This window comes from Psammomys obesus, unplaced genomic scaffold (assembly GCF_907164565.1).
Source record: "Psammomys obesus unplaced genomic scaffold, mPsaObe1.curated_primary_1811, whole genome shotgun sequence".
Taxonomy (NCBI): domain Eukaryota; kingdom Metazoa; phylum Chordata; class Mammalia; order Rodentia; family Muridae; genus Psammomys; species Psammomys obesus.
Window position 1 is genome coordinate 662,183 of NW_026586173.1, and position 120,000 is coordinate 782,182.

General features: G+C 43.9%; 6 protein-coding genes across 18 annotated transcripts in view; 5 read left to right on the forward strand and 1 right to left on the reverse strand.

The window, feature by feature from the left end:
* Positions 1-18,215, forward strand: part of Fam118b (family with sequence similarity 118 member B) — a 44,313-nt gene extending 26,098 nt beyond the window's left edge. For 4 of the 9 annotated variants that reach the window (XM_055601171.1, XM_055601170.1, XM_055601172.1 and 1 more), the window contains 5 exons: positions 9,978-10,205; positions 11,733-11,909; positions 13,571-13,856; positions 17,473-17,532; positions 17,729-18,215. In XM_055601171.1, the coding sequence (XP_055457146.1) occupies positions 9,978-10,205; positions 11,733-11,909; positions 13,571-13,856; positions 17,473-17,532; positions 17,729-17,742 (765 nt within the window). In that variant the 3' untranslated portion in view covers positions 17,743-18,215. The remainder of the gene's footprint in view (positions 1-9,977; positions 10,206-11,732; positions 11,910-13,570; positions 13,857-17,472; positions 17,533-17,728) is intronic. The other 5 variants (XM_055601174.1, XM_055601173.1, XM_055601175.1 and 2 more) reach the window with 4 other exon arrangements.
* A 232-nt stretch (positions 18,216-18,447) lies between these two features.
* Positions 18,448-24,341, reverse strand: Srpra (SRP receptor subunit alpha). Its single transcript, XM_055601166.1, has 14 exons — positions 24,105-24,341; positions 23,444-23,527; positions 23,020-23,183; positions 22,644-22,801; positions 22,242-22,398; positions 21,967-22,120; positions 21,667-21,755; positions 21,443-21,561; positions 21,231-21,317; positions 20,781-20,953; positions 20,468-20,681; positions 19,825-19,988; positions 19,646-19,744; positions 18,448-19,523 (listed from the first exon to the last, which is right to left on the reverse strand). Exons 1-14 carry the CDS (start codon positions 24,219-24,221, stop codon positions 19,395-19,397), a joined length of 1,908 nt encoding a protein of 635 aa, XP_055457141.1. The 5' UTR covers positions 24,222-24,341; the 3' UTR covers positions 18,448-19,394.
* Positions 24,342-24,511: 170 nt separating this feature from the next.
* Positions 24,512-31,278, forward strand: Foxred1 (FAD dependent oxidoreductase domain containing 1). The gene is made up of 11 exons (XM_055601287.1): positions 24,512-24,686; positions 25,335-25,555; positions 26,225-26,338; positions 26,612-26,730; positions 27,801-27,895; positions 28,190-28,291; positions 29,378-29,454; positions 29,660-29,820; positions 29,954-30,083; positions 30,272-30,376; positions 30,590-31,278. The coding sequence occupies exons 1-11, from the start codon at positions 24,533-24,535 to the stop codon at positions 30,842-30,844; spliced, it is 1,533 nt and encodes a 510-aa protein (XP_055457262.1). The 5' UTR covers positions 24,512-24,532; the 3' UTR covers positions 30,845-31,278.
* A 3,717-nt stretch (positions 31,279-34,995) lies between these two features.
* On the forward strand, positions 34,996-52,369 carry Tirap (TIR domain containing adaptor protein). Of its 3 annotated transcripts, XM_055601289.1 has the most exons (5): positions 34,996-35,345; positions 35,841-35,946; positions 43,671-43,829; positions 46,501-47,136; positions 47,693-52,369. In XM_055601289.1, exons 1-5 carry the CDS (start codon positions 35,049-35,051, stop codon positions 47,710-47,712), a joined length of 1,218 nt encoding a protein of 405 aa, XP_055457264.1. In that variant the 5' UTR covers positions 34,996-35,048; the 3' UTR covers positions 47,713-52,369. The 3 variants fall into 3 exon arrangements, with proteins under 3 accessions (XP_055457264.1, XP_055457263.1, XP_055457265.1); XM_055601288.1 differs by lacking the exon at positions 47,693-52,369 and having other exon boundaries at positions 46,501-47,377; XM_055601290.1 differs by lacking the exons at positions 34,996-35,345; positions 47,693-52,369 and adding an exon at positions 43,173-43,295 and having other exon boundaries at positions 35,874-35,946; positions 46,501-47,377.
* A 3,614-nt stretch (positions 52,370-55,983) lies between these two features.
* Positions 55,984-103,796, forward strand: Dcps (decapping enzyme, scavenger). Its single transcript, XM_055601460.1, has 6 exons — positions 55,984-56,270; positions 57,800-57,974; positions 93,946-94,091; positions 98,218-98,331; positions 101,581-101,691; positions 103,337-103,796. The coding sequence occupies exons 1-6, from the start codon at positions 56,073-56,075 to the stop codon at positions 103,601-103,603; spliced, it is 1,011 nt and encodes a 336-aa protein (XP_055457435.1). The 5' UTR covers positions 55,984-56,072; the 3' UTR covers positions 103,604-103,796.
* Positions 103,797-110,687: 6,891 nt separating this feature from the next.
* St3gal4 (ST3 beta-galactoside alpha-2,3-sialyltransferase 4) overlaps positions 110,688-120,000 on the forward strand; it is a 36,368-nt gene continuing 27,055 nt past the window's right edge. The window contains exon 1 of one of the 3 annotated variants that reach the window (XM_055601416.1): positions 110,688-110,802. The gene's annotated coding sequence lies outside the window, so the exon portion shown is untranslated. Of the gene's footprint in view, positions 110,803-110,935; positions 110,955-111,801; positions 111,970-120,000 lie in introns of those variants that run through there. The other 2 variants (XM_055601417.1, XM_055601415.1) reach the window with 2 other exon arrangements.

Below are 120,000 nucleotides of genomic sequence, written 5' to 3' on the forward strand. Positions count from 1 at the left end.
ACACACACACACACACACACACACACACACACACACACACACACACACTCTCTTTCTCTCTCTCTCTCACACACACACATCTGTTGAGAACTCTGAAATTTTGTTTTCTTTAAAAAACAGAAATATTATAAAAAATTGCTTTTGTGTGGAGACATGGTACTGCTTCAGACTGTCTGCAGTAGCTGACTATGATGTCTCATGCTATAGCAGAGGTGTGGTTTTTGCCAATTGCAGATAGTTTTGGGGATTGTGTGATTTTGGAATTCTGGAAACCCTCAGAGGGTTTATAAATCCTAGAGCCCTGAGAGGTGAGGCTGGTGGTGGTTGGTCATTCAGCAGGGTTGGTTGCAGTTTTGTTAGTAGACATACTCGAAGAAACAAGAAGAAAGAAATTAGATTCAAGGATCTCTCTCTCTCTCTCTCTCTCTCCCCCCCTTCTCTCTCCCTCCCTCTCCCTCTTCCCCTCTCCCCTCTATCCTTCTTTCTCTCCTATCTAGTGATAGGGGGTGAAACAGGGAGAGGGAGGGGGAAAATAAAGGGTGGGTAAAAGAAAATCCCACAATGGAGCAAAGTCTAGCTACAGACACAGGCAGTAGGTATAGCTCAACCTGTAGAATACTTACTGTTGTAGAACCTGGTGGTCATTCATCCATAAAAATAAAGACATCAGGACCTTTTAATATTTCAAACCATAGGTCTTAATTGGGCAACTAGCTTATCTAATTTAATCCATCCATCTAGCCTCATCCAGCCATGTGGCTAGCTATACCTTCCCAGGACCTTGGTCACAGCTGTCTCCTTTCCTGTCTCTTGGCAAAAAGGCTTTCCTTTTTATTCTTCTCAGAGTTCCTTTCTCTCTCCCAGGAAGTCCTGCATTCTACTTCTCTCTCTCTCTCTCTCTCCCCCCCCCCCCAACTATAGTCTGTCAGCAACTTTTACTAGCCATTCAGGAACAATTGGGGAGGCAAGGTTCACACAATGTCATCCTGAATACATGAGAATCTTCCCATAGGACACAGGATCCTGGGGGCCAAGCAACCAACACTTGAACACATAGTAGCCCCAGATCAACTCCAACAGCTTACCTAGGATGTGTATGTGCAAGAGCCCTAGGTTTGATCATTAGCACCATTCCACTCAAAATTCAAAACATGTTTTGGCTACTATATTATTTCCAAATATATCTTGAATAAATCCTGATTTGATTTGTTACTTGAAACAGTCTCATGTATCCATTGTCATCCCCAAGCTCATCGTGAAGCCAAGGATGATCTGACCTAGAATGCCTGATCTCCCGTCGCCATCTCTGAAGTTTTGGTGTTACAGGCTATATGTTGCTAGGGATGGAACCACAAGCCTGTACTTGAGTCCATATGTTACACATTTTAATAATTTAAATGTTCCTTGGGGGAAAAAAAGGACACGTACTCTCTAAAAGTTAGTTATGTGGAGCCAGGTGGTGGTGGCCCATGCCTTAATCCCAGCACTCACGAGGCAGAGGCAGGCAGAGCCCTGTGAAATTGAGGCCAGCCAAGGCTACACAGAAAAATTGTCTTCAAAAACCAAAAGCAAGTTAGCTATCATTTTTAGGTCCTCTCCCAATACCATGGAAAGAACTGCTTGTAAAACTCATCATAGACCTTAGGGTTTCTTACTTCCTCTTTTCAATTCCTTGTTTTTAATTGGAACAAATTATTACAAAGTTAAAACTGCATAAGGAATTAATATGTTTTAAAGAAGTCATAAGAAACCAGTTATAAGTGATGCATTCCTGCTCCCACACTAGAAGACAAAAGCAGGAGAATTAACACACACACACACATACACGTTTGAGGTCAGTGTGGGGTAATGGAGAGTTTGAGACTAGGGTGGACTACATAGTGAGGCCCCGAATTAAAAAAATAAAACAAAAACAACAACAAAAGAGTTTATGAGATTTTTTTAAAAAATATTTCAGTGCTGTTCCTAGTGTAATAGCATGCACCTTACTATTTTTTTTTGTGTGTGGGAGTTTTTTGCCTACATATGTATCCATGTGTACTTTGTATGTTAAGGGCCCTAAGAGACCAGAAGAGAGAGTTGTATCATCTGGGACTGGAGTTATAGATAGTTGTGAGCCACTGTGTGGTTGCTGGTGATCATACCCAGGTCCTCTGGAAGATCAGCCATTGTTCTTAGCCTCAAAGCCATCTCTCCAGCCAATGAGATCTTTATACAGTACGTAAAATTAATTCAAAGGGGATCCCAAGCCTAATTATCAGTTTATAAAATTTTTAGAAGAAAACAGAACTTATTACCTGAGTTCAACAATGATTGGATCATAAACTGAATATCTGCTTTTAAGAAGATTTTAAAAACATAAAAATAAATTAAAAAAAAAGAAGACAATAGGTTTGAGTGAAAATTTCTCCCAAGAATAGATACAGAGGGCTAATAAGATTCCAAATATGGGGATTGGAGACATGGCTCAGCAGTTTAAGAGCACAGGTTCAATTTCCAGCACCTGCACCATTTGTAACTCTAGTTCAATGCATATGATGCCCTCTTCTGGTCTCAAGGGGCACTTCACTGCATGCACATGGTACACAGACATATGTGCAGACAAAACACCCATGCACATAAAATTCAAATCTCAAGAAAAACACTACCTACATTTATTTTTTAAGGGATCCAAATACAATGGTACATGCCTATAATCCCAGCAGAAACTGATGAGGGAAGCCTTTTAATGTAGCTAGCTCGAATTTCCAACAAACGGAGTCCTGGGCAGAGCAGAGTATCTCTTCAGATGAGGCTTCCAAGTAAAAGAACAAATAGGAGCAGATAGAGAGAACATCACAGGTCAGGCACTGATGCTCATGACATGCAGAAGAAAGACTGGAAAAGTTGAGGGAATCCACTCAAACTCCTAGTTGAGGTTTCTTTCCATGGCTGAGTTTTCTATGACTGGACTTGCAGCTACTTTTTCCCACTGCAGATGCTTTACATCACAGGATAAACAATAGTAACTTCTGTTGGAAATGGCTGCTGCCTTGCTATTTGCAAAGGCATGGTTTTTATTCTTGGGCTGTTTTATTTTCTTTCCTATCCCAGAATTATGGAGGTTAGCCTATCTACTCCAGACCTTGGAGGACACTTTGAAAAGTGTTCTTGGGTCTCAAATAGGGAGGCTCACTTTCATATCGAGCTTCTCAGTGATTTCCAAAAACATGTGATGATTTACCAATATTGTACATTACACCTTCCACTATCTCTTACGAATATTGATTCAAAGATCTTCAAAAGGATGTATCTAAACTTAATGTAGCGTACAAAAAGAATTATACACCATGAGCAAGTATGAACTTTCCTAGGAATACAAAGTTGATTTAACCTATGAATGTCAGTATAATGTACAAAGAATGTCTATAGACAGCTAGTAAGTAGTCAGGTGTATATGTCAAAGGGGTCACTTTAAAAAATACTTATTTTTTATTTTATGTACATGAATATGTTGCCTGCATGGTATCTGTGCAACGTGGTGTGCCTGGTGCCTGTGGAAGCCAGAAGAGGGCTTTGCTTCCCCTGGAACTGGAGTTATAGATGGTTGTGAGCTATCATGTGTGTGCTGGGAATCAAACCTGGGTCCTCTAGAAAGTAACATGTGCTCCCAACCACTGGACCATCTTTTCAGCTCAGGGGTCTTTTAGAAAATGTAATGAAGTATCTATGAGTAAAATTGTTTAATATTTTGATATTGGCTCCCAACAGCTCAGTGAAGTCAGGAAAAAGTCATGATGCATAGGAATTTAGGTTAATCTAGACTGGCCATGTGTCATGATTGTTGAAACTGAGTGATCAGTACATGGTGGAGAGGAGTGCTCATCCATCCACCTGCCTGCCTATCTATCTATCTATCTATCTATCTATCTATCTATCTATCTATCTATCTATCTATTTACTTTTTTTTTATTGCAGTCCTGTGGATTTACCTTTTTACAAGTGAGGCAGGTGTTCTGCTTCTGTTTACTTTTGTCTGTTTGGAAAAATATCCGTATCAAAAAAATTGTTAGATTTCTCAATAATAACAACAACATCATTAATTGGCCCTATCTATCAATCCAGGTTCATATAATACAGAAGTTGCATTGTGAATTCAAGGCAGAGAGCTTGGCTGTCAGAGTCAGAGAAACCTTACCATTTAAATGTACTGGAATCCTGGACAAATCGACTAACCTCTCACTTTTGCTTTTGCACAGTAGCCTGGGATCACAACCCCTGGGGTCATCACAATGTCTAGAGCATGGCTGGGAGGTTGGATCCCGAGCACCAAAGAGAAAAAAACAAACAGCTTGAGATAGTAATTGCTTCATCTGGTTTTATGAAGAATAAATGGCATTAGCAATGCTTAAGTGAATATTTAAATTGAAGCTGGAGGGGTGAGCAGCATAGCCATCTTTTTTCATCAAACATCAGTTTTACTTAGAAGAATGAAACTAGTGCTGAAAGTAAATGCAGTAGAAATGTTAATGACCTTGAAGGAGATGGGGTCAGGAGTGCTTGGGTTTGCTTTTACTCTGTGTGGGACTAGAAAGATGAATTACAGGGAAAAGTAAATGATATAGCATGAGATTTGCTGCACTGTTTTAAGAGAAGGGGGAAAATTCTTAGAGGGTGAATGGGAGTCTGACATTTCCTTTTGACTTCTGAACTCCCTGTTTATGTTTTCATTCCTTTGTCTCAGCTTAGAGAGGCCACTGGTAAGAAATTTAGTTCTACGGTTGCCTGCTCTAAGATGAAAGCTTTTATTTCAAATATGAGAAAATCAACACTATGACAAAAGGATGTTTTCAAGCCCAAGGTGGTGGTTCAGACCTGTGATCCCAGCATTTGACAGGGTAGAAGATCACAAGTTCAATGCTACCCTAGGCTAGATAGTGAGGCTACATCTCAAAAGAAAGCAAACAAGCAGAAATCCTTATTCTTTTTAATATTGCTGTAAAAGATTTGATAACTCACAGAACTGGGACTAAAAGACATCTAGAAAAATCAAGTGACTCAAGAAATTTCCAAGTTTTAGTCTTTTTCATAGCAAGAAAACAAAATAACAACAAAAGCAAAATTCATGTTCTTCACACATGAGTAACTCATGGTGTGCCCAGGCTCTTCTACTTGTGCTCATAGTAAACAAGCTGTTACAGGAATATAGTGTGTATGATTGTGTATATGCATGAGCCAAGCACAAGATGAAATTACAAAACACAACAAAGAACTTCTTAGAATGCAGTCCCTGTAGTTAATTAAATTTGAAACATAATTCTGCTTTTTTTGAGTAAGTATTGGTGTACTCATTACAAAAATCAAAGCGATTTGTAGCTATTTATATCTACTGAGATATCTTGTTCCTGTTGGTGTATTTGTCTTATCTCCTTTGTGCCCTAAGTCATCATTCACACATTTTTTATGTAGCCCTCCAGCTTGCAAATGTAAGCAGAAATATATCTATCCTTCCCTCACTGTTACCATCTTTCAAATAAAAAAAATAACACTATTCTCTACTTTGTTTTGCCTAACAGTATGGTGTGGAGATCTTTCCATACTGTTCTCCTGTATACAGTGTGTAGGTCAGTGTTGTCACTATAGCAGAATGCCGAGTTGCCTTCTAAAAGGAAAAGGGTGGGAGTGACTTAAACTCTATGATTAATTATCCCCATTAGTGTGGTGAGGCAGTACATCATGACAGGAGCATGTGGTATGACAAAAATACTTTACAAGCCAGAGATAAAAAAAGCTAATGGAAAGGGTCAGGGCCCTCAAAGTCAACTTCTAGGATATGTCCCCAGTGGCCCAAGGACTTCTCAGTTGGTTCTACAATTTCTTAATGGCACAACTTTTGTTTTCATACCTTTAATTCTTTGGGATTTTGGAGTGCATTTAAAATCCAATAATAGAATATGGTCCTGGGCTATACCAGCCTTCAGTGTATGGCTGTGTAGTCTGTTGGTATTGGAGATAACAAAAGCAGGGATAGACATGTATATGTCATTTTATCTGATTGCAGTTATATCTTCAGGATTCCATCCCAGAAATGGAATAGCTGTGGCATGTTCGGTTACTAGACTTGTGAGTTTGATAAAGTAAGGGAGCATTATATTTCTTCAATAATAAATGTGGTGCTAGCATTTAGTAGTCAACTGTTGTATGTAGTGAACTGAGTAACTAGAGTTAACACTCATCACTGTCTGTAGGGGGTAAATTTCTTTAAAAATTTTATGAGTTTTGCTTGTATGTATGTATGTATACTGTGTCTGTGCCTGTAGCCCGTGGAGGCCAGAAGAGGGCATCAGATCTCTTGGAACTGGAGTTACAGATGATTATAAGCTACCATTTAGAAATGCTGGAAATCTAACCTGCATCCTCGGGAAGAACAGCAAATGCTCTTAGTAACTGAGCTACCTCTAGCCCCCTCTTCACTGTTTTCGATTAAGTTATCCATCTAACAAAGTAGTATTAGAGTCTCCAGTTGACTGCCTGGTGCCATTAGTGTGATATAATTGTGTGATTGTGTATGAAACTAGATAAACTTTGAAGACTATGACCTGCATTCTTAGCCAAATAAGTTATAGAGCACTCCATCTATTTACACACTAGGAAAGAATCCTTGAAGCTGCTGACAGCCGGGGCCAGTAAGAACCCTGTACTGTGCAGTGGAACAGGATTTTACTGTAATAGACAGAGTCCAGGTAAATGTGGCTTGTTTCTAGCAGGACGAGGCATAATTTTAACTGTGTTCTAATGTTTTTACTGAGGAAATAGCACTTATTTGATAAGTATAACTAAAAAATTGGTTATTTTATAAAATACTCTGTCACATTAGGAAAGGAACACTGAAATGTGTTTCTGTATCTGCTTTTGTGGTTCGATGGAAACTTAAGCATTTCACTCTTCACAGACAAGGAAACCTGGAAGGTAAAAGAGACATGCTTGGAGGGAACCTAGAAGAAGCTCTCTATTCCAGGAGCTTGAAATTTACTCCTTGGTAGCTAGATGCAGTAACTCATAGCTTGAATGGGAACCAGGTATGCTGGCTTGCCAGTAGCCCTAGCTTCTTGGATGCTGCAGGAGGAAGATCACTTGAGTCTAGAAATTCAAGGGCAACTTGAACACCGTAGCAGTTATTCCTCTGAGCTTATCTACAGGAATAAAATCAAGAATAGACTAGAGATAAGATGTTTGTTAAAACACCTCACCTAGTTTCTTTGTTATTTCAAATTTTCTTTTGTCCCAAAGGTCGCTTTGTTCTTGGTTGTAACACCAACTTCTCAACTGAAGTTGGCATTATATTTCCTCAATCCTTAGAGATGTATTCACTTATTGCTTAACAATGGTATACACACAATGTGAAAAACACATTGTTAGATAGTAAATCAAGATTACTATGACATCGCTTTGATGATATAGTTGTACAAGACCAACTGTAAATGTGCCAGTATTATGAAGCACGCTTACTTACATATACCCTGAATGAAGCTAGAAGGGTAATTAAATTTATACATTAAATAGTTTATTTCAAATTGGTTGATGGTTAGTATTTTTTATTTCTGTGGCTATCCTAGAACTCACTGTTTAGACCATTCTGGCTTCAGGCTCACAAAGATCTACGCATCTCTGCCTCTTGAATTCTGGGATTGAAAGTGTGTACTACCACACCTGGTTCGTTCTCTTTTCTTTCTTTCTTTTTCTTTTGTTGTTGTTGGTTTTGTTTTGTTTTTTGAGATAGCCTTGTGTGTCCTACACTTGTCTGTGTAGGCTTGTCTGTCCTGTACTTGCTTTGAAGACCAGGTGGCCTTGAACTCACAGCGATCCACCTGCCTCTGCCTCCCAGAGTGCTGGGGTTACAGGTGTGAGCTACCACACCCAGCTTGCTTGTTTGCTTGTTTGCTTTCTTTCTTTGAGTTTTATTTTATTTTATATATTTGACCATTTTGATTGCTTGTATGTATGTGTACCACTTGTGGGCCTGGTGTCGGCAGAGTCCAGAAGGGGCTATTGTATCTCCTGGAGCTAGAGCTACAGGTCTGGGAACTGAACTCAGGCACTCTGGAAGAGCAGCAAATCCTCTTAACCACTTAGCTTTCTCTCTGGCCCAGTTAATTTTATTTTTAATTGTGTATATGCGGGTGCAAGTGCCTATGGAGTGCCAGAAGAAAATGCTGAATTGTTTGGAGCTATAGCTACAGGCAGCTGTGAGCCACCTGGCCTGGGAACTGGGAACCAAACTCGGGTCTTCTACAAGAATAGTACACAAGCTTAACCTTGGAGCCATCTCTCTAGTCCCTGCATTTGGTATTTCTAATAATTGATAGTTATGGATATAGTCTAACAGTACATGTCTAAGGCTCTAGGTTCCATCATCAGCACAAACAAATGCAACATGCAAGTTGTTAATGGTAAAATTTATTTTAAATCTATGCATAATTTTGTGATATAATAGGTATTCTTTATAGCAAGTGTATAAACAAATTGCTGGATTAGGTCAGGGCAAAACAGTACAAGACAGTATTAATTTTTTTTTTAAATTAACTCCATAAGCAACCAACTATCTAGAATTAGAAAAAGAGTTGCTAAATTAGATGTGGCAGTTCGTATCTGTAACCTAGCACTTGGGAGGCTGAGGCTAGAGGATCATGGTTTTGAACCAGTGTCAGTCAATTATATAATGAGTTCATAGCTAGCATGGGCTGCACGTTGTTCCCCTGTGTTTCTTATTTTCACTCTGTCTTAGTTAGATTTTCTATTGTAGTGATTAAAACACCATGTCTGAAAGCAACCTGGGGAGGAAAGGGGTTTATTTTAGCTTATACCTTGTAGTCCATTGTCCAGGTCAGTCAGAGCAGGAACTGAAACAGGCATGGAGGAGTGTTGCTTACTGGTTTTTATCCTTATGCCTCTATCAGCCTGTTTGTCTGTCTTTTCCTTCCCCTCCCTCCCTCCCTCTCTCCTCCTCTCCCTCTCTCCTTCTCTCCCCCTCCTTCCCTCCCTCCCTTCCTTCCTTTCTTTCTTTTCTTTTGTTTTTTGGTTTGTTTGGTTTTGGGTTTTTGTTTTTTATTTTATTTTTCAGAGATAATCTATAAATGTAGTCTTGGCTATAGAAGACCAGAATTCACAGAGATTCTCCTGCCTCTACCACCTGAGTGCTAGGATTAAAGGTGTGCATCACTATGCCACAGCCTGCTTTCTTATACCACTCAGGACCACCTGCCCCAGGGTATCACTGCCCCGGCCAATGGACTTGACCTTCCTAATCAGTCATTAATCAAGAAAATGCCCAACAGACTTGCCTATAGAGAATATGATTGAGACTTTTTCTCAGTTGAGGTCTGTCTTACCAGATAAGTCTAGCTTGTATCAGGTTGCCAAAAAACCAACTAGCAGACCCTCTTTAAAAAATGGAGGAGAGAAAGGAATAATACAAACCACATTAGGTCTGAGTGTTGCCTTCTAACCAGAGGCCTAATTTGAGGATAGTTGGTGCTTTGCTTTCTACCCTCATTCGTTAGTTCTGATCTCTTAGGCTTGTCTATTTTCTTCCCACTAATAACTTAGAAATTTAGAAGCTGGGCATAATAGCACTTGTAATCCCAGCGCTTGGGAGACAGAGGCAGGAAGATCACTGAGAGAGTGAGGCCAGCTTGGCCCACACAGTGAATTCTAGGATAGTCAAGAGTTCACAGTAGGACCCTTTCTCCAGTTTTAAGTTTCAATTTAAAAGGTTTGTGCTCGTTTGCATCAGATGTGGTAGTATTGATCACTTACTGTTGGCTAGACATTGTGTTTGGCAAATACCATCGTAGTCTCCTTATTACAATGAGAGTGGTGATATTTTCAATATAAAGTATTAAAGATTTATAGTTCTGCAACTGAAACAAGTTAACAAAGCACTTTGAATTGTTTTTTATTTTGTTTGTTTTTGTCTTTCAAATCTCCCACACCTGCAGCGTACCAGTAATGTTCGATCTACATTTTTCAAAGACTGTTTATATGAAGTATTTGATGACCTGGAGTCAAAGATGGAAGATTCTGGAAAACAACTCCTTCAGTCTGTTCTCCATCTGATGGAAAATGGAGCCCTAGTATTAACTACAAATTTTGATAATCTCTTGGAACTATATGCAGCCGACCAGGGAAAACAGCTTGAATCCCTTGACCTTACAGATGAAAAAAAGGTGAACCATTAACCAGTAGCCTTCTCTTCTGTGGTATCTTCCTCAGAAAAACTGTCTTCTGCTCAGTATATTAGTATTTATGTGGCAAAGGTGTTTTAGTTACTCTTCACATTGCTATACCCAAACAACCTAAAACAGGAAAGGCTTATTTGAGTTCACTATTGCAGGGAGTTTTGGGCCTCACAGTAAGAGGAGCACAATGGAGAGGCTCCCTTTCGTGGTGGTGGGAGTATGTGGTAGAGACTGTTCACATCGTAGCAGATCAGAGAGCTAGAAAGTAGATCTGAATTAGGACCAGATTATAACCTTCATAAATCTCTCCTGTAGTGGTCTGTTTTTACTGGCAAGGCCCTACCTCCCCAAATAGCATCATGGGTTGGGGACCAGCATTTAAACAGTAAGCCTATGGCGGATATTTCATGTTAAAATAGTAACAGTGAGAAAGGAAGCTACTTTTCCCTGCTTGTACTTTTGGGGTTGGTTGGTTTCTGAGGTAAAATCAGTATACAATATAATACAAAGATTTTTACAGTTATGAGTACTGAAAGTTTTGCCTGATTTGAGGGACTGATAAAGTGCTTGCTTTACAAGCACACAGTCCTTGGGCCTGCAGGTCAGCTATCAGAGCAAGATAAAGAAGAGGGAAATCCTATTTCGTAAATTTAAAAATAAAAATGGGGGTGAGCTGTGAGATGACTCATTGGGCACTTACCACCAAGCCCAAATGACCTCAGTTCAGTCCTCAGGATGTACATGGTGGAAAGAGAGAAGTGATTTTTGCAAGTTGTCCTCTACTTCTACTTGTGCACCATGGTATACACACACACATCTGAAAGATGTTGATGAAGAGATGACTCCTTAAGTTCATTTGCCCTGCTCTGTGATTTTTGTGTTGTTTCCTTGAAACCTGCCTTTATGGGCTTAGCACCCAGCTGAATAGGCTGAAGAGATAAATGATTCCCCAGTGCCATGGGCTTGTTTCTGCAAGAGTAGTAGCTGGAGTACTACAGCTACTGTAGTACTGGGAATTGAGCCAGGTGTGGTAGTGAGGTGAGATATAAAGTTGAAGGCCAACCGGGGCTAAGAGCAAAAAAGAGTGAAAACAGCTGGGCATAGTGATACCTTTAATCCCAGCACTCAGAAGGCAGAGGCAGATGGACCTTTTGAGTTTGAGGCCAGCCTGGTCTACATAGAGTTCCAGGACAGCCAGGGCTTCAATAGAGAGATCCTGTGGGGGTGGAAGAGGAAAGCGGGGGAAGGAGGAGACATGATGGCAGAATTGTGCCAGGGCTTGGACCATCACCAATAGAAACTATCCTTACTATTCTGCAAATGGTGACAAATTCTAATTTCTGATAAAGATTTTCAAAAAGACGTCACTAGATTTGCTGCCATCATTCTTGAGTCATAACGTAGGAACTTGGGCACATCAGGTTTATGCGCTCTTGTCTTATAATGCCCTGAAGCTGGAGAGTTATGTCAGAAGTCTAATCCTCAGGCAGCCGCTTACACACTGTGACTTTGAAGCAGGTGCACACCTTGCCATCCTGGTCGAGCTGTGTATGTATTGTGCAGGTCCTGGAGTGGGCTCAGGAGAAGCGGAAGCTAAGTGTGTTACACATCCATGGGGTCTATACCAATCCTAGTGGCATTGTCCTCCACCCCGCTGGATATCAGAACGTGCTCAGGAACACTGAAGTTATGGTAAGTAGTACTGTTCTAGCTGGGCTCTGGAAGTTGCTCTTGCAGACATTTTAAAGCATATTCTAACTAGGTATTAAGAGAGAAACATTTACTTTTTAAAACTAGAGAGTCAGATCTTACTCCCTTGTCTTTTAGTGTTTGGATGTGTATGCTGTCCTGGGGAATGCAGAAACTTTATTTTAGGTCTCAGATCATAGGGTGAACAGCCAGCAGATTGCACTCCCTCATTGGCATCAGTTACATTTTGAGCATGATTATAAAAAAAGACTGTGTACTCACACCTGATTGTTTACTTGGAAAATTTGAAAAAGAAATTGATTAGGATGACAAAATGGAGGTTTTCTTCTTTGGGTTTGTTGACCTTTGGGGTTCGAGTTTTGAACTTGTTTGCATACATGTACATGTTTAAATAGAAACACTTCTTGGGTCCAGCTTACTGCTAGAGGTTTTCAGGACAAGGTCACATGGAGTCTTTACACAGTAGAGCCCAGAGAAAGACATGATGTTTTCTGAAGAGTATGGGCTTTATCCTTCCCTGTAACTTTGTCCATCATTGATATAGAGGCAGAATCATTTATGTGTGTGTGTGTGTGTGTGTGTATGTGTGTGTGTGTACGTACGTGTGCTATATGCACAAATAACATGCAAATGTATATACATGTGCACAGTGATGTTTGAAATAGTCAGACTTCCTTGACCATATCTAATGACATAATTATGTTCCTGATGATCAGTGGTTCCGTTTTAATGAAATAAAGAACAAAGTTGAGGGCTGGCAAGAAGGCTCAGTGGTTAAAGCCCTTGCCCCACAATGTGAAGCTTAGTTCTAGCCCTAGCACTGACATAGTGACAGTGGCATGCATCTGTAATCCCAAAACTTGGAAGGTGGAGACAGGAGTGGGGATACTCTGGGTCAGCTATCTAGTTAGAGTAGATGAATCTACATATTAGGGTTCAAATAAGAAACCTGCCTCACTATATAAGGTGGAGAGCAATGCAAAAAAATCCCAACATCAACTTCTAGCCTCCATGTAGTACCTGTAACATACATATACACTTACACACTCAAAATATAAATAAAAATTTAACATTGGCCAATTTTGTCCAGAAAGTGGTAAAGAGTTAAGACACATCAAATACCTACTGGTTGTTTAGTTATCCAAGAACATAAATCTAAAAACTAAAGCCTGCAAGACCAGTAGACTGGTGCCATTAGGGTGAAACTGTTTAAAGACCCTACAGAAGGACCAGGGAGATCACTCAGTGGGTTAAACACTTGTGCAAGCCTTGCAGTATGACTTCAGTCCCTGGAACCCATGTAAAGGTAGGAAGGAGAGAATGACTTCATACGTGTCCTCTGATCTCCACATGCATGAACACTCATGTGCATACACCATACACATAAAATAATACTGTGTTTAAAAATAAACAAAAATCCTTCAGAAGAATGTCAGGTAAAAAGTACAGTCTTAGACCAAGTATCACATTGTAATAACAACTAGGAAATCAAACTTTCTCGTGATATTTTTCTCTCTTAAATCTTGATCAGTGGGTCACTGCAGTCTGCTAGATGTAGTAGTTATGAACTATTGACATTTTGCTTCAGCCATATCTGTGTCTGTCTTCTGTGTCCCTAATATATTGTTTTCTTTTCTTTAAAGAGAGAGATTCAGAAGCTCTATGAAAACAAGTCATTTCTTTTCTTGGGTTGTGGCTGGACGGTGGATGACACCACTTTCCAGGCCCTGTTCCTAGAGGCTGTCAAGCATAAATCTGACCTAGAACATTTCATGCTTGTTCGGAGAGGTGATGTAGATGAGTTCAAGAAGCTTCGAGAAAACATGCTGGACAAGGGGATTAAGGTCATCTCCTATGGAAATGACTATGCTGATCTTCCAGAATATTTCAAGCGACTTACATGTGAGATCTCCACAAGAGGCAGATCAGGTAAGGGAAGGTCAAAGAGCAACAACCCTTTTTTTGTTTGTGATGAATTAAATCATTACTACGATGGGTAATGTATAGTGTCTGACCAGTTTGGGGGAAAAATGTTCATGCTAAAGTACCATTTTGATAATGGGAAAAGAGAAACATGTAAAAGTTTTTATCTTCAGGCTAGCTTTCCTCAGCAGGAAAAAGCAGTTGCATATTAAGCCTGACTACGTGAATTGAGTCTGTTAACCTACTGTGGAAAAGAACCTACTTTCAACACATGCTGTGGGATATTCATGCCCCATACATGTATCACACATATACTAAATCTTTGAGGGGCTGGAGTGATGGCTTGTTGTTAAGAGCACTTCCTGTTCTTCCAGAAGACAAAAGTTCAGTTCCAGCAACCATATCAGGAGGCTCACATGTTCTGTAACTCCAGTTCCAGATCTTAAGTTCTCTTCTGGCCTACCTGAGCAGGGACGCATTCACGCGTGCACCCATACACACTTTTTTTTTTTATGTGTATGAGTACATTTTAATGTATACTTTATATATATGACTGCATATACACCTGCATGTCAGAAGAGGGCATCAGACCCAGGTATAGATGGTTGTGAGCCACCATGTGGGTGCTGGGAATTGAACTCAAGAACTCTAGTTAGAGCAGATAGTGTGTTTAACCACTGAGCCACCTCTCCAACCCCCCCATCTTAAAAAATTTTTTTGAAGATGCCTAGTTCAAATGAGATACAATTAAAATTCAGATTTCAAAATGAAGATAAATAACCATTAAGCCTTGGCTAAGTTTATGAGGAATTTTTTTTTTCATGTATATATCAAATACTTCAAAGTTGTTTGCTTCAGAAGTTTTACTGATATAATTTATCCTCTAAGAAACTTTTCCTAAAGAAATGTGGTTACACATACAGTTAATTTAAAAATGTAAGTGTGACCAGTTATGGTGCTACATAACTATAATATCAGCACTCAGAAGACTAAGGCTGGAGGATCAAAAGGTCAGGGCCAGCCCAGGCAACATATCAAGCTTCCAGCTTAGGAAAAACAACAACAAAAACAACTTGGGGCTCAGGGGGAAATAAAGCCAGGTCTTGGGTATGGTCATCTCTCTCACAAACCAGGTTCTAAAGAAATTTTTTTGTTACAGACTATTGTTAAAGAACCTGGTTTTGTTGGTTATTTTATGTTGGTGGTTTTGGAGGGAGTGGTTTTCTCTTGATTTTAGTTTTTGTTTTGTTTGAGACAGGGATTCACTATGTAGCTTTTTGGCCTAGAACTTACTGTGTAGACCAGGCTATCTTCAAACTCAGAACTACTTACCTCTGCCTCCCTAATACTGGCTTTGAACTCACTATGTAGTCCAGATTGACCTCAAACTTTGAATCCTCCTGTCTCAACTTCACAAGTATAGTGATTACAAATACATACCCACTATGCCTCGGTTGCTTCAAAATTTTTTCATGGTCATTGGTGTTTTGCCTACATGTATGTCTAAGTCCTGGAACTGGAGTTATAGACAGTTTTGAGCCACCATGTGGGTGCTGGGAATTGAACCCAGGTACTCTGGAAGAGCAGCCAGTGCTCTTAACTGCTGAGCCATCTTTCCAGCCCTACTTCAAACTTTCTAATGAATATTTTTATTATCAATTTGAATGTATTTTAGACAACACATTAAAATACAAGTAACCGAGTATGTAATGTCCCTAAATCTAGTAATTCCAAGATTTCTTTTTTAAATTAGATGACCCCAAGTAGAATTCTAATGTAGTATAAATTTCTTGTGAGTTCTGTCACGACGGTGCTTTGATAGAGCAAGATTTTTTTTAAAGATTTATTCATTTATCTTATTTATATGAATGCTCTATTTGCATGTACACCTGCACACCAGAAGAGTGTATCAGATCACAGTATGGATGGTTGTAAGCCACCAGGTGGTTGCTGAGAACTTAACTCAGGACCTCTGGAAGAGCAGACAGTGCTCTTAACTGCTGAGCCATTTCTCTAGCCCCTAGAGTAAGATTTTTAAAAGCTATTGTGCTAAACATGGTGGTTTGTCCTTGTAATCCTAGCACTTGCATGGCTGAAGCAGGTTTGTTCAGAGTTCTAGGCTACAAGTAGACTTTTGTCTTTTATTTAAAATGTTGTCACTGTAACTGAACACTGAAGGTATCGTATTCTTCCTCCTCCTCCCCAAAGGCTTAGAAAACACTTAGAAAAACAACACTTTGTCTTTTGTAAAATGATCTGCCATCTTTTTCTTGAGGACCGTTTTTCTGGTGTCCCAACAGATGTTTAGGTTGATGTCTGCCACACTGACTTTTTTCTGTTGTATGTGCTCTGATTACTTTAAACTAGACATACACTCAAGCTCTACACAGTTGATTTGATCTATACTGAGATCCTCTACCAGGAAAAATCTGGACAACAGTGCCTTCTGTTATAGTCAGTTCTAGGTTAACATCCTAAATTTGTGGAGTGGTATAGATAGTTACTAGCTATCAGGACCTCTAAGATGGCTTTCCACATTTGCCAGTGAAGAAGCCATTCTATTTTTAAAATCAAGGGTTTTCCATATGTGGTCATGGACTCTTTATTGGAATAGCCTGGCAGGTAACATCCAGTTTTACTTTATTTTGAGAGGAGTCAAGCCTGTCTTCCATCTGTTATGCCTTAAGTCTCTCAGTCTATACAGGCTGCCAAGAAGCCATCAAGGAAAATTTAAATAAATAAATAAATAAATAAATAAATAAATAAATAAGTAAATAATACGGCATTACTATACCAGAAACTATTTTAGTATAACTATTACTTAAGTAACTGATTTAACCAACACCAATTTAACCAAATAATTGATTCCTGATTTAACCAGTGCAGAACAAAGCTTAGTCTTGTGCACCTTTTTAAAAAACATAGGGTTTTACTCTATGCTCTATATTTGCTTGAAAATAGCTGTGTAACCCAGACTGGCCTTAAACTCACGATCCATATCCTCACCCTCTAAGAGTTTATAGACATGCATCACCATGCCCTGCTTTGTATTTATTGGTACATATATATTGACACGAAATACAGCTAGTGAGACGAAGGTAGAAATTTTAATTCAAATTAGCTATTATGTGTCCAGGACACAGAGAAACCCTGCCTCAGGAAAAAAAAAATGAAATAAAAGTTTTGTTGACAAGCAGTCTTACTGGACAAAGTAGTAAACACCTAGACTACTAGGGAGGCTAAAGCTTAAAAGGATCTGGAGCTAAAGTCTAACATGGCAATGCAGATCCATTCAAATAAACAAAAGCCAATCTTAGTGTAATAAGGAACGTATTGCTTAACATGGCAGTCTGAAGGTTACCCGTGCCTCATCTTGTGTCATTCCTAAATGTAATCTTTATACACTGTGCCTTTAGCTTCCCTTAGTTTTCATTTCTGCTATTAATAGTTTTAGTTTTCCCAGGGGCTGCCAAGCATGACGACCTGAGTTCTATTCCTGCAGTCCACATAGTGGAGAGAACCAATGCGTAGTTTTCCCAACTTTACCACAAGTACATTAAAATATTTAAAAACAAAAACTTTCAGCTTCTTTAACTAATGTCTATACCAACGTTTTTTTTAGCAGGGATGGCAAGAGAAGGCCAGCTAAATGGTTCATCTGCAGCACATGGTGAAATACGAGGTATACTACTTCCTATCAATCTGCAGAGGATTTTCCTAAAATTTTTAATTGTGAAGAATCATTATTTGCTTCTGTTTTGAGATTCTCTGAATATGCTCCTTCTGATGAAAATTTAGGATTTAAAACTTAGTGACTTAAGCACCTCCAGCTAAAGTTGCTTTGTGAACTTCATTGTCTTCCTTTTGTTTCTTCATAGGCTGTAGTACTTGAGCAAGCGGGAGAAATTTACCGTTAGACCACGCTGTGGGGCCTTCCTGTGGATGTGTTTAACAAGCAAACTTACAAGAACTCAGCACAACTCCCTGAAGTTGAAGCTTGGGGTAGAATAGGGGTGGCAATGTTGCACCTTCCCTTCATGCTGGCTGTTTCTTGATACTGCCTGGTCCATTTTAATACCCAGTGATATCAGGACCCAATACAGCCCCTACCTATCCCAACACTGGACATGCTTGTCTACACAGCAGACCAATGTGGTGGCTCCTGGCTATGGCTGCAGCTCTGCAGGACTTGGGGAGCAAGAAGTCATGGAGTCAGTGGGCTCTTGTTGCAGTTTTGTACTCTACTTGGTTTTTCAATTAAGCTTATGGCTTTTTTAAAACATGACTTGAAGCTCTAGTTTTCTAGATCTTTTACAGTGTACAGTATTTTACATAACTGAGCTGTATTAAAAGCTTGTTCGTTTACTTGCCAGGGCTCTGGCTCTACTTTGAAGAGTTACTATCAAGCTTGAAACTTGCATTCTATTTTCTTCTTAGGTGGGCTGATTTTTCTCAGGACAAGTACTTAACGAATTCCTTAGAGCACTACTAATTCTTATTATGCCCTTCTTACCAAGAAAACCAAAAACTATATAGCTAGTATGAGTTAGCATTTTAGTTTTAAATCTTATATAAAATAATAAAACCTAAGAGGCAATTTCTTTATGAAATTTATTTTTATATATAAATTATGTATTTCTCTGGGCAGACAGCCTTCACCTTATTATTGCACTAGTAGCACATCAGTAATACCAAACTACAGGACAAGTCTTAACAAGAGGTTTGTGTTCTTCAACGTAGCACTTGTCTACCAGGCACTGTAGAAGAGGATGAGGAAAAAAGCCAGGACCTGTTCAGGAGGCCAAGGGTTGGGTTGGGTGGGGAATGGGACAACGGTAACCCCTCTGGCAACTGGTTTTCTCCCAGGAAGGTAAACATGCAAAGCTTACATCTGGATTCTGGGAGCAGGGAAAAGTTGGAAGGCAACTCAGCTCCCTTTGTCTCTGAGAGAATTGGGCACTCACCATTCATTTGTAACAAAACCTAACTGATGCTTTGGAGCAACAATCAGGTATAGCATTCATCACCAGATTTAGAATTAGCAGCAATTAAGAACAGGCCACCATCCCTGCCACAGTGAAGTGGCTGTCGTCCTGGCACCAGGGACCTGAAAGCTGTATTCTAGAGAGAGGTGCCATTAGACCCAGAGCTGGCTCTGGAAATAACTCTATTGAGTTGGGACCACAAACTGTTCGTCATCTTAGATGGCTCTGTGACCACACTAGCAATACTCCAGGTGTTGGGTTTTCCAACCAGTGGTCAGAGCTATATGATACTGAGTCTGTAGGCAGAATGAAGGGGATGCCTGAGTAGGAACAGGGAGGGTCATCGGGCAATGATTGTAACATGATTAGGCCCTCCTTGAAGGAGGAGGTAGGGCTGAACAAGGAGTAGGGTTAGGAGGAGCTGTAAGTCTCCAAAGCTCCCCTCACTCTGCCTTTGTACTACACTGAAGACAAGTTGCTCACACACTCTAAAGCACATTCTTGATATAGGAAAAGGGACTTGGGGCAAGCGGCGATTTGGTATTAGGCAAAAGCCACATTAAGCCTTCATGAGGGCAGCCACCACAGCCTTGGCGTTGAGACTGCGTAGGTCACAGTAGGTCTGGCCAGTGCCCACAAAGACAATGGGTTTGCTTGTGATGTATGTCATAGAAATAGCAGCTCCCACCTGAAAAAGAGAAAGAAGATAGCCAATCAGCTCAAGCCCTATTTTCACTAAATGCCTCAGCTTCCTTGTAAAGAAGCCCAATTCTCCCTCTGGTCTCATTCTCCAGTGTCGTGTACTTTTACCTTGTCATCAATGGTGTCAAATTTGGTAAGAACGATGCCATCAATGAGCCGAGGTGTTTGAGCCATAGAATGGTCAGCCAAGGCTCTGTTGAACTTGACCTAAAAAGGGAAAAGGTAATATAAGAACCCATCTAGTTTGCCAAAGTTAAGTTGGGAGGGAACTTGGCCCAAAGCCTCACCAGCTGATCCACGGCTTCATTGCCTACTAAGGCCTCCCCTACAAACAGCACCAAGTCAGGTGTATTGACAGTAATGAGTTTGGCCAGGGCAGTCATCAAGGGGGCATTGTCTTGCATGCGGCCAGCTGTGTCCACCAGCACCACATCAAAGCCTTGGTTACGTGCTAGAGAAAAAAACAGTCAACTCCAAGCACACAACTGTCACTCATTCTACCCGCAGACTTTTGAAGATGTCCTACTCTGTGTGAAAAGCCACCCAACTGTCACTTGTGCTCACTGCCAGCTTCCTGAGATGTCCAAGTCTGACTAATTGAAAAGCCTATCCTATTTACTTATCCAGACTCTGGATCTGGTTACAAGGTAATGTAAGGGAAAACCTGACCAATATATTCTTGGCCACTACCAACACCATTCAGGGAAAGGATAGGTAGGATAAACGTGACCATGTTCAGGTCTGTGGTATATAGTTGCTTTTCCTTTCAACTATATACATTACCACCCAAAAACATCACCCACACAAGTAACTTAACCTGACTTCTCTGGTAACCATGTGGTAAGTTTATAGTAGCCTAAGTCTGTACAAATTCCCAGGGAGTACAAGGAAAAGGACACCACAAGCCCCCTTGGTCCCCATATACTGTACCAAAGGCAATGGCTTCCATGGCAATGCCGGCAGCATCCTTGCCATAGCCTTTTTCAAACAACTGCACCATCGTACGGCCACCATGTTTCTCAGGGGGGTGGAGGGCAGTCAGACGCCGGGTATGTGTGCGAAGCTGCTCAACAGCCCCAGCCCGAAATGTATCACAGGCAGCAATGAGGACACTGAAGCCATTCTCTAAGAGCCAGAAGGAAATCTGCAAAAAGTTAACCAGAAACAACAAAAAAAATCACATAGAACCAGGATTCTAAAGCACAGAGTGAAAAAGTAAAAGCAAGCTGGGAACCGAGTTAACCTTGGCAAGATTAGTAGACTTCCCCACTCCATTAACACCACAGAAGGTGACAACATAAGGGCGCTGGCGACGTTGGGCATCCATGATATCTCGCAGCATGTCTACACGACGCTGTGGCTGCAGAATCTGCACCAGAGACTCCTGTAGTGCTTGCTTGACTGTGGAAGTCACAGCTTAAAAGGAAGTTGGAGGGATTCAGTCAGATAAATATCATACAGAATAACATTTTTCTGATCTAATGGGATTAAGACCATGCTAGGTTTTTTCCCAGGAATTCAGATTATACTGTTCTAGTACTTTATTAGCTCATTTAACTATCTTGTTAAATCCTAAAGTCTGTTATCTCATAGACGTTTAGGAATTAAGGTATTTGCCAAAAAGCAAATACCCAAACCATCTGACTATCACCTGAAACGCATGTGAACTCTGTGATGTGTGGAGGATACTTACTGCTAAATGTCCCCATCACTTTTCCTTCCAATTTGTTGGCAACAGATTCACAGAGCTGGACAGCAATATCTGCAGCCACATTCTTAGCTGCGAAGAGACAGACAGCTTTGGGTTCTGTGTTAACAGCGATCAGTTTTCAAAAGTACAGCTTAGAAATGTTTCTATTCCTAATGAACTATGCCACCTAAGTCAGCCCAGTCCTCCATACTCACCAATGAGATGATCACGCATCTTCTCTAGCACAGATTCCATGTCTTCACGACTCAGGCTCTTGGAACCCACAAGGCCCTTCAGCATCCCAAACATGCCACCCAGAGTTCCCTTGGTAGCACTACAAGTATAAAAGGTCACAAATATGCATAAGACCAGCAGGCAGGAGGTATGGCTCATCAATTCTGCAGCCATCCACACCACCTCCCACTTGAAATCCTTCTACCTAGGTTTGGTGTTTTGAGTGGCCCCTTCATCATCTGAGCTGCTGCAATCCAGATCTTGAAGCTGCCCCCCAGGCCCAGTTCCTCGAATCTGGAGGACATGGGCAAAGGAAGGAAATGGGATCAGGAACACTAACAGCTGAGGGAAAGAGCCCAGGACGGACCCTGGCAACATTATCTGAGACCTTGGAGAAACTCCCAAAATATAGTTCACTCTCAAATCCAGGTGTACCCTCCACCTCTTATTTCCTTCCCAATTTCTGGTTAATGGTGACTTTTGCTCTGATCTTTATTCCTCTTACCAAGTTAATATCTTCAGACAGGGCTGCCTCTGGGGTTCCATTGGTGGTGGGAGTACTGTAATCCAAGACTTCCTTGTTAGCACAGCCACCTAGTTCCCACACCCGGGGTGCTTTTTTGCCCTTCTCTTTTGGAATATCCGACTTTGAAGATTTGCTGCAAAGGAGCACATTATAAAAGATTGTAGTAGAAAAGTAGGAAAGAACATGAGAAGAGTTTCCTAGCCCCTACTACAACTGGGTAACAGTCTCCAGAGAGACTGGTTAAGAGTGTTCACCTGGATTTGTCCAGACCCTTCCCATGCTTCTGAATGAACTCCTCTCTCTTCCTGCGTATCAGCTCCTCTTTGGAAAGTTCTCCATTTTCAGGTACCACTGGGAGACCCGACTTTTCTGCAGGGGCTGTTTTGCTGGTAGCCAAATGGCCATCAGAACCTGTTAAAAGAAAACTCACTGGAGTGGGGAAAAAAAAACACAAATCCCAGCCACCCAGATAATGACTACAATTCTTCCAAATTCTTAAGAACAAACTGGAACCAAACACCTTGGAGACCACAAGGGTATGACTGGGTAGTGAGCATTTAGGTTAAGGGAGGCAAGCAATGACAGAAAAAGCACCACAGACCTTTAGAGCACCTTAACACTTTATGCCCTAGCATATTCAGGATGCTCAAACACACCTTCCTTTTTGGCCCCCTTTTTTTTGTTGTTTTTTGTTTTTTCCTTGGTCTTTTCCCGTGTTTCGATCATGGACCTCACAGGTTTCTTAGCTTTTTCAGAATCTTCAAATTTCTTCATGGTAGTGGGAGCACGGATCTTACTGCTCTCCTCTGCTTCACTAAAGAGAAAAAAAAAGAATAGTCTTTCTACCCATGTAATAGGAAAAAACCAACTGACTTCAGAAAAACGTCCCACATATCAAAAAGGACATCCAGAAATGAGCTGCAAATGTGACATGTTTGAACCCACAACAATATTATTCAGCCACCTGTAGGCAAGGCACTCATCAAATCATGAAAAAAAAAATTTTTTTTTTTAAAAAGGGAAGCCTCTCACCGAAGGAGACGCAGGAAGTCATTTTGAAAGTCAAAAGTGCCATTCAATAGACTTAAAGCACTTTGTTGTTGGATCTCTGTGCGGTATTTATCCCGAAACAGCCGGTGCACATCATCTATCAATTTGTCTACATAGGTCAGTGTGAGGATCTTCTGAAAGCCAACCTGTTTATGGAAGGAAACAGGGCCAACAGATCACCTTACATGTCAGTCCAGAATGGAAGGAGCCAACGCAATCCAGGCCTCCAGAGATAAGTTTCCCATCCTGAGATAGCCACACTTTCTACCTTGCCCAGGAAATGCTTCCATTCTCTCCTCTACATTCCAAAAGTTTATTACTTCTTCACATACACAGTACAATTAATTGGGTTTATCAATGGGGATTCTGTTGAGAACATAACTTGTCTAACACAGCCTCCACTTACCACAAACACCAGCTCAAACTGGTTGTCCAGTTTATACTTGAGGGTGAGGGCCTCATGAGTGAAAGAGTTGTTACCTCCCCGTTCCTGAAAAAAGAGCGTTTCAGCACTGAGGTTATCCACAGCAAAACCAGACTTTGGACTATGTTTGGTAAATAACCAGACATTATCCTGGCCTCAGCAAGGGAGTAGAGACATTTCTCTCTAGCAGCCCGGCACGAGGAAAAAGAAAAAAGACACCAATTAAGAGAAAGGGGGTAAATGTGAGAGAGAAGGCATGGCTCGTGGGAGCCAGAATGTAAACAATCATATAAAAACAATCACATCTTCTAGCAGCTGTGAAACATTTAGTGTTCCTAAAAGGTGTTCTCTAACCCAAGGTCTCATCCAGCCTCAAAACGACAGAAAACCAAGCTGTCCCGAATGAGTGGAGAGAGTGATCAAGTCCCGTAAGATGCCGGAATACGAGTAGAGCCCCAGATTCGGGAAGTATGGGGGGCGTCGCAAAGTTTCGGAATACTATGATGCCAGGCAAGGAAGTTGAGTCTGGGTGGCCGGTAAGCGGGTAAGGAGGGCTTGGCAGAAGGCGTAGGTGATTACTGGAAGGGAGACTACAAACTGGGTCTGAGGGGCAGTCCGGAGTTCTGCCCCGCGGGGGTGGTACCTGCAGCAGTACGGAACGAATCAACGCGTTCACGGGCCCGGTGCACGAGTCGCTCACGCCCTGGAAACACCAGAGCACAAGCCCGCCCTTCGAGAAGATGGTGAAGAAGTCGAGCATGATGGGAGGTGGAGAAGACTTGGGGCCGAGTCCGGCGCCGGGAACTCGGGCCGCGTCCGCCGCCGCTTCCTGCTGCGCCAAGCGCGGGACACGTCACACCAGCAGCCCCCGGAAACCGGCTCATCCGCACTTCCGCTACGGGCCGCCGGGTCCCGCCCCCTCCCCGCCCAGGGCGCGCGGGATGACGTAAGCAAGACTGGCCAATAGCAGGTGTGGGCGGGGCTCCCGGGGCGCTAGCTCCCTATAGCTTGGAGGGGTGGGGCCTTGCCGGCTAATCGGCGCATCGCGTCAATTCCCTGTGGCGCGGGCCGATGACTAGAAAGACAGACAGACGGCCTCAGCGGCTCCTCAGGCTGCCAGAAGCCGGGTGCTGTAAGGCTATGTTTCGCAGAGTGCTGCGTCTTGGCTTGGGCCCGGTCCTCCCAAACCGGGGGCTACGCACACGCAGAGGAGGCTTTACTCTGGGTAAAGCTGAGGGCAGGAGGAGTATACTATAATGGTTCTTGGGTGCCCAAAATCTCCACATATGTTGACCTTTGCGATTCGACACCCTGCCTCATGCTGGCGGCACTGCGAATTAGCGAGGGAAAGGGGTAGGCTTGCCTGCTAGAGGTTAAAGAGCCAAGGCAGGTGTATGAATCTCAAGGAGGCACTTCCCAGTGGACAATTCCATATAAATGGAAACTTGCTGGTGGTAATGGATATTAAGGATAAGGAACCATATAGAGGTGCAGGATGGAGTATACTAAAGATTCGTGTTCCTTGGGCCTGGGAAACTTGAATGGAGATAACTGTGCAGTTGAATAAGAACGGGGCTCAGGAGGGAGAGAGGTCTGATGGAAGTAAATGTAAGTCACTTACCTTGTCGGAGAAATAGAAAGTGTAATTTTAGGAAATGGATCTTTCAGTACTACAGAAGATTCATAATAGTGGGGACTGATGCGGCAAAGTTAGGACAGTCCTTCGTGTGAGTTGATCTTATGAGAAAGGATGACATTGGAGACGTGCCAACCGCATATGTCTACTCAGCTAACCTTTTCCTGTGCTCATCCTCCGACCCCACACCAGGAGGAAAGGAAACATAGTCCATCTAACTGTAACTATGTCCTGCAGACTGGGATGCAAAAGTGTCTGAGTTTAAGAAGAAGATTGATTCCATCCTGCCTGGAAAGCAATTGGAAATGATGTATGACACCAGCCACCTGCCCCCAGAACAGTCAGATGTGGTCATCATAGGAGGCGGGATCCTTGGTCTGTCTGTGGCCTTTTGGCTGAAGAAGCTGGAGAGTAGAAGAGATGCCATTCGGGTGCTGGTGGTGGAACAGGACCACACGGTGAGGTCAGGGAGTAGGGTAGTCATCTTATTGAGGACAGCCTGTAGAAGCCAGAAGGGTAGGGAGTATGCTTTGGACTTTGGAGCTTGAGAAATAGTCCCAGGTTCTTCCTCCTTCAAAGAAGACCCTTGACAATAACATAGTTTTGTTGGGGGAGGGAAGGAGGCCTTGTCATAATTGTTTAATGTCTTTGGAAACAGGGTCTTAATATATAGCCGAGGCTGGCTTCGAACTCAGCATCTTTCTGTCTCAGCCTCCCAGGTGCTGGGATTACTAGTGTGCTCCAGCACATTTGCCTAGAATTTTATAGTAGCAGATTCTACAGTGATTGTACTTGTTTGTTTGCTATTGGCAGTTAGCTGAAATCTCATGTCTGTCATCATTATATCCTTCCACTTTCATAAGTTGTTGAAAGTAAACTTCCTACCTTTGGACTTCCAATATGTCCAGCCTTATAAAGATGATTGACCTCGTGCTCAGTTTGTCTGATGATTTAAAACACTATGTTTATCTTTGAGCTGTGGGCTGACTTGCATATAGGTTTACCCATTCTTGCTCCTTGAAAAAAAGGATTCCCCTTTAGGTTTAGATGTATAACTGACAGTTTCCACTGTAGGATTCCATTATGTATGACATCATGACAGTCTACCTCAGTTTTTCTTTTCACAGTATTCACGAGCTTCCTCCACGGGGCCTTCCGTGGGTGGGATTTGGCAGCAGTTTTCTATGCCTGAGAATGTCCAACTGTCCCTCTTTTCAATCAACTTTCTACGGAACATAAATGTATGTACAGTAAGATTTGAAGGCCTGGGGTGGAGGCCCCTTCTTTAGCATAAAGAACAGTGGCCTATACTTGGCAAGGAGAACCAAGAAGTAGTGTGTTGGAGGCAACAGGCATTGTGATCCTTGACTTCCAACCTTCCAGTGTTGGTGCCTAGGGAAGGCTTTGTCCTGATCTGGGCCACTGACCCTGGGGGCTGTACTAAGAATGCTTGGGGGGGGGGGGCTCCTCCTTTATGTCAGCCTCTTTGGAGAACAGGTTTTCTTTGCACATAGGAGTACTTGGCTGTGGTAGATGCCCCTCCTGTGGACCTTCGGTTCAACCCCTCAGGCTGTCTCTTGCTAGCTTCAGAAAAGGATGCTGCCACCTTGGAAAACAATGTGAAAATGCAAAGGTAGGTGCCCTGTGCTGCTTTTTTTGCTTCACATACTTGGTGAGCTCCTGTACCAGATTAGGAATGGGGAAGCTGAAGTTGATGCCACAGGAATCTCCTCTTCAGTAGCTTATATTATCAGGAAAGATGGGCCTATTCAAACCTTCAAGGCCCAATGAGGAGTGTTATAACCCAGTCATGGACAGAATATGGTTCCTGTACTTAGCAAATCATAACACCCAGGTAAGATACCTCCCAGATCTAGCAAACCAGAGTCTCTAGGGAGTGGCCAAGAGACTGAGCTTCTTCTAACAAGAATCCTAATTTAGGAGTCGGCAAAGTTCTTTCCATAAAAGGCCAGACAGTAAATATTTTAGGTTTTGCTTGTTATTTTGTCTCTGTTACAATCTTTCTGTTCTGTCATTGTAGGACAAAAGTAGCCACAGACAAAAAATGCAATTTTGATGTGATCCATATATAAAAGTAGGCAGCAGGTTGGCTTTAGCATGTGAGCCTTACATCAGTTAATGATTGGGCATCTTTGTGATCTGTTATACGCAGGCTCTCTTCTGATATGCTGTAAATCTAACTAATGACACCAGATAAATGTTGATAACTCATTTAATCAGAACATCCCATTTTACATGTGAGGAAACTAAGGCAAGAAGATCTAGTAAAGGTGGCATTGTGACCCAGTTTAAACTAGACACAGGCTCCTAGGAGTGTTTCTTAGCACTTTCATTCCCCAGCCAGTAAATGTTCCAGAGGAGACACTCATTCTGTGGGATAGGGTTTTACTAAGCATCAGAGAAGAAAGTGTTTTACAGATGTCAGTGGAACATGGTTCCCCACCATGTTGTGAACTGAGGTGGAGTAGATTGGGGCAAGAAGGAATTGAGAGTACTGAAGGGAGACAGAAGTGTAGAAAAGGAAAACTGGGACTTTACATTCAGCAGTCAGGATACATGGGGTCACTGGGCAGAGCAGAGCTATGAGTGAGCAATAATTCCCTCTCATGGAGTCTGGGTCCATGTTCTCCCCTCTAAATACTCTCCCTAACACATTAACTGAGATGCACACATTTCTTTTAGGGAGGAAGGAGCCAAAGTCTGTCTGATGTCTCCTGAGCAGCTGAAGAACAAGTTTCCCTGGATAAATGTGGAAGGAGTGGCTCTGGCATCTTATGGTGAGGCTCACCTGCAGGGCACGTGGTCCACTTTCCCTGACGATGGGGATTGAAGAGCTCTGTGGGTTGAAAGTCTCAGTGCTTGATCTTCATACTGAGGGAGGACCACTTTCCTCATGAGCAACAGGGCCTGCCCCAGACCATGCTGCTTCTCTGGCCTTTAACATGACTGGACTCCCCTAATACAGTTAGTCAGGATGATCGTCCCTGCTTCTAAAGCTCAAAGAAGTGTATGAGGTCTACAGTAGGAAAAGGAGGGCCCCCATGCTTCATGAGTTTCCTTTCTTATGTCAGGGTTGGAGGACGAAGGTTGGTTTGATGCCTGGTCTCTGCTCCATGGTCTTCGTCGAAAGGTCCAGTCAATGGGAGTCTTTTTCTGTCAAGGAGAGGTGACGCGTGAGTCCAAAGTCTTGTTCCCTCTATGTCTTGCACCCAGGACAAGGCCTAGACCAGGCTCTGCCTATTTGTTCACAGGCTCACCCGGGGTTGGTGTGAGAGGCCATGTTCTGCTAAGCAGCTCAGCTTTCTCCTTACTACAGTGCCCTGTTCTTTGGTAGCTAGTTGATTTTAGTCTTTTCCCTTGGGTGTCTATCAGAAAGCATTCATCCTTCCCATGTTCTTTCTGTGAGAAGCCAGTAGTGGTTGTGAATCCAGGGATGTAGCTGTTAGAATGCTTGCCTAGCATGTATGAAGCCCTAAGATCCACTCCCCCCACTCCTGGGTTTAAGCCCCAGAATCACATAAAATGGGCACAGTGGTACATGCCTATAATCCCAGAACTCTAGAAGTACAGGCAGGAGAATCAGAAGTTCAGGGTTATCTTCCACTACATAGCAAGTCTGAGGCCATTCTGTGGTACAAGGGACCCTTTCTCAAAAGAACCCAGTTTTCCCAGAACACCGTTTTCCTCAAGGGTTTGTGTGTGTGTGTGTGTGTGTGTGCATGTGCCTAAGTATGTGTCTGTTCTATTAAGAGACACTATGACTAAGGCAACTCTTATGCAAGAAGGAATTTAATTAGGGGCTTGCTTACAACTTCAGAGGGTTAGTCCATCATCATTATGGTGGGGAGCATGGTGGCAAGGAGGGAGGCATGGTGCTGGAAAAGTAGCCAAGAGCTATATCCTGATCCACAGGCAGCAGGCAGAGAGAAAGAGAGACAGACAGACAGACAGTGGGCCAAGTGTGGATTTTTGAAACCTGAAAACCCATCCCTAGTGACATACCTCATTCAACAAGGACACACCTCCTAACCCTTCCTAATCTTCCCCACACCTCCTAATCCTTCCCAAACAGTTCATCAACTAGGGATTAAGCATGCAAATATATGAACCTACAGGGCCGTTCTCATTCAAACCACCATTTTGGTTTGAGTGTGTGTATTGATGGGAACACTGGGCTAGAACCCAGGGTCTTATGCATATTAAGCATATACTGTACCACTGAACTAACCCTTTCTGAAATTTTTAATTTCTTTCTGCAGGTTTCATCACTTCATCTAACCAAGCAGAGACCCCAAGTGGGGAAAAGGTAGTCTTGAGAAGGATCCACAATGTCCATGTAAGTTCCGAGTTCCAGTGTACTACTTACTACAGTGGAGGGCAAGAAGGCTGATATTCTGCCCAGATGTAGGTCTTCTGCCTGCTTCCCGGTACTGATCAAGTTAGACTCTGGAGGAAATCAACCTCTCAGGGTCCATTGCGTGCCTTCCACCCCCTGCTCCCCATACCCCAGCTTCCTTTCTCTTACCCTCTGTTACCTCCAGGTGAAAATGGACAAGAGCCTGGAGTATCAGCCAGTGGAGTGTGCTGTAGTGATCAATGCTGCAGGAGCCTGGTCTGGGAAAATTGCAGAGCTGGCTGGTATTGGGAAGGGACTTCCTGGTACCCTCCAGGGCACCAAGCTACCTGTAGAGCCAAGGAAAAGGTAGCTACCCTCAGGGCAGCTAAGGACGAGAAAGAAATGATGCAAAAGTTTAAGATATATTTGTGCATGTGGTCTGGGCAGAGGGTTGGTGTGTGTTATTCCTGCAGTGCCATAACTCCCCTGATCATGACAGGTATGTGCACTTATGGCACTGCCCGCAGGGACCAGGTCTGGAGACACCCTTGGTTGCAGACATCAATGGAGTCTATTTCCGACGGGAAGGATTGGGCTGCAACTATCTAGGTGGCTGTAGCCCTACTGAGGTAAATTAAGTTGCAAGGAGACATAGACAAGATGCCATTAAAGAGGCAAGCCTTTTGGGAGGGAGGGGGCTATGTTGTCATTGGGTTTAGATTTTGAATCCACTGAAGAGATTGATTATAGGAAGAAGATTTTGGTTTGCCCTTATATTCCAAGCAGTATATAAACTTCGTCTCCACCTCTCACTTAGGAGGAAGAACCAGACCCAGCAAATTTGGAAGTGGACCATGATTTCTTCCAGAACAAAGTGTGGCCCCATTTGGTCCAAAGGGTGCCATCTTTTAAGAATCTGAAGGTAACTAACAGGGAATGATTATTCCTGCTAGGATTTGAGTATCAAATAGGATGGATGATACAAGAGCCTCTTCCTTCCTTTGACCTGTCGTGCTCCCTCCACCTAACAATTGCTAAGGAACCTATTGGATCTGTCCCATCCCATGAACCCAAGGGTGTGGGTTGAGCATGTCTGTGGCTTTGCCAAGAACCTCAGCATCTTTTGCACCTGCAGGTACAGAGTGCCTGGGCTGGCTATTGTGACTACAACACTTTTGATCAGAATGGCGTGGTGGGCGCCCACCCACTAGTGGTCAACATGTATTTTGCTACGGGCTTCAGTGGTCGTGGGCTACAGCATGCACCTGGCATCGGTCGAGCTGTGGCAGAAGTGATACTAGAGGGCCACTTCAAGACCATCAACATGAGCTCCTTCCTCTTCAACCGCTTTTACTTAGGAGAGAAGTTACAGGAATATAGTATCCTCTGAATGTGACAACTCTTCTCTGGGCCTCACCAGCCCAGGCATCACCCTGTCTCACATTGGCTATGGTCACTGCCCAAGCCTCCCCATGACTATGCCAGAGCTACAGCCCTTTCCTCACCATCCTTTAAGCAGGGCCACTCTTCCTCAGTGTCTCTGGACATGGAATGAGCATAGGCACAGAGACCCAGGCCAATGGAAGGGCATGAAGTGGGACCCTAGGACTGATTGTAGCCTAGGCTGATGCCACTATCCAAAACAGTTTAGCTGGCATCCTGGGCATGGGGCCCAGGACTGGCCTCCTTCCTGGTGCTGATACAGAGAAATGAGTCTCTGACCTTCTGGCTAGAGCCAAGGCACAGAGCATTCTAGGACAGCCTGGCCCAAATTCATTGACTTGTCTATTAATCTTCAATCAATATATGTGATTAACCCCTTCATTCTGGTTTTATGTTCTTTCTACTTTTTTTTCTCATAGTAGAAGCATTGGAAGTGTGGTGTCATTGAAAAGGCAGCCTTATCAGCCAGGTGCAGTGGTGTACACCTGTAATACCAGCACTCGGGGAGGCAGAAGTGGACAGATCTCTGTGAGTTCGAGGCCATCCTGGTCTACAAAGCAAGTTCAGGACAGCCAATGCTACACAGAGAAACCCTGTTTGAGGGGAAAAAAAAGAAGAAAGGAATGAAGGAAAGAAAGAGAGTGGGAGAGAGAGAGAGAAAGAAGAAAGAGCGAAAAGAAAAGGCAGCCTCATCCTCTTGGGAGTGTTTCTTAGATCCTCTGTGGAAGGCATCTTCTCTGCAAGCTAGTATCCCATTCCCGAGTTCTGCAAGAACAATGGTTCTAGAGGAGAGAAATGGAATCATTTATCTAGTCAACTTTTATAAAGCCCCAGCTTCTAGCTACCATCATTCAGCCTATGGCAGAATTTGAAGTGGCATTCTGACTGGATCATGGAGCTTTGGAAAGAAAAGGAGCCAGGGTATGAAGAGCCACACTGAGAAGCTTGGATTTCATTTGGGCAGAAGCCTAGCAGAACAGTTTAAAATAGGGAAGCAACATGATCAGAGAGAGTTTAGAAATCTCTCTCTGGCTAAGGGTAGAGTGCTTGCTTAGCATGTGGATAGCCCTAGGTTTGATCCTCAGCACCAACACAAGTAGAGATCTGGGGGAAAGTAACTGGTTCTCTTGTAGAGAACAGATTCATCTAGCAAGGCGGGGAACAGATTCTAAATGAAGGGCATTTTGGTTCATTTTGTAGATAATAGTCATAAGAAACACATGGAGCAATGTGACAATGGCAACATGAAATGGAGTCAGTATTTCCGAGGTTTCTGGCTAAACAGCCAAATGGGAAGAACAGGAAAATGAATGAGTGGTCCAGTGGTACAAGCTGAAAGCAAAGTGTCTATGGAAGGTGTAATGGGTGATGGGACTGTTTGGGGTGGGCAATCTGGGTTGTAGACAGGTGATAGAACAGCATCATCAAAAAGCAAAGTGTTAGGGACAACACAGAAGAACTGGAGGGACACACTGATGTTTAAAGAAAATGGATGAATGCCAAAGAAGTGACCCATGAGGCAGGAGAAAATCCAGTAGTGTGCAATCATGAAAACCAAGAAGTAGGCACCAGAATGAAATGTCATATGCCAGCTGGGCTCAGCACCTAGCAGGTCAGTGGTGACCAGGGAATGTAATTTAAGGCACAGATGGTTACAGAAGAAAGTGAACTAGAGTAGAGCTTCCTGGGAAAATGGCTTCTTCATCCAAAGTCCTTTGCAGTGAATGAAAAGTAAAAGAAGTAGACATCATATAGGGGAGGGGAGGAGAGAGGAGATGGGTCAGCTGGAAGCCTATGTGTGGCTTGGAAAGAATCAGGCACAAGGTACAACAACAGAAAAGTCACCAGAAGGTGGCTGAAAGATTAGGGATTTGTCAGGAACATAGTGGACAGGCTTTGGTCACTAAAGAGACAGGCCAGAGAACTGGTTAAGCCTGGATGGTAGCTCTTCAGGTACCCCAGAGTTGACTTCAGCATAGCCATTAGTTTAAGGGTCCAAAGAAATAGATACTATAATTAATGCTTAAGGACTCCTACAGGACTTTTATTTTCTCATGGGAAATATTTTATGGGCAAATCATTGTATGTGTCTTGCCCTTTAAACTATGTGAAGGGCTGGACCAAGCCCTCATCTTTGCCCCCAAACCAGCAACCTCAGAGCTTGTCTTGTACTCTGAATGCCTATCTGAGCATTCCTGCTGGACCTTGAAGGTCCTTCCTGGTCCCAGAGGCTCCATACTGCAATGAGAGGTAGAGCCAAGACAAAGGGATTTCTGGAAAGAACTGGGGAGGAAGAATTAAGAAAGGCTTTCCTCAGGCAGACAAGATGGCTTGAAATGCCATTCAGGCCTGACAACTTAGTTTCAATCCCCAGAACCCAGGTAAAAAGGCATGGTATGGTTGCATATGTCTGAAATTCCAGGGTTCAGTATGTCAGGGAAAGTGGAGACGAGTTGCCTGGAAGCCGAAAAGCCAGCCAACTTGGAGTAGATAGCATAGTGAAAACAAAAGAAATCCTGTCTCAACAAAGTAGAAGAACCAACTCTGAAAAGTTTTCTTCTGACCTATACACATGCAATAAAAATGTTTAAATTTTGTTTGTGCCTGTGTGCTGTAGTGGAGGCCAGAAGGAGTGCGATCTCCCATTCTCCAAGCTGTAATCACAGGCAATTGTGAGCCACCTGATATGGGAAATCAACTAGAAGAGCAGTAGGTGTTCTTAACTGCGCTTTAGTCTCAGTTTCTTTTTTAGAAGGCTTTTCCGGTCAGGTAGAGTGGCCCAAGCCTATAGTCCCAGAACTTGGAGGCAGGAAGATCAGAAAAGTTCAAGGTCATTTTAATTACAAGTTTGAGATTAGTCTAGGCTATTGGAGACCCTATCTGAAAAAAAGAAAGAAAGAAAAAGGGAAGATAACCGGATGCAGAAATTAACCTGAACAATTTTGTACAAGAGAGGCATTTGTACAGGCACAGCTAAACAAAGGCAAAAGGGAGAGCAGAGATGTCCTCACCAAGGAGCAAAAGTATTCATCAAGTGTGGGCTTCTGGTAGGTGTCCAGCTGCCAGGGGTTGGGGGTAGGACGGTATGGGGATGGGACAGCTCTTTCCCTAAAGGAAATAAAAGATGATTTATTCTTGAGCCATACTTGACTATGGCCCAGGAACACAGATTTAGGTTACCCCAAGTTACATGTTTCAATGTGTTAGTAGCTCCACAAATTTTAAAATTTTACAGAACATAGTCATGAATCAAGCCAAGTTAAAAATACTTTGGTGGGTACATCAAAGAGGCAGTTACATCAAGATGGGGGACGATGTTATCTGATGATGTCCTTAGCTTTTGGGCAGGTACGGGTCTGTTCGAGGAATGCCTGGCTATTCAGGAGGCTAACGCTAGCTGAAATAACCTCTAGACAGGCAATAAATATTCCAACCACTCCACCTCGCTAGAATTCTAATCAGTCAATGGGTCTTTGCAGATACAGCTGCTTTCCAGGAATTCTTGTTGACAGTGCCTTCCTTATGAATATTCATCTCTTACGACACCAGCAACCAGAGAATGTAATTTTGATGAGTAAACCTAGAAAGATCATGCATGAACGGCCCCAGCATAAACTGCCTCCCTCAGAACAAGTTATCCATTTTGGCTGGCTGGAAAGAAAAAGAAATCAGACCAGAGGGCTAATAAGGCCTTATGCCAGCCCTTTAAACTCCTTCAACCTGCAGCATTTCATTTGTATTGTTTTTAGGTTGGTATTTTAATAACACTTCTATGGCAGGAAATGCTGAGTCCTGTATTATTTCCTGGGAGTTTCACAAAGCTCACAGCAAGAACTCTAGGAAGTAGAAGCAAAGGACTTAAGTATTTCATCAGGACTTGCCAACATCTTGCCTAGTCACCCTTTTCTGCAGTTATTTTGGTACCCTCAGAACTACAGTTGAAAATTCCAGTCGGAAGTCTCTGCCCTAAGGGCAAGCACTTTTGGCTAGACTGATTCCAGCCTGTGGGCGTCAACATTAGGATCCACCTCCCATGAAGGTACGACTTCCCAGGGGCTGGCCGGTCCTCATTGAATCTATTAATCTACCTTGAGAGATCTTCGCGGCGGGGGTTGAGGGGAGCCTCATTTTCCCCCACCGTACGGAAGAAGATGAGGCATGTGCCTCCTTGCTGGAGTTTTCCCCCTGTTCCCTTGCCCTTACAGAGGACAGACTCCGGCTCTGGGCTTCACCGGGGTCTTGAGGAGCTCTGGTGTACGGGTTCAGCCGCAGGTGTGGCCAGGCAAAGGGAAGCTGAGCGACGCGAGCGCCCCCTAGGGTCAGGACGGCGGGGCCTGGGCAGGAGGACGTCTGGTACGAGCGGGAGGGCGGCGGCCGTAGAGCTTCCGGGAGCCGGGGCGCGGACACTTCCCAGAGGAGCCTGCGGCCCACACCGCGGGGTCGCGCAGGTGAGCGGGCGGTGGGCGGCCCTTCCTCCCCTCGCATCTGCTCCCCTGCCCTTCTCCTTCCAATCCGGGGGTCCAGCACTCCTTCCGAAAGCCGCCACCTATCTGTGGCGCTGAGCGCAGGGCAGTTAGTCAGGCTGGGCTTCGGCAGTCTGGCCGCATCAGGTGGCTCTCTCTGGCTCCCCACAGTCTTTGCCCTGGTCACAACCTGGCCCCCGCTCTTGGGCTTAACTCTGTGAAGGTGTTCTACAAGAATGTCACTTTATTTAGGGTTAAGAACCTACTGGGTGTTGGTACCACAGTTATTTAATGGGCGTCCACTTGAGTCTAGGACTGTGCCAAAGAGAAACGGGGTGTAGGAACAATTCGGTCCTTCGGTCCACTGGTTGGCAGGTAAACTAGAAACACAAGTGCAACGAGAGAGGGAAGTAGGGAGTGCTCCAGATGACAGACCTACCGGGAATGACTCAGAGGAAGCCTTGTCTGCTTTGTTTTCAGACTTTAAAAGAACCAATACACAGCAAACATAGGGGAAAGTGCACAGAGCCCGAACCCCACCAACCCACATTTTACAGGCTTTCTTGTATAGCCTGCATCCAGTACAGTAAGTCTGTGTATATGTGTTGATGTATATTCTATCAAAAAGATGGACTGTGGACTGTCCATTTTACTGTACAAAACTTGATGGACATGGTTGTTTTCAGCTTTGGCCTCTTTTGAGTAGCGTGACATTTGTGTGTTTGCTCAGTTTGATTATAAAGCATGCAGCAGCTTTCCAAAATAGTTTGCTTGGGGCTAGGGCAAAGGCTCAGTGACTGCTTTCCCAGAGGGGCCTGGTTCCATCTCTGCACCCACATTGTGGCTCACAAACATCTGCCACTCCAGTACCAGAGGATCCAATGCTCTCTCTGGCTTCTACAGGCATGTGGCATGAAGAAGTGGTATATAAACATACACACAGGCAAAACTTCCATACATATAAACTAACATGTTTTAAGCTTTAAGAAGAAAGTTGTGCTTGCTGCTACCTTAGCAGTGTGACACCAGCAGTGAGTGGTGGAGATGAGAGGAGGTCAGGTCAGGGCCACCCTCTACTATGAGGTTCTTATCTCAAAACAAAGCCACCAAGCAAACAAAAGGCATACAGGTCACTCCCAGCTCAGTGTGCGTGCTCCCACCTTCATGTGAGATCAAGCTCCAGCCAGTGTCCTGCTCCCTGGAGCTGTTCTGCTGACTGCACAGCTTCGATGTCCCGATGTTTCAATTTGCATTTTTCTGAAGACTGGTAAACTGAGCGTCTTTTGGTCTGTTGGTCATTTGAATATCCTTTTTCTGTGAAATGACTGTTCAGGTCTTCTCTGTTTGTGTCTCTTAGCGATTTATGTGAGCTCTTGAAATGTTTTGGATTTAAGGCAGTTGTTAAATGCATATTTTTAAAATACTTTCTCTGTCTTGGTAGATTGCCTCCTCATTCTCCTAATGATATCTTTGAAGCAAGTCTTCATGTTAATATTTTCTAATTTATCATTTTCCCCTTATATAGATTGTATCCCATTTGATTTTTTGTTTTGTTTTGTTTTTGCCATACACAACAGTTCTTACCTGTACTCTCAGCACTCAGGGAGATTGCCATGAGTTTGAGACCAACCTGACCTACATACTAAGTTCTAGGCTAGCCTCTGAAGAGTGAAGAGTGAGACCATGTCTCAAAAAAATTTTTTTTCATCAGCTGGTCGTGGAGGTGCACATCTTTAATCTCAACATCTCAGTACTTGGAATGCAGAGGCAGGTAGATCTCTGACTTTAATGCTAGCCTGATCTACAGAGTGAGTTCCAGGAGAGCCAGGGCTATACAGAGAAACCCTATCTCAAAAGAAAAAAACAAAAACAACCTTTTTTTTTTTTTGCTTTGTCTGCTCCAAAGTCAGAAATTATGTCATATGGTTTTCTATAAGATCTTTATTGACTTGCTAGTCACAGATATCTCTAATATCCATTTAAAATTTAGTTTTCATGGTTTGAAATATATATATTGAGATTAATTTTCCCTACAACACTAAGTTGACTTAATACCGTGGACTGCAAAGACCACCTTTCTGGTGATGTAGCTCAGTAGGTAGAATGGTTATCTAGGATACACAAAGTCCTGGGTTGGAGCCCCAGCGTGGCATAAAACTGGACCTGGTAGCTATTGCCAATGATGCCAGCACTTCAGAAGTGGAGGCAGGAGGGTCAGAAGAAATTCAGTGTAATTCTCTGCTACATAACAAATTGCAGGCAAGCCTGGGGTAAAACAAACCTTACTTCAAAATAAAGAAGAAGAGGAGAGAAGACCATTTTTTTTCTAGTGGACTTCAGTGTCACCATTATTCTAAGGCAGGGGATTACACAGATGAAGATCTGTTTAGTGACACTGGTTTATTTGTTTGTTTGTTTGTTTTTGAGACAGGGCTTCAGTGGATGTCCAGGAACCAGGCTGCCCTCAAACTCACAGAGATCTGCCTGCTTCTGACTCCTGAGTGCTGGGATTAAAGGCACGAACTACCATCTGGCTATGACATGTTTGCTTTCCCTTTCCTGCCATACATTCTGCCTTAACTGCCATTGCTTTACAGTAAATCTTTACCACTCTAGGAGTGCACAGATCAGAAACTGTCTTCAAGATCTTAGATACTCTTGCCAACCTTTACGCTCCAAGCCTTTTAAAAAGTTTATTAGAAGTACATTTGGGAACTGGAGGTGTGGCTTACTGGTAGAGTACTTAGCACATACAAGGCATTGGATTCCATTATCGCCAGCACTACTTAAAAAAAAGACAGAGGGAGAGCCATTTTTTAAAAATTTATTTATTATATATACAGTGTTCTGTCTGCATGTATGCCTGTAGGTCAGAAATGGGGAACAGATCTCATTATAGATAGTTGTGAGCCACCATGTGATTGCTAGGAATTGAACTCATGACCTTAAGAGTAGCCAGTGCTCTTAACCTCTAAGCCATCTCTCCAGCCCCAGAGAGCCATTTTTAAGCTTAAGGGATAACTAATGTCTAAAGACATGTCTTGGTTTAATCGTTTAAAGACAAGTTTCACTTTGTAGGCCTGACTGGCCTGAAACTCACTTTGTAAATCAGGCTGGCCTTAACACACAAACACACAGAGATCTGCCTGCTTTTGCCTCCTGAACACTGCTGACATAATCTGTGTTAAGTGCCTGTATATTTACACAAAATAAATACAAAACAAAAACATCATTTACTTATAGATATTCTTAGAACATACATGATATATTTTCAGAACAAAGGCAGTGTTTTGGAACTAAAAAACTAAAGCATTCCAGGGGCCAATTTAAATACTATGTCAATGTTAAGTTTGCTATGACTCCTGTTTGTTTGGTAGGATCTGTTTCTATATGACTAAAATATAGCAAAATGTTTATATTTTAATGTCTTTGAGGAATTCACAATCCTCTTTCCTCAACCTCCCAAATATTAGGATTACAGGCATATGCCACAATACCCAGAAAATCGTTTAATTTATACTTAGGTTTAAAATAGTAGCTGTTTTAATTCATGAGGACACATATTTTTTAACTTTTTTATCCTTTAGAACTTACAAAATGTAGTATGGAAGCAGTTTGGAGTTTATTTCACAGAAACAATCACAAATTTTGATGAGCACTTTTAAATTCTTCACTGCTGGTGAGGAGAGGAGGGGTATGCATGTAATTCCAGCTTGAAGGCCCCTCACCCTAAAATATAAATTAATTAATTTACCTGCTTATAAATACCAGCAATGTATTTGCTTTTTTAATTTAAAAAATAATAGTATTATGTGTATATGACGGCAACCTGCCACAACCAACTTTGAGGAGTTGGTTTACCCTCCTTTTTGTTTTTTTAAGATAGTATCTCAGTGTATATTTAGACTTGCTTCAAGATCTCTATGTAGCCCCGGCTACATAGATTATAAACTTCAAAGTCATCTTCCTGCCTCAGCTTTCCTAGTGCTGGGATTATAAGCATAAACCACTACTGTTAGCTTCTAGGATTTTTTTTTTTTTTTTTTGCATTAGGAATTGAATCCAAGGCTTCATGCATATAGTAGGCAAGCACTGTACCACTTACTGAGTTATATTTCCAGCCCTTCACTGCTCATATAAATAATAACCGATGTAGTGCCACACACCCATAGCACTAGCACCTGGGGGACTGAAGTAGGATCAGAATTTTATTTTTATGTTTTTAAAAGTTTATTTACTTTTTCTTTTGTGCGTATGGGTATTTTGAGTGTGTAAATGGTTGTGAGCTACCATGTGCATACTGATCAATCCAGTGTTCTCTGGAATAACAGCCAGTGCTCTTAACCCTAGATCTAGCTCTCTATTTCCATGATTGCAAATTTAAAATCAGCATAGACAATGTAGCAAGACCCTGTCTCAAAAAATATATATACTATAATGTGTATTTTATGCATTTATGTATGCATGTATATTTTACATATATATGCATATACACATAAAATTTCACATCAAGTATAGATATATCTAGTTTAACATCTAGACTAATGCTTCCAAGTATCAGAATTTTCTAGAAAACTTGTAAAACTTTGTATTTGCTTCTAAACTATGAGTAGTTTAGAATTTCCAGGAGTAATTCTGTATTTTGAATTGCTTTTCCCTACTGGAGGTTGTTTCATTTGTGTGTGTGTGTGGGGGGGGTGTTGACTGGGGGGGGGGGGTTTGAGGGTATTTGTGTGTGTGTGTGTGTTTATATGTTTATTTATCTGTATTGTGGAGGGGTCTCAATTTATAGCCCAAGCTGTTCTGGAATTCACTATGTAGCCCAGGCTGGCCTTGAACTAGCAGTGATTCTCCTGCCTCTGCTTTCTAAATACCTAATGGGATTATGGCATGTGCCACTATACCCAGCTCTCATGCTGGTTCTTTTTTGAAGGCGTTCCTTGCTAATTTTTTTTTTTTTTATGACGTCTCTGTCAGTCTCTATAAAGTGGGTCTTTGAGGTACATGTCATTCTGCTTTATGAATGTTTTAAAGAAAAGGGGACTTCTTACGCGCCCCATGGAATCAGAGATTAGACAAAGCTAGTGATTAGACCTTCCAGCTGGAGGGCTCACTATCTTATCTGCTTGACACGTGTGCCTTGCTGTGTTGACTGTCACTCTGTGTCTTGGAAAAGTTAAGTCTTGTCTGAGCAACTGCTCCCCAGCCTTGGCTGGGGAAGAATGTACAATGAAAAAGAAAAGTCCAAGAGTTTTTGTCCAGGAAGGACATGGTTACTGCTATCTTGCACAATTATCCTGTGAGAGATGCTGTTACTTCCTATGCTTACACTTTTCCATAATGACAGTGAAAGGGCATGTTCTACCCCCACACCTGCTTCCAGTGGATATACTATTGAACAGCTTAATTTTCCACCTGCTCCTCTTCTCCTCCCCTCCTCTCCTCGTTCTCTTCTTCCCCTTACCTCTATAGCACTGTTTCATTGATGTATGCTAAGCAAGCACTCCAGCTACATCTTCAGCCCTAGTTTCATTTCTGAAGCAATAAAAAGGGATTGCCTAAAATCAGGATGTGTTGTCAAAAGGGTAAGTTATTTCAAAAAAACTTACTTGCTTCCTTTCTCTCCTACTCTTCTTGACCTTCTTCCTTCTCCTCCCCCTCCTCTTTTCTTTCCAGTACTGAGGATTGAAATAGTGCTTTGTGTATGCTAAGTGCATGCTCTGTCACTAAGCTATGCCCCCAGCTCTGTTTCATAAAACTTTTACATCTTTCTATTCAAGTAGAATATCATAACATGAATTTTTCCATATCAGTTTTTGTTTTAAACTTTAGGATATTATTTTTAAATTTTAAATGAGGGTTGCCTAGCAAGCTCAAGGCCCTATGTTCCATCCTCAGCTCTTAGGAGAGGGGCAGAGGAACTAAACAAGACAAAATAACAAAAAAGCTGGATGTGGTGGTACACACCTTTAAATCCCAGCACTCTAGGAGGCAGAAGCAGGTAGATCTCTCTGAGTTCAAGGGCAGCCTGATCTACAAATAGAGTACCAGGACAGACATGGCTATTACATAGAGAAACATTGTCTTGAAAAACCAAAATAAATGAATGAATGAATGAACATCTGTTTTTTAAAGGCCAAACAATACATTTTATATTAAAACAAAAATTTAGAAAATCTTTAGAGACTATCAGAATTAAGTGATCATATGTCTATTGACAGGGAGAAAGACATCTTTTGTTTACTATTTTACGGGTTTATTTCTATTTATGTGCATATATCTATGTAAGTGTTTGCCATCTAAAAAAGGATAGCTACATAAAACTCATGGTTTCTGAGGATTTGACTCATCATAGTGGGAGGGTGTGGTGGAGCAGAGCAGTTCAGGTCATGGTGGATATGAAGCAGAGACAGGAAATACAGGAAGGAGACAGGGCAAGATATAACTTACAAGGACACACATCTAGTGACCTGCTTTTCCAATTAGGCTACACTTCCAGCCTTCACACCTGCCAGCCGTGTCATCAAATTATGAATCCTTCAAGTGATTGATGCATTCATTACATCAGCACTGTGTGTTTTAATCATCTCTGGGAGCACACTCACAAATGTCCTCAGGAGAGAGCCTTACTAGTCTCCTGGCATTTCTCATTCTAATCAGGCCAACAATTAAGATCAGTCACCACATTCTGCCATTGCTGCAGAAGTATAAGGTTTTTTGAAATGTGGTACTTGTTCATAATGTCTAAAAGACTCACATTTTAAAAAATTTGAAACCTCTGATTACAGTGTGTCTAATAATTTGTTTCTCTATGAATTCTATGAGGGAACTTTTGTTACAACTTCTACAGGTGCAACAAAAAGCTAGGAAACAATCCTGTGTTCATCAGGCCTAGCTCCCGAACTCAGCTCTCTACCAGTCCTTCAGTTGGAGAATTGCCTCTAGAATTCCTGCATTGGAACAGGTTTTGCCCTTACGGTCTTTTCATTAAAATCAAAGCTAAAAGAGCCTCTAGCATCAGAATCACTCTTACCTTGCAGTGTGAAGAGAACGCAGCAAGTAACCCATCTAACCATTCTTGGTCCTTACCATTTTCATACAAATGCTGAGGCAATTTGATAACCTCTACCCCAAAATAAAAAACCAAACCAAGCCAACCAACCAACCAAACAAACAAACAAAAACCTTCTGGAATCAGAGATAGCACTGAACTAAAGATCCGTGTGGGGAAGATTATTATCTCTCTCATGTCAAGGGTAAGATGGCTCAGTGAGTAAAAGTGCTTGCTATGCAAACCTGATGACCTGAGTTTGATCCCAAGAAACTGTGATAGAAGGAGAGAACCAGCTTCTAAAAGGTGCCTTGTATTTTCCATACTTCTGCTGTGGAATATCATGTGTCCATATCTTTCTCTCTTTCTCTGTATAGGTGTGCACGCGCACATACACACACACTAAATTTTAAAAGAAATAAGGACTAAGAGATAAACTCTAGTACTGAGGATTGGGTTTTAAAAGTACTGAAAACTCAGTTCTCTCCCACAGTTAGATTATTTGAGATAGAGCCTCACATTGGGTCTCAACAGATTTCTGGAGCTGATCTAAATTCATAGATGGAACAGATTCACCTGCCTCACTCTCCTGTGTATCTGGGATGACAGGTGTATGCCACCACATCTGAATAGACTATTTTGAGGAAATACTAACCCACAATATTTTAACAGGCTTTTATATACAGAGTAGTGTTAGTACATTACATAAATTATGTTATTCACATGGTAATGCTGAGTTACAGTTTCTATCCATTTCACAGATGGGGACACCAAAGTCTAGTAAGAGTGTTGAAGGCCATGGTCAGCATGAGATGCAAATCCCTGCAATCTATATGTGATCAGCAGTCTTCACCATTTTATGAAATCGTTTTCCTAGTTGACAGGTAAGGCCTAAGTGAGTGGATGGATAGGGTTAGGGAAAGACAGACAGAAGAAATGTAGTAAGACTTGCTTCAAGTATCCCTACTGCACTTGTCTACCTGTCCAAATGGCCACTCCTTCTCCCATTTCAGCACTGACACAGGAAGTCCTTCTAAAGAGCTGCCTGCCCTCTGTTTTCCCAAATCCCAAATGTAGTCCTGGCCAGGTGAAGCAGAGAACAGTCACTCTACCAAGTTTGTACCTTGTAAATCTGGTCATGCTGCACAGATCTGGGTTATTTCCCTGGTCCCATGAATCTATTCAGAGACTGAACCATTAGGGGAAAAGCAGAATTTGCAGATGGGTAACCGAAGCTTACAATTCCCTGTCCCTTGCAGGATGGCCATTTCATGAAGTTAAGACTGGCTGTCTTCCCTCCTGTTGTTCCCCCAATGCCTGCTCTCCCAAGGTCAGTTTGGAGGCCTGCAGTATGGCTTCATCCTCCTCTATCCCAGCCTGTCCCACTCAGTCTAAGAAGCCTGGAAACAAGATAGCTGGTGAGTAGAACCTGTCTCCTAATTGTGCTCTGATTCCTAAGAGAACAATTCCCAGCTTGCTCGTGAAGTGTGAGGACTGACATGTCCAAACTCAGGGAAGAGATGCAGAAAGCTGGTGATAGGGAAATAGCAGCTGGTGGGACGACCCAGAGCTTCATGGAGAGGCAGAAGTTATGCATGATGGATTCTGCAGGCCTTTGTTCCAGATTTTCTTGAATCTGGCCTGCTTGGCCAGAAGACTATTGGGCTGAGTGCTTAACATGGTGTATCTTGACATCTGAATCTTTTTCCAGAACCTTTCAGAGGAAGGAAGCAAGGAAAGAAATGATGAAACAATCCCCAGAACAGCTCAGTGTTCATATTACAGAGTACTTACCAGGCACTGCATTATCTCAGTTCACCTTTAAGAACAAAACAAACCGATTTTATAGATGAGGAAGTGGAGATCTGGGCCAATTCACTTCAGGCCATAGAACAAGCAGTATGGCAGGTCTACAGTCCATCTGGTACCTGAAATACTAACTTCTTTATTCACTGGGAGCTGTGACTAATAGCCCTTAGCCCCTGAACAGAAGGACAGATTTCCGTCCTGCTACACCCACGCCAGTGTCGCCATAGTAGCATAAGCTACAGGGCGGGGGATATGCTTTCCCCGGAAATTCGCCCCCTGGAAGGTCCCTGGCAAACTCATCCCACTTGGAAAAGAGATGTGTTCTGAGATTTCTACACTTCTTCAGTTGTGGCCCTGGGGCAGGAGTAATGAATTCTTTGATCTTTGTCTGTGACTCCTAAAACAGCACAACTAATTTTATAAAGAAATTTATCATTAGTAAATTGTTAAAGGCTTTAATAAAAATAATAAGTTTAAAGAAAGGTAATGAATTAGATTTAGTATTAATAGGCATTAAAAATAGTGAAAAAATAATAGGCTCCTTCTTAAGAAATAATAGCATGAGAGGTGCAGCTGGCGGGAGTTTCCCCTCCCTTTTCAGTACCTTGTTCCTGGGGAAGATCATAAATCTTAAGCAAGACATATGGGAGGATGGTTAACAAAGGTGTAGTTAGATTTTGATATAGAGAGGGACTTTGGCAGGCATCTGACTTAGCTCCTGACTTTCCTCTTCACTGGTTAGCAATATGAAACTATATTTGAGGTTTCTTTTCCTTTGTTTGCTGTGATCAAAAAGTTTTTAGGCCAAGATTACTTGTGGGCACTGCTTTATGTTTGACTGCGTTTTGAGTTAAAATGTAAACTTTGTATTCTTGGTAAAAAGTCTGAATGTTCTGGGAAGTATGCCAATTTTAAGGTGCCTTTTGTATAAAAATACTAGCTTGATTTCAGTAAAGTTGAAGCATAGTCAAAACCATCAAGGTGTCTCTGTCTGTCAATTCTTCGCCAAAAACCGTGTCTTCCTGTCCAAAGCCTTGTTCTCCCGCAAACGATGGGAGCCCGACTGGGCCGGTCTGTGGCACGTCCCCTGGCCTTTCCTCTTTATTCATTTGTTTTAACTCAGGCTGTCTTAAACTTGCTATTATAGTTGAGGCTGACCCTGAATTTATGGTCCTGTTTCTATCTCCCAAATGCTGGGAATACAGGTACGTAGCACTGTATGCATATTCACTGGCCCTTCTCATTCTTACCTTCATCTAAGTTCACCTCCTTTCAAGCTGCAGCTAGGCTTTGGGCCTGATTAATCCTTATGTGCAGCTATAGTTCTTTGTTTACGCACTCAGGCAGGTGACTATCCTGTGGTAGAGCCTTTTGATTTAGATGGACTCTGGAAAGCAGCTATCAAATGATCAAGAAGAGAACAACATCATCTATATTTATTTTATAATTAAATAATTAATTTAATTATAATTAAATATATTATTTATATATTATATATTAATTATAATTAAATAAATTGTTTTATTATAATTGGCATTTTTATTTTATTTTTTCTGGAAGGGTCTTACAATGTAGCTTACAATGTGGCTGGCCTGGAACTCACTATGTAGACCAGGCTGGTCTGAACAGAGGTACACCTGCCTCTGCCTCCCAGGTGCTGGAATTAAAAGCATGGACCACCATGCACAGCAAATTTTATTTTATTGTTAAGAAGATCTTTCTGTTTTGTCCAACCTGGCCTTGAACTACTAGCTCCTCACTGTCTCAGCCTCCTAGGTAGCTAGACAACAATAAATAGTACCTCTCTAAAGTGTCTGAAGTGGCTGTATCCCACTAAGGCAGGCTGCTTGCCTGCCTGCCTGCCTTCTCCCTGTCCCTGACCTTGTCCTCTCTCTCTTTCTTGTTTGTTTGTTTTTGAGGTAGGGTTTTTCTGTATAGTCCTGGCTAGCCTGCAACTCACTGTGTAGACCAGCCTGGCCTGGAACTGAGGGATACACCTGCCTCTGCCTCCTGAGTGCTAAGATTAAGGGCTTAGGCCACCACCATCTGGCTAAGGCTGCCTTTCTTAATTGGGCTGGTAAAACACTTGGAAAGGATTTGAATTCTATCAGTATTGAGGAAACCTTTAAAGCTAGCAAGAACTGAAAGGTGAGCCAAACAGCAGGGCAGGAGGACTCTAAGAATAAGATGAAGCTAGCAGAGTCTAGCTCATTTTCCTTGGGGAGGGTTTCAGCTAGCTGACCACAAGTCTCAAATCAGCTCACTGTTTCTCCCCTATAGACTGGTTCAGACAGACTCTGTTAAAGAAGCCCAAGAAGATGCCGGTCTCCGAGGAAAGCGAGCTCAGTGATGGTCCACAGAGAGCCACACAAGATGGTCTCCTACCCTCAAACTGCAGCCCACCCCAGAGCCGCAGCTCACCGGAGAGCTGCAGCTCACCCCAGAACCCCAGTTCAGGAATATCTTCTGTGCCACCATCAACACACTTGGATACGAGCTGCAGCAGTGGCCGCTGGAGCAAAGACTATGACGTCTGCGTGTGCCACAGTGAAGAGGACTTAGAGGCCGCCCAACAGCTGGTCTCCTACTTGGAGGGTTGCAAGGCCGGCCTACGCTGCTTCCTGCAGCTTCGGGATGCAACCCCAGGTGGCGCCATTGTTACAGAGCTATGCCAGGCACTGAGTAGTAGCCATTGTCGTGTGCTATTCATCACCCCAGGCTTCCTTCGGGATCCCTGGTGCAAGTACCAGATGCTGCAAGCCCTGACGGAGGCCCCAGGGTCGGAGGGTTGCACCATACCCCTGCTATCCGGCTTGACCAGAGCCGCCTACCCGCCAGAACTCCGATTCATGTACTATGTGGATGGCAGAGGCCAGGACGGTGGCTTTTACCAAGTCAAGGAGGCTGTCGTCCGCTGTAAGGAGGGCTGGGATGGGGGTGAGGAGTCAGCTGGTGTCTATATAAGGATTTTAGGAGATAGGCTCTGTAGCTTTAGTGATTCAAGTTCCTGGAGAATTCTGACTGGATTTGTACCCTGCCACCTTCACCCATTATTATTTGAGAAGTTACTTGGGCTGTTACTTAGCCCCTCTGAACCTTGAGTTTTTCATTGTTCATTAGGACTCCATTACTATGGAATGAGCACATGTCAAGTATTCGTAACAGGCAGGACCTAGCACAAACTGAATCCTCAATTAACATTAATTAGCAAGTAGTAAGTGATAGTAATAGGTTTTTCTCTGAACTTCAATTAGAGGTGTGTTCCAAGAGCTGGGCAGATGCCAGCGGTGACATCAGTTCAGCAATGCAAAATGGTAAAAGTAATAGAAATCAGTTGCACCTTATGAGTGTATCAAGGGAGGGACTTATTGTAGCAGGTGGGGCCAAAACATGATGAAAACAGAAGAGAGAAACAGATGTGCTGGATTTGGGTGGAATGACAAGCCTTGAGATTCTGTTTGGTCTTTTTCAGATCTGGAGACACTAAGTTGACACTTAAGTTTTCATGAGAAAAGCTGGAAATAACTCACACCAGGTCTCGGATTCCAGGAAATACAGCAGGAGGCATAATGAGCCAGAGCCAGAGCCAGCCGCACGTGTACATGACACAGGATCAGATTGCCACCAGCCTCCATTACTGGGGGCCCTGTAAGACGGCCAGGCAGAAGATGGGGACCCCCCCCAAGGAGACCAGGCGAAAGATGGGGATTCCCCAAGAAGGGCAAGAGGAAACCAGGGACTCCCCCAGGAAGGCAACAAGGAAGTCAGAAATTGGAGTGTGATATGGGGGAGGGCAGCAGTGTCTCATCTGCTGCTTGATGGGACAGGAAACGGACACACAGCTGGCTTCTTCCCTTGGAATCAGGCACTGGGGTGATAGGCACCACTCCTCCAGAGGGATGGGCCTGCCTGGTGAACTAGAAGTCAGTGCTCTTCCCACTTGCCTAGGAAAACTGGGAAGAGGTGACAGGTATCAAGCCCTTTGCACACTATTACAGCTCTTTCTCAGAGCTGACAACTCACTTCACAGAGCTGGATGACAGACACATTCAGACCCACACTGAATTTCACTTACTGAGCAAATGTCATTAAAGATGCAAACTTAGAGGCTGGAGAGATGGCTCAGTGGTTAAGAACTCTTGTTGCTTTTGCAGAGGACCAGGGTTCAATTCCCATGATCCACATGGGGGCTCATTAGCCTTATCTATAACTCTACTTCCAGGGGATCCAATGCCTTTAACCAGGATTTCCTTGGGCACCAGGCACACATGTGGAATACACACACACACATATACATACATGCAGGCAAAGCAATCATACACATAAAGAAATATTTTTTTAATTAGAAATATGAACCTAGAACTATAGATGGAGCCTGTGGTAGAACTCTTGCTTGCCTGAGGGCTTGGTTTTCACCTCTAGCACTACAAGAGAGAAAACACGGACCTAGAAGCTATTCTGAACACATGAACAAGTGGGGAGAAGGGAAGCCAGGGTACAGGGCTCCTTCCCCTGGGTCAAAAACCCACTGATCCTGTGACACATGGGGCCTCCTCAGACATCTGCTAGAGCCCATGCTTTGCAGCGCCTGCCCTTATATTGATCCGAGTGGAATTAGTGTTCTCAATCTAGCACCAGAGTGCATCCTCAGGGAGAGACAAGGTGTTACCTGTGTTCTCAGTAAGAACAGCAACATGGTCAACTGATTATCATTGTTTACCCTGATGTGTATCTTGAGCCTCTTCTCTTCCTTTTGACATGTTCCTTTACTGAAAATATTTTTAAATTATGATTTTTCTGTGACATACAAAATATCTAAAAGATATTTTATCCTTTACTGTACTTTACCATACTCATGCACCTACCACATAGCTTATTCCCAACATGTTCTTCATCCTTTGTGTTCTGAATTCCAGGCTCTTCATGTTTCCTAACAAAATAACCGCTATTCTGAATTTTGAATTATTTTGAGCTTTTCTAAGTTTCTATAGATGTATGCAAATCAGCAACATGTTATATAATTTTAAGACTATCTTTTATACAAATTGCATCACAATGTACATTTTTTTGACATGTTTGTGAGGTGTGTTCATGTTAATGTGTCATTCATGAGTGTCCTTCTAGGTCAACAGTTCTCAACCTGTAGGTCACAACCCCTTCATAGGGTTGTGTATCAGATATCCTGCATATCAGAGATTTACACTATTCATAATAATAGCAAAATTACAGTTATGAAGTAGCAATGAAAGTAACTTTATGGCTGGGGTCACCACATGAGGAACTGCATTAAAGGGTCTCAGCATTAAGGAAGGCTGGGAACCACTGCTCTAAGATCACCTTAAAGTGAAGTCCAGGTACTTTCTCCCTAAGTTTTAGTTACATACCTCTAATTCATGAGATGTTTTTTAAAGCATGACATTTTTATTATAGTTTAAAATACTTTTTATGAAGCTGTAGTCAGTGCTTTTTCTGTCTTACAAAGTTCCTCCTGTGTTGTTCTTACATTTTCTTCTATATTCAGTCTTGAAAAACATTGATTATGTTTTCTTCCAAAGTGTTTCTATTCATATTTAGATCTTTACTCCACTTGGGGTTGTTTTGTTATTTTGTTGTTGTTTGTTTTGTTGGCTTTTGAAACAGGGTCTGTAAGCTAGACTAACCACAGACTTGAGATCCTCCTAGCTCAACCTCCCAGATGTTCGGATTCCAGGCATTTTAAGTTATGGCATTATTATTGCTGGCTAGTTCTTGGTTTTCAAGGCAGAAATCCAATTCTTTTCTCTCAGTTTCTATGAGTTACTCAGTAGTCTATCCTATCCCCACTGTTTGTTATTTTTCTATTTGTTTGAGATAGGATCTCACTATGTATCTATCCCTGGCTGGCCAAGAATTCACTATGTAGACCAGATTGGCCTCAAACACATACAGGTCTTCCTGCCTCTGCCTCCCCAGTGCAGTGCTGGGATTAAAGTTGTGGGCTATCACACCCGGCTACTGCTGTTCCATACTGTCATATGTATGTGTCTAGTGTCTAGTATCCCCTATGTTAGTGCCACGGAATCTTTTAAGAAGCCTTAATGTGCCAGGCAGTTGTGGTACCTGCCTTTAATCTCAGCATTTAGGAGGCAGAGGTAGGAGGATCTCTGATTTTAGGTCAACCTGGTCTACAGAGCAAGTTCTGGGACAGCAAAGGCTCCACAGATAAACCCTGTGTATCTTTATTGGAGTTATATTCAGTTTATGGACTTGACTTGGAAGAACAAGTACTTTTATGACAAAGTCTTCCTCTCCATAAAGGAGTGTTACCACTTAAGTCCTTCAATGTATTTCAATAAATTTGTATAATATTTTTCATATTTATTAATCTCATATTTTATTAGATTTATTTTTCACTTCATACTTCTGCTGCTACTGTAAAGAATTTTAAAATTATATATATGCCTTTTGTTGCCAAAAAGGATTATATATAATATATTGGTGTAACTTTAATAATGTGCTGAGTTATTTATTGTAAATGACTATTTTATTGAGTTTCTGTGCTTCTTAGGACTTCCAGTGCAATTGTGAAAGAATTGACAACAACAGCCATTCGGGCACATTTATTAGAGGGAATACTTCAACCATTACACCATTAAAATGTGCCTACTTAGCCAAGCACAGTGGCCCATGCCTGTAATCCCAACACTCAAGGAGGCAGTAGCAAGGGGGGAATCTCTGTGAGTTTGAGGCCAGCCTGGTCTACAAAGCCAGTCCAGGACAGCCAGGGCTACACAGAGAAACCTTTTCTCAAAAACAAAAACAAAAAAGGCTGAATTTTTTTGTTGTTGAATAACTATTGATTTTAAAATTAAGCGGTAACTTAATCATGTCAGTGGACAAGGACCTTTCCGATTCTGAGGGTCTACAATTTAAAGTCATGAGGGAGAGGTTGAATGAGTGTGTGTGGAGTCACAGGTTCCCCACTTTCTCTTCTTAGGTTCAAGTGCTCTAACTGCACTAAATGTTCATCTTCCTTGGTTCCTTTCTACCTAGTAGTAACTGCCCTTCCTGGCCCTAATAGAATTGTTTTACATTTGACTGGCAGCTAGGTGCTCCTGTCTCCTAGGCAGAAGACTAGAGGACTATTCTGGGGAATCAAAACTGCACAATAGAAAATTCTCACAGACTTCGGTGTTGGTAACTCCAAAATTACGTAAGGCGAGTTTTAAGGTGGACTAGCTCATCTAGTGCTATAGTGGCACAAAACATGTGGGAATAACTAATCAATATCTGATTGGATTTCAGTCCCAGTTCAGGAGATGCATAGTTCAGAGACTTTTTGAAATCAAACACATGGTAAATCCTCCTACCTCAGATTTCAAATGATAGAATAATAGTATGAGCCACCATACTTAGCTTAATCTGTTATTTCTCACAGATATGTCCCCAATTAGGAACTTATGAGGTTGTATTAGTTGCTTTCTATTGCTGTGATAAAACATCATGACCAAAACAACATAAGGAGGGGTTTATTTGGGCTTACAGTTCCAGAGGGTCCACCACAGCCGAAAAGCTGGTGGCAAACAGAAGGTTGGAACAGGTTTATTGTGGGGCTTTTGCGAACCTGTTTGCGGTTCAAATAAGACACAGGACTTCTATATTGTTTAAAGCTGTTGGCCTTTAGCTGTGGCAGTCTCTTAGCTACTACATCTAAAATCCTCCACCATCTCTCTCCATGTGGTTCTGTTGAGATCTGCTTCAGCTTTTTGCCTAAACTATAGCCATAAGCCATTTTGTTCCTAGTTTCCATCTGGATTGTGAGGGGAAATTAAGTTCAAATTCTCAGAGTCTGCTTGATTGTCCAATAATGGTGTCAGTGACTAATCCTAAAAGGGCAGGGTAACCTCGTATCTTCCTGTGATACAATGATGTTATCATGCTTTGTCATCTCTACATTTGGTTACACCCTGGGTACACTATGAAAGACCCCAGTCACTGCCTTGCTTGCCCACTTGGAACCAATCAGCTAAAAGGTCAACTGAAAATGTAATACTGCTCTTCCCCTTGCTCTCCATCCTTGGTTTTTCTATAAAAAGCTTGCTGTAAGAGCAGACCAGCGATCATGATCAGCCTGTAACAGGTATTCAATAAACCATCAATTTCTGACTGAGATCAGTATCTGAGTGGTTTGTGTGGCTATTCCTGGACTAAAACAGTTCTCACTACCTGCTTACAGCTCTGTTCTATCCCTTTACTCTCTTCCACATCCTTTCTAGTCTGTCTTCACGTCTTGCCTGTGTCTCTGCCTGCTGGAAATGTTGTTTTTAATAAAATCTCAATCATCCGATTTTACCAATGAATTGGAAACCAGATGCTGGGATGAAAGTCTGCTGACTCAAGAGAAGCAGAGAATGTACCCAGCTGACCTTCCTTCTCAGCCAAAGTCTCAAAAGGAAGGCTTCCCCATGCTTGTAAGTTTAGATTTTTCACTAAACCTACTTCATTTAGGGCTTTTAAATGTTTCTACCTCCCATCCACCCACTGACCAGAGGTCAAAGAGAGAAAGACTGAATCTTACTGTTCTCCCATTGGCTCGTTTTGCTTTCTAAGCACCTCAACGATTATCAAAAACTCCTCACACTGAGCCTGGTGAGGTGGCGCATGATCCCAGTGCTCGGGGAGGCAGAGGCAGGCAGATCTCTGTGAGTTTAAGGCCAACCTGGTCTACAAAGTGAGTCCAGGACAGCCAAGGCTACACAGAGAAACAAAACAAAATCCCCACACTGAATGTTTCTTTGTGTCTCTTGATCAATCCTCTTGATTCCCTCTTATTCTCTATGGCCATTTCCTGCCAACTGGTTGCTTGCTCTGCCTCTTGGTTGACAGTTATTTAATCCTGTTTATATTTAAGTAGGAAGCTCTTGGATTAAAGGTGTGTTCTAGGGCTGAGCACACCACAAGTAAAAACAGGTTATTTAGTAAACAACACAATCTCAATGCTCACAGTGTAATCAAATATTTTGCAACTTGGAAATCCTGCCCCAGTACTTCCTGCCCCAGCTCTGGGCCCTCAGCTCTTTATTACACAAAAAGCCACATTTCAGTCTGAACCAATCAGGAGCAAGACAACACTGGATCCATCTCTTATGGGTTGCTCTTTGGCAGGTGAGGATGGGCCAAAGCAATGACAATATGAAAATCCTGCAAGCACTTAGCTCACTGCCACAGAATTAACAAAAAACATAGGGACACACCTCAGTGTGAAGGAAGTTTATCCCAACACAGGTTTCTGAAGGCTCACATCTTGAATTACAGGCAGGTAGAAGAGAGAATAATTTAAGGTTGAGACCCTAAGCTCTCAAAACCTGCCCCTGATGACATACTCCTCCAGTAAGGCCATACCTTCTAATCTTCCCCAAACAGCTCCATCAACCAGGAATCAAGTATCCAAATGCTGGAGGCTATATTCATTCATATGTATGTTCCTGTGTAACTAGATATTTTCCTTCTGGGACATCAGCTGAGCAGTAAGATCAGCTGGATGCTTTCTCTGCCTCTCTGAGCTAGTAGGTTTTTCACCCCAGCACCTGGCTCCTGAGTCTTTATTGGTAAAATCAAACAGTTGGAATTTTCTTTTTTTAAAACAACAAATTCCTTCCAAGAACAGCACTCAGATGACCTAACAACCTTCCAGGAGTGTGATTGTTTGAATGAGGATGACCCTCATTGGCTCATGTACGTTAATACTTAGTCCCCAGTTGGTGGAACTGATAAGGAAGTGTGTCCTTGTTGGAAGAGGTGTGTCACTGGGGTTGAACTTTGAGGTTTTAAAAGATTTGCATTATTCCCAGTGTCTCTCTGTTAGTTTGCCTCAGGTCTCAAGATGTGAGCTCTCAGCTCTGGCTCTATCACCAGGCTGCCTGCCTGTTACTATGCTCCTTGCTATAATAGTCACAAACCTTAACCTTTTGGAATTATAAACCCAAATAGACTCTTTCTTCTATGAGGTGCCTTGGTCATGATATCTCATCACAGGCATAGACAGTAACTAATACAAGTAGTGTGCTGCCTAGTTTTATATCAACTTGATACAAGCTAGAGTTATTTTAGAAGAAGAAACTTTAATTGAAAAAAATATCCCCACCAGATTGGCTGTGGGCAAGCCTAGGGTACATTTTCTGGATTGATGATTGATGTGGAAGGACCTAAGCCCATTATGGGTGGTGCCATCCCTGGGCTGGTGGTTCTGGGATAAGAAAGCATACCATGACACTCACGTGGAGATAAGAAAACAATTTTATAGAGCAGATTCTCCTCTTCCACCTCTATGTGAGTTCTAGGTATGGAACTCAGGACATCAGGCTTTCCAGGTTACTTTAGCCGCTGAGCCATCTTGCCAGCCCTTCCCTGAAAGATGAAAAAGAAAGAAAACATTGTATCCTGTTATCTAGGTCTCTCTTGGTCCTGTGTGAAATGGAAACATCTAGAAAGTATATAAAACAAGTCCCTACTTAAATAGGAATCAAATTTAAAGCAAAGTTAAGGTTCTTTTAAACATGTTTATAATTAATGTCTTGTGTGTACGTGTCTTTGTATGTGTGTGTGTGTTTGGTATTTTTGTTGTCTGAGACATTATCTTTCTATGAATCTCAGGATGGCCTTTTGTTCCTATGGAGAGTTGTAAAACAATGTTTTATTAATATTTTTGCACAGCTGCACATAATGAATGAATGAACACACCAAACACAAATTAAGTATTAAATTTAATTAATTATTAAATTTAGTGCATGTCTGTACTCTTGTTGGGTTCAGTTTTAAGACAGCCTGTCTCAATTTTTGTTTTCTTTTTGTTTTTTGAGACAGGGTTTCTCTGTGTAGCTTTGGCTGTCCTGGACTCCCTCTGTAGACCAGGGATCTCTGTAGACCAGAGATCTGCCTACTGCTGCCTCGGCAGTCCTGGGGTCACAGGCGTGCGCCACCGCGCTGGGCAAAATAGCCTGTCTCAAAATACCAAAACACAAACAAAACAAAATCCCCACATTTAATGTTCCAGATTTAGAATTGTCTCCGAAATAATTTATGAAACAGTAGATTTTTTTTTTCCTGAGTGTATCATTCCTTGTTAGTTAAGAAGAAGCAATCTAAAACAGCTAAACTCATTAGAGGGCGCTGTCACTACTTGTTGCTCAAACAGCAGGATACAAAAGAGGCCCCAAACCAGCACTTTTAAAAAGGTCCCTTATGCTGGCGGTGGTGGTGCACACCTTTAATCCCAGTATTGGGGAGGCAAAGGCAGGTGAATATCAGTGAGTTCGAGGCCAGATTGGTCTACAGAGTGAGTTCCAGGACAGCCAGAGCTACACAGAGAAACCCTGTCTCAAAGACAAGACAAAACAAAACAACACACACACACACAATAAGAAATAAAATAGCTTGTAGATTTATTTTAAAAAACATTCCTTCCAGGTCCATCTCGTGAGTGGGGATGTTAATGTAAAACGTCAGTATTTAACACTCGGTGTCCAATATACAGAACTCAAAGGTGTTTTCGGTTTCCCGCCGCAGGCACTGGGCTGAGGCGAGGTGTGTCTCTTCATCGCCTGCCAGCAGGACCCCAGCAGGGGCTCAGTGAATCGAACTAAATCTGCTCCTCTGCAAAGGTCATCGGAAGACCCTCCTCTCAAACAAGGAAAAGACCCTGCAGAAGAGGACAGCAACCTGAAGCACGCCGGGAAATGGAGTAGCTGCCTTGCCTGCGCAGAGCATGCCGGGAGTTGAAGTTCAGCTCCTCACAAGCCTTGAGAAGGGACCGCTAGGGGCGTGGGCAGCGGCTCCTGCGTGCAGGCAGGCGGGTACCGCTGTTCCCGGGCAGTATGGCGGATACAGCGCCTCAGCTCAAGAGAAAGCGCGAAGCGGAGGCAGAGGAGGCAGAAACCCCCAGCACAGAGGAGAAGGAAGCAGGCGTTGGCAATGGTACCTCTGAACCTGTCCGCTTGCCGTTCTCCGGCTTTAAAGTACAAAAAGTGCTGAGGGAGTCTGCGCGGGACAAAATTATTTTCCTGCATGGGAAGGTACCATTAAACACCCCGGGGGAAGCGGGAAGGAGGGAACCAATCTTCGTGTCAGAAGCGGAGCTTTTTTCATTGGGAACTACCAATCACGTCATTCGGGGAAGGTGGCGTGTACCGCCAGTGTGATGCTTGGAGCGAGATTACTGTGCAATTAAAGGAATGCACACATCTAGGTCTAGTTGCTCCAATTTCTCCTTCCCTAGAAATACCATGTTAAATTCCCCAAGCCATTCATCATCTTATTTTACGTATAAAGTTATTTTACGTATAAAGACTCCAGGAATTTAGCAGATGTTTCCTCTGGGCCCTGTCCCTGGAAGGGACGATCTCACGTATGCACCCAGGCATGTGCTTGGGATGTGGAGACGATAATTCCTGTTCTGGGAGGAAAGCGTGTTTGTGGAGGCAGATATGCTGCTGGCTCTTTATTTTTTATTTTTTAAATATTTATTATGCATACAGTGTTCTGTCTGCATGCCAGCAGAGGGCACCAGATCTCACTATAGATGGCTGTGAGCCACCATGTGGTTGCTGGGGATTGAACTCAGGACCTTTGGAAGAGCAACTGGTGCCCTTAACCTCTGAGCCATCTCTCCAGCCCATGCTGCTGGCTCTTAACACCATGTACTTAGCTGTGTTAAACTTAGCTTAAACTACTGAGAAGGCCTAGTTAAGGCAGATAACAAAGTTTCCCTAGGATGGGATGCTTAAAACTTTCCTTGTGACTTTATTCTGATGAGAAAGTTTTACAGAACCCTGGAGATATAGGCATATAAAATAGGTATACAAATCAAACATTTACTGATAATGAATCATAAGAAAATTAAAATAGATGGCAGCTGAAAAACTTTGAATCTTTTGGAAGAATGGTCTGAGAATTTCTACGAGGATTTTGATTAAGATAGATGCCTTTTCTCGGAGAAGTGAGTGCTGTACTTCCTCAGAAGGGAGTCCTCAGGGAAGGAAATACAGGTGCTGTGGTTTAAGAGACCCTCGTATCACAAGTGCTGGGATTTTTATTATTATATCTTTGCTTTATTAGTGTGTGTGTTTGTGTTTGAGTATGTGTCCATGTGTAGGCTAGAAGGCAACTTCAGGTATTGTTTCTGTCTTGTTTTTTTGCTTGTTTGTATTGTTTTTTGGTACGAGATTTCTCACTGATGAACTTGCTGATTAGGCCAGGCTCGTTAGCCAGCAGGCCCCATGGTTCACTTATCTCTGCCTTTCAGTTCTGGGCTTTTAAGTAGCACCATCATACCTAGCTGGCTCTCTCACCCTTCCTTCTTCCCTCCCTCCCTTTTTTTCCTGGCTTTTCCAGACAGGATTTCTCTCACTCCCAGCTTTTTCACATGGGTTCTGTAAATGGACACTAAGGTCCTCATGCTTGCACAGAATGCATTTTGTCAACAAATCTATTTTTCTAGCCCCAGGTGCTGGAATTTCAGAGGCCTTGGAAGCTTCTACATGCGCTGTAGAGGCTTTTCTAGTGGCGCTGACTTTAGGCCCACTAATGACATCTTTGCCTGCAGGTGAACGAGGACTCTGGGGATACATGTGGAGAGGATGCTGTTGTGATCTTGGAGAAGACACCGTTTCAGGTAGAACACGTGGCACAGCTCCTGACAGGGAGCCCCGATCTCAAGTTGCAGTTCTCCAACGATATCTACAGCACCTATAATCTGTTTCCTCCAAGGCATCTGAGTGGTAAGCAGATGGTTGCATGTGGGGAGAAACTAAAGGCTGTGGTGAATAGACTCTCTTTCAAAATGGAAAGTTCTAGGACAGTAGTTCTAAATGAAAGAGGGAGGGCATTTCCCTCCAGAGAACTTGGCAATCTCTCAAGATAATTTTGGTTGTTGGAACTGGGTGTGCGTGTGCTGCTGATATCTAGCGTATAGAGGATAGGTTTTCTGGGAAACATCCCACAGTGCACAGAATGGGCTGCCACAACAGAGAACTGCTGTGAATGCTGAAGTGGAGAAATCCTTCCTGGGCCAGTGTATTTGGGGGAGAAAGTGTGATTCATGAGACGGAATAATAAATTTATCTATTCGTGGACGTAACTGATAATTTCCAACACCTCTTAACCTTTACTATTATACTAATTTAGGATGTAACATTTAATACATTTAATTTATAGGACAGCACTATTGTGAGAGGACTTTGTAGGTGAGGAAACTATAGATTTGAAAAGCTAAGTAACCAATTCAAAATCGCACACCAGTAGGTAACAGGAAAATGAAGTGTTTCAGTAGGCAGAGATCTCACCACACTCTAAAACCATGTGCTATGTGATGTGCTGGGTGCACAGGTAGTCTCTTCCCTGAAGAATCCCACTTCCTGGTAGAAGAGACAGACAGGATGATCAAGCAGGATGAACTTCAGTAGGACAGGAACATATGGGTAACAGAAATTTGTTTTTGATTGAAAACATTCGTGTGTCTGTGTCAGTATGTATGAGTGTGTGCATGTATGTCTGTACACCGTATGTATGCAGTGCACACAGAGACCAAGCCAGAAGAGTGTTAGGTCCCCTGGGACTGGAGTTACAGAGACTTAAAAGAGACACTGTGTGGGTGCTAGGAATTGAACCTGAATCTTCTGGAAGATCAGTCAGTACTTAAATACTGAACCACCTCTCTAGACCTGAAAGTATTTTTTTAATTTACTAAAAAGATAAACGTTCCATGCCCCAAGCAAGAGATAATATGTCAAAATTTTGTAGTCAACACATGAGAGAAATGAGTTGACCTTAATGGTTCTCAATTGGGAAATTCTAGAATATGTTTTGCACACATGGTGATTTGGTCACATCCTTGTGTATTCTTACTTGCCCCTTGGCATTTAAGAACAATTGGGCTTTCCCGATATCCTGCCCCAATGTCATCTTAAAATTTTTTTTAAAGATTTATTTATTATGAATACAATGTTCTGCCTGCATGTACATCTGCATGCCAGAAGTGGGCATCAGAACTCATTATAGATGGTTATGAGCTACCATGTGGTTGCTGGGATTTGAACTCAGGACCTCTGGAAGAACAGCCAGTGCTCTTAACCTCAGAGCCATCTCTCCAGCTCCCCAATGTCTTTTTTTTTTTTTTTTTTTTTTTTTTTAGTGTTTTCACAGCTTTGTCACTGAGGGCTATTGTTCTTTGAAAGACATGCAATCACTTGATATGAGACAAGCAAGCCTTTCAGACAGCCAGCACAAGATCCTGCTTTTGACTGAAAGACAGCCAGATTCTTTGGTTTAAGTTGATGGAAATTGACAGCTGTATTTACTTTCTTAAGTGTTGACCTTTTAGTAATTGTAGCTACTATTTTGATGTGCTGGGCCCTGTGCTAAGTACCATCGCTTCAGAGTTGAGTAAGATGCCATCTTTGACCCTTAGGCATGTGTAGGGCAGTGACAAGAGGGCCACGAGTTATTGTGAAGAAGCAGAGAGACAAATGCTATGACTCTTTCTACCTGGGTGGAAGCTTTGGCCATAAGCCAGTATTCCTAGGTCATGGAAAGCTGAAGCAGAAGGCTCACAATTTAAGGCCTATGTGGACTGTAGAGCAAGTTAAGGACTGGTCTGAACAACTTAGTGAGACCCTATCTTATATAAAAAGTGAAAGAACACTGAGGCTGTAGCTTAATTGTAGAGTGCTTGCACAAGTGTGGGGCCCTAGTCTACTCTCCTGTACGACATAAAGAAAGAGAAATTATGGGCAGTTGAGGAGAAGCCTCAACTTCTTTGACAGCTTTTATATTTCCCAAGGCTTGACAGCCTGTGGCAGCAGGCTTGCAGGCATGTTCTAGTTCTTGTTCAGGCCTCAGGTATCAGGACCTTCAGTTCAGTGAGTGTTAGAGCTCTTATGTGAGTCAGGATTCCATAGCATTTGATACTAGCCGGTGTTACAGATTTAGGCGTAGGGTGTCTGAGAATGTTGATTTTAATGAATTGACAGTTTTCTGGAACGCTTTCTCTGATCCTTTATAGTCTTTTATCCCTTTTTACCCTCTGCCCCTTCTTGCCCTTCTCTCTGCTTTAAAAATTCTTTATTTATTTTGTATGTATGTGGTATTTGCTTGCATGTATGTCTGTACACCAGGTGTGGCCAGTGCCCTTGGAGGCCAGAAGAGCATCAGATTCCTTGGAATTGGAATTACAGATGGCTGTGGGGATCAAGTGGGAACAACTCCCAATCCTCTGGAAGAGCAGCCAGTGTTCCTAACCGTTGTACTTGCACTGTTCACTCTTGAACTGCTGCTTGTGTGGAGCCTTGCCGTTTTTGCGGGACTGCCCAGCTGTCACTGCCATTGCTTTTCCACCCCTCTGGTTGCTGCCACTCTGCGGTCTCTGTTACTCCTTTCTTTGTGTTGTCAGCTCAGCTGCTTAAACAAAAGTAGTCAAGCAAAGACCACTTATGAGAAGACATTTATTGGGTCTAATTGGGCAAAAGAGGGTCCCCTAGCCTGTCTGTTACAGAGGGGATGGTGCCTCGATCATGCAAATGAAGGTATGTGTTCTCATGAATCATGGCATTGTCCCTTTTGTGCCAGTCACAGCAGTCCCTCTGCAAGCGCTTCAGGACAAATGCTCCATTTCTAGCCTGACTAGACCTAGGTTATAGGCTATCACCCCCACTGAGGGTTGTGATGGCAATAAGTCTGGTACAAACTATTTGAAATGGTTGTGGCTGGGACTGTGCCTTCAGGAGCTGGTGATGTCTCTCAGTTTACTTGAGTGAATGAATTTCTGCTCACAGCCAGAGAGGGAATGAAAATAATAATAACAGCAGCACACCTAACATGCAAATGAAGGCTTGCATTTGTGCCCAGTCACATGTATCCCTTTTGCTAGGTCACTGGGATAAGTGCTCCCTCTCTGGCCCAGGTAAATGCTTGCAGAGTCCTCTGGAGTACAGCAAAGCTTGTAATAGCTGAAAGTCTGTTATAAACTATTTGAAATAGTCAAAGCTAGCTGTGGCTGCTTGTCAGGAACCCAGAAAATTAGCTGTGATTGTTGTATAGTTTCTTCATGTCATATGTGGAGCATTTAAAATGGTCAGTGCTGACTGGCTGGTTGACTGACACCCACTTTGCTTAAGGCGGCTGGGAGTTCAGCAACTCAGTTTTGGAGTCAGGTCGCCCCATTACCCAGTGGCTTGGCTTATTTACAAAAAAAAAAAAAAGAACATCAGAAGCAATGATTACCAATGTTTACTGTAAGGACTTACTTATTATTAGTACTGACATCCATTTTAACAGATGTCAGCAGCACAAGGAGAATCTATCCATAGATTCCTTTTTCTGTGGGACAGGCATTCCATAGCCACATGGTGGCAGTGTTACCAAAGTATTCTGACCCTTAGTTCTCCAGCTCTGGGCATCCTGGTCAGGCCCTACTTAGAGCCTTGTGTGGCTCCCGCCTCTCTGTTCTCAGATTCAGGATTACAGTTCACTCTGGCCTACCCCTACCCTAAGTGCCTTCAAGTGAAGTTCCTGCAGCCTTAGTCCTCTGTGCTCAGTACACACTTGTATCTTTGAAGTATTTTTGCTGATCTCTGGCTGCTTCTCTAGCCTTCCTTTACATAAAATCACTTGACTAGGTTTAATGAAGTTTTGGTTTCTTTGTGTTATGTAAATATACTTTTGTTTTAATCCCAAGTGTGGCATTTTAGTTGGGCTATAGTTTGTCCACACCTGTTAACTGTCTTCAGCAGAGCGTGGCTCTTGCCAGCTGGTAATGGCTTTCCACATGCTGCATGGAAAGTGTCATGGCCTAGCACTCTGAGAGTATAAATATGAGAGTGAGAAAGAGATTGTGTGTCGTTCTGTGTGACATTCAGTGTTGGTGTGTGGCAGTCTGTGTGGCGTTCAGTGCTGGTGTGTGGTGTTCTGTGAGGTGTTCAGTGTTGGTGTGTGGTGTGGAGCAGTTTGGAGAAACCAGAGACGAGAGACAATGTGGCATTTGGGGGTAGACAGATGGAGAGAAACGTTTTGAGTGCAGCGGTGTGGAGGAGACTGCTAGCAGTGTCTGCAGTTGACAGAGATTGGTGTAGAGTCTTAAAAGAACCAACCCCTTGACCTTAAATAGCTGGAAGAAGTAAAGGGGTCTGGGGCCCTTCTACCCACTAATCTTTTCTCTCTTACTTAAGGTTGGGGGATTGGGGGAAGGGAGGTAGAGGCCTCAATACCCCAAGTAAAGTAGAGTTTTAAAAAAGGCTGCTACAGGTGAATTTCCGCTACAACCAGGAGAGGTGTCCTCCCCCCCCCCCCCCCCCCCATCTGTCTGCTAGCTTGGACTCAGCCTAAATCAGGGATTTGATTGATTTCTTCTGGTGTTTCTTTAAATGACTGGTAATGTGTTCTTCTTCTAATCTGAGAGTGCAGCCTGGTGTGGTGACTCACGCCTTTAATCCCAGCACTTGGGGAGGTAGAGGTAAGTGGGTCTCTGTGAGATCAAAACAAGTCCAGGACAGCCAAGCCTACACAGAGAAACCCTGCGTTGAAAAACAAAACAACAAACAAAACAAATCTGAGATTGTGTGGTATCCTCACAATTCTCAGCTGAGCAGAGGAGACGGCCTCTGCAAGCCACTCATGGTTCCTTCTACCAGGGATACCATAGAGGGAGCCTGGGCTTGGGAACTAGGCTTACTTAGGTGCTTACTTACTCCCAGTGCTGACACTTCCCTATTGGTACAGAGTAAGGAGTTGGGTCAGGCAGACTAGAGTTGGAGTCCTGGTGCTGACCTTACCCACTGAAAAAGCCCTGAGCATTGTTTCTTCACTTAACGACTGTGAGGGTCTTCTCTGTCCAGATGCTTCAGTGTGCGAGTACAAACAACATGTGTCAGTTCTCTTTTGAGTCTTGGGGGGAAGACAGACAACAAACAAGTGAACAGTGTCTCAGTGGCCGAAGGTAGAGAGCTGCCCAGACTGGGACCAAGAGGCTCTGCAAGTAGAGGTCATATGTAAGCAGAGACCCGATGGTTGAGAGGGAAGGAGCCCGAGAAAGATAGGGGGAGAATGTTCTAGGTTTGAGAAGGGCGTGCGGTCTGGAGAAGAAAGAGGAACAGAAAGGAGACTGTTGCCTGTTGTGTTGGAAATGCAGGTGAGAACAGAGGCTGAGACATGGACACAGAGGAAGTCTGTGAAGTGACTTAAGCTTTTTTTCTTTGTTAAACTGGGCTGAATATATCTTGATGGACAGTTATGAAATAGATAAGGGAGTATTTTGCAACAGGTTTTAGTCTCAGTCCTCAGTGAGAAGTATATTTTATTTTATGATTTTTACACATATAAATAAGTGTACATGAATATAAGTGGACCCAGAGGTTTCACAAAACCAAATGACTTTATTGATGTATTACCAGTAGTTTTCTACTTCTTTCAAGTCTTGTTTGCTTCCTTTTTTAAATGCTAGGTTAACCTCCTAAAGTGATGTCATAGGTTTCAGCCCACTGAGATAAGTAAGGTGTACAAAGCTCTTTTTTTTTTTCATAATGAGTTTTTTTATTTAATTTTATTTTTTTCTTATCAGTTACATTTTATTAACTCTGAATCCCAGCCATGTCCCGCTCCCTCATTCCCTCCCAATCCCACCCTCCCTCCCTCATCTCCACCGTGCCCCTTTCCAAGTCCACTGATGGGGGGACCTCCTCCCCATTCAACCGATCCTGTTTATCAGGTATCTTCAGGACTGGCTGCAAAGCCCTCCTCTGTGGCCTAACAGGACTGCTCCTCCCTTACAAAGCTCTTAAAACCACAGCAGGCATACGGTACGGATTTAAGAGTGCCTCTGTGTTATCTCTTACTACTTTTACAGCTTTCCCATTTTCTGATCCTTGATTGTCACACAGGAAATATGCCTGGGCTTGACCAGGGTAGGTGGCAAACATCAAGAGCCTGTGGGCCAGCCTGCTGGCATCTCACATGCTTGGTCTTCTTGTGCCATCCTGTTGGGCAGAGCCGTGTTGGCTCCTCCTCCTGCCTTGGCTCCTTCAGCCTATTAATGGAGTCTTTCTTTGAGGTCTGTGTTTGACCCAGGGAAGAAGGGGGAGACAGTAGTGGAGAGGTGTGGCTCAGAAATACAGACTCTCTTTAAAAGGGCTGATTGTTCACCATTGTAAAGCAGGGTGTGGAAGCTCAGGTTTACTGGAGGAGACAGGAGTCTGAGTGAGAGGCCTGGACAGGGAGCAGAGGTCTGACATCTTGGGAATCACTCTCTTGGTTGCAGAGAACACTCAGTACTTTAGCCACAGGCCAAGTTTTTCTGCTTTGTCCTATCCGCAGAGGCAAAACTCAAGTTCTGGAAGGAGGAGGAAGGATTTGTTTGGGAGGAGCATTTTAAAAGATTATTCTCAGAAGAGTTTCCCTGGAGGAACTGTTCATGGTAGAAAAAACTAGAATTAGTCAAGTAGTGGTAGAGAAAATCAGTATTTTAGGTGAAATCCCAAAGTGGAATACCTCTCTTTGGCAGTGGAAATGAACTATAGCTGCATATATCCATGGAGGCTAAATCACTAGGTGGGGCAAGAAAGCAAGCAGTGCACGATGTGATTGGTGATATGAGCAAGCAGATACTAACAGTCTGCTGCTTAGGCATGTGTGCGTTTGTGATAGTGCCGTGAGCACAAGAAGGAAATCATCAATCCTGGAATCAAAGTGGTGGGGCAGGGCAAGGAAGTTTGGGTAACATTCTCTCTCTTTAACCATGTGTTCTGAGTTATGGGTATTTTTTAAATTTTATTTTAGTTTCTAAGTGGTTTATGCCACACAACAGACAGACACACAGACAGACACACACACACACAGAGGCAGCTGCGGTGAGACGGACAGATACACAGACAGACTCACACAGAGGCAGCTGCAGTAGACATTTGTTTTTTATGGGTACAAATATATGTTTCCTAGTTAATAGATAAGAAAACTGGCCCTTTCTTAGATGGATTAAAAATATTTTCCTACACATTTAAATGGTTCCATCCTCATTCTTGCTTTTTTTTTTTTAATTTTTATTTTTTAAGTCACTTGTTGAAAGTGAAAGTGTTGAGTTTCAGCATTCTATATTTGGGGCATTATCAGGCTTCTTTTTCTGCATGACTCCTCTTCTATGGGGCAGGGGCGTGATCAGGCCAGATTATTTTCTTTCCTGAAGATAAGGGAGCCCTGTGTTGTTCTCAGAGGCATCCCAAGATGATGCCAACCCCGACAGAATAAAGCAATGTGGCAGATCCTCCAGCCATTGGAAGAAGCCTGGGTACCAGGGTCTATTGGTGCCTCTCCAGCACAGATTGGCACAAGCCCCTCAGCAATCCTCCGTGATGTCCTCGGCAGCCCTTCCACTGTAGCTGAGCCAAGGGACAAGAGTTATCTGAACAGTGGCCAGCAAGGGATGTCTTGCCAGACAAGTCTCAGCCAAAACACTACCAGCATGCTGTGATCATCAGACCAGAAAATGTCACTGAATTGCAGAGACTCAGTTTCTCTGAATGATAAGTGGGGAATCAGAAAGCTGGCTTGCCCACCTAAGAATATTTTTTTACCATATGAAATCATGAGAGTCTCAAGTTGAATGGAGTTAAAATAAAATGTCAGACTTTATTAGTAAATAGCTCTTAACTTTAACTGTTCAGCAGAATTGTTTAAGTCTCTGGGGGAGGGTTGGGCATTTGTCAGAGTCAGAAGTGCAGTTACCTGGTCAGATAATCAGAGGCTTGTAGTGGGGGTGAACAGACTCTTAACTGCTGTGCCCTCTTCCCACTGCCATTCTCAGAAGCAACCACACCATTACCAGTGTAAATGAGACCCTGTCTGAAAAAAAAATAAATAAATAAGAAAAAACTACCACCACCACCTAAAAAAAACAAAACAAATAAAAACAAGTTCCTTGGGTTCATGCTTCTGGTGGCGTCTTCCAAACACTGACTCTAAATATTCAGTTATTCAGTTGTTTCTTGATCCATTAAGAAAGTAAAGTATCCTCAGAAAAGGGGGGCCCCTCTGCCCAACCCACCCCAGCTCATCAAATTGTATCAGGACTGAGCAAATCTTCCCCTGTGGCCTGGCAAGGAGCCCCACCAAGGGGAAGTGATCAAAAAGCAGGCAACAGAGTCCATCTCAGAAACAGCTCCTGCTCCCCTTATTAGGGAACCCACATGAAGACTGAGCTGCCCATTGGCTACATCTACCTAGGGGACCAAGGTCCAGTACATGCCTGGTCCTTGGTTCGTGTTTCTGTCTCCTGGTAAGCCCCCTGGGCTTTGGTCAGTTGGCTCTGTTGGTCTTCTTGCGGAGCTCCTGTCCCCTCCTTTTATCTTTCCCCCAACTCTTCCATAAGTCTCCCTGAGCTCCACCTAATATTTGGATGTGAATTTCAGCATTTATTTCTGTCCGCTGCTGGTTAGAGCCTCTCAGGTGACAGCTATGCTAGGCTCCCATCTGCAAACACAGCAGAGTATCATTAATAGTGTCAGGGGTAGCTCAGTAACCAAGTGGTTTTCCAAAGCAAGGGGAACAAGGACTATTTCTAACAGGATCGCAAGGGCAGGCTCTTTGTCCCCCCCCCCCCCCCCAGGGGAGGAGCAGTCCTGTTAGGCCACAGAGGAGGACTTTGCAGCCAGCCTTGAAGATACCTGATAAAACAGGGTCAAATGAAAGGGGAGGAGGTCCTCCCCAATCAGTGGACTTGGAAAGGGGCAGGGAGGAGACCAGGGAGGGAGTTGGGGAGGGGGAGGGAATGAGGGAGCGGGATACAGCTGGGACACAGAGTTAACAAATTGTAACTAAAAATAAAAATTAAAAAAAAAATAGTGTCAGGGGTTGGCTCTCTCCATGGGGTGTGTCTCAGGTTGGGCCAGGCAATGGTTGGACATTCCCTCAATCTCTGCTCTATTTTTATCCCTGCACATCTTGTAGGTGGGGTAAATTTTGGGTCAAAGTTTTTGTGGGTGGGTTGGTGTTCCTCTTTCTCTGCTAGGAGTCCTGTCTAGTTAGAGGGTGGCCTCTTCAGTCTTCATGACCCCTGCTACTAGGCTTCTCAGCTAGAGTCACTCCCATATTTGAGGGGGTATAGGAGAAAGAGTGAGGGAGGGTGGGATGATTGGGATGTAAAGTGAATGAATGAATGAATGAATGAATGAATGAATGAATGAATAAATAAATAAATTTAAAAAAAAGTAGGGGCTGGAGAGCTGGCTCAGTGGTTGAGAGCACTGACTGCTCTTCCAGAGGATCTGTGTTCAATTCCCAGCACCCACATGGCAGCTTACAACTGTCTGTAACTGTCTGACACCCTCACACAGACATACATGCAGGCAAAACACCAATGCATATAAAAAAATAAATTATAAAAAAAAGAAAAGGAAAGTAAAGTATTTCTGGGCTTGGTGGCATAAGCCTTTAATACCAGCACTTGGGAAGCAGAAGAAGGTGGATATCTGAGTTTAAGGCTAGCCTGGTCTATACAGTGAGTTCCAGGACAGCCAGGACTACACAGAAAAACTGTCTCAAAAAAAGAAAAAGAGAGAGAGACAAAGAAAGAAAGAATCAACTCTTTCTTGTTCCTCATTTCCTGCACTACCATTTTTTATGTATCTGCTTGTGGAACTCTAAGTGTCTTTAAACCTACCATGTTTTTTGTTGTTGTTGGTGGTGGTTTTTAATGCAAATCAGGTGAAAATATGTCCAACGTTTCCACTGTTTCTTCTGCCTTCTACTGTTTCCTTACTTCTGTCACTGTCTTTTTAGCTTTCATCTTTCTTTACTTCATATTGCCAGTGTGTTCCGTTACATAGTCTTTTGTTGTTTTGCAGTACCAGGGATTGAATCTGGGGCCTCAAGCATGCCAGGCAAATATCTCCAGCCAGGTTGGGTAATCTTTCATGCTTTGTCACAATGTTGGTTCTAAGTTAAAAAAATCACTGAACAGTACTTCCCATATTTTGGCATTTTAATATTTGCTGCATGCCCAAGCAGAGTGTAGTATTGTAGCTTCTTTCCCACCATCATAGTGAATATTACTGTGCTTGTGATATCCAAGTTCAGTGATTCTCATATTCTAGTCCCAGTAGTTCCTCTGAATCACATTGCTTTTTAGTCTGAGTAACACTTGAACCAGTGTTGTCTTTTTTTTTTTTTTAATCAGCTTTTACTTTTTTCTTCGTGTTTCTGGATGCCCCTCTTCACTGTGTTTAAAGGAATACTATGCCTTTCCTCCCTGGTCATGAACTGAACCACACATTTGGGTTTTAGTTCTGTAATTCATTGCATGGCATCATCTTTCTGTTTGCAGAAAGCCCTTCCATACTCTTCCACCCTGGTCAGTTGTTGTAGGCATGCTATATAGTGCTTAACCAGAAACAACTTTTCACAATTTCCCTAGGTAAGACTGTGTCTTCTAAATTCTGTATCTTTTCTTTATTGTTTCTCTTTCTTGAGTAGCTGAAGCAATTATAAAATAATTCCATAGAAAGAATATGTGGAAGGTAAATTCTGAAACCTTTGTTTTGTTGTTGCTTCTGGTTGATTTAATTTAACTGAATATATTTTCCCTGAAAGCATTAAAAACATTGATCGTTGACTTCAAGCCATTTGTGTCACTATTAAGATACCTGATACTAGGGCTGGAGGGATGGCTCAGACGTTCAAGGCTAGGTTCATAACCAAGAACACAACCTAGCCCATGCCAGCCTGATTCTCATTTGAAGGTACCTGGGGGTGGGTTATTTTCATTTTGCTTCCTTCATTGTATAGAAATTTCTTATCTGTTGCCCTGAGTAATCTCAGGCCACTCAGTTTGAAGTCTGGGCATTCTTCTGCTCTGCATACATTTTTTTTTTTTGTCCTTCTTTGATGATTTCTTTTCACCCATTTCTTTTTGCTTGACATCCCTCACCCTGTGTTAGACTCAAACTCAGGTTCTTGTGTGTGCAATTTATGAACAGACTTCCAAGACTGAGCTTTTCAATTGTCTTACCTTCTCCAAGTCTTACCGTAGTTTGATACATTGTCTTTACTTTGTCTTCCAGGTGTTCTACTGTGGGTGTTAATTTGGCATTTATACTTTAAATTCTCTTTCCTCCCATTCTCCAGTTTCATTCTCATGTATCTTGTTCTTGCTTTAGGAAAGCTAAATTGTGTTGGTTTCTCCAACACACTAATTAGGGTTGTTGTTTTTAAATTATCTCCTGACCCTGAAACTATTTCATTCCTCTGGGATCTGGTTCCCTTGTTTATCTTGGTCATTCTTCTTCAGGCTTCTGTTTTCCCTCAGTGTCTGGTGATGCACAGTAGTTCATTCATACTTAAAAATGAAGCATTGGGTGCATATTCTTGAGAGCGATGTTTTGGCTGCTAGCACAGTAGTTGATCTCTTTCCACAGTAGGTCTCTGCCCTGCGTGGGAAGCTATTGTGGTACTGTATGGCTGGGAGAGGGGCTTATTGGCTGCCAGACTGGGCTTGAGTGGTACAGTCTGACAATACTGTTAGCTCACGCTCCCAATCAAGAAGAATATGAGCTAGAGACCCTGTCTGGCTTACAGAGCCTGAGGCATTCACTAGCTGCCTTTTTATAGAAGTTTGTCAACTACTGCTCTGGCTCGTTGGTTTACTATTTTGGAGGCTAGCCCTCCTGTTTTCACCTGGCGTTAGCTGCTTCCCCTGGGACATGACAACGATGGAGCCAATTAGTGCACTTGTTCTGCAGGCGGCCCTCAAGTTGCTCTTGGTTTTCAGCTTCGTTTCCCTTCCTGGCCTCAGAAGCTGTTCTCAGAACCTAGCTTCCCTCCTGGACCCCCACATGGCATGCTGACTGCCTGTGTGGCTGCTTCCTCCTGTGCTGTCTTGTACATTTACACTCTGCTTCAGTTTCATGAAATGAGTTGGTCTCATTCTTCGTTTTTCCCACTCTTGCTCTTGTCATCATTGTATTTATTTTACTGCCATTGTACTAGATCTTTTTTATTTTTATTGTTTTTTAGTTTTCTTTTTCTTTATATTATTTATTTATTTGGTTTTTCAAGACAGGGTTCTCTGTGTGTAGCCTTGGCTGTCCTGGACCAGGCTGGCCTCAAACCCACAGTGATCTGCCTGCCTCTGCCTCCCTGAGCGTTGGGATTAAAGGTGTGAGCCACCACGCCTGGCTGACCTTTTTTATTTTTAAATACAGTGCTCTCATAATGTATCCCTGCCTGGCTTGTAACTCACAGAGATCCACCTGCCTCTGCCTCCTCAGTGCTGGGATTAAAACTGTACCATCACTCCTGGCCCATGTAGTGGGCTTTTTTTAATGACTGGAGAGTCACCATTAACTAGGAGTGAAGTACCTCTCATATATATCTACATTTGATGGCTGAGGGCTTTGTAGATATCTATAGCATAGCATATAGCAAACTACCTCATTGAGAGCACACCAGAGAGAATCAAGACCTTGGCATCTTTTCAGTCCCCATGCATAGATTTTCAGGTGCTCCTGTGCAGTGGGTATAGATGAACATTAGACATGCCAGATGCATGTACATCCACCTTTGTAAAAAATGTGTCCCTTTGAGCTAGCCTTTCTTCTTCCTGATATCTGGCTTAGATACATGCTCATATGTATGCTTGAAGAGGTAGAAAATATTCATTGCAGTATCATTTGTGATAGACCAAAACAAGAAGTAAAACAACTTAAATGACCCTGTGAGGTCAGTAAAGTATGGTGTTTGTGCATATCATGGGCTACTTCACAGTATTGCAGAAAAGAGGGAGCTCCATGTGGACCCTGGAGAACTCAGGTGATCACATGTACTTAAAGAGAATGGAATATGTGTATGCTCATATTAACATAAGGTCATAAAAGGAAAGGCTGAGATGAGGAACATGGTGAGTATTAGTACTGAAAGGACTGGGATCAAGCCTTTGATCCCAGCACTTGCAAAGGGAGTGGATCTCTGTGAGTTTGAGGCAACCTTGGTTTGCAATTCCAGGCCAGCTTAGGATACATAGTGAGACCCTCTAGATAGATAGATAGATAGATAGATAGATAGATAGATAGATAGATAGATAGATAGATAGATAGATAAGAGAAGAGAAGAAAAGGACTGGGGCTAGACTTGTGAGTTTTTCAAGATGCTTGAACACAGACAATTTTTAGGTTGCTAACTCATCAAGTGAGACAAGGGAGCAAATTTAAAAATGAAAGAAAGAAAGAAAAGAAAGAAAGAAAGAAAAGAAAGAAGAAAGAAAAAAGCCCATTTGAGGCCCCTGTTGCATCCTTTGCATCATGCCTTTAACTTTCGTCAGGTGGAACCTATCAGCTGACCACTAAGTATTGCATAGCCCCAAACGATGTGTGTTCCAGCTGTGATGACCCCCGCCTACCTTTAGGGCAGAGCTTCTCAACCTTCCAAATGCTGCAACCTTTAATACAGTTCCTCATGTTGTGGTGACCCCAACCATGGTTGCTAGTTCACAACTGTAACTTTGCTACTGTTATGAATCATAGTATAAATATGTGAAATGCAGGAAATCTGATGTGCGACCCCTGTGAAAGGGCTTGCGACCCACAGTTTGACAACTGCCGCTCCAGGATATACATCAGTGAGGTGCTAAATTAATTGAGGTGGCTGCAGAGTGGGCAGCCCTGGAGAGCCCTTGCTCTGGAGTGTGCTTAGGAGGTTCCTGCCCTGGGGACAAATGTGTGCAGCCTCTCCCAGATGGTCAGTGTAATGATGTGGAGGGCTGGAGGTAGAAAGGGTAGCAGTGCCCCTCCCCATTTTGGTTTTTTTGAGACAGGGTTTCTCTGGCTGTCAGCTGTCCTGGAAATCACTTTGTGCAATACCTGTTTATTAACAGACTGATTGGAAATGAGTTCTACAGGGGTGGTATCAGACAGCTGAATATCTTCTCTTTGGTGGTGTTTTCAGAGCTTCTGGCCTGAGTGTGCCAGAGCCTTGGGCCTTAGGGGGACAGTGGAAGAAAGTTAAGCAGAATGATTCCAAGGTAGAAAGGTCCCTGATACCCAACACAAATTCTTGACCCAGAATATGTACCCCTTCTGATTGTTTTACTCATTCCCTTCCAACAACCATCTTGACAGCAGAGACCTCTCTCTTCAGAACTCTCTTGTTAAAGGCTGGAGGAACCATTGCTTTCAGAGCACTTTCGGAATGAATAGATGTTGTAGAAATTTTTAAAAAGGCTGGTGGGCTATATAATGTTTATTATTAGCCCTATGATTATCACAGTGGTGTTATCTAATCTGCTATCACAAATAAATAAGACACAAACAATTGTTAGATTTTATAATTGCCTTATTTATCTTTTGCTGGGCAGATATTCCTACCTGCACTGTCTAAATCAGCTCACCATCCATCTCCCAGCTCCCATCCAGTGCCATCCTCCTTAATCATCCTATCATCTATACATAATCTTTTAAATATTTGCTTTTATTCTTCATCTGGGCCTTTTCACGCCATTATTGGGTCCTTCCTTCCAGCCCCATGAGGTTTCTTCTCCAGGCTAACCCATTATGGTGGCCTCCTTACTCTCTTCCCATCCGTCTGTCCTTCCTAGGATTCCTTGTGGGATTCTCCAAAGCCCAGGAACCTTAGCCATGCCTACCCCATTCTGCCCTGCCCAGCCATAAGCTGTTTAATTAGACAGTCAGATATAATGACTTAGGCAGGTTTACACAGAGGGCCAGTAATTAGCATCAGACCAACCTCCAACAAATAGATCTGGAGTAGAGAAGTAGCCACCAGAGCAAGAATTGTATTCTCTTCACCTTCCTCAGATGGGACAAGGTCCCAAGACTCTGAGTTGTTACCCATTTGCCACTGGGTAACCCACAGCCAGTCCCATCACATGGCTTGTCACAACTTGTGATGGCAGCTGATTCAGTTTCTGTCCCTCTGAGTAGGTAACAACCTAGAATTTCCAGCTCTTCTCTCAGGGATTTATCCTGTGCCTTGGCCTTCTTTCCCATATCATAGTGTTCAGGGGTGCTCCATTGAGAACTGGCATCCATATTCTTTTGAGTGAACCAAGCAAATACTTTGAATAGGAAAGCTAAAATTAGTGTTGTATTTGGAGTGAGCACCAAAATTAGTTTCTTCCTCTATGTGGGGAAGCAGGTGAGCTCTTAGTTCTAAGGTCAGGGCTGTCATTCAGCAGTTCTGTAGTCTCACTGTGGATCAGCTCTCCGTCCTCTGAAGTGGTGCTTTTCAGAGAGCTGTTTGCCCCACTGCAGCATTTCCTGTCCCCGTAGACTACCACCCAGCTGGCCACATTCACAGCTGCCAGATTTGCCTGGGGACCAGGAGACCTAGGGGTTTTGTTATCAGGTGCTGTCACATGCTCCCTTCTGGATTTAAGAACGGAGGAGCTGGCTACTTGGCCCTAGTCTTGCCGATGATCTTGGTTAAAGTCAGTGTCTGCCTCTCCTCCGTGTCCAGCAGCACTCCTGTACTTTCACAGAGAGAGGTCATTAGCAGCCGAAGCTTGCTGAAGGATCTAGACCTACCCTTAGTCGAGTTTATCCTTTTTGTGGAAGTTTCTTTGGGCCTCCACTGAATACTTCCAGCAACTCAAAGTGCTGGACAAATGACACCCCACCCAAGTCTGTGACCAACTGCCAGCCTCCACTCCACCCTCTGACCATCCAGCCAGGGGACATCTACAGAAGAGGAATGTTAATGCCGATCCAGCAGGTGGCCCTCCCACCTGCCTCTCCTGAAGGCTTTCGACCTGTGACCCAGTGCCTTACTGGGCCTGTTGGGTTGTGCATTCCCTCACTTGGCTTGCTCTGGGAAGCTCTTAAAGCTGTAGGCCACACACTCCAATCGTGTTCTGCTGTTGCTTTTCTGTTCTCCCAGGGCCACATCTGGGTCAAATCAGTGGAAATTGGCTCATCAGAATGAAGGGAAAGCAAAACCCACAGACAGAGCCATTGAAATGACCTCATCCTGCTGAAGTCCGGAGCTTGGCTTGGGAAGCAGCCTTGTTTGAACATGTGTATAGGAAGGAGAGCAGACTGTCTGTGGTTTGCATTTTGATGTTCATGTGCTGTAGCATTTTCCTGGGGATTTGGCTAAGCTAGCCTTGGCAGTGAGTGGCAGCAGCTGCTCTTAACTTTCTTCTACAGAGCCCTGCTTCCCACCTCTGAGAGCAGTTGGGTTTCTGTGTCCAGCTTAAGAACAGGGTTGTTTCATTTACTGGAGAAGGCCTTGCAGGAGAACCACAGAATCTTAGCAGTAAAGATGGAACCATCCTAGCCAGAGCCTCAACAGCCTGCTCATGTGAACCACAGGAAAAAGGACTATGTGGGCTGCTGGTCAGCTGGGGTGCATCAGTCTGACCATTCCACAGCTAGAACATTCCTGTGGATAATGAGCTGCTGCCAGAGCCCAAGGGCTAGAAACACGACCACTTGCCTCTTCTAAACCTCTCTACCCTATGCCTCCCTCCTCATGAGCTCACACTAGTGATGGGGAGAGGGTAGGGTGTGGTGTCACAAGTGTTAAGTCATTGCTGTGAACAGTCAGTTAGAGCAGGGTCTTTTCCAGTTCTCTGCATATTCCAGGGACTTTTTCCAGCCATAGCTGGCTTCAGTCTGTGTACCATACCCTAGCAAGGAGGGGAGTGGGGTTTGGATGTTCTACTTCCCAGGAAACATGGTGGACAGGCATAGTGGTGGTCCTCTCTGTACAGTTTGACTGACACCAACAACCCCCAGGTTGCTCTTGACGGTTTTAGTGACAGCTGCCTTTGTGTTTAGGTGTAGGGTCGGGACTGTCATGTTTCTCCTGTCTGATAGGGCTGCTTTTGGAAAACATGGCCATAGCACAGAAGAGCATGGCTTTATGGGATGAGGAAGATTGTATTGCACAGAAGAGCCAGATTCCCTGAGTTCTGATGGCATCCTCCTCTTAGTAGCTATATGACCTTGGGCAAATTGCTTAACCTCTCTAGGCCCAAGACAGTTTTGAACTTGTAGCCCTGCTTCTACCACCCAAGTGCTGGGTTATATGCGGGCACTACCATTTCCTATACTTTTTGTTGTTACTGTTTTTGTTTGGTTAGTTGGTTTTGTTTTGGTTTGTTTGTTTGTTGTTGTTGTTTTGAGGCTGGGTCTTGCTATGTATCCTAGCTAGCTTTGAATTTACAATTCCGTGCCTATTTGAAAGGATGGCTTATTTTTCTGTTTCTAATGTATTTTTTCTCATCTCATACATTCCCCTCTCTCTCTCTCTCTCTTACTTTCTTTTATGGACAAGAAGTCTTTATTGAAGTCAGAGCAGGGAAATGAGGCCTGAATCCTCTGGCTACCCAGTAGATTCAAAAGTTAGATGGCTTAAGAAGGTAAGGCAGAGTCAACAGACAGTGACAAGGACTGGGATGGGATGGAGCTATCAAAGGGGCTTTTGTCTCCATACAGCAGCAGCAGGATGGTCCAGCAGCCCAGCAAACCCATATCATGGAGCCGGAAAAGAAGCCAGGGCTGCTGGTCCTGCACATTCATCATGGGAGCATGCCATAAAGCGCTACATAAAAGTCATATATTTCTCAAAAAAATACGTTTTTATGTAGTGATTCATACTTGTTTTGAAAAACCACAATAATAATGATTTTTAAAAATTTGATGGTATACAAGTCTAGTGTCAGCAGGTGCTCTCTTTCAACATTTCAACATGCTGAAGTATATCCTTCAGATTTCTTGGTGCTTATGTATATGTGGTTGTACGTGCACACACTTAAAGCGCTTTCTAGTGCATTCTCTTTTCTCTGTACTATATTGATCAAGGTCAGCTCTGTAGGTAGATTGTGGCCTAGCATACCAAACCATCTGGATTCAACTTCCTAGCACTTCCTCTACTAGAATGCCAGCACATACACCACAGTTGGTGGTGCATGCTTGTAATCCCAGCACTAGGGAGGCAGAGGCAGGAGAATCTCTGAGCTCGAGATGTACAGAGAGACAGTTACAGGACAGCCAGGGGTACACAGAGAAACCCTGTCTCAAAAACAAAACAAAACAAAACAAAAAATATTGCCTTACAGAACAATGAATGAATGAATGAATGAATGAAACAATCAAGTGGCAGTAAACAGTTTCAAGAGAGATGGGAGGGAGGCAGGGCAGACACATAGGCTTCTAGTTCCATCAGAATGCTCACTTCCTTCTTTAAAGCCTCTTCTAACAAGGACATTGAAAGGACTATACTTAAAGACAAAGAGGAAACAACAAAAATTTCAAGCTTAGGAAGCAAAGGGAGGAGACACAGACTTACCAGACATAGGAGCCACTCAGGCAGCAGAAGCCCTTGAGCTTTGGGGTGCTCTGAAAGCTGCAAGAGTGGGTGAGCAAGAGTGGCCAGAACTTCAAGTGAGGCCCCAGCTGAAAAAGCAGTCAAGAGAAAAGTAAAACAAAATTTGGAGGAAATAGAGCTACATAGGGAAAAGAAAGTTTCCAAAGCTCTTAGTAATCTCAGGAAAATGAGGGTACATCAGATAGTACTGAGAATAGGGTTTTTTTAAAAAAAAAAAAAACTTTATTTGTTTTTATGTGTATGTGTATTTTGCCTAGAATGTGTGCATATGTACTCCATATGCATGCCTGGTACCTGACTAAGTCAGAAGAGAGACTTGGATTCCTAAAAACAAAATTTTTTTAAAACTCAGAAATTTAGAACACTGCAGAACAAACTCTAAAAAATAGAAGAGGAGATGAAGTTAAATCATACCCCTTTTCTCTTCCTTGGTCCTCCTCTTGGTGGTGTTGGTGACTGAACCCAGACTATTGCACTTGTTAGCAAAGTGTTCTTTCTAAAGTGTGTGTGTGTGTGGGGGGGGGGGGGAACACATAGAAAATGGGAGAGGAAGTGAAGAAATTTGTATGACATATCCAAGAAGATAAAATATCCAAGTGAAAAAAAAATTCAAGTGAGAATTCCAGAAGAAAAATCAGGGTTCATTTGAGACAGCTTCCCAGACTTCTGAGATTAAACCCCCTGTGCCTCCATAGAAAGAAAGGGAGAAAGAGCCCAGCCATTAGCAATCAGCGTAGAGGAAAATAAACTCAATGTAGTACCCACTCTGTGATTAGCACTTTGGGAATTCATCTTGGAATTTCTTTTGTTTTAAAACATGTGTGTGTGTGTGTGTGTGTGTGTGTGTGTGTGTGTGTGTAGTTTTGAGTTACTGCTTTCCATCGTGGAATTCCTTTTGTTTTAAGACATATATATATATATATATATATATATATAATGTGTGTGTGTGTGTGTATATATATATATATGTATACACACATATATATATATGTATATACACACACACACATACATATATGTATATGGTTTTTTGAGACAGGGTTTCTCTGTGTATCCCTGGCTGTCCTGGACTTTGTAGACCAAGCTGGCCTTGAACTCACAGAAATCTGTCTGCCTCTGCCTCCTGAGTGCTGGGATTATAGGTGTGTACCACCGTGCCTGGCTTATCCCCCCCCCCGCCCCCGTTTTCTTCTCCTCCTCTTTTTTTTTCTTTTTTAATCTGATCTCACTTTTCCTTTTCCTCCCCTCCTCCCAGTCCTTCCTCCCACCTCCCTTCTGCCCTCTCCCATCCACTCTTCCTCTATTTCTATTCAGAAAAGGGCAGGCCTCACATGGATATCAGCCAACCATGCCATATCAAAATTGCAGTAAGACTGCATACTTACATTCATACTGAGGCTAGAGGAGACAACACAGTAGGAGGAAAAGGTTCCCAAAAGCAGGCAAAGGACAGAGACAACCTTTGTTCACACTTATGCAGAGGGCCTCGGCCAGTCCTGTGCAAGCTCCCGGATTGTAGGTTCAGTGTCTGTGAGGCCTTATGACCCCAGGTTGGTTGATTTTGTGGGTTTTCTTGTGGTGTCCTTGACCACTCTGGCTCCTGCCATACTTTCTCTCCAAGCTCTGCCTAATGTTTGGCTGTGAGTCTCTGCATCTGTTTCTGTCAGTTTCTGGGTGAAGCTTCTCTGATGACAATTGGGCTAGACACCCATCTGTTAGTATAGCAGAATATCATTAGGAATCATTTTCTGTCCTATGTCTCTGGGCTATTCAGCCTCTAGGTCATGGCCCTCCAGGCAGTGTCAGGGGTAGGCATGGGTCTCAAGTTAGACCAGTCATTTGTTGGCATTCCCACAGTTTCTGTTCTACCTTTACCCCAGCACATCTTGTAGGCCAGACAAATTGTAGATCATAGGTTTTGTGGCTGAGTTGGTGTCCCAATCTCTCCCTTTACAGGAAACAGGCCCTGTTTCCCCTATTGTTCGGAGTCTTAGCTAGGGTCATCCTCATAGATTGCTGGGGGTTTCCATTGCACTAGGTTTCTAGCTCGTCCCAGAGATGACCCTTGATTCTAGTTTTTCCCAGTACTGTCTTTCTCCGTTCTTCCTCAACCTGATCCCTCCTGTTCTCATACCTTTCCAGAGTTGTGTTCATCCCTTTCCCTCATACACCCCACAACATCTATTCTCTTTTCCTTTTACAGGGAGACTCATTCATCCCTCTTGAGTCTTTTTGTTACTTAGCTTCTCTGGGTCTGTGGATTGTAGCATGGTCATCCTTTACTTTGTAGCTAATACTCACTTATAAGTGAGTTCATATCATGTTTGTCTTTATGAGTCTGGGTTGCCTCACTCAGGGTCATCTTTTCTAGTACCATCCATTTGTCTGCAAATTTCATGTGTCATTGTTTTTAACAGCTGAGTATATTCCACTGTGTAAATGTACCACAGTTTCTTTATCTACTCTTCAGTTGAGGGACATCTAAGTTGTTTCCAATTTCTCGCTATTACAAATAAAACTCCTATGAACATAGTTGAGCAGGTGTTCTTGTGGTGTGGTAGAGAGTACTTTGGGTATATCCCCAGGAGTAGTATGGCAGGGTTTTAATATAGATGAATTTTCAGTTTTCTGGGAAACTACCATATGGATTTCCAAATTGCTGTACGAACTTGCATTGCCACTTGTAATGGAAGCGTGTTCCCCTTACTCCACATTTTTATCAGCATGTGCTGTCACTTGAGTTTTTGAACTTAGCCATTCTGACAGTGATAAGATGGAATCTCAGAGTTGTTTTGATTTACATTACCCTGACAGCTAGGGATGTTGAACATTTATTAAGCGCTTCTCAGCCATTTGAGATTCCTCTGCTGAGAATTCTGTGTTTAGATCTGTACTCCATTCTTTATTGGATTATTTGGTTTGTTGATGTCTCATTTCTTTAGTTCTTTATGTATTTTTGGAAATTAGTCCTCTGTCACATGTGGGGTTGGTAAAGATATTTTCCCATTTTGCAGGTTGCCATTTTAGCCTATTGATGGTGTCTTTTGCCTTACAGAAGCTTTTCAGTTTCATGAGGTCCCATTTATTAATTGTTGATCTTAGTGCTTGTGCTATTGGTGTTCCGTTCAGGAAGTTGTCTCCTGTGCCAATGCATTTAAGGCTGTTCCCCACTTTCTCTTCTATCAGGTTCAGTGCATCTGGTTTTATATTGAGTTCTTTGATCTACTTGGACTTGAGTTTTGTGCAGGGTGCTAGGTGCGGGTCTATTTGCATTCTTCTACATGCTGACATCCAGTTAGACCAGTACCACTTGTTGAAATTACTTTCTTTTTTTCCATTTACAATTTGGCTTCTTTGTCAAACTTAAGTATCCATAGGTGTGTGGATTTACATCTGGGTCTTCTATTTTGATACCAGTGATCAACCTGATTCTATGCCACTACCATACGGTTTTTATTACTATAGCTCTGTAGTAAAACTTGAAATCAGGGATGGTGACACTTTTGGAAGGTCTTCTACTGTACAGGATTGTTTTAACTATCCTAGGTTTTTTGTTTGTCCATATGAAGTTGAGTATTATTCTTTCAATTTTGATGGGAATTATGTTGAATCTGTGGATTGCTTTTGGTATGATGGCCATTTGTATTATGTTAATTCTACTGATCTGTGGATCTTTCCACCTTCTGATGTGTTCTCCAATTTCTTTCACTTTGATTGGTTAGAGTTGCACCAATGTATTTTATATTATTTGTGGCTATTGTGAAGAGTGTTATATCACTGATTTCTTTCTCAGCCCTTTTTTCTTAGGTTAATCTACTATCCAGCCACTTCCTTAAAATTTTGGGATCCTTTATGTTTACTATCATATCACTGAAAATAGTGATTTTTTTCTTTTTGTTTTTGATTTTGTTTTTGTTTTTTGAGACAGGGTTTCTGTGTGTATTTAAGCCCTGGCTGTCCTGGACTCTCTTTGGAGACCAGGCTGGCCTCAAACTCATTGCTGTCCACCTGCCTCTGCTTCCCTAAGTGCTGGGGATTAAAGGCATTCACCGCCATGTCTGACAAAATAGCGATATTTTGAATTCTTTCTTTCCAATTTGTATCCCCTTGATCTCCTTTAGTTGTGTTATTGCTCTAGCTAGAACTTCAAGTACTACTATATTGAATAGATATGAAGTGGACAGCCTTGTCTTATTTTTTCTTTTAGTGGAATTGCTTTCAGTTTCTTGCCATTTAATTTGATGTTGGCTATAGACATACTGAATGTTGCCTTTATTATGTTTAGGTATGTCCCTTGTATCCAAGATCTCTCTAACACTTCTATCATAAAGGGGTATTGGATTTTGTCTAGGACTTTTATTTTGCATCTAATGAGATGATCATGTGTTTTCTTTTCTTTCAGTTTGTTTATATGGTAGATTACACTGACAGATTTTTGTATGTTGAACCATCCCAGCTTCTCTGGGATGAAGCCTCATTATCATGGTGGATGATCTTTTTGATATTCTTGATTTGATTTGTGAGTATTTTATTGAATATTTTTTCATCAATGTTCATGGGGGAAATTGGTCTGTAATTCTCTTTCTTTGAATCTTTTTGTAGTTTGGGTATCCGGTAATCGTGGCCTGATAAAATGAATTTGGCAATGTTCCTTCTGTTTCTATTTGTGGAATAATTTGAGGAGTATTGGTATTAGTTCTTTTTTGAAAATCTGGTAGAATTCTAAGCTAAAACAATCTGGCCCTGGTGTTTTTGGTTGGGAGACTTTTAAGAACTGCTTCTATTTTCTTAGGGGTTATAGGTCTAATGAAATTGTTTATGTGATCTTGATTTGATAGGAAGTGATATCTATCAAGAAATTTGTCCACTTCTCTTAGGTTTTCTAATTTTGTGGAATACAGGTTTTTGAATATGATGTAGTGATTTTTTGAATTTATATGGTATCTGTTGTTATGTGACCCTTTTCATTTCTTATTTTGTTAATATGGATATTGTCTCTTTGCCTTTTAGTTAGTATGCATAAGGATTTGTCTATCTTGTTGATTTTCTCAAAGAGCCAACTCTTTGTTTCAATTGATATTTTTGCATTGTTCCCTTTGTTTCTGTTTTATTTATTTTAACCCTGAGTTTAATTATTCCCTGCCATCTCCTTGGATGTGTTTGCTTCTTTTTGTTCTAGAGCTTTTGGATGTGCTGTTAAGTTGCTACTATGAGATCTCTCTAATTTATGAAGGTACGTATGTGCTATGAACTTTCCTCTTAGGGCTACTTTCATTGTGTCTCAAGTTTGAGTATGCTGTGCATTCATTTTCAATTAATTCTAGGAAGTCTTTAAATTCTTTTTTATTTCTCCCTTGACCCAGTGGTCATTCGGTAGAGTTGTTCTGCTTCCATGAGTTTGTAGACATTCTGTTGTTCTGCTGTTATTGAAATCCAGCTTTAATCTATTGTGATTTGATAAGACACAGGAGGTTGTTTCATTTTTCTTGTATCTGTTGAGACTTGCTTTGTGACAGAGTATGTGATCAATTTTGGAGAAGATTCTGTGAGGTGCTGGGAAGAAGGTGTATTCCTTTGTGTTTGGGTAAAATGTTCTGTTAGATCCATTTGAGTCTTAATGTCTGGTAGTCCCATTATTTCTCTATTTAGTTTCTATCTGCATGGCCTGTCTCCCTTTCGTGAGGGTAGGGTGGGGTTTGATGTGTGATTTAAGCTTTAGTAATGTTTCTTTTACAAATGTGGATGCTCTTGCATTTGGGGCATAGTTGTTCAGAATTGAGAAGTCATCTTGGTGGATTTTTCCTTTGATGAGTATAAAGTGTCCTTCCCATCTCTTTTGATTAATTTTTGTTAGAAATCTATTTTGTTAGATTAAAATGGCTACACTAGCTTACTTCTTGGATCCATTTGCTTGGAAACTCTGAGATAATGCCTATCTTTAATGTTGAGGTGTGTTTCTTGTATGCAACAGAATGGTGGATCCTGTTTTTGCATCCATTCTGTTAGCTTTTTATTGGGGAATTGAGTCCATTGATGTTGAGAGATATTAATGACCAATGGTTATCAATTCCTATTATTTTGATGTTGGCGGCGGTGGTGTATGTGTATGAGTGTATGTATGTATGCATGTATGTATGTGTGCATTTGCTTCTTTTGGTTTTGCTGGCGTGAAATTATTTCCTGTGTTTTTTTTGGGTGTCATTAACCTTGTTGGGTTGACGTTTTCTTTCTAGTATCTTCTGTAGTGCTGGATTTATGTGGAGATCCTGTTTAAATTTGACTTTGTCATAGAATATCTTGTTTTCTCCATCTATGGAGATTAAAAGTTTTGCTGGGTATAGTAGTCTTGGCTGGCATCTGTGGTCTCTTCAAGTCTGCAAGACATCTGTCCAGGCCCTTCTGGCTTTTAGTGTTAATTCTAATAGGTCTGCCTATATATGTTACTTGGCCTTTGTTTTGTAGCTTTTAGCTTTTAATTTTCTTTTTTTGTTGTTCTGTACATTTAGTGTTTTGCTTTGTTTTGTTTTGTGTTTTCAAGACAATGTTTCTCTGTGTAGCCTTGCCTGTCCTGGACTCACTTTTGTTCCAGGCTGGCCTCGAACTCACAGAGATCTGCCTGTCTCTGCCCCCTGAGTGCTGAGATTAAAGGCATGGGCCACCATGCCCAGCTATATTTAGTGTTTAGATTATCATGTGATAGGTAGACTTTCTTTTTTCTTTTTTGGTTCAATCTATGTGGTGTTGTATAAGCTTCTTGTATATTTATAGGCATCTTCTTTAGGTTAGGAAATTTTTCTTCTTGGATTTTGTTAAAAATATTTTCAGGGCCTTTGAGCTGGGAATCTTCTTCTATTCCTACTATTCTTAGGTTTGGTCTTTTAATGGTGTCCCAGATATCCTGGATATTTTGTATCAGGAACTTTTTATAGTTAACATTTTCTTTGACTTATGTATCAGTTTCTTCTGTTGTATCTTCTATGCCTGGGATTTTTTCTTTCATCTCTTGTATTCTGTTGGTGATGCTTGTGTATGTAGTTCTGATTACTTACCTAAAATTTCTATCTCGAGGGTTCCCTCAGTTCATGTTTTCTTTATTGCTTTTATTTCCATTTTCAAGTCTTGAACAGTTTTATTAATTTCTTTCACCTGTTTGTATTTTCCTGGATTTCCATAAGGGATTTATTTCCTCTTTAACATCTTCATAAGACTGGATTTAAAGTCATTTTCTTGTGCTTCAGCTATGTTGGAATATTCAGGGCTTGCTGTGTAGTAGAATAACTGGGTTCTGGCAGTTGCTGAGTGTGTTTTTACACTGGCCTCTGATCATCTGGGGTTCTTAGTACAGTGTGGCCTCAGGTAGAGCAGGAAGGAATCTCCTGCCTGCATTATGGGCTGGCTGGAATATGGATCCCAGGGGAGGGAATGCTCTTGGAGGCAGTTGGCAGTGTCTTTTCTGGGGTCCCTAATGCCAGCATAACTCTGGTAAAGCAGAAGTCTTCTGCCAAAGGTATAGGTGGGATCTTTTCAAACTTTTCAAGGTTTAAATTTTAAAAGAAAATTGTGTGTGTGTGTGTGTGTGTGTGTGTGTGTGTGTGTGTGTGTGTAGGTGAATGGAGCCCCTGAAATTAGAGTTACATGTGGTTGTAAGCTGTCCAACAAGGATACAGGGAATCTAATTCTGGTCCCCAACTACAACAGTATATGCTCTTAACCATTGAGCCAGATCCCCCCCAAATTACTTCATAATAATAATAATAATAATTTTAATTGTAACAAATAATAAGTATAATAGTATTTATAATAATAATTATTACTATTATTTTATTTATTTTGTGTGTAGGAGGGATTCAGGTGTGCCACAGCATACATGTAGGGGTCGAGATCAAAGAACAATTTTGTAGAGTCCAGTTTCTCATTCTACCATGTGGGTTCTGGGGATGAAACTCAGGTCATCAGATTTGGCAGCAAGTACCCTTTCCCTTTGAGACATCTCTGTAGCCCTCCATCCTAGAATTCTTTAGCCAAATTCTAAAGTGTGACAATAGAATAAAGACATTTTGACATGTTTCAAGTTGCAGATTTATCTCCTTGCACTATCGCTGTGGAAGCAACTTGAATTTGTGTTTTTGCCCAATTGTTCTCCTGTGTGGTCCCTGGGCCAGCAGCATCAGGCCACCTGGGAACTTGTTAGACATACAAATTCTCTGGCTCTACCCCAGGCTTCAAAAGTCAGGTGGCTGTGCTGCACATGGAAACTCCATGAGATTTTTTTGCCTGATAAATGCTTCTTGTTTACATTTAACATCCTGATGAAGATACCCAGCTTTACATACAGCAAAAAGAAACATAAGCTAAGATTCCCAGTCTACAAATATGATGTTTCCATACTCTTAACAATAGTAACAGGAGACATTTTCATCCTTTAATCTGGGAAGCTGTTCAAAATACAATTTCTCTTCCTTGAGTAATAGAAATCAGCTTTCAAAACATAGAGTTAGGTTAGGGTATAACTCAGTGATAGAGTTCTTATCTGGCATGCATGAGAGTCTGGGTTCATTCTCCAATATAGCAGAACAATAACAAGAATAACTACCAGATGTGGTTTCACGTGCCTGTAATCCCAACACTTGGAAGACAGAGGCAAGAGGATTGCTACAAGATTGAGGCTAGCCTAGCCTTTGTCGCTAGGGCCACATAGCAAGATTCTTTTCTCAAAATGAAGGTGATGATGATGATGATGATGATGATGATGTTGACGATAGTTTAATTTTATTTTGCTGTTATATCTGCTCCTGGCTCCATGTATTTTTCAAAACAGGGATATTTTAATGGTACATGCCGCATACGCATGATGTAAGTTTTTGTGCTATAAAAGTTGTTTTGTACTTGGAATGCTAGTGCATGCCTTTAATGCCAGCCAGAGGTAGGCGGGTGGGTCTCACAGTTCAAGGCTGGCTTGGTCTACAAAGTGAGTTCCAGACCGTCCAGAGCTATACAGTGAGATACTGTCTCAAGAGGAAAAAAAAAAAAAAAAAGTTGTATTAACCTATGTTAATTAGACCAAAGAATGGACCTCTTTAGGACATTCTCATACATGCATATAACGTATTTTCTTAGTTAGGGTTACTGTTGCTTTAATAAAAACACCATGACCAAAAACATGTTGGGCAAGAAAGGGTTTATTTGGCTTACACTTCCACAGTACTGTTGTTTATCATTGAGTAAAGTCATGGCAGGAACTCAAAGGGCAAGAACCTGGAGGCAAGAGCTGATGCAAAGGCCATGGAGGGGTGCTACTTCCTGGCTTGTTCCCCATGGCCTGGCCAGCCTGCTTTCTTACAGAATCCAGGACCAGCGGCCACCCCTGGGCCCTCCTCCACCAGTCACTAATTAAGAAAATGCCTCACAGCATTTTCTTATGGAGGCATTTTCTCAATTGAAGTTTCCTCCTTACAGATAACTCTAGCTTGGGTCAAGTTGACATAAAACTATGCAGCACACGTATGCTGATCACATTCACTCTTATTTCTCTTTCTCCTCCTCCCTTCCCTTGAGAGAGATAAACAATCCTTACCCTCTACTCGGACAGTCCCAACAACAAGCCAAGGTGCAGTTCCACCAGAGTTCACTCTCAGGAACCAGTGAGTTTATTGGGCTTCCTCCCAGAGCAGTGAGTGAGGGGTTACAGGCAAGAGCATGGGTAACTTTAAAGTAGTTACATTGAACATGAATGATCGCACTCCTTGGCTTTGTAGGTGGAGACCCTTCCCCATTTCCTTTCCTATTTATATCCTTTAGTCCTTCCCTGAGAATTAGGGAATTAGGCCTTATGCTCTAGGGCAGAATTGCATACAGACAATGGTTGGAAGGGTGGCTGGATACTTAGATAAGGATCCCATGCCTCCTTGCCCCCTCCTTCCGGGACAGAATTTGACAGTAAGCAAGCCCAGCTCTGGTGATCTTTGGTGAATAGGCCTAGCCAAATTCCTAAAGATGGTAGCAGTTTGGCTCAGAGGATAGTCCTGTATTGTGGTCTCCTTCCACTTTAACAATGCTTGAGAAACCCTAGATTTCTGAGGCTCCTATTTCCAGATCTTCAGATGTGAGTGTATAACCTGGAGTAACTGCAGAAACCAGGAAAGTAAGAAGGGACCATTGCTGGGGGTTGGCAACAGAGATGTTCTCCAGTTCTGTCAGTATTGCTTCAAAAGACTATGTTCCTCTTTTTAAAACTGGTTTTTGTTTTATTGAAACAGAATTTTGTTATTGCAGCAAGACTGGCCTAGAACTCATGATGGTCCTCCTGCCTCAGCCTCCAGAGGAGCTGAGAGTACAGGCATGTGCTACCTTTGTGTGTGTGTGTGTGTGTGTGTGTGTGTGTGTGTGTGTGTGCTGGGCATTGAATCCACAGTCTTGTTCATGTTAGATAAGCACACAATTACAGAGCCACATAGGGGCTTGTTTTACCCCAGCTCCCTCCAAGATATTATTATGTAACCCTGGCTGGTCTGGAAATCCCTGTAGACCAGACTGGCCACAAACTCAGAGATCTGCCTGCCTTTGCCCTCCAAGTGCCAGCATTAAAGGTGTGTAACACCACACCTTTTTATTTTTTTTTTAAAAATTTACATTAAAATTTATTTTGTGCATATATTTGTGTATGTATGGATATGCACTGCAAGAGGACACGCATGGAAGTCAAGAGACAGCTTTTAGTTGGTTTTCTCCTTCAATCATATGGGTCCCAGGAATGGAACTCCAGAGGGAAGGTCATCAGGTACCCATACTACAGAATCATCCTACAGCCACTTATTTTTGTTTTTAAACTTAGGTGAATGTATGTATGTCTGTATGGGTTTGTGCATGTGAATACTTGCTGGTGAATTGAGATCTAGGAACTAAATCCTGGGGAGCTGGAGTTACCCACAGTTGTGAGTTGACTGATATGGGTACTGAGAGCCAAACTGGTCCTCTGGAAGAACAGAATGTGCTCTTAATTGCTGGGCTGTCTCCAGGCCTCCAGTTTTATCTTTTTAATGGTTGACTAGTACTCCATTATATGTGCTTTTAAATTCTGCCTACTGATTTACTAGGTAAGTTGTATTTTAGAGAACTGAAAATATATGGATTTTCTAATGAAAATTCTCAGAAGTAATCTCAAAAATAACGGCAACTTGAAGTTTAAAAACCACTGCTTCAGCACAAAAAAAAAAAAATTATCACAAAAGCGGAAGATAACCTTTCCAGTCCCAGTTTCAGAGAAAAGGGAAGGCAGTACCAGGATGATCGTGCATAGGCAGAGGTTCCAGGAAGACGTAGTCATTGCTCATGTACCTGATGAGTTTTAACATGTCTGACAATTTGTGTGAACAGGAAAGTGGGTTTTGAGATGCCCTGGGTTTTGGTGTGCTAGGGTATCCTTGTAATTGAGTTGGGGTCTGTATTAGCAGTGAGCTCGAGGAGGGGTATAGTTTACCTACATAATCATAGAGTGGCCTGTGGGAGATACATCAATTACTTATGTATTTTCTGTTCCCTGGTGTCTTTTTAACAGGTGTTTGTGTGTTTATTGATCATTGACTCTTGACCAAATTCTTGATATGATGATCTTAACAAAAATTAGGTGTGTAAAAAAAGTAATTACTAATTTTGAACATTAGAAATTGTGCTAACAAGAAAAAACTAATAGCATTGAATATCAGTTTATCAAAAACTGATGTTGCTACAGTGAGAAAGGGGCTTGGGAGCATGTTGCCAGATAGGTGTGTGCATATGTACTTGGTAGAGGACAGTCGGAGATAAATCTTATCTTCCAGAATGAGCAGCCAATGCAGTCATAGTAAACTTCAAAAATCAAGTAGGAATGAGGAAAGCCAAAAAAGTGGTGAGTGGAGTTCCAGTTGGTTCCTTTATGAGGCTAGAGATTGGGGGAGCAGGGAGGAGTGAGAAATTTCAAAGCAAGCACCACTTGTTTGCAAATTCAGCTTGAGTTTAAAATAAAGAGCAAAATTTAACAAAACATGACAGGCAAGAGTCTTTGTGAGGAGGGGAATTGTTTATTATCTTGTGAACATTCATGAATGTTTTGGGCTTCTGGGGAATTTAAGATTGTCCTGGTGTGGTCTTTTAAAGGATGCCCAGAGGAGGGCGTGGTTGGGGAATTCCTTGTTGCTTCTCAAGCGCCACAAACAGGAAGGGTTTGGGGTGGAAAAGTTGCTGCAGGGTATTGATTATGCCAAGCAGAGGAGAAGCTCCCTCAAGCCAACTTGCTTGGTGGCATTTGCCAGGGGATCCCAGGTGGTTTCGCCTAGTGGCTAGATAAGGCTGCCAATATGGTGCCAGGAGCCCCAGGACTACAAGAAAAGCCTCAGGCTTTTGTATCTGTTTCCCCTGTGTGTAAAATGGAAGCATCGTAATACCCAGTCGATTTGCTTGTGAGAAACAGCTGAGTTAATACACTGACTGGCTAAACATGGAGTCTGGTGCCTCTGTTAATAACTCACAGCAAGGTTCAGAAGCATAGTGAAACCTTTTCTGTTTTGTTAAGCTCTTACTTTGAAACAAGTGAAAGGACAATAGTAACAAAAACATCCTACAGAAAGGCAGTGAAGACAATCAAAGACTTCCTATGTCTCTTTTTCCCTTGCTTCTCCCTCCACTTAGATACAATGCTATAGTGGATACATGTATGAAACTGGACAAACTATTAATTTCAGAAAGCATCACAGTTTTAAATTTCATTTCATTTTTTATTATTTTTAAGAATGGGTGTGTGCGTGCGAGCCACCAGCTCTGGGTGCTAGAAATTGAATGAATTTGGATCCCCTAGAAGAACATGCCCCCAGATTTCACACTTAAAGAGTTGTTCCATGCTGTAGGGTCCATTATTAACTGTGCCTGTTTCAGTGTCCTATGTAAAGCAGAATTTTTGTCCCACATAGGATCCACCAAAATCCCCTCAGTTACATTCATTTAGTCTCTTCTGGAGCAATTCCTCATCTTTTATTTCTTTTTGATAGTTTTTTGTTTAGGGGTTTGTTTTGTTTATTGAGACAGGGTCTCCCTATTTTGCCAATGCTGGCCTCAGAACTGGGATCAGTATCCCAAATGGTGGGGTAAGCATGCATGCACCATTATGTCCTTGACATCGACCTTTTGGAAGAACGTTAAAGCCACTCACTCGTGTTGGGAATGCTTTTGGGGTTTGGTGTTCGGGGGTTTCTTTGTGATTGATGCGGAGTCTACATTAGTAGTGAGGTTGAGGAGAGGGCATTGTTTTCCCATGTAATCGCTGAGTGACCTGTGGGAGAAACAGAGCTTGCCACAGGTGTCTCCTGTTCCCCAGCATATTTTTAACAGACATTTGTGTGTTTATCGATCATCAGCTCTTGACCACACTCCAAAGTTCAGCTGCAGGTGAGACTCTGGAGGTGGTTTGGAGGCTGCCAGTGGAAAACAGCATTGAGAAAGAAACATTGATTTTTTTTTTCTTTTTTTAATCGAAGAGAATATTCCATTTGGAACACAGATGTTCTTTCAAAGATTTAAAGTCTGAAAAAGCCAAATTCATGCGTTCATTTGTGCAGTAATTATTATTGAGTGCTTACTGCATGTGAGGTGCCAGGGATAAACAGTAAAATAAATAAGTCAAATCTCTTGTTGGACTTTTTGTTCTCATGGGGAGGTAAACAGGAAAACAGTTCAGTAAGTTAGTGATAGGGGGAGACTAGACAAAGGAGGGTCGTGGAACCTGACCAGGCTGCCAAGCTGGCCTAAAACCCAAGGGAGGCAAAGAAGCTTCAAGGATCCTCTTGTGGGGATCTGGCTGGCACTGGAAACTGCGACACCAAGCCTAGAGAGAGGCACTTGTCAGTGCTATATTGGCTCAATAGTGGGCCTCCGTAGCTGTAATAGAGGCAGCAGGAAAGAGGGGGTGCATGAAGTGACTGGGCCCTAGCCTCACATTAGCATGCAGGGTTCCAAGAGTGCTACCTGTGTGGGATTCCACCAGCTTCTGGAGTTTCTCTGTGCTGAGATGGATAGGGGGGCAGGTGAGGGCTGGCTTGGTGAGATTCCTATCTCCCTGTACCCTGGGTGGCTGAGCTGGATCCTTGACAAGCCTGGGCAGACTGGGGCTCACTCTCTGGAACAGCCAGGAGCCCCAGGGTATGTCCCCAGGGCTATGTGTCTCCTGCCAGCAGAGTCAGGCTGTTTTCCAGTGTCAACCTCACCTTTGTTCCCAGATCTCTCCCCAACTTTCAGAGAGCTCCCTTGCCAAGGCCCATCTCTCTCCAGTTCAGGCAACTGACAGCATAACGAAAAAAAAAGGTAGGTAGACGCTGGTGTCAGTGCAGCACCTGTGTGTGTGTGTGTGTGTGTGTGTGTGTGTGTGTGTGTGTGTGTGTAAGTTCCTAAACATCTTCCACCCACTAACTCCTGTAGTTCTCATATCAACACTTCGGGGACAATGCTGTTGTCACCCCCAGGTTATGTAGGTGAGGAGAGTTAAGCAGCAGAGAGGGTTGGCCACTTGCACTTGATCACACAGCTAGTGAATGCAGGCTCAGGGTTTACACCCAGCTACTTGGCCCCAAACTTCTGTTCTCATCCTCTACCTTGCACTACAGATGGCCTGACATTTTCCTCAGGGCCCCTCCAAGTTCCATGGTGGTGCCCCTGAGGCTGTTTCAGGCAGTCTCTTGTCTCTTGAAACTTACGCATTTGATATCTGACCATAGGTCGGTTTTTAGAGAGTTGTGAAGAGTGAAAAGCAAGAGTTTGTTGTTGTTGTTGTTGTTTCCAGAAGGTTGTGAGGATTTTGTGCCTTATTTTCAGGGTCAGGTCCAGAGAAATAGGCTAATTAGTGGTCCAAATAACATACTTTCCTTAATGCTAACAACAGCTGGGAGGAAGCTTTTGCCATCAACCTGTAACAGGTGAAGGATCTGAGGCTCTAGGAGGCCATATGCAGAAAAGGTGAACAATTTGGCTGCTCTGATCCCAAACTCAGGTCTCCTCTCCATGCCACACTGTCCCAGAGCTGATGGAATGGGATGCTTTGTGTTCACTGGAAGTCAGTCCTTGGTGTTTCACCTGCATATGTTGACTGGACTTTAGAAGAGCTAGGCCGCCATCTTGAAAGAGCACCAGTTTTAGGCTCAGGCGGCCTTTGTTCCAGTCTTGCCTCTGCTGGGTCTCCAGCATCACACTGGATGAGCTTTGAGTTCCTGCCACTCGATTTCCTCATCAACAAAAGTGCAATAGGACCATCTGCATCCTCAGACTCACTCTGAGAGTGTAGGCTGCTGGTTCATAGTTGGGTGCTGATAGTCCCTGGAAGTGGTAGCCCCTAGAAGAGCATATCTGTGTCCTACAAGAGGGGACATGTGGGGCTCTTCAGAAACATCCAGCTGAGTTTGCAACACCAGGTCACCATCCTTGCCTCCCCTGGTGATCTTTGTTGAAGCACCGGCTGTGCCATACGTTATTGACAATAGTGGGAATAGCACTATAGACAATAGACAATAGCAGGTGATGCTAGACCAAAGCAGTCGATTATAGTGTGCTCAGAAAAATGACAGGATCCCCCAACCCCACCGCAGACAAAGTTTCTCTGTGTAACAGTCCTGGCTGGCCTGGAGCTCACTATGTAGACCAGACTGGTCTCAAACTCACAGAGATCTGCCTGAGTCTGCTTCCCGAGTGCTGGGATTAAAGGCATGTGCCCTCATGCCTAGCTCAGGATATGTTGCTAATTAAAACTGCTGTTCTTGGATGTAATTCCAGCACTTGGGAGACAAAAGCAGGATCTTCTCAAGTTCAACTTCAGCCTGGTCCACATAGTGATGTCTAAGACAGCCCAGGCTATAAAGTGAGATTATATCAATTAAACAGACAGACATGCAAATAGACAAACACTGTTTTAGTTAGGGTTGCTCTTGCGGTGATGAAGCATGCATGACCAAAAACAAGTTGGCAAGGAAAAAGTTTATTTGGCTTACAATTCCACATTACTGTTCATCAAAGGAAGTTCGGACAAGAACTGAAACACAGCAGGAATCTGGAGGCAGGAGCTGATGCAAAGGATATGGAAAGGTGCTGCTTACTGGTTTGTTCCTCATGGCTTGGTGAGCCTGCTTTCCTTTAAACCCAGGACCACCAGCCCAGGGGTGGCACCACCTGGGGCACTCACCCACCAGTCACTAATTAAGAAAATGCTCCACAGCCTGATCTTATGGATTTATTTTCTCAGTTGAGGATTCCTCCTTACAGAGCACTCTAGCTTGTGTCAAGTTGATAGAGTCACGATTGATGCCTCTCAACTGGACACACACCACTGTTAAGCTCTAACCTTTCCTTTCTTGTTCATCCCCAAGATCACAAATTAGTAACACTTCAATATAAAATATTTTACGAACTTAAAAGTCCCATAGTTTTACAATTCAAACATTTTAAAATTCAGTCTCTTTAAAAATTGAAAGTCTCTTTAAAAATTCCAAAGGACAGTTTGGAAATCTCTGCAGACATTTGGTTGCTACAGAGGAAGGGGATGCTAGCATCCAAGCTGAGGCCAGACTGCTGCTGAAGTAGATATGCTGTAGGGCACAGCAGCATAGAGCCATCCAAGCCAGAGTATTGATGGTACCACCCGAGAAACCTGGATTCAACAGCCAGCACTTTGTTTACTTATTTTGTGTTGCTACAGAATATATGTAGAGGTTGGAGAAGAGCTTGCAAGAGTTGGTTTTCTCCGTTTACCACGTGGGTCACAGGGTTTAAACTCAAGTCCATCAGGCTTCGCACCATGTGTCTTTACCCCTGAGCCATCCCACAAGCACTCCATCCAGCACTTAGGAAGTGTTTATAAGCAGCATGCATTGTTTTAAGTATGTCTTGGGTAATTAATGCACTTCATCTTCCAGTACTGTGACATCAGAACTGTTGCTGTCTTCATTTGGAAGATGGGGAAGTTAGCACACAGAGAAATTAAGTAACTGGACTAAATTCCCAACTAGGGACCACAGTCCCACTCAGAGTGAATGAGGAGCAAGCAGAGGCAGGCCTTGAGCCCAGACAACCTGGTTCCTGAGTCCATACTAAGCTACCAAGCTATGCTGTGCTACTTCTCTGTAAGGGAGCCACTGGACTTCAAACTACACTTCCTGCTTTGCATCCAGAAAGCCACATACCTAGACTTAATCAGAAGTGAGAAACCTTTGTGCCTAGAGCATGGAGGTCAGAGGGTGGGTATAGTTTATTTCACGAGGGGCCAGAGAGCCATCATCGACAGCCTTGTCCTGCCAGAAATGTGGCTCAGCTAATGAATTTAACGGTCTTACTTTCTAATTAGACCATGCTGTGTCATTGTAGATATAAAGACAACAGTGGTGTACCCTGCCACAGAGAAACACCTGCAAAAATACATGCGTCAAGACCTACGCCTGATCCGAGAGACTGGAGATGACTACAGGAACATCACTTTACCCCACCTGGAGTCCCAGAGCCTCAGCATCCAGGTGACTAACTGCCAAGTCTCATAAACTGTTGATCCTGTAGCAGGTTTCTCTTCTTGCAAGCATCTGTTGGGGTACTCCCAGAGATAGTACACAAATACCTTGAGGGCCTGAACAATATGTGTGACGTGAGACTGCCAAAAGGAATGTGGACAGAATATTAGGGTAGAGCCTCTTTGTGTGTGCTGATTGCCATTTTATCAGGACAGTCAAGGCAGTCTTTGTGATCTTGGGACCTTTATGAGGTACTGGGCATGCTACTGATATTCCCTGAGAAATCCATCCCACTGGAGAAATTGTATCTGCTCTGCAGTAGCCCTGTATAGTCTGACTGTGTCCTCACTAAAGATCTGTGAATGGGTAAGAGCCTTCTGTTGGGTTAGGTGACCTTGATCCAGTCTCTTATCCCTAGTCTTTCCTGCAGCACTCCAGCCTGAAAGAGACAAGTCTTAGAGAAAAAACTTTCCTGTCATTCACTCCCCTTCCATTCTTTCCACATCAGACTGCACTCTCTCGTCCCCAGTGTGTGTTTGGTAGAGACCTGTGTATGCAGGGTGTTCTGGCTGAGGCAGATACAGGATGCTTAGCTCGGATATCCTGGCAGTACTTTTGGTTTAGGCCTAGTGCCAACTAGAGCCTCTGCCTGGAATTGGCCCCATGTGGATCCTCACAGTTAAATATGATTGATGAGTCACTTCCTTGCCCACTCACTGGCACTCACTGATTTCTTCTCATTCTTGCTCACTCATGTTCTCTTTGTGCCTTTTAAAACTACTCTTTCTGTACTCAGGTACATGATAAAGAGTATTTTCATGTGAGACACTCACAGCCATTCCTCTTGAGTTCAGAGGAAAGGTGGACACCAGGTGTGAGGGTGCTGTTCTGTCAGTTGTGACAGAGGAAAGTTGTTCCCCTGGGAGACCACGTGCTGACAGCCCTCTTCCCAGTGTATATGATTGGGAGGTCCAGCCACTGCTACCACCCAGCAGCATTTGCTCACAGTTCTTTTGGCTCAAGATCTTTTATTTTCTCCTGTCTTTTTTACAATTTGAGACACGGTGTCCTAGTTTCATTTCAGTTGCTGTGATTAAAATATCCTGATAAAAAGCAACCTGGGGTGGGGGGTTATTTTAGCTCACAATTTTAGAATCACAGTTCCCCACCGTTCATCACTGTGGGGAAGTCACAGTGTTAGGAGCCAAGACAACTGGTTGCATCACATCCACAGTTCAGAGAGGAGAGAATAAATGCATGCTTAGTGCTCAGATAGCTTTCTCTGCTCTTACACAGTCCAGGGTCCCAGTCCAGAGGCCGCCCACATTCAGGCTGAATCTTTCCACATCAATTCAGTCAACTGAGACAATTCCCTACAGTAGTGGTTCTCAACCTTCCTAATGCTACAACCCTTTAATACTGTGGTGACCCCAACCATCGTTGCTACTTCATAACTGTAACTTTGCTACTATGATGAATCATAATATAAATATCTGCTATGCAGGATATCTGATGCGTGACCCCTGTCAAAGGGTCATTAAACTCCCAAAGGGGTTGTGACCCACAGGTTGAGAAATGCTGCCATACAGGCATGCCCACAACCTAATCTAGGCAAGCTAGATCTCATTGAGACTCCCTCTTCCCAGGTGATGAGGTTGTATCTAGTTGCCAATTAAAACCAACAATCACATTCAGTCTCATGTAGCCCAGGCTGGCCTCAAACTCAACTGTAGCAGAAGATGACCTGGAACTTTAGAACTTTCTGCCCCTACTGCCCTGGTCCCGAAAAGCTAGGATTACAGTTGTATGTCACTACACTCAGCTCATGTGGTAGTGGGGGGTTAAACATGGGGGAGGGTCTCATACATAGGCAAGTACTCTACCAACTGAGCTATATCCCCAGTCGTTCCCCCCCCCTTTATTTTTCCTTTTTTTTTTTTAAACATCCTCGCATTTGTTCTGTCTTCTGAACAGAAAGGAAGTGTCTCTCAGCATTCCTAGATAACTTCTGTATAGGATCTTAGAGAAACCTCTGGAACGTACGTTCTGTGGTGCTGTTTCTACATATCTGGGATCTAAGAGACGAGGGCCTTTCTTAGCTGATGTGCATTATAGAATTACCTTACTGTGCACCGTTACCTGGTTCTACTTACAAACAAAAATAATTCAGCAGAACTCCTTTCATCCAGATCTTGATTGACGCAAGCTTCTAGTGCAGCTGGCAGCAGTCTCTATATTAGTGAGTATCTGCTGTGTTCTAGGCCCTGTACAGGGCTCTAAGGAAACTCCCAGCTGACAAGCTCTTGCTAATGTCCAAAGTCTGTCAGGGAAGATGGATGTGCAGATAGACAGTTGTGATAATGACACAGGTGGAGTATGTGAGCATAGTAGTGACGCAGTGAGAGGGACCGGTGCAGAGATGGATTTCTCCCCTTGAGTTTTAGGGGCTATGTAGACATTGACAAGGTAGACAAGGCAGAGGGAAGGACAGGTCCAGAGGTTTGGTATGATGTGAGTTAGCACACGTAACACAGGACTCAGTGGGGACGACCCTGAGTGGCCCTGAAGGTCTGTGGACTGTGTTCAGGAGACTGGAAGTTCACAAGCATTGGAGGACATTCTGGAAAATAGCAATAGGAGACTGTTTTGTAGCCACTGTCTGGCCCTTTAAGGACTAAAACTGAGGCACATGCATTTTGTTTTTTTTAATGAAACTTTGTACATTTTGTTTATTATGTTGTGGGTGTGTATGCACGCATACACCATAGTGTGCAGGTGCTACCCTAACTAACATGTCCAATCAAAATGCAGCACCGCATCCTAGCCCATTCTAACACAAGCCTCCCTTTTTTTTCCCTCTTAAAAATCACACCTGCAAGGTCATTTACTGCTGTTTTCTGCCTGAGTCAGAACTCAGCCACTTTACTTTTCTTCCCTGTCTAATAAAGGATCTCTCTGTGACAGTAGGTGTTTGGGTGTGGTTTGTGCCTAATCCTGGGGGTCTGGGATGTAGCATCCTGCTGTGTGCAGATCCCTTTGCTAGTATGTATTCTCTCGATATGGCTTGCTTTGCACTCTAGTTTTGGGGTCTGCAAGCCCCTCTGGACTGAAGTATCTCCTTGAGTGATTTTTAGGGCTCCAGCAGATGTCCTCTACTCTGCCCGAAGGCCAGCCCCCTGCTTTTGGCTTTCAGGGGCACAGCCTGTTCCAGCACTTCTTAGAGTGGGAAGCGAATGGTTATGCCTTTCCTTTTCTGTCCATGAGCTAGAAGTCCTTCTGACTTGGAAGAAGAGATAGTGGTGTGGCCCCAGCTGTTCATTTCACCCTATTTGCTAGCAGCTTTGTCTTTTGGATGCAGGGCACTCCTAGGTGCACATGGGCTCTCGACGCTGGGGAAATAGTGAAGAACCAGAGCACCTGGGCTCTGAATTTTGTGAGCCTGGTAGCACCTCAGCCTAACCCTTGAAGCCTATTTTCCTCACAGGGACACCGCCCCCCTCCCCCAAGATGTAACCATACAGTGATGTCCTTGGAGTTTGTTCAGGACTGGGGAAGGGTCCTCCAAAGACTGTCAGCTGCTAATCAGAAGGTAGTAATAGGGCTGGAAATCCTGTGAGAGTGTCACTGAGATCTTCTATAGCTGTGTGACTTTCTGCTTTGCTTTGACTTCTGGGGCCTGTCAGCAAGGCCTGCTGATATATAGCATATCACAGCAGCTCCAGGTGACAGTTCTCTCATACTCATTGGCCTGTAGAGCCAAAGGCTTTACTGCCTTGTGGCTGACTGCTACTAAAGAAAGAAACCTCTGTGTTCTTGTCTTCCTTGAATGGCCAATGTATATAAAGTGTCTCCCCTGCCTTGGCAGGCACTGGAGAGCTTCATACAGGGGCACAGATCGGGTATATATGTCTATGTTGACTAGGAGAAACCTAAAAGGCCCAGCCCTGTCTGAGCTCAGAGGCCTGTATGATGACAGTGATAACCAGGAGTCAGCTATGGCAGAAACGGAGAGTCTTCCAAAGCCGGTGATTGTCTATCCTGAATTTGTAGCCTTTTATAGCTGGACCATTTTTTTTCTTGGAAGGTCCCCAGCCATGTAAATGGCTTTGTAAACTCCTTCTTTCTTTCCTTCCAGTGGGTATATAACATTCTTGACAAGAAGGCTGAAGCCGACCGGATTGTTTTTGAGAACCCAGATTCTTCTGATGGCTTTGTCCTCATCCCAGACCTCAAGTGGAACCAGCAGCAGGTAAAGACCATGTGCTAGAGCACTGTAGCCTCTAAGCTCCAAGGTACTCCAGCCTCTAAGCTCTTGCTTCCATGCCACTAGCCTGTCTCTGGAGTCCCTGTTCCTGTATGCACTGATTACTGTTACTTTGCAAGGAATGGCCTGAGCTCCTCCAGCTGACAGTGCATAGCTATTGTAGTCAACCGCTTTTGCTTCCATGGATCAACCTTTTCTGAATCTGCTCTTAGCCAGAAGGTATCGTGGGGTGATGCTTGCCTCCATGGTGACAGGTCCCCTCCGGCAGACCTGTACCCGGAAACTCTGAGTTAAAGCCTAGTCATGGGAAGTAGGTGTGGACAGGAAGAGCTGCCTCCTAAGACCGTTAAAGATTAAAATGCTTGTGACTGCAGGCAGATTACAGCCTAGGGAGTAAGGAGAGACATAAAGATAGACTTGTACACAGCTCTGAGTGCACTTGAGCCCGTGGCTTAGAGAACAGAAATCATGAGCCGTCTGACCCAGGGTTGTCAGGAATCTCTCTGGCCTGCCAGTAGAGCAGCCCATTCATTTCCTGTCTTCTTTAAGATAGGAAAGACTTTGGAAAGTGGCTGACTCCGTGCTTCAGGAGTAGTAGTGATGGAAATAACCTAAGTGTTCCACCTTGCTTGATATTGAAGATTGGCCCTTCCTAACCTTTCCTTAGTTGTTTGTTAATGGTGCCATATTTTATTCAATGCCACAACTCCTTAACTTGTGACTGCAGTGAACTTCATTTAGAAGTTGGCAGCATCAGGGTCAAGGGAAGGATCAAGGAGATGGAGAAACTGCAGCTTTGAGGAGCCTTCATGTCACCCTTGAGTCTTGCTCACCACTCTGCTTGGAAACATATTGTTCTCCCTCTCACCTCCAGTCTCTTTCTGCTGACAGTCAAACCTAAGATGCCAAACATATTAGAGCTCTAGCCATGAGCTGTCTTTCTAGCCTTAGAAGTAAGTATTCATTGTTTCCAATCTGGTGGTCCTGAGTGTATTCATTTGCTCTTCTTTTCATCCATTCAACAAATTGTAGCAAGTGCCTAATGTTGCTGGCGGTTATGCTTTCCTAGGTCATGCTCCCCCTACTCCTTGCTTTGTTTTGCTCTGTAGCCAGCCTTCCTGAGATGTGTGCCACCACACCTGACTTCCTCAGTTCTATTAAGAGATTGCCTATATGTTCTCTTGTGATTCATTTTATGTTTTTATTGCGTGCCCATGGTTAAAATAGATCTAATACAAAGGCTGTGTAGTAGATTCCCTCACTCCACATTCCTCAGATCTCCTTCTTCAGAAACCACTACTGTTACCTCATCTTAGCTTCCATAAGTAATCCTTATATATCATGGATATAAATGTGTATTCATGATCATACATTTTCAGTTCACACATCTTAAGCTCTTTGGCCCAAAGTTCTCAGACCAGGAATCCTTCCTTTGAGTCCCTAGAGGTTAGGATAAAGCTAATATTCCCAGAAAACTTTCTTCGAATTTTTATTTTCATCCTGCTTTATAAATAGTCTCCCCAGAGTGACCGATAAGCCACCTAATGGAGTATCAGTCACAGGCCTCACCTGTCCTTATCTAACTTTTCCTGCTCATTTCTCTGAGCCAGGGGGATCTTTGGTTGCCTGCAGAAAACCTTTCATCATGTCTAATGTTAAACAATGGTTCCTTCTCCTTCTCTTACCCAACCTATGAGCTGACACTTAACACCAGGCTCCAAGCCTCATTCCATGCCAGTGGAGCAGAGAAACACTATTTGCTGTGATGTTTGGGATTTGTTCACTGATATTTAAAACAAATGACAGTGACACACCCTACAGCCAAAGAATACACTCAAAATCAAGCACCCATGTTTCCTGTTTTCTCCTTGGACTGCTCACTAATGTGAAAGTACATTACCTGGGCATAAGTCATGAAGGCAGAATCCAAATGGGACTTATGATCAAAGAAAGGCCTGATTGTCACAGCTCAGACAGCAGCTTTGGGGCACAGCCCAGATTCTTGTGACTCCGGTGAGAAGAATGACTGCTGAGAAGAGGACATACGTGGACACCAGGCATCATATGGATGTTTTAATTCCCAGTTCTTAAGTTAGGGCTCTTGAGAGTTTGGCTGGGTGACTCATGGTCCCCAAATTATCTCCTTGAGGAATCTAGCAGGTCAGACCTCAGGACTAGGGGCTGTTGTATTCTCTCTGGAATTGGCTCCACAACCTGGCACATGGGTGTGATAACCAAGCAAGGCCAAGGTTTGGGGAGCAGGGAGGGTGTGGGAGGGGTTTCCGGGCAGGAGAAAGAGTTCATTTGCTCTCTGGCACAAGATCTTGTTGACACTAGTTCTTTGCTGTGTTGTGACCTCCAGGTTTTCAGCCAGGCGCCATTTACAGGAAGGAAGGGCCCACTGTGAACCATTGAGATAGGAAAAGAGAGAAATACCGCTGACAGACCCCGAGGCTCTTTTCCTCTGTGTGTCCCCCACACCCCTGCATGCACCTTTGACTCCACATACATTGAGCTGCCACCCTCTCTGAGCTTTTACTGTCCTAGTTCTCTCTAGATCCAGATCCCCTGCCTTTTCTCAGAGGCTTTCTGCTCACTCAGGTGGCTGAGCTCTCTTTCCTCTTATGTGTTGATCACCTTATGTCATGTGGAATTAGCTTAGTAGTAGAGATTGTGATAGGCATGCAGAAGACCCCGCGTTCTGTCCTTCGTACCAAAGAAAGGAAAAAGTGCCCTGCTTTATTTCATATAGTGCAGTGACATGCGCATGGATTAAGCTGTAAATTCCTCAGGGCAAAGGCTTGTGCTTAGCTCTCTCTGAGCTTCCCCATCTCTCCTGTCAACTCTGTAGTATACGTAGGCATTCCCAGGTCATGAATTTTGTTGTTATTGTTTTATGGTTTCTTCCTTCCTTTCTTTTCCTTCTTGATTTCTCCTATTTTTTTGAGAAAGGGTCTTGCTGTATAGCCCAGAGTGACTTTGAATTCTCAGTCCTTCTTCTTGAGTGCTGGTATTAAAGGTATGTAACACTACACCTTGATCCTTAAGATGTTTTAACAGAAAGAAAACACAGAAATCCTATTCTTCAGCTAGTCCTGGTCACCTAGGGCAGACAAACACCTATAGTACCTGCTCATCAGTCCTGCTGTAGGGTCCATGGATTGGCGTGCCCTGGCTGGCAGCATCCCTGGTTGAACCTGGTATTGTCCTGTTTCTCCTTTGGTCTCTGCACAGCTTGATGACCTGTACTTGATTGCCATCTGCCACCGCCGGGGTATCAGATCAATTCGTGACCTCACTCCAGAGCACCTGCCGCTGTTGAGGAACATTCTCCGGGAAGGACAAGTGAGTTGCTTCATAAAGCAGAAGCCCCGGCTTCTAGCAGATTCCAGTATGTCCCCCTGTGTCTTTTTTCTCACTCTTCTCAAAGTCTGTCTGGATTTCGCCATGAATGTTTCTAGAACTGTTAGACTGATTTACAGGTGGACCTGCCCAACACTCCAGCTCTACTTCATCTACCTTTTCTTGCCCCCAGACTTGTCCTCCCCTGCCTTTGTTTGTAGGTCTCATGTAGGATGCCCTTATTCCCCTATAGGCTTGTGTCCCTCCCCATCCCAGAATTACCCGTCTTGTTTATGACAACTGCCTCGTACCAGATGCATTCTTTGGATATTGGTCACATGACTTTGACTTGTATATAAGCACTTACCTTCTCACCTAGGCTGAAGGCTGGCTGAATTCTGCAGCACCTAATGTCCTGGAGGTACTTTTTAATCTGGGACATTATGGGATAGGGAAAGGAGCCATCGGGGCAGGAGAGGGTGAGAGAAGAGTAACTAGCAGCTTGGGTCTGTGGTCCTGGCCTGCTGTTTGAGTCCTTACTGTCTCTTGAACAGGTCTCTTTCTTTGCCTCTGAGGTCCCTGTACCTCAGGATCTGGTTGGGATCCCTTTTTGAAACCACCACTGTATGAGCTTAGCCTCAGCCTTTTTTTCTGGGCACCTGTCTTGCCAGGGGCCAAAAGTCTCAAAGGTGCATAGACAGGCTATACTCTGCCCCTTCCAAGACGGTACTGGGGTGCTCACTAGATACTGCTTCCCATACCCCTGTGCCCTCACTGCCTTTTTCTTTTCGGAGCCACTAGTTTCTCAAGGAGTAGCCCTTGGGTACTCCCAGTGGCACAGAGTGATGTTCTCTCAGGGAGGAACTGAGTCTCACTTCCCTGGCAGTTTGGCTGGCTTGTCCTGCCCATTAGCTCTGCTTAGTCCAAAAAACCCCACAGTTCACCCTGCTGCTGTGATTCTCCATTGGTAGCACCAAAGGCAGGGTATGATTTGGGGTTAAATTCCAAGCCCACAGAGGCTGTCTTTTTCTCGTCTGGCAGAGCTGTGTCGTTGGTAGAAGGCTTTCTCTCTCTGAGCTCTTGCTCTCTGAGCAAGGTGGGTGTGGGGAAAGGAACCAGGGCCCCTTAAGTATTCTCTTTTCTTGCAAGGAGCCCTACTGAGGTCTGAGAGCCCTTCCTGAAATCCCTCCCTGCATGGTTTCCCTTTTACCCAGTTCCTAGCATAACCCCATCTCCACCTTATTCCAAAGGGCTTCCTCCTGCCTACTTCAAGATTAATCAGGTGCTACAAGTCTCCAGTCTTATACCTTGGGCTGACCTTAGGTGCTAGGACTTCCTAGACTTCCAAAGGAGAAAGCCTAGGGTTTGTTGTTGTTGTTTTGTTTTTGTTTTTTTCTGGGGTTTGGGGTGACTGAGGGCTATTTCCATTGAGGAATGTCTCAGCTTGGCTGCATCACCACGTTGACAAATTTCTTAGACAAAAGACCAGCATCCACAGCAGGCAGGGCAGAGAGCTGGTTGGAGGTTTCTGTAGCCATCCCAGGGCAACTGTAGCAAGAACATAATGGTCCAGTTGTGGGGGTCGGAGGTTGGGGTACTGACTCCTTTGCAACATGATGACCATTTTGTCACTGTCTTTCCTTACCAGGAAGCCATCCTGAAGCGCTACCAGGTGACAGGAGACCGTCTGCGCGTGTACCTACACTACCTTCCCTCTTATTATCACCTGCATGTGCACTTCACTGCCCTGGGCTTTGAGGCACCCGGCTCAGGGGTGGAGCGGGCACACCTGCTGGCTGAAGTGATCGAGAACCTGCAGTGCGACCCCAAGTACTATCAACAGCGCACTCTTACTTTTGCCCTCAGGACTGATGACCCCCTGCTTCAGCTCCTGCAGAAGACCCAGCAACCCTGAGTTGCTGAGAGTGCCTGAAGAGAGGGGAACTAATGGGCCAGGCTTGGGGTAGTATGGGCTCAAGTTTTATCTCTGAGGGATTTTCCTAAACTGTATTTTGTAGTTTCGTGGCTTCTTAGCAAAGGTCAAATGTAAGACATATTTTGTACTGGTTTACCCCTCACATGAGAATAAACTACTTTCTTATTGGTGAGGACTGATGGTGTAGCCTGGTGGGAGTCAGGGGTGGGAAAGACAAGTGGTAGGGAAGGTCAGTGAGCAGAGCTGGTGGGCATATCTTGGTGTTGGGGGTTGTCCTGATACTGGCCCTCAAGATCTGGTTACTCCCCTGAGTAAGACATACTTGATTGGTTGATCCTTGTGTACAAACCTGCCTAAGACATACCTGATTGGTTGATTATACCTGGGCAGATGGGGTAGGTATGGCTAAGGTTCCTTGGCTTTTGAGGACAGGAGAATCATGGGAAACAGATGATGGGAACAGAGGAGGAGGAAGGGGGATGCCATGATGGGTTAGAATGGAGGAAGAACTCCAAGGATGGCATGGATAGAGAAACACCAAGATGAAAAATCTAAGCAAGTATATTGGGATTATGGATGCAAGATAGTTCAGATGAGGATGATTAAGGCGGATGGCATTGGAAGGGGGCTGGGAGATGGATAGTGAGGTTTTAAGACACTGTAGGTGAAATATCTGCCTGGCCCAAGGTAAATAAGGCAATTATAAAATCTTAACAGGTGCCTGTGTCTTATTATTTGTGATAGCAGGTTAGATAATACTGCTGTGATGATCTTAGGGCTAATAATAAATAATATTTAGCCCAACACACCATTTTTATTTATAACAACATCTTGTGAAAGGTGGAAAGTTTCAGGGTATCATCATAGCTGCTGAGTCATAGCTTCTTGGAAGTTTCAAAGACTTCCTCCACCTTCCCATGCTTTCTGTACCTGTTTATTTCCTTGTCTCAGGTCTGCAGTGTTCCCTGCAAACTCCTCCCAATTCTACTGCCATGTTCCTCTCTCCCTAACTCTCCTTTTGCGCAAGTTCATGCCCACCTTTAACACCAAATTCAAAACCTTTCCGGAAATAGTCTGTGAAGGCTCTAGATGCCACTTCCTCCTTCCCTCCCCCAGTAATGAGGTTACACCCCATATGTGTTGATACCTTTGGTGAGGGGCTGCAGATAGGTGCTTAGAATTGGGAGGGTTTTCCTGGGACTCAGATGATGCAAACCCCAAAAGCCTGCCTTTGCTTCTGTTATTTGGTCAGCAAAACCCTGGCCTTGAGTTTGTTATCTAGGCAGAAAGACAAAACAAACTCTTATGGGTCAGCCAGAAAGTTCAAAACAATATCAGGGCAAACTGATGTGGTTGCTGTGGAGGGGCTGGGGACCAGGTCTGACCAGCGCTTTGCTTTATAGAATTTTGAGGCCAGGAATGGACTTCAGGGTATCAGAGACTGATGACCAGCCTTGTAGCTGGCAGGAGCCCAGCTCAGAAGAGTAACATCTGCCACTGTTCAAGAGAACAGGGCCACAGGGCCACAGCCCAATGAGATCACTCTCTAGCACAAAGGACAATTGTATATCCTACCACCAGAGCAGAGCAGGAGTTTACTAGTGGGCAGGGGATGGCTAAATGTATTGTGCCCTGTTCTAGAAGCTTCCTGCTGAGATGCACGACATAGGAGCCTGAAATGATTAGGAGGAAAGTGTGAAGGTGCCTGTGACTCTGCATCCCTGGCCTGAGAACCAAAAGCCTTGATTCAGTGCCCAACTGCTATATTTGCAAGTGAGGCCCTCAGTGGTGGCACTGATCTTGTCCCTTGTTCCAGGCCCACACTGCCTATGGTGGAAAGCATTTGGACTTTGGTGCTTCCAAAAAAGAGATTCCCTATTAAAAAAATAAATAAATAAATAAAGAGTTTTGGAGTGAGTGGTCAGAGAATCTAAGGCCACTCTAGCCTCTAGCAAGTCCAGGAGGAGGCATGGCAGAGCTGCTGCCGCTCTAACCCAGCCTTCTCTGCAGTTCTTCAAGCACCCCAAGGTTGAGGTATGTATCTAACCACCACATGGACTTGCAGTTATTCTGGTGGTAACCAAAGCAGGTGTGTCTGTTACAAGTGTAAACCAGATCTGTTCATGGCTGCCACACAGACTAGTGGTTTCCTGAACTGAAAGCAAATGCTCTCCTGGTCAGGGCTGTGTGCCAATGCTGAGGGTTTATCTAGTAGAGAAGGCTGACAGATCTTTTCTGAGAGCTGCTTGCAGCTTGCAGGGGTCTTCCTGGGTCTCCTTTTCCAAGTACCAGGGTAGAAAAGTGACCTCTTCTTTGAAAGTAAATGGCACCAAATGTGCCCTGGAGCCTCAGGGGGATGAGGCATTGTGGGTGGTAGATGACTGCCAAGATAGCAGATGAGGCCTCCCTCTAGAACACACAACTCCTCTACCACATCACATGCTCCTTGACCCCCATTCCTGACTGTGTTGCCTGGGGGTTCAGGCTCGCACACGGGCTGACTTTTGTGTTACATGCTGTAATTTCACTGTGTCTGGCTTTGGTGGGGTGGGGTGGGGTGATGGCTGGGTGTACAATCTACAGGAAGGAGCAGCCTGCTTATTCATGTAGACAGGCTAAATGGGGTCACGGGCTCATAGTTGCAAGGGTAGTAATTAAGTCTGTAAAGGCCAGGTATTCCTCTTTAGGACATAAAGCTGTGCTCTAGATGACCTTTTGGTCCCCAACTCCTATTAACCATTCTCGTCTTCCTTTCAGCTTATTCTGCAAGGAGGTGCCTCTAGGATAGTGACATACGCCTTATTTACCTGACCACAGAGGGGTCTACTCCAGGCCTTGCTGCTTCGTTTTCTTATGCTTGGAAGGACCAGCCTCTGCTTGAGGTGTGGGAGGGCCACTTCAGAGTCAGCTGGTTCTCTGCGCTGTCCTCCAGAGAACATGATGGAAGCTTCTCCACCCCTACACCCCAGTGTCCCACCTCCATCTCCAAGCCCCAACGCCTCATCACACTGAGGTTCCTGCCAGGCAGCCTGGCTGCCGTCTGGTGGTGTTGAGAGCCTAACAATACCCTTTATGTCTTAATGGGGTAACCCTTACTGACAGACTCTCCTGCCTGGCTTGTCTGGGTAGCTTTGCATACTTGTTCTCTTTCATTCTGGCTGTATCTGTTGGCCTGTTGCCTTTCCTGTTGAAATGAGTAAACCTCAAATGTATGAGCATCTTACCATTCTGGCTTCCCAACACCTGGGCTTCTGTCTGACTGGGCAAAACATTAAGGCAAATCAACATTGTGACAGTTTTCATTTATATAGCAAATCATTTCATGGAGCTCTCATCCTCTATTTTACAGATAAACAAACTCTCAGTGCCTTGTTACAGGGTCAGTGTCAGCCGCAGGAACCTGAAACTTCTGCCCTAGGACCTGTAGAAATATGTTCACTAAATGTGGTGAACAGAGGAATGGAACTGGGCCTGAGTTCCCAAGCCAGGACAATGTGAGATGACAACTATCCCTCTGCCTCAGGCTTGATTCCGACTGTCCTCAATGTCCTGTCTCCTGGGACAGAGCTTCCTGAAGGGCACATTGTGCTCAGCCTTTCCTCACCCACTGCAAATTGCAGCCCTGCTCTACCAGTGAGATCCTCACACGCATGCGGGGTAATGGCAGACACCACCCTTCCCAGATCAGTCAGGGATACCCTCACAAATGGCTCTGTCCCTGTGGTGCTTGTCTGTTTTCTTTCCAGCCTAGTTGGAGGTGAGAAGCAAATGACACACGGCCGCTGTTGTTCCTTGGCTTCTCTGTGTACTCCAACGCCCTCGCATAAGAGCAAAATTATCAGCACAAAGCCAAGAGAAAGCTCCACTTTGCATGTCCCTGTTGAATAAAGAGCTCTAAAAGGAGAAACAAATCAAGAACCAATCACACACAGAAGTATGTGAAAACATTTATATGTCCTTATCCACAATATTTGAATATTCAGGCCTTGGTGGCCTGGAGTGTTTGATTAGGCACAGCACCCCAAGGCCCAAACTCTGGATGTTCGGGTATCTCAGGTGGTATAACATTGTCAATATAAATCCTCCTTTATTCTGAGTCACCTCTAGATTACTTATACTGTGCAGTGAAAAATACTTGTTTTTCTACTTTGTTTAGGAAATACCAAAAAAAAGTCTGTACTTGTATTTTTTTCATATGTAATTTTAAAAAATTGCATATGGGTGTTTTTCCTGCATGTACATCTGTGTATCATGTGTGTACAGTGCCCCTGGAGGCCAGAATGGACATCAGATTCCCCTAGAACCTGTAGTTACATACAGTTGTGAGCCACATGTGAGTGCCAGGAATTGAACCTGAGTCCTCTGGAAGAACAGCTGTGTTCTTAACTGCTAAGCCATCTTTCTAGCCCCATACATACATTTAAAAAAATAAAAAGCGCCCAAAGCGTGCTAGTCAAGTATTCTTCAATTGAGCTGTATCCCAGCATTTTTCCTCAAGAGAGAATTGGGGGAAAGAGGGCAGAGTCTTGAACTTAATCATAACGTATTCTCACTAGCAAGCCACATGTCTGCCTCCCCAGGGCTGGGATTACAAATATGTGACACCATAATCCACATTTTAACATGGGTTCCGTGGATGGAAGTACTTTACCAACTGAACTGCTTCTCCAACCCTAATGTTCTGTTCCTTTAGTGCTTGGGAGGCGAAGTAGGCTGATGGCTCCAGCATAGACTCTGCACCATAAAGAAGTATACTCTGGAGCAGTTTATATTTTGTTCATAAAATAGGGTGGCAACCTTGCCTACTCCTCAGGGATTTGTGAGGCTTAAATGAAAGGACTGTTAAGGCTGGAGAGCTGATACAGTGGTTAAGAGTACTGTTTGCCCTATCAGAGTACCTGGGTTTGTCTCCCAACAGTGACATGGCAGCCCACATCTGTACTTCCAGTTCCAGGGGATCCCATACCCCCTTCTGATTTCCACAGGCACCAGGCACTTACATGGCATACAAACATATGTGCAGGCAAAAACATCTATTCACATTTTTAAAAAAGATTTGTAAGTAAATTTTAGCTACTTTTCTGCCATGAGAGTGATCTAAAAGGAAATATTTTGGGGACCACATCCTTGCTCTAGCCTCTATATGTTAATATTCTAACACCCCAGGGGACAGTATTAGAGATGGGGCCCTTGGGAATGATTAGGTCATAACAACAGCATCCTCAATGGTATTAGTGTTATACCACCATGACCAAGTGTTTCAGAGACAGGGTCTATAAGCTTGGTTGGCCTAGTATTCCTGATGATCCTACTGCTTCAGCCTTCTGAGTGCTGTGATTGCAGCCATGGTTGACTCCACCCAGCTTAGATTTTAAGGGAAAAAGCTACAAACTGTGGTTAATCAATTGTGGCCCTAAAGAAAGGCAGGGACTACACGCAACGACTCCTTGGGATTCCTTCCAACCTAAAGGCTGAGGAAAGCCTTTTAGACTTGGGCTCCTGGCAGGTTTCTAACAACACTACACAGAGATGACTTCTGCTATTGAGATCCCTGAGAACAGATCAGCTCCACGGTCCAGCCTTATAAATCTGATAAAAATAGGAGCTGAAATACCATCCTGGGGTTGCTATTTTTAAAAGCGTCTGAGATGCTGGATTGGGTTTATTTCTTCCTCAAACGGCATTTTGCTGTCCCCTCCTCCTGGTAGGCAGGATATGAACATGGCACATGAGGGACAGGAGCTAGATGTCTGGGCGGCACATTTGTCAGGTGGCAGCCTGTCCAGGAGGAACCTCAGGGACACAGCTTCCCAGGCCCAGATGCACCTGCCCCCTCTCGTGCCTCTTCCTGTCTGTCTCCTCCCCCTGCTTGAGGTTCCAGTGGTGGTCTCAGCGGTCAGTAGAACAGGAAAGGTAAAAAAGGGAAGCAAAGGGATGGGGATGGTGGGGTGGTATTGCTTGCCAGCTGAGTAGGACTCCCTGCTGTTGTTTTGGTTCACCTTAGCACAGCTAACCTGAGAGGAACAGTCCCTTCAGGGCAGAGCCTAGCCTTTTATCTCCCTGCCTTTTGGTAAGCAGCCTATCAAGGGGTACAGTGGGATTGGGCAAGGACCTGGAACCCAGGGTCTAGGATGAAAGGGTGCCTTTGTGCTAGAATTGCTTCCTTCTCTTAAGACATAGGGGCTTCTAGGTCACCCATTCAGCTTCTGACTGTAGTATTAAGAAACTGAACAGAAGCCTGGCATGGTGGCAATACCTGTATTCTTGAGGTAGGAGGATCACAAGTTTGAGGTCAGCCCAGGCTACTTAGCCTGTCTTAAAAAGAAGAAAAAGAAAGAGAAAAAAAAAAGAAGAAGAAGAAAAGGAGGAAGAAAAAAGTGGAGGGGAAATGTCATAAATAAATAAAGTGGATGAGATCAGGACTGGGATAGGCTGGGAGGTTGTGGGTCTGTGGTTCTGAATACATTTAATAAGTTTAAAAGGTGTTCTTCTGCATGTTTAACAAGAGCGTAATTAAATGTATCATATGATGGCTTCAAAACAAGTTCACCTCCATTGTCTCATTCAATACTAACAACAGCCCTTTATTTAGCTCAGTTATTTCCATTGATCTTTTTTTCCCAGTAAGAAAAAGAAAGTTATTTAGTGGCAGAGGCAGGATTGGAACCCCATATCTCCTGGAGGAAAAAAAAAAAAAAAAAAAAAAAGCTGATGCTTAAGTTCAGTTTTACAACAGGATTTTTCCACAGCTCTTAGCAAGAAGTGGGAACTTGTCTTTGAACCTAGTTTGGTGAAGACTTAGCCAGGTTTGGAGGATGGGCCCTTTCTTGGACCGGCTTGCCAGACACAAATCAGTTGTTGCTGTTTCTCCTGGGGCAGGTTTTCTTTTGCAAAATATGAATCTTCCTTCTTTTTGAGTTGCCCAACACCAAGACAAAGCCATTGTGTTCTCTATTCCCAGCTTTGTCTCAGACCACGACATGATACGTAATAAATATTTGTTGAATGAATATGTGACTGACAGGCCAAAGGAACCATTCAAATAAAACTAGGCTCTGGTGAGCTGCCAAAGAGCTTCTGCCTATGCAAAGTATCATTTAGGTGGAAACAGTCACCAGTGGAAGAAGCTGGAGGCCGACTCTTCATTTTGTTCCTTTTGAATTGGAGTTTCCCAAAAGGTGAGACCACCAGCTTCCCCTAAAGACGACTTTAAACTGCCAGTTCACTGGCACCCTGGGCACTTACTGTCGGTTATTCATATTTTGCACTTAGTCACATCCTGTGCCGTCTTATTCTTGAAGAGCAAGCCCTCTCTTTCTCGGCAACTAGAGTAAGCTTCGGGGACTGGGCCTGGATCTAACACTCTCCTTGGCGCCCCGGAGTGTTCGCGCTAGGAACTTGGTAACACGGTGCTGACTCTTGGACAGGACTGGCCTGCTGGGTGGTTTCTGCTCTGTTGTTCTTCAGTCCAGGCAATTCCAGAGCCCAAGGAATCAGGGTTAAAGGCTTGAAGGGGTTTCCCCTGGAGACAGGATGCCTGGCGCCTTCAACAAGAACGGAAACTGAGAAGTTATCCGAGGCTAAGACAGGGTATGCATGGGAGAGTGTAGAAGCAGCAGTTTGGAGCGCCCGGGCCAACCTCGGGTAGAGAAAAGGCCCGCGAATTTAGGTCACCTAATGTCACGACGGGATAAGAGGATACAGGAAGGAAGGATGGACTCCCGCTCCTGTACCTCAGTTTCTGTAGAGAGAAAAGGACACTTCATCGCGCAGGGACAGCAAAGAAGCCTTTCTTGGGCTTTATTGTTCCCAAGAGAGTGTGGGATCACTACGTTGGGCATACTCATCTTGGCGCCACTCACAGGCAGCGCTGGCCCAGGGCCTGCCCTCACCCGATCCCGCCTCCCGCACCCCAGTCGACTCTCTCCAGGCCTCTGAAGCCTCCACACCAACCCCAGTCGCCCGGCGGTCTCGCGCCCCCTCCCTCCCTCCTCGGCGCGCCTTCCCTCCCTCCCTCTTTAGCTCCCTCCCTCCCTCCTTAGCTCCCTCCTTTCTCCGCGCCCTCCCTCCTCGGAGCCCTCCCTCCAGCGCGGCGTTCGCGGCAGCCGGCTTCCCGGCCGTGTGCGCAAGCGTGTCCGGCCCCTTCCCCGCCCCCCGCCCCAGCCCTGGCCCCCGCCTCCCCTTCAGGCGGACTTGCCTGCTCCCAGGCCGGCCCCGCTCCCGGGATAGGGACCGGGCCGAGCGGAGCGGTGCCGCAGCGCCAGTGCTGCCCCGCCAGTCCTGGCGCCTAGCGGATCGGAGCTGCGCGCGGATCTACCTCGCCCCGCCCCGCTCCACCCGCGAGGGTGAGTACGCGGCGACCGGGCTCTGGGGCCCCGCGGCGGAGGGCGGGGAGCGCCGGGCTGCGGGGCTCCAGCCTCGCGCCACGGCTCGGGAAGGTAGTCGGGCCCGGCACGTGGACGCCACGCTGCACAGGGTTGGTGTGGGGTGGCCACAGCCCTGGGGAGATGGGTCCTTTTTCCTGGACTAGGTTTTCGCGGGAAGCCTGATTTGTCTCGCTCTCTTAAAGTGAGCAAACAGGACAATCCTCCGGAAAGTTTCTAACCCCCACCCCTGTTGCTCTTGCGCCCCGGCTGAATAGGTGTCCACCAACTCTAGCATCCTCTGAAGTCCAGGCTATGTGGGTTGGCTTTGCTAGAGGTGACGAGCTTTGCAGGGTCTGCCTGTGTGCTGGAGTTGCAAGGTCGCTGAGCAAAGCCCGAGATGGGCTTGCCAATAGCAGGCTGGCTGTATCCAAGGAATCAGGGAGGGTCTTTGGGCCTAGGCAGCTGTACTTCAGCGTTGACTGGGAGGTGGACAGTGGGAAGAAATAGGACTGAAAAGGGTGGGCCAGAGCTGGGGGCATAACTCTTGTGATGTGTGTTCTAGGAGTCTCTCTGAGACCCTTGCTGGCTGGGACCTCTGGGCAGCCTCGTGATGCCAGTGTGTCTGCCACCACTACCATTCCCAGCCCGAGGGGTAGACATTTCTAGCTCTATGAGCCTGATCTGTTGTGTTCTCCGTTCTCCAGGCTTAGAAGGCTACTAGTGCCTAAAGGCTAGGGGGTACAGTGCCAAGCATAGGCTGACTGTCGAAAGGGGCAAGGACCTGCACAGTGCAGGACCAGTTCTACAGATCTCACTCCCCACCCTCCAACCCCAGGCCTCTACCCAGGAGGCTGTAAATGAATTAATATGTCTAAGTATCAGAGGCACAGAGGACGAGTTGTGAGTTTGCTATAGAAACTGCATCTATAACAATTTCCCAAGCAATTTTCTAGAAGGCTGTCGAGGAGGTGCCAGTTACTTAGGGCCTGGGAAATAACTGGGCATGCTTTACTTTTTTGGGAGTTGGTCTGCAAATACCCTATGAGAAAGCTGAGGCCACCCAGATTCCTCAAACTTATTCTGCCTCTACCCCTACTCTGAGCATCCCTCATGGCCTGACCTGTTGCATAGGGAGAGATACCTTTGGCTTCTTAGTGAACCTTGGACCCTCCCATTCTCCCCCTTCCTCTTCCCCTGCACCCTGTTGTTCATCCCGTCCCCCCCCCCCCCATGAGCCAGGAGTTTGGGACCAGCCCACAAAGACTTCAAAGTGATAATGGAGATAACTAGAGGAATGTAGACAGAAGTTTAAAAGTAAATTAGGAACTGAGGTTGTGGTTCTGTGGCAGAGCAGTTGCCCATAGTCCCAGGAAGGGGTGGGGAGGCACAGACACAAAGGTTGCAGTTGGTAAAGTGCTTGCCTGTCTAGCCTGTCTAAACCCCTTAAGCTTGATCCAGTACATTGTCTAAACTTTTGGTGTACATGCCTATAGCCCCAGCACTCTGGAAATGGGTTGTCTGCACTTGGGTGGTAGATCATTCAAGGTCATCTTTTGTTCCATATGTAGTTTGAGGCCAACCTGCAATACTCGAGACTTGGTCTCAAATACCCTCCATCGGAGGCTAGAGAGCTAGCTCAGTGGTTAAGAGCACTGGGTGGTCTTGCAGTGCAGGGGACCCAGGCCCAATTCCCAAGTACCCATTTGTGGCTAATTCCAGTTCCAGGGGATCCAACATCTTCTTTTAGCTTCCACAGGCACCAGGCTTGCATGTAGTGCTTATAAATGCAGGCAGGCAAAATACTCACATACATTTTTTTAAAGAGTCACCTGCTTAGCCTTTAGACTGAAGGGCATATTTAGCTTAGTAGAAGGTTGCTGCTCAAAGAGAGGAAGCTCCACTTTCACTAGGAGTGGAGGCCCCGGGTGAGGAAGACCCTAGTGCCTTCTAGGTGCTCTTCTCTCCCCTGCTCCCTTCCCTGGACCAGTGACTCACCCACAGCAGTGCCTTAGCCCCTCCACCCTGCCAGCTGTTTTAGTCTCATAGGATTTTATTTTCCGGGTAGAGCTAAGAATCTGCCCATTTCTGGAATCGTAGGAAATCCTGGGAAGGACCTCTTTTCATCCATGAGTAAGAAGGAGCAGGGGTCAGTCCCACTTCTTGGGACCATCTTGAGTCATGGCCGGTCTGAAGTTACCCCACTGGGCTGGCATCTGCCCTTGCTCTGCAGGCTTCTCCTAGAAGTACCTGCACCAGGGTTGCCCAGTGAAGTAGAGAACCCTTGCTCTCATGCCAGCACTTGGGTGGTAGGTCATTCAAGGTCATCTTCTGTTCCATATGGAGTTTGAAGCCAACCTGGGCTACATGGGACCCTATCTCAGCAAACCCCTTCTGGCACTAGAGTGATGAGGAGAGTCATGGTTCACAATTTACACCATGCATTGGAGGGAGGGCAACACTCTAATTCAGACAAAACTAAGCAACTGCAAGCTGGTTCAAGGATCCAGGCTTAGGGAGGGAGCATAGGTCCCTAGGAAGGTCTGAAGACCAAACCTACAGAGTTTGATCAAGGCAGAGCTACATCTACTAGGAGATAGATGTTGGACATCAGATGGCAAGTGGAGTTCACACGTCCTGCTCCATTCTGCAGCATTGACTCCCATAGCACTGTTTCAGCTACTTTTCCCTGCAATGAACTGGTACTGCACGGCATGGCTCTTGCTTCTCTTTCCTCTAGCTTTCAGGATCCTCCTCCTTCCTAAAGAGCCTGGCATTCACCAGAAGTTGTTAGTTTCCACAGGGAAATGGCTAGGACATGGCTGTAGTCATTAGCCCATACCTCCTTTTGTCAGCATTTCCCAGAGAAGCTCCAACACTTCTGTGTGAGTGTTCGGAGACCACTGGGGGTGGGGAGAATGTCCCTCAACACCTTCCTCAGTCCTGAGGTGTGTCTGGCTAATACAAGTGGAGGTAGTGATCTCATGTAGCCTCAAGGATCATGCAAATCTCAACCAGAGCCTAGTCTGAAGTCCACCCAAGGGTTATGGTAGGCTGTGGCCTACCTATAAGTATGGGTGTCCACATGTGTAGCTGCCAAGCAGAAGGGCAGTGCAACTGTCTAGATTCTGAAGCCCTGAGGTCTGCTCTTCGTCAGGTAGGGAGGAGGGTGCTGCTGCCGCTACTCAGTCTGAAGTGAGGCATGGGTCTGACTAGGCGCTCAGTGGATGTGAGGAAACCCAAGAACGGTTGGAGCATGAGGATAGTCCTTTCCTCCTGTCTGTAACTTTATTTGGGCCTGTCCTGGGGTAAGGGGCTCCAGAATCTTGCCTTCATCTTTGAAGGGAAGCGGCTTGAAGAGTCCAGGCACTAGTTTTGCAAGTGTAGGGTGGAAACGCACATTATTTCTGGTTTGGACCCAAATCTTGCAGGTGTGAGTTTTACAGCAGCTGTAGTGATGCCGCTGGTACCCGTGGCCTAACCTGTGTCCTCTCCCATGGAAGCAGGCTGTTAAAATGAAAAAGAAACTTAGGGCCAGGCATAGTGGTTTATCCTTATAATCCTAGTATTTTGGAGGACGAGGAGTTCAAAGCAAACTGGAGGCCAGCCTGGATTCTATGAAACTTTGACTCAAAAAATAATTTGGGCTACCAAGATGCTCCGATGGGTAAAGCCCTTGCTCCATTATCATGGGGTCCTCAAGACTTATGGGAGGCCAGGATGAGTGGTGTGCCTCTGAAATCCCAATACTCTTACAGTGAAATGGGAGATGGGGTCAGGAGAGCCGGTGAAAGCTTGAGGGCCAACTAGCTTTGTATGCAGTAGCGAACAACAGTTATACGCAGTATCGAACAACACAGACCTTGTTTCAAACAAGGTGAGAGGGCAAGATTGTCCTTTGACCTCCACATATACACTGTGGTATGTGTCTACAGTTGTAAGTGTAGACTGTTTAATGGAAGACTGACAAACAGGGAGAGGAGGGGGAGCACTGCAGGACACTTTATATCACCTCCCATAAGCCTCTTTGTAAATGAAGCCCATTTGTAAATGAAACAGGCTGTGAAAGATAAAGATTACTCTACCAAGGTCACACCACTCATAAAACCGTGGAGCTGGGGCTGACCTGTTTCCAAAGCCTGCACTTTTCAGCCCTGTTTTCTCCACTTCCAAGCTGGAGCTTGTCTTAACCAGTCCCATCAGAGATAGGAAAAGAAAGATGTCAAGGTCACGGTGATTTAGTGTCAAAGGGGGACTACAAACACAGCCCTCTCTATGCTGCCTGAACCTATGTCTAGCTGGGAGTTGGGCTTCTCATCCTTTTCGGTGGGGCAGGCTAGGGCTTTTCTCTCTCTCACTCATCTCTCTCTCTCTCCTCTCTCTCTTTCTCTTCCTCTTTCCTCTCCTCTACTCTCTCTCCTTCTCTCTCTCTCTCTCTCTGTCTTTCTTCCCTGATGGCCCCGCCCAACCCCAGGACTTTGAGCTCCGCTCATGTAATTGCTTCCATCTGCCCCGCCTGTCTGCTCCTCCTATTCCTTGGAAATGTGGCCACCGCCCACAAAGCTGAAAGTCCTTGGGCATCTGCCAGGGTATGGGGAAGGAGAGGGTGTTGGTGTCAGAGCCTGGGAACCCTCTGTGGGCTTTCCTCCTAATGTGCTGTCTGGGCTTAGAAAGGATTACCTTTGCTGTCCCCTTGGTTCTGGGCTGATTCAGTCAGTGTCAGAAGGGCTCCTCAAAGGCCCCATCTTCTCCTTTGAGGTCACTGGCCCAGAGGAGGGATGCTGCACTGGGCCTGCCCTGGTGTTGAGGATCCATGGAACTATTGGGTGGGAATGGGAAAAATACAGCTACAGTTCGTTACCTTGATCCCAAGTGAAAGTCAAATAATTAGAGAGGAGGTGCACATTTTAACTTGCTATAAAATAAAATGCACACATGAAGCAGACATTAGCACTCAGCTCATTCCCTTGTTCAAGACTGCACCAGCTAGGGAGAGAGACACCATCTAGGGCCCTTCAGATGGTCACCTTCAGGTTTTAGAAGCATGCTGTAAGATGTCCACTGAAGGTCACTGAGACATACCAGTGACCTTGACAGAAACAAGGACAGACAGTGAACAGAGGGAGGCGTGTTTGTAGTGTTGAATGGATCTGAACACTTTCAAGGGATTTTCCTCCCTGAGGGTTTAGGACTTCAAGCACTAGGAACTTGTCTGCCTTGCTCACTGCTATATTCTTTCTTGTTTGTGCTTGCTTTTCAAAACAGGGCCTCGCTGTTTTCAAACTGTGTGGCCTTAGCTGTTTTAGAGCTCACTATATAGATCTGCCTGCCTCTGCCCCTCGAGTGCTGGGACTACGTGTACCCGCCACTACCCTTGGCTCTCATTGCCATTCTCTTATTTCCTGCAATGATGACTAGCAAATCATGGCTTGATAAACAGTTCATTGAGGAGATAATGGGAAGATGTAGTTCAGGCTTTCTAGCTTTGTCTTTGCACTGTGCAACCCCTCCCAGTGCTAGGATAGGTGGGAGGATCTTCAGACACTGGCAGGCAGGAGTCCCCCAAGGAGAAATGCCCCACGTCATCCCTTCTTCGTAACTTTCAGATCCAGACACAGACTACTCAGAACCTCACTTCCTGTTCCTGTGTCAACTTATTATCTGCCCAAAAAACGGCGTCTTGAGGGCTGAGCGCACAGTCGGGTGGCCTCTGTTGAGTAAGGGCTTTATTCTCATTTCTACATGCTGGAGTTCCAGCTAAACTCTTCTAAAACTGGGACAGAGGGTTTCTTAGCTTAAAAAAAAAGTTTGTTTGTTTATTTGTTTTCTAAACTTCTGTTCATCTGCACCAAGAGTGTTCTGTTCCTGGTAACATGCCATATGAATTTGTCACCTCTCAGCCTTTACTCCCAGTCTTGCCACATGACATGGTTTGGTCATCTTTGGTAATGATTATTCTGAACTACCTTTGTCCTTAGTGTCACCTTGAGCAAATGTTCCGTGAAGGTTTCCTGAGTCCCTCTGCCTTCTCCACTCTGCAGACATTTCACTCCTGTGCACTTGAGTACAGAGGGGACCTCTGAGTGCCGGCTATACCACTGTGAGGAGCTTTGAAGCCAGGGGATTTGTGTCCCTGGCGACAGGTTGTAGGCTCTCATAGCTTCTCTTCTTTCCTATCCTCAGCAGCCCTTGTTAGCATTATTTACACCTCCAAGAAATTAACACTCCTTAATGAGATAGCACTTCAAATAACATTAAGTGCCTGGAATGTAATACTCTACAAATGCTGGCTGACTTTCTGGCCTTCTGACTTTCTGACTGCCTGCCTTTTGGCCCTGGAAGAGAAGAGCATTGAGCTAGACAAGGCCAAAGCTGCTTCTATGTCCTCTGCCCAGTCAAGTGAGCTCAGGCAGAGCTTGCTTTTGATTGTCTCTAAGTTATAGTGCCTGTTTATTGCGGCACCGATATTAGTATCTGTCTCACTCAAGAGAGGGCAATGCAAAATGAACTAAACATTTCTTTAAAAAAAAAAGATTTATTTATTTATTATGTATATAATGTTCTGCCTGCATGTACACCTCAGCACGCCAGAAGAGGGCACCAGATCTCATGATAGATGGTTGTGAGCCACCAGGTGGTTGCTGGGAATTGAACTCAGGACCTTTTGGAAGAACAGCCAGTGTTCTTAACCTCTGAGCTATTTCTCCAGCCCGAGATAAGTGTTTCTTTCTCTGAAAGAAGGTAGCTCAAAAGTAGGCATTATTGTCAACCTGATGGAAGATCAGGACTCCATCATCATCATCATATCACCAACAGCAGCACCTGGCTGGTAGCTGTTAGCAAATATTATTGCTCCATAATATTTTCTTTTGCAAATGATGAAGTGGAAGCACAGACAGATCTCCTTTCTTGTACAAGATCACAAGAGCATCTCCCCCTAGGCAGAGAAGGAATGTGCATGTCCTAACCTCAAGTGTGACCCCCTGTTTTCTCACTCCTGAACCCCCACATACCTTTCTCCTTCAGCCTATCTGCTTTGCATGCTCCCAGTTGTTGAAGCTAATCTCTTCTGTGGCATGGTGGGCCCCCAGGGCTTGGTAAACTAAAATGAATGGTCTGAAAATGCCCAGTGTCCTGGGCTACACTGTATTGGCCATGTCTATTGGAAAGGGCAAGGGCTGAGGGGCTTTGAGGAGAGGCTGTGTTGATGGAGTGTGGGGACTGTCCTTTCAAGCATTGTGTGCTCTTCTCTCCAGACCCATTGCCTCTTCTCCTTCTGGATCCCCTCTTGGCCCCTCTTTTATCTCTATCAGCTCTCCAGAGCTCCTAATCTTGCTCCAGAGGCACCTACTAGAGAGAGCTGGCCAGAGCAGAGAGGTTTCTGCCCAGCCCCCTGCAAGTGAGATCAGCTTTTGCATTTGGGATATGAACTGTGTGTGTGTGTGCTTGTAAATGTGTGGGTGAATGTGGTCATGGGTTACCTGTGTGCAAGAGAGTTTAGGAGCATGCTCCTGTGTGTGAACAGAAACTGTGATGTGCTTGTGTGGATCTGCATTCCTTGCCTTGAGCCTGGCACTATGTTGTCTCCTCCTGGGCTAGAGTCTGCTTCTTTGCTGTCTTTGGGATCTTGGCTTTGCAGTGTGGCTTTGTTCTCTCCTAGAGACCAGCTGGTTCCTTGCTGTGGTCCCACACAGTGGTGACTGATCCTCAGCCACCTATTCAGCTGCCCAGGGGCCCTGGGGCCAGTGTTTGTCCCCTGTCTTCCCAAATGGAGGCGTGTAGGGGATTTCTGCCCAGGGTTTCAACCCTGCCAAGGCAGAGGGAATGGGGAACAGCTGCCTTGGCTGATTCCGGCTCCAGCTCCGTATGGATTTGGTTTGACAAAGCTCCCTCTGTGTGTTCTCAGGCCCCTTATGTAACTAGGGTGGGGGCAGGGGAGGTACAGGATGGGGTGGAGTTGGAGATTAGAAGACACCAGGAAGGGGCTTGGGAGAGAGGGGAGCTGGCAAGACC

What these genes read in the sequence shown, in the direction of transcription:
- Srpra (XM_055601166.1), bottom strand. Translation starts at nt 24,221, where the DNA reads ATGCTCGACTTCTTCACCATCTTCTCGAAGGGCGGGCTTGTGCTCTGG. An exon ending in TTCGTTCCGTACTGCTGCAG is followed by an intron (nt 23,528 to 24,104) that starts GTACCACCCCCG and finishes CTCTTTTTTCAG; the next exon opens with GAACGGGGAGGTAACAACTC. An exon ending in AGTCTACTAATCTTGCCAAG is followed by an intron (nt 20,682 to 20,780) that starts GTTAACTCGGTT and finishes AACTTTTTGCAG; the next exon opens with ATTTCCTTCTGGCTCTTAGA.
- Foxred1 (XM_055601287.1), top strand. Translation starts at nt 24,533, where the DNA reads ATGACTAGAAAGACAGACAGACGGCCTCAGCGGCTCCTCAGGCTGCCA. An exon ending in CCTGTAGAGCCAAGGAAAAG is followed by an intron (nt 29,821 to 29,953) that starts GTAGCTACCCTC and finishes TGATCATGACAG; the next exon opens with GTATGTGCACTTATGGCACT. An exon ending in CATCTTTTAAGAATCTGAAG is followed by an intron (nt 30,377 to 30,589) that starts GTAACTAACAGG and finishes TTGCACCTGCAG; the next exon opens with GTACAGAGTGCCTGGGCTGG.
- Tirap (XM_055601288.1), top strand. Translation starts at nt 35,049, where the DNA reads ATGAGGCATGTGCCTCCTTGCTGGAGTTTTCCCCCTGTTCCCTTGCCC. An exon ending in CACACCGCGGGGTCGCGCAG is followed by an intron (nt 35,346 to 35,840) that starts GTGAGCGGGCGG and finishes CTTTGTTTTCAG; the next exon opens with ACTTTAAAAGAACCAATACA. An exon ending in GCCTGGAAACAAGATAGCTG is followed by an intron (nt 43,830 to 46,500) that starts GTGAGTAGAACC and finishes TCTCCCCTATAG; the next exon opens with ACTGGTTCAGACAGACTCTG.
- Dcps (XM_055601460.1), top strand. Translation starts at nt 56,073, where the DNA reads ATGGCGGATACAGCGCCTCAGCTCAAGAGAAAGCGCGAAGCGGAGGCA. An exon ending in TTATTTTCCTGCATGGGAAG is followed by an intron (nt 56,271 to 57,799) that starts GTACCATTAAAC and finishes CTTTGCCTGCAG; the next exon opens with GTGAACGAGGACTCTGGGGA. An exon ending in TCAAGTGGAACCAGCAGCAG is followed by an intron (nt 98,332 to 101,580) that starts GTAAAGACCATG and finishes GTCTCTGCACAG; the next exon opens with CTTGATGACCTGTACTTGAT.